At 39.0% G+C, this 106,080-nt stretch overlaps 13 protein-coding genes across 19 annotated transcripts in view; 9 read left to right on the top strand and 4 right to left on the bottom strand.

Moving 5' to 3' along the window:
• The window catches only part of LOC108103782, a 7,813-nt gene extending 4,586 nt beyond the window's left edge, over positions 1 to 3,227 (top strand). For both annotated transcript variants that reach the window (XM_017209413.2, XM_017209412.2), the window contains exons 2-5: positions 677 to 1,144; positions 1,207 to 1,333; positions 1,430 to 2,725; positions 2,786 to 3,227. In XM_017209413.2, coding sequence (XP_017064902.1) covers positions 842 to 1,144; positions 1,207 to 1,333; positions 1,430 to 2,725; positions 2,786 to 2,931 — 1,872 coding nt within the window. In that variant the 5' untranslated portion in view covers positions 677 to 841 and the 3' untranslated portion in view covers positions 2,932 to 3,227. The remainder of the gene's footprint in view (positions 1 to 676; positions 1,145 to 1,206; positions 1,334 to 1,429; positions 2,726 to 2,785) is intronic.
• A 5,150-nt stretch (positions 3,228 to 8,377) lies between these two features.
• Positions 8,378 to 26,228, top strand: LOC108103765. The gene is made up of 4 exons (XM_017209388.2): positions 8,378 to 8,603; positions 23,337 to 24,792; positions 24,956 to 25,147; positions 25,212 to 26,228. Exons 1-4 carry the CDS (start codon positions 8,523 to 8,525, stop codon positions 25,424 to 25,426), a joined length of 1,944 nt encoding a protein of 647 aa, XP_017064877.1. The 5' UTR covers positions 8,378 to 8,522; the 3' UTR covers positions 25,427 to 26,228.
• Positions 26,229 to 27,905: 1,677 nt separating this feature from the next.
• Positions 27,906 to 31,148, top strand: LOC108103766. Its single transcript, XM_017209389.2, has 5 exons — positions 27,906 to 28,080; positions 28,388 to 29,455; positions 30,376 to 30,520; positions 30,584 to 30,704; positions 30,762 to 31,148. The coding sequence occupies exons 1-5, from the start codon at positions 27,997 to 27,999 to the stop codon at positions 31,021 to 31,023; spliced, it is 1,680 nt and encodes a 559-aa protein (XP_017064878.1). The 5' UTR covers positions 27,906 to 27,996; the 3' UTR covers positions 31,024 to 31,148.
• A 161-nt stretch (positions 31,149 to 31,309) lies between these two features.
• Positions 31,310 to 33,000, top strand: LOC108103770 (receptor-binding cancer antigen expressed on SiSo cells). The gene is made up of 3 exons (XM_017209395.1): positions 31,310 to 31,719; positions 32,480 to 32,608; positions 32,670 to 33,000. The coding sequence occupies exons 1-3, from the start codon at positions 31,381 to 31,383 to the stop codon at positions 32,850 to 32,852; spliced, it is 651 nt and encodes a 216-aa protein (XP_017064884.1). The 5' UTR covers positions 31,310 to 31,380; the 3' UTR covers positions 32,853 to 33,000.
• Positions 33,001 to 33,130: 130 nt separating this feature from the next.
• LOC108103769 lies at positions 33,131 to 34,334 on the top strand. The gene has a single exon (XM_017209394.2). The coding sequence runs from the start codon at positions 33,187 to 33,189 to the stop codon at positions 34,201 to 34,203; it is 1,017 nt and encodes a 338-aa protein (XP_017064883.1). The 5' UTR covers positions 33,131 to 33,186; the 3' UTR covers positions 34,204 to 34,334.
• Positions 34,335 to 36,499: 2,165 nt separating this feature from the next.
• On the bottom strand, positions 36,500 to 46,978 carry LOC108103767 (protein vav). Of its 3 annotated transcripts, XM_017209392.2 has the most exons (11): positions 46,243 to 46,978; positions 45,499 to 45,680; positions 44,874 to 44,948; positions 43,409 to 44,029; positions 39,155 to 39,263; positions 38,873 to 39,040; positions 37,982 to 38,811; positions 37,543 to 37,920; positions 37,318 to 37,470; positions 37,081 to 37,252; positions 36,500 to 37,022 (listed from the first exon to the last, which is right to left on the bottom strand). In XM_017209392.2, the coding sequence occupies exons 1-11, from the start codon at positions 46,483 to 46,485 to the stop codon at positions 36,963 to 36,965; spliced, it is 2,991 nt and encodes a 996-aa protein (XP_017064881.1). In that variant the 5' UTR covers positions 46,486 to 46,978; the 3' UTR covers positions 36,500 to 36,962. The 3 variants fall into 3 exon arrangements, with proteins under 3 accessions (XP_017064881.1, XP_017064879.1, XP_017064880.1); XM_017209390.2 differs by lacking the exon at positions 39,155 to 39,263 and having other exon boundaries at positions 43,411 to 44,029; XM_017209391.2 differs by lacking the exon at positions 43,409 to 44,029.
• Positions 39,803 to 42,342, top strand: LOC108103768. Its single transcript, XM_017209393.2, has 4 exons — positions 39,803 to 39,990; positions 40,103 to 40,196; positions 40,748 to 41,485; positions 41,607 to 42,342. Exons 1-4 carry the CDS (start codon positions 39,951 to 39,953, stop codon positions 41,800 to 41,802), a joined length of 1,068 nt encoding a protein of 355 aa, XP_017064882.1. The 5' UTR covers positions 39,803 to 39,950; the 3' UTR covers positions 41,803 to 42,342.
• A 476-nt stretch (positions 46,979 to 47,454) lies between the features above and the next one.
• LOC108103773 (rapamycin-insensitive companion of mTOR) lies at positions 47,455 to 56,159 on the top strand. Its single transcript, XM_017209401.2, has 12 exons — positions 47,455 to 47,751; positions 48,990 to 49,200; positions 49,264 to 49,809; positions 50,226 to 50,379; positions 50,440 to 51,303; positions 51,365 to 51,541; positions 51,602 to 51,810; positions 51,935 to 52,726; positions 52,782 to 52,906; positions 52,964 to 53,882; positions 53,956 to 54,685; positions 54,750 to 56,159. The coding sequence occupies exons 1-12, from the start codon at positions 47,688 to 47,690 to the stop codon at positions 55,860 to 55,862; spliced, it is 5,904 nt and encodes a 1,967-aa protein (XP_017064890.1). The 5' UTR covers positions 47,455 to 47,687; the 3' UTR covers positions 55,863 to 56,159.
• Positions 56,160 to 56,415: 256 nt separating this feature from the next.
• On the bottom strand, positions 56,416 to 59,126 carry LOC108103774 (heparan sulfate glucosamine 3-O-sulfotransferase 6). 2 transcript variants are annotated; one of them, XM_017209402.2, is made up of 4 exons: positions 58,634 to 59,126; positions 57,764 to 58,212; positions 57,114 to 57,701; positions 56,416 to 57,046 (listed from the first exon to the last, which is right to left on the bottom strand). In XM_017209402.2, the coding sequence occupies exons 1-3, from the start codon at positions 58,778 to 58,780 to the stop codon at positions 57,194 to 57,196; spliced, it is 1,104 nt and encodes a 367-aa protein (XP_017064891.1). In that variant the 5' UTR covers positions 58,781 to 59,126; the 3' UTR covers positions 56,416 to 57,046; positions 57,114 to 57,193. The 2 variants fall into 2 exon arrangements, with proteins under 2 accessions (XP_017064891.1, XP_017064892.1); XM_017209403.2 differs by having other exon boundaries at positions 57,180 to 57,701.
• Positions 59,127 to 60,492: 1,366 nt separating this feature from the next.
• Positions 60,493 to 62,649, top strand: LOC108103779. Its single transcript, XM_017209410.2, has 3 exons — positions 60,493 to 60,679; positions 60,747 to 61,004; positions 61,414 to 62,649. The coding sequence occupies exons 1-3, from the start codon at positions 60,619 to 60,621 to the stop codon at positions 62,535 to 62,537; spliced, it is 1,443 nt and encodes a 480-aa protein (XP_017064899.1). The 5' UTR covers positions 60,493 to 60,618; the 3' UTR covers positions 62,538 to 62,649.
• On the bottom strand, positions 62,639 to 64,098 carry LOC108103780 (protein-lysine N-methyltransferase EEF2KMT). Its single transcript, XM_017209411.2, has 3 exons — positions 63,917 to 64,098; positions 63,063 to 63,840; positions 62,639 to 63,008 (listed from the first exon to the last, which is right to left on the bottom strand). Exons 1-3 carry the CDS (start codon positions 63,986 to 63,988, stop codon positions 62,902 to 62,904), a joined length of 957 nt encoding a protein of 318 aa, XP_017064900.1. The 5' UTR covers positions 63,989 to 64,098; the 3' UTR covers positions 62,639 to 62,901.
• Positions 64,099 to 64,797: 699 nt separating this feature from the next.
• LOC108103778 (monocarboxylate transporter 9) lies at positions 64,798 to 70,643 on the top strand. Of its 2 annotated transcripts, XM_017209408.2 has the most exons (5): positions 64,798 to 65,344; positions 67,836 to 68,007; positions 68,341 to 68,611; positions 69,096 to 70,322; positions 70,395 to 70,643. In XM_017209408.2, exons 2-5 carry the CDS (start codon positions 67,849 to 67,851, stop codon positions 70,529 to 70,531), a joined length of 1,794 nt encoding a protein of 597 aa, XP_017064897.1. In that variant the 5' UTR covers positions 64,798 to 65,344; positions 67,836 to 67,848; the 3' UTR covers positions 70,532 to 70,643. The 2 variants fall into 2 exon arrangements, with proteins under 2 accessions (XP_017064897.1, XP_017064898.1); XM_017209409.1 differs by lacking the exon at positions 64,798 to 65,344 and having other exon boundaries at positions 67,906 to 68,007; positions 68,328 to 68,611.
• A 258-nt stretch (positions 70,644 to 70,901) lies between these two features.
• LOC108103777 lies at positions 70,902 to 86,522 on the bottom strand. Of its 2 annotated transcripts, XM_017209405.2 has the most exons (4): positions 86,098 to 86,522; positions 71,915 to 74,477; positions 71,703 to 71,836; positions 70,902 to 71,543 (listed from the first exon to the last, which is right to left on the bottom strand). In XM_017209405.2, exons 1-4 carry the CDS (start codon positions 86,098 to 86,100, stop codon positions 71,457 to 71,459), a joined length of 2,787 nt encoding a protein of 928 aa, XP_017064894.1. In that variant the 5' UTR covers positions 86,101 to 86,522; the 3' UTR covers positions 70,902 to 71,456. The 2 variants fall into 2 exon arrangements, with proteins under 2 accessions (XP_017064894.1, XP_017064895.2); XM_017209406.2 differs by lacking the exon at positions 86,098 to 86,522 and having other exon boundaries at positions 71,924 to 74,638.
• Between the last annotated feature and the right edge of the window lie 19,558 nt (positions 86,523 to 106,080).

Here is a 106,080-nt window from a genome sequence, read left to right as displayed (position 1 = left end):
AAATAAACATAGAGTACTCGTAGTGATTACATTTCACATTCCTAAAATATTTTAAAAAAGTTTCTATTGCTAAAAATATTTCGTTGAAAAGTTGATATTATGTGGAAGAAAGTTTCGAATCCTATAAAGCATACATATTATTGAGTAGTCATGTCCGTATGTCCATTCGTTTTTTCCGTTTGAAGGCATGGAAACAATAAGTTTGTAAGTTTGTATTGCAAAATATTCCTAATAGGTAGAAGAAAGTTTTTAACTCTATGAAGCATATATATTATTAGAATCACTACCCACGATCTAAACATGTCCGTACGTTTGTCCGTATAAGGCTGTTATCTTGGAAACAATAAGTTTATAAAAGTTATTAGAAGCAGTAGCCACTATCTAAGAAAGTTTGCACCCCTATAAAAGTATGCTTAATCGATAGAGCCAAGTCCGTATGTCCGTATGAAGTCTTAGGTGTCTTGAAAACAATAAGCAAAATATTTTATTGAAACGTTTGTAATAGGTAGAATAAAGTTGCTAACCCTCTTAAGTCCTATATTATCCTTTTCTTCAAACTAATTGACTAAATTTAAAAAGTTACTTACATAGTCTAAGAACTAGTACTTGGGACCACTTGGTTCACTCTTCTTCACAACATCACTAAATTGGACTGTATTTAAAAAATAAATTACAGAATTACAATCACTGGATCCAGCATTTTGATCGCGCCTAACCATTAGCCCAGTAATGCAACAACCGGACAAAAGCCCGCAGCGCTAAACTAACCCAAGTCCCCCCAAATCCCACCACACCAAATCCTAGCGAAAAGACGCCTAAGGCGCAAAACCATAATTCCAAGATGACTGATAATGAGAAACATCAAAACAATAACAACAACAATAATAACAACAATGAGAAATCCAGACTGAGGCTACCCGATGAGCATGAAGAACAGCTTCTACCCAAGAACGGATCAGGGAGTCAAACCAAAATACCGCCTCCTACCTATTCCCAACCAAATGCCGAATCCCAGCCACAGAACCCAGAGAAGGGCTCGCATTTGGTGAAAAAGAGGCGAGACAAGAGCGATCTGGGTGATGACTTCGTGGCGCCTGACGGAGGCTGGGGATGGCTCGTGGCCGTCGCCAGTGGTGTTAATATTGTAAGTAACTATCTTTCTAGTAAGCTTGCCAAAAATGTATATCCTTATATATATCCCTCTAGCTTGTAACGTTCGCATTAGCCCAGCAGTTTGGTATCATATTCAAAATACGTATGGCAGATCTAGGGATCTCCAGTTCTGAGCTGACAACTATCATTAACATGCAAATCGCCGTTTCTGCATTTACGGGTGAGTGGAGAAGGAGGAGATGGTTATGGCTAGGATGCCATTTCTAATACCATTTTAAAATATAAACAAACACTTATTCATTTACTAAATTTTAAGGTCTTCTAAACGGCCCGCTTTTCCGACGTTACACATATCGAGTGGTGGCCCTTGTTGGATCCGTCCTAACCTTTTTGGGCCTCTTCTGGATGGTCTTCGCAGACACTTTCATCATCTACCTTCTGAGCTTCTCTATCATATATGGATTCGGGCGAGGACTGACGGTATCTGCCTCCTCGCTGGCGGTCAATACATACTTCAAGGTGAAGCGACGCACGGCAACGGCTTTCCAATTCGGAGTGGCTGGAATTGGACCCATTGTTTGTCCGTTCTTTGCATCCGATATGAAGACTGAGTATGGAGTCATGGGAACGACACTTCTCTTCGCCGGTGCCTCATTGCATACAATAGCGTGTTCGTTGATTTACCAGCCAGTCAAGTGGCATGTGGTTAAGCGGGATCGCGATGCGGAAGCACTGCAGCCTGTTCAACCGTTGGCCGAGCGCGAGGATCAGGACGAGGATATTATCAAGAATGTTGTAGAGCCAGAGACCCCAGTGCTACCACGTGCCAATGATGGTTGGTTCGGCTCCAGAGCCTCTCTCAACAGTGTGGGCACTCGTAATCGTTTAAATACTTGGGAAAAATCAGAGGGCAATGGTCATGTGGAGCTCAAGAGGCTAAGTAGTCGAGACTCGAATCCTGGACGACAGATGCGTAGCATCTCCGTGAGTCACAGCATTAAAGAGGAGGAAACCCATGGCAACAGTTCCGATCATGAGGAGCAGCACACCACCGAGCTAACGGAGAAGGAGAAACAAAAGCTGGAGGACGAAGAGGAGCGTCAACGCCGCAAGAAGCTGCCATTCTATATGAAAGTTCTTATATTCTTTGATATGGATTTGCTAAAAGACATTACCTATGTTAACTTAGCCGTGGGCATTACCTTAATCAACTTTGTGGAAATCAACTTTGCCATCCTGACACCCTTTATCCTAGGGGATCTAGGTTTTACAGAGTCTCAGACTACCTTTGCCATGTCGACATTGGGATTCTTTGATCTGGTTGTACGATTCCTAATACCATTTATCACGGCCAAAATCAATCTAAGCAATCGAACCTTCTTCGTTGTGGGAATCTTGGGTATGTGCATTGGCCGTTCACTGCTCTCGATGACTACGAACTTTAATGCCATGATGGCCATATTCCTATGGTTGGGCCTAAACAAGGCCTTCCGCACGGTCTTCTGGTCACTTATCATTCCCGGCTATGTGCCGCTGAAAAGATTGCCAGCGGCTGCTGGTCTACAGCTGCTTATGTCCGGCACCTTTTCGGTTATATGTGGACCTTTGATTGGTGAGTAATATTGATCTATGTATTTACATATATAATTTATAATTTCTAAATCTTCTTCAGGAATGCTACGTGATATGACTAGCTATGCATTCACCCTTAACGTATTGAATGCCCTTTGCGTGATGGCCTTTGCCGGTTGGTATCTGGAGGACTTCATCCGTGCTCGGAATCGAAAGTCACCACCCGTGATGCCAGAGAAGTCTTAAGCGGATTTAATGAGCAACTATAAAGTTGCATTCAATGCCAGCAATTCCAAGACCTACTCCGTTGCGCCCCTTCCTAAACACATCCATCCTAAATTTAGCAAAATATTATTCTTGTTATCGCATTTGCCAAGTGCTTAATTTTTTTTTTTTAACTGTATATTTATGTAAACTATATTCTGCGTGTACATTGTGTATATACTATTCGAGTGTAGCAAATTAATTGTATTAAATATTGATAATTGTTAATTAATATGCATAAGCTGTCAAACAAAAAAAAAGAACTTAAAATTTAAAAGGAAGAGTTTTTATTGGTTGAAAAGTTGATTGGAAAATAATGTAAGAAGTGAATTTTTTGGAATATGTATAGGAGATATGATGGAGATTGGATCTCAGAAGATATTTAAGGCAATTTTAAGCCAAGAGGTGCTTGATATGAGATGTGACAAACAAAATGCTAGATATATTATATGCTATAAAATCAATCAACATACCAGTTAATGTTGTACCTCAACTTTCCTCGTTTTCTAACTTCTTAGTACCTTTAAATCAAAGAAAATGATTTAAGTGCATCATCTAAAAACAGATAAGGATTAAATTCAAAACGCAATACCAACCTATGACTTTAAAAAAAAAAACATTTGATTGCTTAATGGCCAGTCTCTTCATTATATGATCTCATCTCTTGTGATGCAGCAATAAAATCTAATCAAAATTGGTTTGCCCATCCATCCATCCATCCGCTAGCATCCAAAGTTCGAAATCTAACAAGAAACTTGTGACATAGCAGAGGGAATCAAAATGGGAAGAATCACGTGAATATCCCGAGCCAAACTCATCGTCATCATCATCATAACATCAATATATTATATCAACGATCAATGACAATGTCCCCCTAGTGGAAGCGGAAAAAATTGAACAAACATTGGCCGCAAGTTAAGTTCAGGGAATTTATGTTTATTTTTACCGGTTTTGGTTTGCAGTTTTTCTATTCCCATGTAAAATAATAAATTAAATAAATATTTAATTAATGCCAGATATATAACATTGAATGTAAAAAAAAACACAAAATGGTTTTCTGTGATTCCTCGAATTGCATATTTTTTATCTGCATTAAATTCTAAAAAAAAAAATAGTCCAGAAACTGCAAGTTATATTTTTTCACCGTCACATTTTGTCTGACTTTAATTTCTGATAAGCGTTTGTTCTATTTACTTTTTGTGCAACTTGACGTAGAAATATTTGAAATGCAAAATGCTTGCATTTATGATTTATTTATCCTCGTTAAACCAGAAAAAAAAAACAAATCTGCAAATTAGGCAACCCAAAGAATAAACCAGTTTTCCGTTTAATAAAACCAGTAAATGCGTTCTGAACTGAATATAAAAATGAAATGTAACACTGACGACAGGCAGCGGAAAGTTACAAACTCTCAAAAAAAAAAAAGGTTATAATGTTACGATGAAATGCTGTGGGGGTTCAATGCACCTTCGTGTGCTTATCAAAATAGACAGCCATATCACAGGGGCCTGGAAATATCTGCCAAAAACAGGCACATCTAACAAACAGGAAGCCGAGGTTCTCTGTTTCTCGTATTCAATCCAATGTTAAATAAATTTGTCGCAGTTGTTTCTTTTTTTTTTGCATTCTGTCAACATCAGCGGAACTAAATGGGGAAAAAACTGAGGGAAAAACAAACCAAAAAGTTTAACTTTCGAATTTTTAATACCCGGTAGTTAGCATATATACGTACATATATTCCAAATTCACATGAAATGGAAATTCAATCAAGCGAAACTCAATTCAGTTCACAAAAAAGTCTAGACTTTAACAACACCTTTTTAAAAAGCTTCAAAATAAGAATTTGAAATAAATATCAGCTTAAAGTAAAAAAGGCATTAAAAACCCTTTGCTTAACTTAATTACCTTTAAAAAAAACACTTTGTATTTGGAATCAATTGCAGGATTTTTAGCTGGGTCAAAGTTCTATCATGTATGAACTGGGAGATTATGGCAAATAATCCTCTACCGGCCAACACACTCTCTCTCACAAGTAAAACTACCACCTATCACACATCCTATTTTCCCAGGACAAAATAAAAGAAAACACACACACACACCCACATGAAATCACCCACTTATGTACATTTCAGCCATCGAAAGTGGGTGGCACAACCAACTGAGCAACAAGTTGGAACAGGAAGCAAACAAAACAAAAACACATAGCAAACAGTACTAATGTTCTGACCATTTTATAGCTATATATATTATTAATATTATTTAAAAATAAGTTATAAAATAATAATATATTATTTTTTTTTTATATATTTTAAACAATATTAATATTTAAAAAACTTATATTATGACCTTTTCAAAGATATTTTGAATTCCCAATTGAATTTAATCTTTTCCTTATAATTCCCAACTACATTTTTCTTTGTACTGCTAAAAGGTGACAAGTTTGCATAATTAAGTCTGTAGAGATTAGGTCAACATACCTGTAGTTGGCATATAATCAATACAAACAATTGGGGTGGTTTAACCGCTTTAGTGACTAGAATTGTAACAACATCTCACTGCAGCAGCAGAGCTAGTGAATCAACAATCTGTTGCCGGCAGAGTTTGCTTTAAGTACTCGCATGCAAATCTCACGTGGTTGTTTGCGGTGTCATTGCCCAGCTTCGATTCCCTTTCCCCATATTTTCAGAAACTCCAACAATTATCGATTCTTTGTCAATGTTATGGGACAGTGGTGCGGGTTTAGCTAATTGATTTTTTTTAGCTTACTAAATTTAAGATATTTACTGTTATATTTTACAAAAAAAAACCTATAGTACCTTAATTCTAAATATGGGACTTTATAAAGAGTTTTATATAGAAAGTTTAATTTCTTCTTAAGATAAATAAGAACTAGTATACAAGGTTAAAAGTACCTATTAAGAGAATTTAACTATTTGATACATATTAATCATCGTTAAAAAACGATAAGACTTTCTTTTTTTTTAAGACTTATAAAATGACTTTAAAAAAAGAACCTTCAAATACTTCCTAGGTACAAAAAATGTCTTAGGTACACTTCAAAACAGCTGTCTTTATCCGAGAAGGCTCACTGTGAGCAGACACACACACACGCATACAATGTCAAGACGACGCAACAAGTTAACAGGCAGCGCAGAGAGAAGAGAAATAAGTGAAAGAGAGCCGGAGAGCGAGACCATTTGCGCAACTGCAGCCGAGTCAAAAGGCCAAGTGAAGAACGCAAAGAGGAGAGGCCGAGGAGGAGAATGTAAAGGAGAAGAAGGAGAGCCTGCAAATGCAACGCAACAAATGCAGACAAAGAACGAATGTAAACAAAGAAGCAAGGCGCATTGTTTGTGGATTTTGGCAAGCAAAGCAGCAAAGTAAGCAACTACTCTTTCTTTCGGTCTATATACTCTCTCTAGCTCACCCTCTCTTTGTCTGTCTCTCTATCGACATTAGAACGCGATCTTGAAACACAGCAACACCAACGCTACACACATACATGGATATATTGACTCTCTCTGGATGGAACGCCACTGGGGCACAGTGGTCACAAATCGCAAAATTCCAGTCATATACAATGTGATTACTTTTTGGCAAAAACTCAATATTTCTTAAATCTTGTTTTGCTTGTTCTGAAAATTCTAATGTTCCAATAGTTCTTTTCAAGATTTACTGAAAATCCAAAGAAAAGTGTACGCTGTTTTTAACGAGTAACATTAAAGGATATCAAAGGATATGCACTTTACTAATACACTTGTCTCTCTTTGCTTCCTTCTCTCACCAATCAATCTTTCTCTCTTCTCACATCACTTACTCCCCTAAATGAAAAGAAAAACGATAGCCAGTAAATTTGTTGTTTAAACATGGAACAAAAGAGTGCAACGTAAATTCTGAACAGCAATATATGTATACTTATGTACATATGTACATAATTGAAAATTCGTAATAAATCAATCAGACTAGTATTCAGAAAATACGGTTAGACATTAATAAAAAACATTAAAATTAAAAACGAAAATTCGTAAATATATGTATTGTATATTATGAACCTTGACTACTACAAGGAGCTTTTTCAGATAGCAGATAGAAGAATCGGGTTACATGGATATAAGGATCTATACATTCTAATATTCATCTAGGTTCATACTAGTACCAAGGTTAAGGTCATTGAACTTTAGTCGGACTATAAAAAATCAGTCTATGTTTTCCAGAGGATATCTCAAATATCAAGCATAGTTGATACATACATATATTCTGATATGAAGCCTTCTAAATTTTTGAAGAATCAGTGTACACTAATATTTAGATCTTGAAACATATACCAAAATTGACGAACTTTTAAGTGTAAAGTATAGAGAAGCCTTTGAAATGATTTAAGAAAGAGTTTAACAAGGGTCAAAGGCTAAAAGTAAATTCAAATAAGAACAAAGATCTCTCTCTATTTCCATTAGCTATCTAGCTATCTTGCTAGCTAGTAATTTCTTTTTGTCCCACTGTGCGGCGACGGTAACGGCGACTGAGGCAGCGGCGGCGACGGTGGCGGCAGCAGTTAGGCCAGCGCACCAGAGCAGCGACGGGACGGCAACGGCAGTCAGTATTTTAGTATCGATTGAACAGCCGCGCGTAGCTCATCGAAATTGAGGAAGGAAGAGACGCGACGAGAGAGAGAGAGCAAGCGAGACAGGGACTGGCGACGAGACAGGGAGTAAGGGAGACCGAGACGGAGACAGAGACGGAAGACATTGAGCGCCTGCCGCCCCCTTCTTTTGTAATAAATAGCGCTGTGCGAGGCGACCATACTACCAAACGGCAAAAGTCCGCTGAGAGCGACGCAACGCAGGCCACAAAGGCCCGCCCCTCCTTTTCCCCCCTCTCATCGATAGACATACCAGAACAAAACTATAACAAAACACACACACTCCCACACACACACACAACAGTCAGCACCCCCCTTGGACGAAAGGGAGAACAGTGAAACAGCTGGAATAAAAAAAAAAACCCAAGCTAACCAAAATAAAAGCAAACAAAAAATTAGCGACTAACCAAAGGGAACGATAATAATAAAACAAAAAACCAACCAACCCAAAACAACCCACCACGCGTTTCTCAAAGTGCCTTCAAAAAAAAAAAAAAGAATAAACAAGAAACAAAAAAACAAAAGAAAAACACCAAACAACAATTTAAAAAAGAATCGTAAATAAATTCAAACCAATGTGATAAACAAAAATATCATACAAATCAAACATATAATTTTTTTTTGGTTAATTTTTTTAAAAGTGCGTTGTTTAAAAATCAAAGAAATGAAAAAAACATAATTAGAGCTTATTAACAAAAAAAAAAAGGAAAAGAAGACAGATGGCATTAATTTAAAACAAAAAACCACAACGTAAAAAAGTATCCATAAATCTATATATATATATATATATATACATATATCTACCACAACTCACATAGATATATATATAGAGAGAGACACCTAAAATAAAACTAAAACAAAAACAAAGCAAAATCCAGGAAAAAAGCAGACAACCGAGGAGAATCCAAAACAATAACAACAACAAACAGAAGAAATGGCAACCAAACAGCCCAGAAAAGTGGCGCCCGACGGCGGCTGGGGTTGGGTGGCTTGTTTTGGCGTTAGTTTGGTCAACGTAAGTTCGATTTCTCAACTCATTAAATGTTAGATTTACAAATATTCCAAACAACACACACCCCCACTCACATATCCTATAACAAATAAAGTTGAAAATTTAAAAAGGTTACCAACCATTATTGGGTAACCCAATAATTTTCTCCTCACTTTCCACATTTGTACTTAGGATAGGTTAGTGCTACAAAGGCCCCAAACGTCATTTCATAGTAGTTATTATATGGCTCGTGGTAAACTTGTTTTTATATGGACGATAAGATTCAAATGAATTATGACGAAATTCAATATGCTTCTATATTCGCCACATTTTCACATGTTTGCTAACACACACATTCCCCCAATTTATGACCAACTGTAATGGCATATATTTGTGGGCCGGCATTTAGACCAATTTCATTAATAATGAATACCCTAATGGACGTGTTTGAACAAAAACAGAAGATTATTGCCAGGGCGGCGGGTTGTTTATAAAAATCAAACGCCCTTTAAATCAACGCATAAATTTTGCATTTCATTCAATAACCAGGCTATTATCTTTCCAGCCATTTAAATATTTTAACTAGTAACTAGTCAATAAAGTGAATTAAATATATATACATATGTATACGTGCTTATCAGCTTATCAGGTTATCAGCTTTATTTGCGTGATTATGCAACCCTTTTTTGGTTACAAATCAATTAGTCAGAGACTAAAATCAAGGTTTTAGAGTTGTAATTATAAAATTATTAGTTAACAAATCATCATATAAATTTAATATTCGAAAGCTTCATAATTTGGTTTTAAATTTCAACCTAGCTTTGGTTTTGTTAAATGAAAATTAAAAAAATATCTTATTAAATTTGTTTAGTTAGTTGGTTTTTAAGCAGAAGCTATTTTTCTTCTTCAACTTTAATTTTTAAAAACCACATTTTCCCCTGTCTGTATTTGTTTTTAAAACTGTGTTTAAAATCTGTTTTTAAATCTGGCAACTACTAACTTCTTAATACTTCTTAATAAAGTTAGCCAGCAAACATCTGCTTTTGAATGGAAAAATACAGAACAATAACTGGGGAGTGGAGCATAAGGAGACCCTGATCGTGGCCAAATAAGTGTTCTCTGCGGGTTTTCAGATGGCATCTGGCGGTCACGCAACAACCGCGTGATCTCCAAAATGCGTCTCAAGAGAGGTTTTCTTTTTCGATTTCTTACTCCTTATATGACTGACTGACTACACATACAACATTGTTTCTATTTGTTGTTACTTTTTTCAAGATGCAAACTAAAGCATCTATTGGCAAATTTTTTCAGCTATAAATTGTATCTCAGAATATTTTAAATCGTTTTTCTTAGAATTTAAACAAAGAAAGCACTTACCTTGACATATATAGGAGCGATGTTTGTCTTTGTTGGAAATATAATGAATGTGTGATGATCATCACTGTTTTGATGTCCTGTTTTGCTGCTTAAATTTCTTTAAAGATCCAAAAGATTTCTGCTTTAAATTCAACTGCGAGACCTGAGTAAGGAAGATATTGTAAGTAATGTTCACTTTTTGTTTTAAAATATTTGAAAGATACAGTAAACACACTTCTTACGCTGTTCTAATTCAAAGGAACAAATTCTGTGTCCCGCAAAATAAAGAACAGATTTTTTTTGATTTAATATTTATCATAAAAGGATAAGGATTTTCCAACATAACATAAAATAGCTATACTCGTCTTCGTTATAAAAATATTTGGTGTCCTGGTATTATTATAGTTCTTCTTTTATTCCATCTTAACCTAAAAAAAGGAAATTATTAGTAATATTCAATTTGTTGCAATATGAAAAGATACATAAAAGACACTTCTTACGCAGGTCTTTTTAAGGAAAATACATTGACTGGACAATAAAATTATTGAATCTATTGACCAACTTTTTGAGATATAATTATACCCGTTACTCGTAGAATAAAAGGATATACTAGATTCGTTGAAAAGTATGTAACAGGTAGATGCAAGCGTTTCCAACCCTATAAAGTATATATATTCTTGATCAGGATCAATAGCGAAGACGATTAAGCCATGACGACATAAGCATATTTTGTGTAATCTTAAATAGGATTCCCATTTCCTTTAGGATCCAATATATTTCTTCTCTCATCAGCATCGAACCTGAACGAAAGAGATATTGTCAGTAATGTTCACTTTCTTTAGCAAGATGAAAAAAACGCACCGATACTTCGTAAGCTTTTCTTTTAAGGGACAAAAAAATAAACTTTTTTAAATTTTTAAGGTATCACAAAGTTTTGCGAAGTTAGTGGGATTTTTCCAAAAGAAAAAAGCCATCCTGACATCAAGTAGAGTTTTTTGCAGATTTACCATAACTTATCCCGACATCAAGTAGCATTCATCCATCTTTGTTTTAAGATTCTTTTTTTTTATTATAAATTCCAAAGATCTCTTCTTCCAAGAGAACGCAGCCTAAGTAAATAAAATATTATTAGTAATTTTCAATTTTCTTTATAAAATGATAAAAAAAATTATTAAAAAAAAACACTTACACTCCCCACTTATACTTACACTTATTTCCAGAGAAAACTCAACTGAAAGTAATAAAAAAAAAAAGGTTATTTAACAATAAGATTAAATCACAAAATGATTGCATCACGAGGTTCCCACTATCTCTGTCATGAGTCATCATGAAGTGTGAAGTAGTTCCAATGTCACGAAATCAGATCATGACAATTACATAATAGTCCTAAAATTACCTATAGTAAACTTTCCATATATTTGCAATGATAACCCAAAAGTAAATGAGTCGAGACTGCCTGCAATTATAAATGCTAATTTTGCTGTTTTGTGTTTGGCCAAGCGAAGATCTCGAAAATTGACAGCAGTCTTGGGTATCCATCCAATGGTTAGGCGTACCCAGTGTCAGGAGGAGACAATGGATATGACCGAGCATTAGAGGTGCTTATATCATCTGGGCAACTCGGAAAGTAATCAACGGAACAGATGGGTGGGATATGATGTCGATGACGATGATGATGTTGATGATGTTGTTGTTGTTAGGATGTGAGCACATATTGAGGGCCAATGGCTCGGTCATTGAAGCCAAATGCGTTGTGACAAGATTGAGAGGGTGGTTCTTATACTTTTGATAGCTAAAAAGATAGCATAAAAAGATAGATAGATGTTTATTACTTAAATATTTGAATATTTGATTGCAATATATGACTGTAGAAAACAAAAAAAAACATAGTCGCATATTATTTCCTTTAATTTTAAAAAGCATTCCCTTTTATTTTTAACTATAACTTTCCATTTTAATCCGTTTACACAAAAATATTAATTTATTAACTCGTTTGGAGTAATCTCTTTTATAGTACCCTATGTCCATCCATCTTATTCCACCAGATATTTATCAGTCAACCCATGATGGCCTCCTTCAGTCAATCCCCACACCCAACATTTGTTGAGACAAAAAAACAAAAAACAAAACACTAGAAACGCGCCATTTGCAAAGCAAATCGAGTGTTTGGCACGGAAAATGTGCCTTTTCTATGTGCTTATGACGAGAGAGCAAAAAACTAAAATAAAATCAATCAGAAATATATAGAAAATACCAAAGAAAATGTCTCACAGCATGGGAATTCCCTAATATTTCGAAGCAAAAGCTGACCCATTCCTTTCCATGACCTTCTAAAAATCCTGAACATATCATTTCCCAATCAAATGATTATAATTGCCCTGAATCATGGTTGTGCCAATATATATATCCCATGGAAACAAGATAGATAAGATATTTTTTTTAGCCACTTGGTCACACGTCGGATCCCGACATTGACACCCCAAAAAAAAAAACCGAAATCTCAAGTAGTTTGTTAGTAGTAGCCTGCCCGCCCCTTTGGAAGAAAATTTAGAGCACTCGTAAAGCTTAATTGAAAGGTGCATTTAAGCGAAAAACAAAATCGATCATGATCATGATTGTGATCATTAAAAAGGGGGGGAAATATTGGGGTTAGATGGGCGATTGCCTGATATGCCAATCACTTGATTATGTGTTCACATCGATTATAGGTTAAGTTCGAACGACTCTTTATTAATCGTAATCGCAATTTTTGTTTGTTTTCATTCCGTTATACTGTTATACGGTTTATACGGTTATACTGTTATATAGACATTATCTTTGACCAGTCGTACACACGTTTAATCGCTTTTAAATCATTTACGAGGCAAATTAGCACTTGAACCTTATACAACACGAATAGAAGGAAACATTTTTGAAGCTGGCTAAAAGAAAAATAACTTGGCCAAAAGATTTGACTACTTGTTGCCATGGCTAGCTGGACCTGAACCCACTGAAGAAGTTTGTTTTTCAAATTCCCATACAATCTCTAGCCGGAAACATGGCCGTAAAATTTTACGAAATAATTTTCTATTATCTTTGATTTAAGTATATTAATCATTTGAGTAATGATGACTTAAATTATTCATTTTAATCACCCTGGTTATCAGATTCAAATTCAGATAACCCCTAAGATCATCTTTAAATAGCAAACTGCACAACCATAAAGACATTCTGTAAGAACTAATTACACCTCGAAACGCCATTCACAAATCGAAATGTTGTTTACTTAGTAGTTTGCCACTTTTGTTTAACAACCTGATTAAAATTCCTTCTCATGAGGCTTAAATAAAAGTTTTTTATATCAAAATTTTTTCGGTATATTATATTATTTGGTCTAGACCATGGACGCATTGTTTAAAGAAGCTTATCAGAAGGGAAACAAAAAAAATAAAACAAAGGAAAAAGCACCGCGCTTACCGTCGTCTGTCTGTCTGCAAGAGTCGCGGTATATGATAAAGAGAACGATTCTTGCTATATAGTCTTGCTATATATCTGCGCAATCCAAATTGCTGCAAATTGTTTACGTAAGCTTAAGAGTGGATAAAAACAAAGAAAAAGGCGAATCTATTAACCAAAAGCACGTGACCGATATCAAGACATCGAAGAAAAGATAAAACTATTGAGATATATGCGAACGTTTGATATTTGCCGCAACTTTGGCACTATAGTTTATGTGTCCAGATAGCTAAAATTAAATTTTAAACTTAATAAATTTGTTTTGTAAACCTTGCTTATCCTTTTCCTTAAATAAAAATTTCATTTTAAACCCAGCCTTAAGCTATTTAAATCCAAAAAACTAGGAAAAAGGCAGCAATTTAATTAATAACTTTGAACTTTACAATATCTACAAAAGAAAAAAAAGAAAACTAAGAGGAAATACTGCTGGAAAATGATGTAAAATCCCTGGGTCAATTGTTTGTCAATTTTTATTTGATTCTGATTGATTTCCAACTGGGCTTTTGTTCAAACATTTTGCGACAGCAAATAAAAATCAGCTTTTTATGCCAGGTTATGAGTACGGAGGAGGTAATGGCAAGGGGTGGTAAGGGTGAGGTATCGGGTTTGTTGGCTCTTTCGTTTTCCAATGATGAAATTTGCACAACAATTGAGGAGAACACAAATCGCAAAAAAACAACAACATTTCTTTGACAGTAGCCAGTGGACTCTGGACTTTGGAATCGATGAATCTTTATATTTCAGCTTTTTTTATGTTTTTTTTTTCATATCCATTCTGTGTTCTAGCCAATTTTTTTTTTTTGCCGAGAATGTCGTCTGATTTGTTGTTTTTGTTTACCTATAATTTATTTATGTGTTTTTACTGTTGTTGCTGTGTATTCAGTGTCAGCGAAATAATGAATACACCAAGTCAATGTTGTGGGTGCTCTCTTTTCAGATTCTTGCCAAATAAAAAGCCGACATGTTTGGGGTATATCGGTTTACTCTGAAAGTAAGAAACATTCATGTTCTGAAAGGCACATTAATACCCTTTAAATCTATTTCCTTAGCTCTTTTTGTCCGCCAAAATTTGATTTGGTAATCGCTTTTTTACACCTCTTACTTGTTGTCAAACTTTAAAGTGTAAAAAAGCCCACAAAAATCCCTCATCTTACAGATACAAATTCTATAAATAGGGTATTTAGTAGTCTTTTACCTCTTCTACCAAAAACAAAATCACAGAACAAAACAAGTAATTAAATATATGTACAAAAGAAAAGTCGTCACTATTTGGTGATTTCGATTTGGTTTCTGTCTGTACATATATACTATATATGTTATCATTATCAGGTGCGATTAACACATTTGGTTCATGGGGCTCAAGATGTTAACGAAATGAAAACCCCCACAAAATCACCCAACTGCCAAGCAATTAAGCTTTAAATTTAGCACATTGTCTTAATTGATAATTAGAATACATGGATTTCGATTAGAACGGATGGATGGATGACTTGTCATCAAAAAGCTGGACATGTTGGTTAGGCGTGAGAGACATAGACTTTTTGTATTGCCTTCTATAGGATCAGAAAACCCAATGAATGTTTTTTTTTTGTTTTTTGACCGACCGATCGTTTAGCATTCGACTAACGCATGCTCAGCACCCAAAAGCAATACGTCATAAAAGTATCCGGCATGCTTCACTCGACTCGAACAATCTATATCTGGACATACTCGAACATCGCATAGTATATATATACAACATTGTCGGGTGTATATATATATATATATATATATATATATATATATACATATTTTGATATGTGAAGTGGCATTAGTGTCGTCGCACTTCGAAAGCCAATTAGAACATTTCCGAATGGTGTACAGATAAGTTAACGTCTTTCGAATCAAATAGCTGGCTGGCTGGAAAAAGGGGGGGCTTTTCATTAGCTGTGACTTTTGGTAAATCAACTCTTTAGGCCCGCGCGACACGTGGGGGTCAAAGTAAACAGTGCTATCTATGTTATATATTAAAATAAGGATTGCTGTAATTATAGTTAGTTAGCATGAATGTCAATAAGCCTTTTATAATAATAGCTCCTTAAAAAGTTATCTAGGAAGTCGTCTTTTTGTATATATTTCTAAATCCATTTCATGATAATTTATAAACGAATTCTCGCTTAATTCCAAGCAACAAATTCTTGTTAATTGTGACGTTTGTTTTCTTTGCACAATTGGTGAATAATATCATCCGTCTGTTGGCCTCTGTTTTTCGCAAATAAGAGCTAATTTCTTTGACAAATTCCGAGTACCAGGCGCGAGAAAAACAATAAATAGAATTAAAATAGAGCACAGTAAATGCTTATATATTATATATATATACAAGAGATATCTTAGAAGCAACCGTGCAAACAAGATGCGAACGACTTTAACTGAGCAAACACACACAAAGAGGCGCTGCACAATGAGCATTCGCAAGTGAATGCTAAAACCAAACTATATATCAGAGATCGATCTAACCAGAACCCAGAAGCGTGCGGCGGCTATACAGCTAAATGTTAATTAAACTTTAACAACTGCTAAAAGCAAGCAAAGAACCTATCATCAGCAGCACTACCTGGCAGCAGCAGCAGCACGCGATTTGGATATGATAGATAGTTATTATCAAAATATGTATATCCCACATACGAATGCTAATTTTCAACCCACGCGCCAGACATTCCTTACTCATAAACTTAGCTGTGATATTTTCAAAAGGTTTTATAACCAATTTTTCGGATCAGCCGATTTCGCAACAAAAGCAGATGTTTAATCTTGAAATATATCAACTTGTATTTAGTTATCTTATAAATAATTTTAAACAAGGAAAAGTGGACATCTTCCTCTTGTTGACTTGCTTTAGTTTACTTGAAGTGAAGTTTGTGATTTATGACCTCTAAAATTATATTGCATTAGATTAGATGTTTAGCAAACAGCACAGTCTTTGCTGATAATGCAATTGCAATCATATATGTATATATATAATATATATAGGATTTTTCAATTAAGTATATTTCCTTTTAATCAGTGCGCTTTTAGTATGTTTTGTTTCCTCATTTTGTTGTAATTTATTTTTAAATCTTTGTTTTTACTTAACATTGACTAGTGAATCTAATTTGGGAAACTACACAATTTCCCTTTCGTTAAATCTCTGAAATCAATACCCACAAGGCAGCTAGCGAAACAAAGGAAAAACCAAACGAAATTTGCAACAAAAAACAAGAAAAACTTTCTTCTCTATCCAATTTATTTTTGCATTGGCCTTAGCAACGTCACGTGATCGTCGTTGATCGAGTGGCAGCAGAATATCTGGCGTACCCCAAAAACAGGCTCCCCATGCAACACCAACCACAACAACTACTACATCAATGTCAATAGTCAAATGCACATGTGACGCCGTTTTGGGGCAACCCAATCCGGTTTTTATCCACAACAAAGGCCAGCAGCTGATGCTGTCTTGCCGATCACGTGACTCTCTTGTTGCAAGTTGTGCAGCTCTTCCTGCCGCTTGCCTCCTCTGCCAATCTTGCCTCTTCGACAAAAAAAAAAAAATTAAAAAACAATAACAACAAAACTAAACTCGTTTGCAGCTTACAACAGCAAACAGCTGCTCTCGTAACTGTTTTTGTCTCTGTTTCTGTGGCTGAATATCTTTATGTGCACTGAGAGAAAGAGTAGATGTCTAATATGTTTATATAATATTTAGTATATATTTTCCATTAAATTAAATATATCTTAAATATAAACTATCTTCTACATGGGTCTAAAATGTCGAAAGAATACGTTCATATCATATATAGAAAACTTTTTTGAAAGGAAAATTCTGACTTATAACTGAGTTTTATCTTAAATATCTGTATTAAATATTCTGCATTAACAGAAAATCCCTACCTTATTTTAAATACATAGATATTCCCTTATCTTTATGTCAAATAGATAGTAAATGATCCCAAATTTTAGTACTTTAATATTCAACAAGTAATTTTTCCCTCTGTAAAGAGAGTAGCTCTGCACGAGAATGTCCGTTGGGTAAATCACATGATTGCGATCATGTGCAAGCCAGCAGCCAAGCAGCATCACCGCCAGAGCCATCAGCCCCAACATTAAGCCTCTATCCGCTCCGTTTTGTAAGCCATTAACAGTAAAACCTAACTAACATGAACGATAACAATAAATACTTCTAAACAACGTTTAAAAACTGTTACATTTCAATATTGTTACTGTCAATCAAATTTAATATTAAAAATACGTTACTTTGTATCTAATTTTTACTGTACTGCAGTTCGTTTTCGATCGACTTGGCTTCGATTCAGTTCAATTCAATTTCGAGTTCAGCTTTGTGACGGCTTTTGTTTTATGGCAAAGCCAAGTCAACTTTTTGTTATTGTTTCGTTTTCATTATTATTATTGTTATTATTTTTGTTGTTTCTGTATTTTTTTTTACTGTATTGTTTAATTGAAATGTTTGGCAGCGGCCGAATACCCCTTCAGTTAAGTTCAGTTCAGTTAAGTTGAGTTGAGTTGAAAATTTTGCTCAGTAGTGAAAATGTACTTCACAGTTAATTGCTTCAATTGCCGCAAAGGCCCCTCGGCAACAGTAACAATTCAATTTCAATTTCAATTCAAACATATTAATTTATATATGTTCCTCTCTATATATATGATAATGTATATATACATTATACATTATATTTACCAAAAAGAACACGATTATCACGATTTTTTTTTCAAGTTCAAGGCACTCGTAAAGCTTACAAATACGTAAAAATTGAATTATGTTAATTTTACTTTTAATTAAGGCAAGTCAAGGTGATGGCGTTTTGGAGGGGGTTAAGCTGAATACGTATGAAATGCATTGAACTGAACTGAACGAGTTAACAAGTCACTTTACTACCACTCTCCTCTTTTCCCTTGAACTGAACTTGCAAGTATTTTGGAAATATTTCAAGTAATACCTTTAAATTCTAAGCTAGGGGTGCTCAAATTCGTCATACTTCAGAGCATTTACTATCACAATTACAAGAAAGCACATATTTAGTGATGCTTTTGTGTTGGTTCACAGATTTACACTGAGAGAAAGAAAAACACTTTTGTTTTGCTAAACAATTCATCATTCATTTTACTGAATGCGAAATAAACTCCAAAGTGCAAACAGAAGTTATAAGGAATGAATTTCAGTGCAAAAGTTCGAGGATGATCGAGGAAGGAACAACAACGAATTACATTGTAGTTGGCGACGGAGTAAGGCGGAAAAAAGAAAGCGAAATATTGTTGTTAGAATAGCAAGGAGTTCGAGGATGATCCAGGAAGAAACAAGAACCAATTACATTGTAGTTGGCGACGGAATAAGGGGGAAAAAAGAAAACGAAAAATTGTTAGTGGAATAGCGCAGTTAGCGGTCAAAGCTTATAGGCGAGCAAGCAGCAAGCAGCATTTACAAATAAGCACTTAGATCATAGGCGTTGAGCACCCCTGCCATACATTTTAACCCATAAACAAAGCATAGTTTTCCTTTAATATTTAACCCATTTTCTTATAGCTCACCCCTTTATTTTCAATTAACCTTTTAATTCGAAGAGAAAACCTTTAATTACTAATACTAAATATGAAATTGGTTGCATGTTTCGGTTGCAATTACGTAAATATTAAATTACAATTTTCCGCACAACAAATTGAAAAATGCGTGCGCTGCGCTATAGAAAAATACCAAAAATAAATTCATTAAACATTCTCAATTACACAATTTTACAATTTATCTAGACGATTACCAGGTAATTGGCCGATTCTGGTGTACATATAAATGAGCTACTAACTTCTGTTAGGGCAATTACTTTGGTATGTCTCAGGTAGAGACCAAAGAGCCACCCGGAAATTAACCTAGGGCTTAACAATTCACTCCTTATCAAGTTGAAGAACAGCCAAATGAATGCCTCCTCAGATACCATTTAAATATACATATATACATAAAGCTATATATATATATATATATATATATTTGAAAATGTGAAGGACAAAAGACAGAGAGACAAAGGGAATGATGAAATATCAAGTTGAAAGCATAAAAAATGCCACGCAAAACTTAATGGGAAATCGATAGGATGGTATATGGACTTGATTTACGACAAATGGTCGGTCAAGAGGTTTCTCGAAGGAACACAGGAGGGAGGATGACTGAGTGACGTCTGCTAGTCAATGACGACGTCATCATTGGACATGGACTGGTTGGGTGACACATTATGATGACATTATAATATCTAGTCTAGAGTCTATCCCCTTTTCAACCAATCCAAATCCATACACGATTCGCAGAGACACGAACTTTGGACTTGAAAAAATTGATAACACGCCAAAAGTGAATTCGAATTTGAAGCCCAACTAACACACGCGCCGCCAAGTGGTTCCCACCAATATCTTTCCAGATAGACGACGATGGAACTTTTTGTATCCCGGGACCCAGGCGTGCTATATTTACATATTGTGAAATAGGTTTTTCCTGAGTGTTAAGGTGCTAAAAAATAGAGCAGCCATAAATAGAAACTAGTAACAGTGGGTTTGGCTTACAGGAATATTAGTCTAATAACTATTAGGGGGGTTTTATATAGGTTTATGAATATATTTATGTTTAGTTAATAGAAAACCAAGTCAGATTAATTAGAAATCTTTCACCAAATCAGCTTGCTCAGCTATGGTTACTTTATCTATTAATAATAGTCCAAAAATGAAACAAAATCTTATATTATTATATATATATGAAAACACTTGTTTAAAAATTTTAAAAAACCTTTTATGGCTACCGTTTTGGTAGTGTTATTTATGACTACTTAAGCGTTTGACATCTATCGAAAAACCTATAAATCACATCTTAACTAGCTTCGTGTGTGCCCCCTCTTTAAAATATCCCCTAAAAAACACAAATTTCTGACTAAGCTAGAAACAAACGTATCAGTTAAGTAATCCCATTCAGTTAGCTATATTTCCATATAGCTACAGATTTCACAATAATGTAGAAGAAAACAGAAGGAAAACCCAAGCGAACACTCAAGTGTCACGTTAATTTCACGCAGGCAGCGGCATCAACGGCGGGGGGCATCCGCATTCATCCGCATGTAAATTGGATTTGAAAATATTGCACGAAATGTTTAAAAATAAGTTAGCAGCTAATTGTGCAAATTTCGTATCTATCACAATTAAATTATACCCAGAGGTACATAAATCAATAAGATGATTTAGAAAAGCCACGAAGTTGCTCACTCGAAGTGGCTATAACCAACAAACAGATACGAGATCTTGGTTCTGGTTGTTAACGGGTTTGCTGTTTGTCTTTGGCTGTTTTTCGCTAAAAATGTCGACCACATTGGGAGTTAAACAAAAATAATATATATATATAAGAATATATATCTATATAGTATGTTATATGGCTATAAACAATCCCCCAAACAACAGGCAATATAGTCTACGAAAACAAATTTATTTACACATTACAATAAAACCTCCACCTCCTCCTCCTCCCCCTGCTGAGCTGAAAATGTGCAAATTTGAAATGAGAAAACTGGTCGTGGGATAAGTTGTTGGGTTGTTCTTAAAATATATATATTCTTGATTCTTGAATCGAACACGCGTTGATTGAGATTTCCTTGTTATTAGCGGAAGTCTCGAATAGATATTATGCATATTGAAATGGTTTAGAATCCAGAACAGCGAGACTTTTAATGTAAATCAGAATCAGAATTTGATTTTTATTCAAACATTTTAGCATTTTTAAGGGATCAACCTTAACATTTTCTATCTAAAAACCAAATCAAATTCTTACAATATCAATCAGTATATCAAGATTCTATATACAAAACGATAAAAGTTTCTATTACGCTGGCAATTCGAATTGATCAATCAACTGTAATTGACCGTCGTCTTGAAATCAAAGTGTGGGAACTTAAACTGAATTATGGAGCCCCAATATCAACGACTTCTCACCCCCAACGATCAATCGGAATATGATTGAACCATTTTTTTTTAGCAACACTTTTTACTGCGAACACCTTGCCAGCGCGTGTTGTTTTTCTTCAGATGTTGTTTCCCTGCCTTCAATTATGAGTTTTGATAATTCAATTATCAAGCAATTAAGACTTTGACTGAAACGCCCCATAAAAAACAACAACAACTACAACAACAACACCGCAATTTAAAATTTCGAACGGGGGAAAAGAAGAAAATCAATAAGCACCAAAAGCAGCAATCAATAATAATCGCAGCCCAGGCCCAAAGCAAATAAAACACTTTAAGAAGCCCATCAATCGTTTATACATACATATGTACCAAGCCTAGTTAACTAGAAGGTTTAATATGGTTGGGCAATATCATTAAAAGTTTGATGTAGATTTTCTAAAAAGCCCTGACAACAATATAGAGTTTATGACAGCAAATAGTAAAGTCATTAGAAATGTGTACAAAAAGTTAGTAACTTAAACTATCGCTATTAGTTCTGCTCTGACTAACCTAGTTTTTATACATATATTACCATATAAATCAGCATTTAGATAGTTTAAAGTCCAAGGGATAAAGTATTATATAAAATGGGTTTCCCAAAATATCAATTTTGATCAAGTAAAAAACTATCAAAAAGACAAAACTTTAACAATCATATTTCACCTAGTTGGCCTCTAAAAAAATAAACCAAAAAGAAAAAAAGTAAATTTTAATGTCAATCTAATCATCTAATACCAAATTCACACCAGTCCACTTTATAGGCCAAGCCACTTTACGCATACAAATTAGACATGCTCGAGTTTCGAGTCATGACAGGTAGATATGGCCAATATGTAGGATGGTACCACAAGGCCTCCCCCGAAAGCAGGGATCCCACATGTATAGAGGGGGGAGGGTTAGGAAAAACCATCAATCAAATCAATCATGAATGGAAAAGAACGTAGGATCCCGAGTTCCTCGCCTGATGATAAGACGGACGCGACTGACGTGGTCACCCATTGAGATGGTGGCCATTATGGGGATTGCACAATCGATAAGGTAACAGGGGGCCTGAAGAGGATCATCATCATCTGAAGTGCATCGAGATAGGGGTGCTATGTATGTATTGTGCCTTTTGACCACTTGCCCTCACTGAAGTTTGGTTTTTTTTTTCATATTCCGAAAACTAAAAACTGATAAGGGATTATTTTTCGCGATATGATATATATATGATGACGTTATATGTTTTTCCCCTACTTCCTCTCCTCGCAATCCTCAAAGAATGGTTTTGCTGATAATTATAAAAAAATGGTTATGGCCTCACTCCCTCTACCTCCTCTCTGGCTACGTAATTATATTCCAAGTTGCGCCTCCAGAGAGTGCCGATAAATCACGCGGCATCCGAACGGCAGATTAGCGCGAACAAATTGGCCCACATAAAAATACAAATGGAATGAAAGTAATACAATGTCCATGGAGCAAGTGTAAAATTTATGGGGCGCTTAACGATCACAATTCCAAGCACAATTAAGCTGGTGGGACGATCACTTGGATCGGGGAATAATCAATATTGATCGTTTGATAATCTAAAAGATTCAATAATTAAGGAAAATAAGAAGAAATTTGTGGAAATTGTTCTTAATCAAAGTTAGGAGTTGTTTTTGGGTGGAATCATAAAGAAATATCATAGAATAAGCGATTCAGCTTGTAGAACGATCATTGATATATCTATAATCTGTTAGGTTGAATCACCATGAAGTATAAGAAGGAATAAGATGAAAAAGTTCTTAGCCAAAGTTAAGGGTACTTCTTAAAAAGAAATCGTTGATTCTCGACTTGGTTCTAAGTTATATTTAAGATAAATTAACCCTAATTTCTATATAATAACTCCAATCACTCATTCAAAACCTTTCCCAACTCATCTTACAGTTGGCAACCCGCTCTATTGAACCCTCGTTCGGTCTGCTCTTCGGCGACACCCTCAAGGAACTCAATGTGGGCACCACGGGAGCTGCGGTCATCATCAGTGCGCTGGACGTATGCATGAACTTCTCTGGATTGTTTGTGGGACCACTGCTTAAGGAGTTCTCCTACCGCAAAGTGGCTATTGCTGGATCTTTACTGTGTGGCCTGGGCCTGGCGCTCACATCGCCGGCGACGAGTATGGCCCATATCCTCAGCACTTATTCAGTGATCAACGGCATTGGGGTTGGTCTCTCTACATCGGCGGCCTTTGTGGCTCTCAATCATTACTTCAAGCATAAGCGTGGACAAGCAGTGGGTCTCTCGATGGCTGGTACAGCCATGGGAATGCTGATAATGCCGCAGCTAGTGCGAATCCTATTGGAGGCCTATGATTTTCGCGGGGCAGTGCTGTTGCTGGCTGGCGTGGCCCTCAATGCCACGGTCGGATCGGTGCTGCTGCAGCCGGTGAAGTGGCACATGAAGGAGGAGTTCGACGACGAGGAGCTGATGTGCATCTCGGCCCTGCCCACCCCGCAGCCCCAGCTGACGGTGGGCGGAGCAGGTGGCGCGGCATCAGCTGGAGCGCCCGAGTTCAAGGTGATCAAAGAGGATGGCAACGAAGAGGATGCCTTGCCAGAAATGAACACATTGCTATTCCATAAGCATAATCCCCACCAGAACTCGATGCGCAAGAATTATTCTGAAATGGCCATGAATACAATGAATGGTACACGTCTGGGTTTGCCAAAGAGGCCAACATTCCCAAGGATCATGTCCCTGGCCGGTGTACAGTCCGCTGCCCATGGCGCTGATTCTGGCGGCTATACATCACAGGCGGAGGTCAATGCCACGCAGCTGCGCTGCCGCAAGGCCTCGGTCACCTCGAACCTCTCCTACATGGACTTCACCGGCTCCATTCTCCAGGTGCATCTCAACACCGGCGACGATGAGTTCGAGCAGAACGATCGTGAACTGCGACGTGTTGGCACCGCCACGGGCAGCATTGTCCTCGGCGGTCATCGCGATAGTTTCATTAAGATGAAACCCACTGAATTGGATAAACAGGCCGAGGCAGCCGCTGCCCTTGATGAGGAGGCTAAGAAGAAGGCCAAGAAAGCAGGCTTCTGGCGTCGATTTGCCGATCTTCTTGATATTGATATGCTCAAGGATAAGATGTTCCTCAATCTGCTGTTCGGTCTTTCTATCTTCTATGTGGCCGAGATGAACTTTAAGATGGTCACTCCGTTCTTTTTTGCCAATCTGGGCTATAAGAAGGCTGATGTGGCTTTCTGTCTTTCGATCACGGCCATTACGGATATTGCAGCTAGGATAGTGTTACCACCAATTTTCGATCGTACCACAATCAAGAAGCGGACTGTTTTCCTAGTTTCCATCATTTTTGTGGCACTGACACGTTCAAGTGAGTAGTTTTAAAGTTTTTGATTTAAATTATTTCTTTTATATACGAAAATAAGATAAACATAGTATAGTTGATACTGCATTTTCGATTAAGTAATTTACTTTTCCAACTTACACTCCCCCTTGCTAACAATTAAACAATAACACATTGATTATCATTTTAGTTATGGCTGAGCAGACAGAATGGACCCAGTTGATGATTTGGCTTTCCATCTGCGGCTTTTTCCGAGGATCTGCTCTGAGTAACTTTACCTTAACCGTCTCTGAATATTGTTCACTGGAGAAACTGCCCTCGGCTTTTGGCTGGCATTTGGTGGGCAAAGCCCTATTTGTGATCACATTTGGTCCACTAATTGGTAAGTCAAACTAAAGATATTTTTAAACTTGAATCCCAAAACTAAACTTCATTTACATTTACAGGTCTCATTCGTGATGTGACCGACAGCTATCCGATTTGTATACACACTCAGAGCGTTTGCATTATGATTTGTGCCTTTGCCTGGGGCATTGAGTATCTGGTGGAGTATATCCAATCGAGACGTCGCACAGCCGATGCCGCCCAGCTGCCCACCCAAGATGTTGCAGGAGCAACGACAACAACAACAACGACAGGACAGAATGATGTGAAACTGTAAGAAGCAGCTGTTGGCATGGGGAAAACAATGGACCAGAACAAAACAATGAAGATGGACTAGAGAGATCTACATTAAGGAAGACAGTCTCGCCGCGGGGCGGAGGATATCCTCCAGCGAGTACCCAAAAACTTTAAATATACATATATACTTAAGAGGTTACCTGCACAAAAAGAGTAAAGATACTTAAATGGTTAACTACCACTAATAGTTATTCTTAACTCTCTAGTGTGGGTACCTAAAATCCCCCCAAAATGTATTAAAACTCAACTTAGTTAAGTCATTTTTTTCGTTTGCGCTCTAATATTCGTGTTTTTTTTTAAATATGTTTAGTGAGACTTGAAATCTTGGAGAGACATAATCACACACACACTCCATACCACACACATATAACATATAACTATATAAAGATATATATAGGCAAGATTTGTCAGTTTTAGTTGTATAAATCTCAACAACTGAAAATCAACCTAAGGGTATGAACCTAAAGAAACCACAACAAAGTGCGTTTAATTCTTAATAATCAAGAAAAATCAAGAAAAAAAACCCATTTAAGTTTCTTAGTTACTTTCATTTTTTAGCCGTTCTAATTCTTTTATGTTTTTTTGCCTTGAATTGTTCTTTTCTCTCTCTCCCTCTTTTGTTTATTAGTGAACTTGTATGTGATAGTTCAAAGATAGTTTATAATTTTAGAAGTTAAACATTAATTATAGAAATAATGATATCTGCATCGGCGCAGTTGTAATTGCAACTGCAACAACAACGATGCCACAACAAAATAAGAAAAATAAATGTTGAAAATTGATCGATCGGCTTTAAAATGTACCTTAAGAGCGATGTTAAGCAACGACAAAACAACTAAACTAAACTAAACTATTACTATACAAATATAAATAAAACAAAATACTATATATATATATATATATTATATCATTTATCATATGTGTAATGCGCGTTAATTGAACTGAAGAGATATATACAAGAAAGAGATCGAACGAGACGTGATTGGAAAAATGTATTGAAAAGCCTCACGCCAGAAGTTTTCTGGGGCTCTGCTGATCCCAAGCCAACGAAATGCCACAAAATATATTAAATATACAATTGATATGATATGATATATGGCGGGCTGAAAGCACTAAAACATCAAGATCAATATCGAAGTTCGGAAAATGATAATCTTTTAAGAAGATCTATTAGATTATTTAACCAAAATGCAACTAAACCCAACCGATAAGCAATAAATGCAAACAAATGACCAAGTAAACTCTGTGTAGCATACTTTTGGGCGCGGTAAGTAATGCTACACTGCAAAAAAAAAAACTAACTTAACCGTTGCCCAGTTAACGACATTCGGATATACTTATATACACAAACTACTATATACTATACATATATTAAGTATATTTTGGGTACTTAAATTTATCAAAGTATATATTCTATATATTTTTTTGTCGAATTAGTTAATAGAAAGAAAAAAAAACGAGCGATTTTGATACGAGCGTGTGTGAAAAGCAAAACTTTTGGAAATGTATTGCCCGATATTGTAGCCTTATTAAATAATATATATATTGTATCAGTATATGAATATATGTGTATATTAAAATGGAAAAATAAAGTGATGAAAAAATAATTACATATAAGAAGTTTCTTTCCTGAAACAGGTGAGATCTTGAGATAAAAGTTAGTTCCTAATATTAAAGTAACCCATAAATGGCATGGATATTAACAACTTCTTCAAAATACCAAAAGCCAAGACTTAAATGAAGAAATTTTACAATTTTCTTGAAGTTTAGCTTCAGTATCTCTTGGGAAATGCCAACTATCTTGCCACAGAATCAGCTAGGAACTCAAAGATCCGGCCAAGAAACACTTAACCATCATTATCAACCCACTTGGAAGTCATTTATAGGATGAAGTTGAGCAAAGACCAAGCATCCGAAGGCAAACAAATGTAATGCGTGAAGAATAAATTTAAGTTTGTATAAATTAGACACAAGAAATCTCACGAAGAGAGGAGTAGGTGGTACATGCACGACGATGCCCAAGATGACTGTTGTAAATCTAAAGACATTAGTTCTGGAACCTCTTCTCTTATCAGCAAAAAGTTGGGCCAACTTGTTTTCGATAGAGGTGCTAGATAGATGATAAAAACCAAATGATGCTCAAAACAAGTATTCGTTATTCGCAAATGTAATATTACCTACAATCACAACTGAGAATTCAGGGGGCGTGAAATTTATGTATTTACATTCACGGAAATACTTGAAGAACAATAGAAGGCAGAGGACGTGTCAACTAAGAAAATTCTAAACTAAACGATGTATATTTAGCTAATCTTATCGGGAAAGCCAAATTATAAACCTTCGTCATAAGAAGCTTAGCTTGGCCATAAAGCGACCCGAGGTGCGATAAGCGGATAATCAAGAAGTCTGCTACTGGTTGCTCCGACTTATATGATGCGATGCGATTGATATATATACACGGATGGGATGCCTAAGATATCTGGCTGACATCTGACTGAAGTTCCGACTTCAGTCAGTCGTTCGCCAGTCATTTGCCGCCCAGCATTCGAGATGAAAAAGTCGAAAACCTATAAACTGGAGGCTCCCGATGGCGGCTGGGGAATCCTTGTCTGCATTGGCATGGCCCTGCCTTTTGTAAGTGGAATTAGGAAAGATCTGGACTAGAAATAAAGTGCAACAATATCTTGTTTTAGTCAAGATATAGATTTTCAAATGGATATGGATACCGCTGTGTGTTATATAAAAGTCAAAAATATAGTTGAATAGTTTAAAAATAGAAACTTAAAAGCTAATCTTGTGCTCCTTTAAGATTTATAATAATGTGTAAACATATTTGTCCCCAAACTTGTACAGACAGAAAATCCCCAGTGATATAATACCCAGTCAAAAATACAACCTTAGATAACATAGACTCACCTGATCATCCTTTTTTTTTTAACAGACGAGTGCTTTGGCGGCATTGCCATCGTTTGGCCTGGTTTTCGGCGACTTCCTGAAGAGTATCGGAGCGGAGACCAGTGCCATGGCCATCATCACCAGCGCCTTTTTCTCGTCAATGAGTTTCGCTGGCTTGTTCTCGGGCTCCCTGTTTCAGCGATTTGGAATGCGACCAGTGGGCGTGACTGGTGGCATTTTGTACTTCCTGGGCACAGGACTACAGTATTTCGCCACCTCCACGTTGCACCTGCTTATAGCCTTTAGTTTGGTCCAGGGCTTCGCCTTCGGACTGATGGTGCCCACCTGCTATACGACCTTCAATCATTACTTTGTCAAGAATCGAGTGATGTGGATGAGCTTCGCCCAGACGTTGATTGGTCTGGGATCCATGTTGTATCCTATTGTGATGCAGAAATTAATGCAATGGTATGGCTTCAGGGGATGCCTGCTTATACTTACCGGATTGAATGCCCATGCTGTGTTTGGAATGCTCGTAATGCACCCAGTAGAGTGGCACATGCGTCGTGTACCCATCACTGCAGAGGAGGGTGAGGAACTGAAGGAGCTCAATGAACAGAAGCCAGTTAAACCAACAGTTGTGGTAAGAGTTCAGCCGGAAACCCCGCTGAAGGCTGTTATGGAGGAGCCCACCTACAATGCCGGCGATCCTGTAACGCGCAGACTCTCCCACGCCGAAGAGCACGTGCTGAGGGTGCATTCCAGCCGGGCCTCAAGCATCACCAGCCTAGGTAATTGGTCTGGAGCAGTGGTGGTCAGCGATGCCTCGCCCCAGATGATGCACAGCCTGCAGGCCTCACGGCGTACAAGTATGGTTGTTGGCGGTGCGGCTGGAGCAGACGCAGGCAATACTGGTGCAACTGGAGGATCGGTGACCCAGAATGACAATCCAAAGAAAGGTCTGGTGCAGATCATTGTCGATTTTCTTGATCTGACGCTACTGAAGAAACCCATCTATGTGAACATTGTCTTGGGTATAACCTTCGCCCTCTACTCGGACATCACGTTCTTTACTATGCAGCCGGTGTACCTCTTTGAACTAGGATATAGTAAGGTAAGTTATTAGATTTTTTATATTTTGTTAGTTTATAATGATGTAAAAGTAATTAAAGTTCACACTAAAAAAAAACGAAGATCAAATCGATAATCAAAACGAACGGCGTCCACGAAACTGTTCAAAAAGGAATGCAAAAAGCGACGCACATACACACATTTGTACATATGTGCATACATACATATGTATGTATATGATCTTCAAACTTTTGATTTAATTTTTTCAAGAATACCAATATGTATTTACATACATATGTAAGTACATAATACCATTGTACATGTACATATGTACGCTTACTGTTCTATACAATCATATATTAAAATCCAATCTAACCTCTTAAAACAAATACACACCATATTTTTTTTACGCAAAATGGCGTCACTAACTTACACCAACACTTGTAAAAATAAAATCCAGATCACTTACAGTTTTTGAACACTTCAATTATATGGTAGTTACTTACAGTTCAGCTCTCCGTAAAATTATATAAACAACCATTAATTTATTAAGAGAATTTTAATTACTTTGCACAGCTTTTTAAAAATGCGCAAAAAATGCCGCGCTAGCGTCCACGAAGAAGCACGAAGGAAGCTTGCCGATTACGTTGGCGCCATTTTGTCTTTCCGAATTCATTTTGATCGTGTTCGTGGAATAACAGAGCTAGGGGTGGACCTTTAAAGATTTGTGTACTTATCCTTTTATCTATTGCTGTTCCGCTCTAATTCATGGAATCTAATTGTTATCGAGATTTCTAAAAAGTTTGTTACTCTTTAAATAACACGAAGCGTCGAATTGGTTTAAATTAAGTAGAAAAAATAGTCATTTGAGTTTTTCCTTTAGATATATAGTAAAAGTATAAGCAAGCTTAGGTTTTTTTTTTAATGTATTACGAATGTTTAACTACATTTATTTATTTTTAGCCCGATACAGCCACCATTATAGCCATTGGAGCAGCCGCCGACTTGTCATCTCGTATTTTCCTGGCCATCACCGCAGTGTGTATCCAAGTTCCTTCCAGATATATTTACTTGGCTGGAGCAGTGTTCACGGTCTTTGCAAGATTTGGTAGGATTTTATAGATAAACAAGATTTAAAATGTATTTTATATTTTAAGTTGTTTCTTAACAGTTTTCAATGGCATCACCGAGTTTGTGGGCATGGCCTGCATTACGGCCGTAATTGGATTTCTGCGCACCTGGGTCCATGTCCCATTGCCTCTCGTCTTTGCTGATTATTTGCCCAAGGAGAGGTAAGTCCTATCTTAAAACCTAAATAGATAAGCTTTATTACATATCTCATTATTTAGGTTCGCCACTGGCTATGGTTTGTTCATGTTCACACAAGGCAATGCCATGTTCCTAATTGGTCCAATTGTTGGGTTTATTCGCGACAAGACCAAGGACTATATTCTGGTTTTCAATATCCTCAATGGATTCATGATGCTGTGCGCCATTCCCTGGGTCATTGAAGTCTTAATTGTAAAGTTCCGAAGGCGCAACAAAATCGAACGCGACAATGTCGATCACGAAGACGTGGAGGAACAAGGAAGGAGTGCCATGGTCCATTAAACAACATGTTCTTGTTTTCATTAACAATAAATTTAAACTAACAAACACTATAGATTTTTTAGGATTAATTGAGTTTGTAAAAGTTTACTAATAATATTAAAAAATTTTTTTGAATGAAGTTAAAATTTAAAATAATTATTATTATATATAAATTTAAAATGTAATTTAAAAATTTGAATTTGAAATTAGTTTAACAGTTTGGTCACTGTTTTTGGTATTTGGATGTGACCGTATCTTTATTTTGGTGCCAATGGTGAAAATGGTATTCGCCGCTGCCACGGTGGCGGTCACACTAACGGGACCAAAACCGAAATTTAGTAAATAATATAGTGTATAGGAATAGTTAACCAGGTGACAATGCTGCAGCAAATAAAGATGCTGGTGCTGGGCATCATAACGCTGTGCCGGCGTGCCTTGTGCTGCTTCTCCAGGCGCCGGAAACTAAGCCACAGCGGATCCTCTTCCGGATCCGGTGACCTGCAGGCGGTGAATGTGATTGTGGAACGGGGAGAATTCTCTGCCACCCCCGGCGCAAATCCAACGGGTGGCAGGGCAACAGCGGGACCAAAGGAACGGGATTGGAACTCCTGGGACGATAGTCCACGTACTGTGGAGGAGCACATCGAACAATATCGCCAGCGAATGGCTCAGCCACCCACACCACCCAAGGAGGAACCAGAACCGGACTTCTTCAGTGTGAGTTGGCACATATGTAATAGCCGTGGATTACAGTGGTGGTCAGGCTAATAGCACTCGAAACTATAGAGGTAGTCTATATCATCTAATAACAGATGATATATCCTATATATATTTTGTAAGCAGTGCTGGGGATTATTTTTTATCTGCAATCATATCCAGATAACCCCGTTTATTGCCTTAAAAAAGTCAACCAAACTTCTTTTTTAAATTAGGCACTGAAATATTAAAAAAAAATAGAGAAATATAAATTTAAATACTTAAAATTAAAGAGATTTAATTATTTTCATAAAACATTTAAATTGTTTAGTTAAGCTATAAGAATTCATTGTGAAAGAGTGATTTTAAATATTATGTTAATATATTTACTCAGAAAATTTTTAAAAATATAATTGTTTTAAAATGTAGTTTAGTACTGCTTAAAAAGTAAAACGTAATAAATTATTAGGTTTACAGTGACTACGTGCTGAAGTTTATTAATATTTACTTATTATTATTTACTTGTTAGAACCAGTTTCAATGTTTAGTTAAAGTTCGTAATGGAATTACTCCAAGTTGTCAATAACTATATATATCTGTAACTATTACAATCTGTAATACAGGCGAATGTAGCCTATTGAATGGTCGTTAATTTTTGAAGTTTTGAAATAGAAAACAAATCATAAGGTACATTACCTTCTAAAAATCAAAAATATACTTGTATAACTCTTACCACAAGTTTTTTGAGGTCCGTATTTAATTTTTGATTTCCTTCTTCCAGGAACTGACACCTACCATCAAACCGCAGCTGAAGTTTTATTTAGAGGATCCAACCACGAATGCGGCGTCCAGCCAACCAAGTGACTTTTCAAGACTGCAGGCCCAGGACCTGGTGCCCATTAGCAATAATGTAAGCTAGATACAGCGAAAGCTATCCAACTTTTTTCAATAATATTCATATCTTTTAAAAGGCTGATCTCGAGGACTGGGTAGATGATAATGCTGGTGGCTGGGAGGAGCTGGACACCTCCCAGACCAAACAGATCCTCAGGGAAAAGCGTCGTGAGTTGCGCCATCAGCGACAACCGGCCGCCCGACCAGCTCCGCCCACTGTTGGCGCTCAGCGGCTGACTGAGGGACAACGTGCCGCGTAGTTGTTGCTGCAATATGCCCCCTAGCCACCTTCATCCACTACTCTGACCATTCCACAACCGATCACCACCAGCACTTCCATTCTGTTTAGCTTATCTTTTGTTCGATTTAGTTGATTGGCCACACGAAATAAATCTTGCCTTTCACTCACTCGCACTTCCCTCCTCGCGGATCAGTTGGGTCACACTTCCTGATGGCTCTGCGGTTTTTTCTGTGGATACGCTCCATTGATCAAACTTCTATGTGGAGTGGAGTGGAGTAGAGTTTGTGGACTCAAGCCGAGTTTCGAGTCCATAAAAGCAACGGCTAGCGACGGAAGTCCCAGCTTTCAGTGCAATGCTGCTGCCGGAGCTGCTGCTACTACTCGGCTTAGCCGTCTCCCAGGCGGACAGTTATGATAGGAGTGTCAACTACTGGGAGGCCTTTGCTCCAGGCAAACTGCTTCAACGTTTGGATGCCCTCACCGTCACTGATGTGGATCAATCAAAAGTGGTAAAGCTCCCGGAGATTGTGCAGCCTGTCTTGGCAGCAAACCAAGCACAGGCCAAGGCGGATGAGGATGTGGACGTTGATGTGGATGTCGAGGCGGAGGCGGAGGCAGACGCAGCTGATGACAATGTGGATAGCCTTAGTGCAGAGACCAGCCATGAGGGATATTCCGGTGAGGATTACGAACGAAACTACGAGCAGTTTGTCAAGGAGTATTTCGATCGGGCTGCGGGCGAAAACCACGACCACGACAACGACAGCTACGATCTAGAGGAGGAGACCCAGGCGGAGGCCACTAATGTGAAAGATCAGCGCTGCCGGCGGGTCAAACGGAAAGATGGACAGCTGTGTGAGATCTGCCGACAGTTGAAGAACAACGAGGTTTCTGAAACGTGTAGCTACTCGCATGACGATCAGCCGGAACAGTATGCCTTTGGCAGTGGCACCCAGTACAAGCGTTATCGGAACGATCCCGCTGAGAAGGAGCCCGCGGAGGAGACTGCACCCAGTAGCCTGTGTGTGCGCCGTCAGCAGGACAAGAGCGTCTGCTATGAGTGCAAAGACAGCAAGGGCCAGAAAATTGAACGCTGCTACGATGTTCAGGGTCGGAACGCAAAGACCAGAAAGAAGAAAGCCTCGTCATCCTCCTCATCCCACTCACCACACAAACGCAAGCCGCGATCCCAGCAATCCCAGCAGTCCGAGCAGGAGCAGCGCATCTATAAGCGAACCATTAGCTACAGCTATGCCCAGGGTACGGATCAGCAGCCTCCAGCTGGGACAACGGCACTGCCAGTGCCCCGTCAACGTCGCCGGCGACTGGTGAAGATAACACGTCGACGAGGACCAGTCCAGGTCCAATGATCTTCTTGTTTTGTTTTTTGTTTTTTTTTTTCCAAAGCCCAACTCATTGTATTCCCTTAATCAAACTAGCTTAGATTAATTAATATTATTACACATATTATTTTGTTAAAATAAATCATGTTTTAAGATCACGTTGCATACTTGTGGGCTAATCAGCAAGTGAAGATTAGAAAATTAAAAAGTTTATAAATAAAAACATTATTTTTTTGCCAAAAAAAAAGCCCAGAAGGTTCAGTTTTGGAACTTGCTTCTTGGGAAAATGCTTTTACGAATACAATGTATTTAAAATCAATAAGTGGAGGATCTAAAAAAGCATTACTAAATTAAAATAAACTATTAAAGTAACTGAAAAAAGACAATTTGAGAAAATACAATAATTTTGCTTAGTATTTGCTTCTATTTGCAAAAATAAATTAAATATTGAATTGGTTTTGGAATTCATAAAGACTCAAAATATGTAAAACTTGATATGACATATAAAATCAGGCAAAATATTTATACAAAACGAAAATTTTATAGCTTTGAAAATCACTTTCTAGGTGTAAAGAACAAATTGAGAAAACCCAAGATTGTGCAATAAAAAAAATGTGTATATGATAAATGAAAAATAAATATAATATTACAACGAAATATACTATAGTTTATATGCCCCATTATAGCATAGGAAAATAATAGACTCTTTAAATTGATTTCAATTGAACAACAAAACTTTCACAAAAGTCGTTTATTAGCGCGCCTTTTGTGGGGTTTCAGCGATTTCCTAATCGTTTTATTTATTTATTTTATAAAACCACAAAACATTTTTCATACATTGGCATAAAACTGGATGCGACAATATGCAAATTTATAAACATACACAAAGACCCGCGATTAGTCCATAGAACAACATTGACTTAACCATAATTTTGGAGCTGCCGAAAAAAAATAGGAAAATAACAGAGAAAGAGACAGCTAGAGAGCACTGGAAAAAATACAGATAGATAGATAGATAGGCTATTTAGTGATAAATGCAGCTTACGGAATTGTTAACGTTTCGATTTTGGCATGAAGTTAAGATCACAATACCTCAAATATATATATATATATATGAAACCATCCATACTCAAAAACACACATTGAAGAATGAGTCTGAAACCGACTTTCTAGCTTAGCAATTTGATATGATAATATAGTATATTTTTTATCTTTTGTGTCTATTGTTGTTGCAGTGCTTTGTGCGGAAAAGAAGAACATTAAATATTTATTTATTGTGATCTTAATTTGCATTTGATTGTGCTTTAACTTGGAAAAGTATCAATTAATATAGCAATCAGTTTTGTGTTGGATTTGCCATAGTTTCAGAATTTTCACTCCATGCAGACGTACTCCCATTTTTATCTTCATTTTTGATTAATTCCAATGATAATATTAATTGAATTTTAACAATAAATTGTAGATTTTGTTGTACTCTTAATAGAAAATTGTAATTGGTTACCATTTAAGTTAAGATTTAATTGCTTATAAACCGATTTGGTTGATGCTGCATTTTGATTGACTGGATTTTTGCCCTACTTATCATAAAAGATTGTTAGAAATTAAGCAATTAAATAATACTATGAATTCCAAAATCTGATTTGAAATAAAAGTTTAAAGTGTTGATGGGAGCATGACTGATATTTTGCGGAATTATAATCTATATATTTTTGTTTGGTTTAAGAACTTCGTTGAGTTTTCTAACTACTTCTTTGATTCATCTGATTTTCGCAGTGAACAATAATTATTTCGCAAGTTATTCGTTGGCTATATATATGTATATATATATATATATATATATATATATATATATAAATAGGTACATTATAGTTAATTATCGATATCTATATAAATTGGCTGGCCTAAAGTGTTGATCTTGTTGTATATATGACGGTTAACGTTATTACTAAAGCTTTTACTTCCTTATCGTCGTTACATCGTTACATCATCGTAGTTATTCTTATTCTCTGTTCGAACATTTTGTGGCTGCGTTGCTTTCGTAATGTTAACATTTGCGTTTCAACTAGGGTTAAATATCTTCTAGCAGTACAATATAATATGAATATAAGTTTTTAAAGCTTCGTTTGTATGGAAATGCCGCACAGGACATTCATATATATATATATAAATATATATATTCTCTTCCATTCGCACAACCCTCACTCGACGTGGGACAATTACATTTTTTAAAAACAAAAAGAAAAAAAAGAAGTTTAGAAAAAACAACACAGGCACACGCAAAAAAATAAAACTTAAGCTAAGCTTTCTTAAAAATGTAAGCATATACATGTACAGATATATATATTTGCAATATATAATTTAAAACAATTTAAAGTAAACATTTTCAAACGAACATTGGTGGATTACAAACATACGATATAGATTTTGTAATTTTTCAGTGATTGGCACAAAAGTTTCGATCAGACGACGAAAAAAAAATGATAAAAAGTTGGACACAAAATCCATAAAATTACAAAAAGTGCTTAATCACAAATAAAAACAATTTGAATCTTAACATATATATATATGTATAATATATATATATTTAACTAGGGTACGATCTAGCTGCAGTTGTTGTTGCTGTGGCTGTTGATGCTGGCCACGGCCCCTTCGATGGGGTCACCTTGAATGGCTCCAGTTGCGGCTACAGCTCCTCCAGTTCCAGTTCCAGCTCCTGGTGATTCAGCAATGGCTGCCGGCGTGGGCGTAATGGCCTTGGGTGCAAAGTATACCTCGTAATTGTAATATCAAAGCTCTTCGCTGGCCAGTTTCTGCTCCTGGACGTACTCCTTGGGGAAGTAGCCAACCTGAAAAGGATTTGCTTTGTTAAAAATCTATCTAAATTGGAAACTCCAATAAGCTTACGGTGTCACCGATCTTTCCACGCCACCAGCCCTTGCTGTCGCCATCCTTTCCGATGACCAGCACCTGGCAATCCGTGCGCAATTGCAGCTGATTACTGCCAGCCTTTGGCTCGTAATCATACAGAGCGGTGGCAATCACTTCCTTATAGGGCCATTGCAGTGACTGATTGAGTCTGCAATAGAGAAAACAATGGTCCATTAATATACCTAGTGGTATATCTATTTAGATTTTACGTACCCAGCAAAGTTCTCGCCCAGATCGTTGCGTTCATAATAGGAAACTAGTTCGACGATGGTCTTGAAATGCCTCCGCGAGGACAGGCAATAGAGAATGGAATCACCAGAGTTTTCCTGGTTGATTTTCATATGCTTGATGATATGATCATCGGTTCTACAGACAGAAATACAAAGTTTTAAATGAAGAAGAAGAAGTATATAAAAGACTAAACTAAATTGTACTCACTTTAGGCTAAGGGCATACATCGTCTCGTGAGCTGTCGATGGGCCCTGCGGACGAACTCGCAGCAGATATGTGCCATTGCGGCGGTTCTCCAGCCGATGGGCCGCCGTCTCTCGATCCATATTGCCGGCAAACCAATTGAATTCGGACAACTGTCGATCACAAACGGGTGGGGGTACACTAACCGGATTCTGTTTACAACGTCCCGTCGACGATATACAGCCCTTGTGCACACTAATCTGACACACCTTGCAACGATAGCCCTGGTGGATGCGACCCTTGAGGAACTTGGAGCAATGACGGCACGTGGTCGGGGCATCAAATGTGTAGATTTCCATTTTATGGTCGGTACTTCGGCAGCCAGGCGGTTCGAGACTTTCCCTGAATATATAAACCAACAAAATCAGTATCAAGTTTAAACTTTGAGTCCGACTCTACTTACATTGCCTCGGTGAGGGCTTTGCGCCACTTATCCCGCTCGTGCTCTGATTTGAGGTACAAAGTAAAGGCGGTCTTGCCTGACTTGCGAGCCAGTAAAAGCTGGTACTTGAAGCGCGTATCTCTTCCAAGAGTTCGTCGCGTATGACTTTGCTCCACGCGATAATCAGCCAGATTGTGGGAATCACGATAGGTGTACTGCATATCGCCCGTCTTGATGTGCATTGCCTTCACCATAATTAGGATCTTATCAAAGACAAAGGCATAGCGGAGCTTGGTCTTTTGATCCTCGTGCGCTTTGATATGCAATTCGCCGTCGAGGAGCAGGCGACCATATTGTAGAAGATCGCTGCCATTTCCATTCTGCAGCAAATGGAGGTCAAATATGCTGTCTTTCACCTTTTGTATGATAACCAAATGATCGGAATCCCGTTTCACCTCGTTGATATATTGCGACACATCGATCATTGCCTCCTTGGCCCGCTCCAAGGATCGGTAATCGTCGTGCAGCGGAGATGTCTCCTTTACTAGCTTGTCCAACAGCAGATGATACTTAAGGATGCGCTGCATTGGCACTGAGAGGATGTCCCGTAGCTGCAGTTTACCCACATTGTAATCCCGTTCGCATTTCTGCACTAGCTGATCAATAATCTGATTCTTCTTGCACACATCTGCCAGATAGTCAATGGCGCCCAGGAGAGATGAGCAGTATTCGCCGTAGATGAGGAAGGGTTCACGGAAATCGAGGAACACCTGTGCCATCTTCATTTTGGCATTGGGCTGTAGTGATTCCCGCAGTTTGTCCAGGAACCTTGTATGGATATCGGCCAACTCCTAAAAGATATAAATAGTACGATTTAATTTTGGGAAGTCAAGTAAAAGGGGATGAACTCACTCTGATGCGCGGGAATATAAGACGGAGCTCGTCCTGGTTGAGATGGCGCTCTAGGGGACCCATAAACTTGGTCTTTAAAGCAGTTAGCACGTCCAGATAGTTGGACTCCGTGTCGATTAGCTCCCGGATGACATAGTCACGCTGCTCAAAGCTCGTCGACGAGGCGGTCTAAATGGGGGAAAGATGAAGGAGATCCAGGTATTAGTAAGGACAAGATTCTGGCCAAGATATTGGGCCACCGCAGTGTCTCATGCAACGGTCAGGCATTTTGGCAAATTCTACCTGGCTTCTACTCGTCCTATGGAGGGCGCACAGATCTTGGTACACCTCCTCTTCTTTTGTGTTGGTGTGGTCGTAACCGGTTCCATTGCATGCAATATTGTCGGTGGTACTAAACGAAAACGGAAATAAATGACAAAATAAATATAAATCATATAAAAATAAATTAAAGAAAATAGTAAGGGTATTTATGGATGAATTAATGGGGGTTGCTATTAAAAAACCATATAAAACAAAATATTAAAATTATCTAACTAGACCCCAAGAATATGCATAATAATAATAATAATTTTTTAGCTCTATACTTTTTTAATATATTTACTTAATAACCAATAACCCGATAAGCTATACTCATAAAATAAACTCTATAACGTATTTGAATACTAATATTCTAAAAATTTATTTATATTGTTTATCGCAACTCAAACAAATAACAACAATAATCATATGGTTAAAATATAAAATTTCTTAGCAAATAAAATTAAACGAAATAACATAATTTTTATTTTTAGAGTTTCTACCTAACGCGCTAAACATTTAAATTTGATGAGGAGCGATAACCCGATAAGCGATATTAATCACTGTTAACTAACAGCCTGCTGTTGCGTGTAACTATCGCACGTGAACAGCCGTAGTTGCACAGTACTATCAGGGCTGCTTCGAAATTCAGAACATCTGTGCAAGAGCAAATAAAAAGTCGAGCTGTGCGTGTTTTTTGGGAATTTAATTTTTCTCCCAACATTTTCAAATTGGACTCCAACTTCTTTGCCAAATTGCCTCTTCCAACAAACCGGCAATAATGGAACACCATAGCTATGCCAAGAGTGGCTCGAAGAAATGTAAGTAACAACAACTGCACGTGTTCGCTGCTTAAACTAAACAAAACTAATGCAATTTTTGTTGTTGCTCGAATTAAATTTTTGGTAATTTTGCAATTGCAACTTATTGCAGGGTCCAATGAAGAGAAACATATATTGGTAGAGAAGCGTATTGCGTCCGAAGATGTATTTTCCCGGTTCTCACCCAAGCACCTGGAGCCATGGAAGTGAGTGAGAAAATGAAATGCATTTTTTTTATTCCACGCGGAAATTTCGGGGGTTTCCAAAACATGATTTAGCGATTTAGTTTAGTTAGTACATAACTTGAAAACTATTTATATTCCCTATGTACTAGAATATCAAAAACATAAAACAACGTGGATTCGGTTTTAGGTATTAGGTTAAGAAAAGGCATGGGATTAGCTTGTTGCTTGTTGATCAAAAAATTACTATTAGAATCCCTCTTTACAAATAAACTTGTGACAAATTTATAAAACGTATACCTTAAAACTTCCAAAATTTAAAACGACGTGCACATTATAGGTTAAAAAGAAAAAATCGAATTAGATTTTGGTCCAGTAACGGAATAGAAATAAGAACTTTTTCCTTAAAACACACCTTCAAGAACTATTTAACTCATCAAGACTCCTTAAAAAACTCCTTGCTATTTTAAAAATAAGTGAATACACGTACTACGATTTTTTTCCTTTTATTATTACCTACTTCTAAAGAAGTATCTCTTCTAATCGCAATTAATTAACTTATTTTAAACCCACAGGAGATTAAAGGAATCGAACAAGATTGGCGATTTCAACGAGTTAGCACTTCGCAAGCAATGGTATTCCATGGTACAACGCTACCGAGTGCTAAAGACCACTGTGAAGAGTGATACTCTGGACCAGGAGACCATTGATAAGTTAGCCAAGGAGTGGGAGTTCTTTGGTATAATCCATTCGTTTATGAATCAAAAGACTACAGATCTGCATTCATACGCGCTCAAGGAACCAAATGTTGAGACGCCGGCTAATAACCTGACAATAGCTAATGTTTATTCCTGTGATCAGGCTCAACTTTCCCCACTGATGGTAGGCGTACTCAATGATCATAACTTTGGCGAACGCTCGCCCCCCAAGGATGGCGGAGGCGAGGCCGAAGCTGAAGGTGAAGGTGAAAACGATAGTGAAATGGACAATAGCGAACAAAACAACAATAATGAAACTAACAACGTCCAGAGCAACAACGATGAGCTAGACAGACTGATGGCCGAGGCTGCAATGAAAGAATCAAGCAGTGACGACGACGATGATGGTGGTTTGCTTCAGATGAGCGATGGCACCTATCAAGAGATTGAGTGCGGTCCAGTGATGGTTGGCGGGGAGGTATCCTTATCTAATAATCAATTTAGCGGCTTTAATAGTGCTCCAGTAATTGAGCACAGGGGCAAGCAGGGCATGCCGCATCGACGGTCCAGGAAAATCAACTTAAAGAGGCTCTCCGAGAAAGAAAAGTATTACAGGTGAGGGTTTTAGGATAAGACTTTACTTTAGCTTATTCGCTTTAAATCAAACTAACAACTGAATTCAACCGTCTTTTTAGTAACTATAAATCCTATTAACTGAATATTTTTCCTTTTATAGACACCGTCGTTACTACGAACAGCGAATGGAGAAACACATGAGCACTCTACTCTCCGTAGTGGGTAATATATTGAAGGAGTTTAAGCCAGAAATAAATTTCAAGCCACTGCTGGACCTTGCCGTCAAAATGAACTACGGTAACTGTACACCAAGCACAACTGAAGATGAGACCAGCGATGACGAAAGCTGTAGCTGAGCGTTTAGTTCATCAGCCAACCGTTAGATGATTCTTCGGTCAACTGTTTAGTTCCTAAGTGTGTAGCTCCATCTCAAACGTATTTTTAAAATCACAAAAAAAAAAAAATCAAGGCGAGAGCAGCGAACCGCTAGCGCTGTATATAGATTTAGATAGACACTAAACACGTTAAATGATAACTAAAAAACTGAATACATTATAAAAAGCATGTAAACATTAGATATAAGAAGTGCAGCAACAGGAGCTCGAGAATCTAGTGCCGAATTTAATCCGCGGCAATAGATCCTAGCACTGTTGCTCCACATTGATAAAACCCTGGTCGGCGCTCAAATCACTCACATCTCAACTGTATTTCTAACAGAAAACAAAAAAAGAAAAATCAAGGCGAGAACAGCGAACCGCTAGCGCTGTATAGATATATAGTAGATAGACACAAAACACGTTAAATGATAACGAAAAACTGAATACATTAATAAAATGAATGTATGTAAACACTTGATAAACAGGAAGCAAACCAAATACAAAATGTATGAAAATTAACAAAAAGTTTTTAAACTTAATGGACCTTATGCAATCCTAACTAAGAATCTGTAAACTATTTAAAGTTCCTCTAACTTGGTAATTTGCAGGACATCTAGCAAAGCTTTCAGCACTATAAAACTAATATATTAAATGAACTAAATTATTAAGATACTATAAATAGAAAACAAATCTGGAAAGCCCAATGGTATATAAAACAATATCATTAGGGAAACCATAACGTTTTGCCATCGGACAGACAAAGATAGTGGAACATGTTGTTAATGGGATATGGCTTTCAATCGGCTGTATGTTCCTTATCGCCTCACATCACCATGGGTTTGACAGTCAAAGGCTTTCGGTTATGGATCGATACATGGGTTTACCACCTCGCTACGATGACTGTACCGAACCACTTTTCGCAATGCTCAGAAAGTATACAGTAGTTATGTAAATAAGTAAAGAGACAGTTGGGAAGTACTTCCGGTGGCTATGTTTGGCGTGGCCTTGGATTGGTGTCAACTGTGAGGGTCGATAACCCACCGTTGCAATCCTATATTGGAACGGCCTTCAAGAAAACGTCAGCCTTAGAAGTAGAATGGGGAGGAATGTATCTATCTCTGTGATATGATGTCTCTAATCACGAAGGATGTGGGTCTTGTTGATGGTGGTGCGCGTCCGGGTTAGTGGTTTTTGGTTAGTTTTGTGGCGTTAGAGTGATGGGAGCACAGTAGGTGACGAAGCACAAGCGGCAAGCAAGACAAGCAGTGATTATTGTGCAAGGGACGATATCTTAAGCCTACATGGAGGATAATCTAAGGGTATCAAGCATTCGTAGAAGGATCAAGGATCAGGAACAGAAGGAAGAAGTGGGTAAGGGGAAGAAGAGGCTTTTACACATGACGATACACTGGGGTGGGCTGATTTCTTGGACAAAATCTTAGGAAAAGAAGGTAATCTTAAAAGAGAGTTAAGTTACTAGGATTATCATATTAGATATCAGATTACATTCTGTTCCTACGGTTTTAACTCTTAGCTCGATCCCACCCCGCATGGACACATAGACAGTTAATATGTTGGACAGCACACCTCGGGTTTGGCTTTCGCCTGGAAGGTGACATAGCACAGGTCCTCGTAGACCTTCTCATCGTCCTCGCTGTAGATGTAGGCATATTCATGCTCCGTGGACGCCATAGAGGATCGATAATTGTAGACAGCAGCGGCTGCCTTCTGCAATCGCTGGCTTTCGCTAACCAAAAGTGATGACGAAGAGGAAGAGGTGGACACCAGACGACCCATTGGTGGTTCTGCAGCAACAGACGGGATACTTGGTGCTATGGCAATCAATGGTGATTCCGATTGCCGGGCATATGATTCTGGTGTGGGTGTAACAGCATTGGAGGCATTGTCCATTGTTGAGCTAACCACATCCAGGGTGAGATCAAAGGAGAGGGCACGCAAATTGCTGCCCTGACAATCGGTTAGCAGGGGAGTTTCCACACCCGCATCATCCAAATCGTTATCGATTGTCGAATCGCACATATTGGACAGCGAATCCTCGATGTAGTCATCTATGTCCTCGGTTCCATTTTCGATGGTGATGTCGCTGTTCTCGTCCAGCGACCCGCTTTGCGAGGTTCTATCGTAGTATTCCGCTGACGAAGAGGCGGAAGCATCGATGCTGCTGGCCTTTCGCATGTTTAGATCGCTGAAGGGGAATCCCCAATGCATTTAGCCGAACGATAAAGCAACACACACGCACGCACATTCAAACACGCACACATCGAATATATATATAGTCATATAAAGTTAGTGTGTTAGACAGAGATAGGAGACAGAGAGAAAGAAAGAGTGTGTGTTAGATAAAGCTGGACACAGAGATTTTGCTTGGGTCAACTACTTCTTCGTCTTGCACGGAGAAAAATAATGATAGTTATCGGGATATCAAAGAATATATATCGTTAATTTATATTAATTCTTATTTTTTTTTTTCGAAATTTAAAACATTTTGGTGATTAAAAATCACTTTAAATGGTGCTTAAAAGGTGGACTTTAAAAAATATATTTTTAATATTATTATAAAACCACAGTTTTAGATAGTTTTTTAACCAAGTTACAAAGTTTTTAACTTTTAAAAACATTTTTTTACTTTCGACAATACAGTTTTCTTTTTAAGATTTTATCACAATTTTAAAAGATTTTTAAATGCCAGAAAAGTTTCTTTTTAAAGATAGAATTTTTGCTTTTAGGTATATTTTTTCCTATGTGCTCGATAAGCAGCCAGACAAGGGCTTATAGACTTGGGCCCGGGAAGTATAAATGTGAGCGCATAATGAGATCGGTTCGGGTCACATTGGTTTGGATCGAGTGGGACAGGGGGTGACATGGGACATGGGACATGGGACATGGTGTGTTTTGCAAATGCTGGAGCAGGAAATGCAGGCACATCTCGTTTTGCTCAATGACAGCGGATCAAGCGGGAGAACACGCACCATGGTTAATATAGGACAGTATGGACATAAGAGATTCCCCGACCACAATTGACTACTCACGTGGAATGCAGATCCTTGTAGATATCCTCGTCCGAATGGGAACGTTCGCTGGGCGATAGCTGCAGGTTGAAGCCACTGAAAAGGGGTTAACAAATCTATTAGTTGGTAATGTTTAGGAAGATAATCTTAATTAATATATATTAATTTATTTTCAATTTTTTAATTCATTAATAATGCTTATTACGTGTCGAAACAATGCATCTTTGTAAAAATTCCGATTAGGCTCACTGAAATCCAAATGCGTTTGTAAACTGAATGAAATGATTAATTTGTTGTTATTTTTGAAAATCGTTGTGCCTTGAAGAAATTTCAACATTCCGTGCAGGTATTTCGAAAATGTACATGAGTCAGTATTATTTTATTAAATTTCTTGCTATTTTAATCAGCTTTTCTTTCTGATTTAAATTATATTTTTTGAGTTTTCTGCTGGAATAATCTGACTTTCCTTAACCACCAGTTGCTTAGATCTGCTTGAATCTTATACAAATCTGAATACTGAGACCAAAACAAACCAATCTCTACGAAAGGAGTCAATAGACCCTTTTAATTTAAAACCCCTTCTGGTCGAAACCCACATATTGCAACTGGCGATAATGTTCTTACGCCTAAGTTTTGGAATATTTACATAAGATCCGGATGCAATTGCTGCACCTTTCGGCACTGTGATAGCTTGGAGAGTGTGATGAGGACACGGTGGAAGTTCGTCAGATCGTATAGCATCGTGGGCTCGAAGAGATCAGCGTCCCGAATACCAAAATTATTGTGGCAAACGTCCAAGAACAGCTTTATGTTCTTGCTGCACAGGAACTGCAAATGGTAAGGAATAAAGATTAATATAAGGAATTTTGGAAGTTGCAAGTTACAATAACAGAACTTAGAAATGTTTAATTCTATTTTGTTTGCTACAAACTAAGTGCTCGAACATCTTTCATTACAGATAATATAAATCAACATAAAAGGTTTAAGAAATTCAATCTTTAATTTGAAAAATCTTTGTTTTTGAAAAATTTCAAACAGAAAATATATTTCTATTGTCAAAATAGAGTAATCATAGAAAATTAAAAAGAAAAAGAGAATCGGTTTTTATTAATATTTTCTACCCAGATAACAGCTCTATCTAATGCTAATAAAATCTATATATCTATTTATTTAGAATAATATATATATTAATATTAATCGTTATCGTTTTACATTTTTTACATTATATTGTTATATAATAATATTTAAAAAAAATATCTTTTACCGTGTAACAGGCATACGAATGTTAAAACAGAGCTAATATACAAATTTAGCATTTAAGATAGTTTATCTTTATTTAAAGTACATTGTAAGTAGATTTAATATTACTTTCTAAATTATATAGGATTACCTGTGCCATTTGTGGCTTGCGATTGAACTCCCGCGGATCCATGCTGCTTGGATCCAGGTGGATGACCAGGTTGCACAGTAGCACACCGTCGCGCAGCGTCATAGCTAGGATTCTGATTTCAGCATCGGCCTGGGCGGCCTTGTGATCGGGTGGGATGACCTTGCACCTGGTTAGCCAGGCAACGCATTCGCGCCATAGATCCCCATTAACGCCTGCCACGCCTCCAAAACTGTTGCTGGCCATTGTAGTTGGTGTGAGGAGGGTAAAAAATAGGGCGTTTGCAGCGGTCTAAACTGGAAACTGGGCGGGGCGGTGCGAGGCACAACGGGGGCGCGAAGGTGATGAGGAAGGATTTGGGGGTAGGCCAGTAGGTAGGGGGAGGGAGGGGCCTTGCGACTCTCGTTGCGTTAATGAAAACAATTGAGACTCATCAGTTGGCCGTTTGCGATTGGATTGGTGAACTGAACACAGATACACAGAACGGAACTTGAAAACACAACAACACCAGCACAACAACAGCGACAGCGACGACAACAATCAATGGGTGCGACCGAATTATAACGTCCGCGTAACACTTTACGTTTGCACCGTTACAAACGAACGCCTTGATTTTTTTTTTTTTTGATTAGTGTTAGCTAGGTTTACTTTTAAACACTAATTTCTTTTATTGCAAAATATTGGGTTTATCGAAGAGGAAGAGGGAGACTCGACTTCCGATATCAGTGTATTTAGCCGTTGTGACCGTTCGCGGTTTGTTCAAACATACCAAAGCGATTGAAATATACTACATGTCAAAATCAGTGCTGGCATATTTTGGATTTCCCGTCATATTTACCTTTTTTCTGGACGTAACAGTAGGAGGATATTCTGGCTTAACAGAAAGCTCATACTTTTAAATTAAATTTCATTAATTTACATATATAAATATTTATATTCTGTACACTTCTGTATACAATGTTCTACATGAATGCTGAACGGTTGAAATATGCGCATTATAGAAATGTAATGAATGACTTATTTAAAATTTGTATTAGCCGAAAACAGTTTAAGTTATCACAAAAATGATCATATAAAATTAAATAACATTCATAAGAGTTTTAATTTATTTTTCATGTGAAATAGTATGTAATTATTTAAAAGTCGTTATATACTCGCATTTCTTTTTCTGGCTAATATTAATAGTGGCCCAAATGCTTCAGTTGGTATTAAAACCTGCCCCGACGACGGTCACACTGAAGCGGCGAGCAGCCCAATAAAAAAAATGTAAATTGTGCAGCAAGTGAAATTGAAAAGCAATATATTTAAGTGTGATCCGTGTGTTGTGTGCGTGTCCGGACACATAAGTTTAATAGGGGAGCGGGCGACGCCGCCTATGCCGCCCCCGCCACGCCTCCTTTCGCCCAAATAAAACAACACAAAAAAAAAAGAAGAGGCGAAGCACAGCGATGGCCTCCCTACATTCCAGTTGGCGTTATGGCAAGCGGAGCAAATTACAATTACGCATTAAAGGTAATGTAACGAATGTGTTAATTGACATCAACATGGCATCAGCATAATGGCGCAACCACTGTTTTTTTCTTTGATTTTCCCCCTAAATAACATTGCAGTATTTTGCATTACGGCGACCACAGCAGCTGTTGCTGTTGTTGTTGGTGTGGATCTTGAACCGTTATTGTTACCGTTTGACCCCCCCGCACTAAATCTATCCTATCCCTCTCTCGCTTCATTTGACTTATTCAATAATTGGTTGCATCGCATTTGTTGACATTGATGTCAAATGCAATAGTTACAGCAGAAGCAGCAATAACAAGAACGAAACACGCTGGCAGCACTGCGCATAACGGTAACGATGTAGAAAGAGTGATGTACGGATGTATCGACAGCATGGCATTCTGATCAGCATTTTTACCGATCCCGTTATTTATACACAAGTGGTGTATATTTACTTTTTGTGCTGTTGTTGTTGTTGTTGTTGTTTTTGTTTTATTTATGTATTTCGTATTTTTATTTTGGTTTCTTTTGACGTGTTATTGTTGTTGTTGCTGTTGATGCTGCCATTTGACCAAATTCTTCGGCTACATGTTGGCCGACTATTTATAGAACGGTCGCCAGCATAGAGAGCCCCCAAAAAACGATGACGCAGCACAAGCAACAACAATAATAATAATAATAGCAATAGCAACAACATAAACATTCACAAAACATCGACAACAACAAAATAAAACAACAATAACATACCAAATGCTCAGTTTCTTTCATTCATCGTGTCCTTCACTCTTTCATTCTTCCGAGCTCTCTTTACCCTCTCCCATTTTCTCTCTCTCCTTTCTCCTCTCTATCTTTCCAACCAAATCCATCATACAAGTACAGTTAGCTGTAACGACGACGACGACGACAATAACAACAACCACAACGAAACTGTTATGACGCCGTTGTTGTCATTTCACGTGCTCAGCCTGCGTCGACAGCGGCAGCGACTGCAACTGAGGCAGCGGCAGAGCTGATTAGCTTTCCACGATCAATTTCACTTTGATCGCTTTCTAATGCAACTTACTGTGTGCACTTTACGTCAATGTTTATGGGGAGAATCCCTTGTCATATTGTAATCCACTTTTACTAAAACCTATTTAATCCTTTAAAAAAATTGTAAATTGATTTTATTTTATTTGATATGATCTAGAATTATAGTTAGAAGTACGAAAGTAGTTATAAACTAAATTTTAACCCCTTAACTTTTACCTTTTCAGTTTCGCAAGATCCTGAGGATTTTTATCGCCTGGATCTGCAACGTTCGGCCGCCGAAAATGCCTTCGATATATACTCCATGCTCTGCCTGGAGGAGACACGAGATACCAAACGCCTGTTCCTGCTCAACGCGCTGGCCTCGCTCTGTTTGGGGGCCCGAAAGGGCTCCCATCACAGCAACATACACTTCACCACCGAGGAGCTGCTCTACTGGTAAGTTCTCCGATGTAACAAATGTAGCCCCTAGCTGATGATTTCCCATTTCTTTCCTAACAGCCTGAGTGCCTCACTGGTGCATACCTTTACCCAAGTGCGGGCGGCGGCGCTGAGAACGATCCGCTATGCCATTAACACACCCAAGGATATTAAGGCGTTCAATGCCCTACAGCTGCAGCATCTGCTGTGTCGCTCCATCGATCTGATGCTGAAGAACGACGATGAGCGTGTCCAGGCGTTAAAGCTGGTGCGCAAAATGCTGGCCATTGCGCCGGAGGATATCAGTCCGGCGGTGGTGCGTTGCCTCGTCTCACTGGCCGATAGCGGGATCGAGGAGAACGACAACCTGCTACGTGCCTGTTTGGCCACTTTAGCGGAGTTTGCAGTGCTCAATCCAGCGCTGCTCATCGTTTGTGGTGGCGTTACGTCCATCACTCGTAATGTGCTGGAATGTCACAATCCCCGGATAGCCGAAAGTCTATGTGGCGTGCTCCTGTACCTGCTTGAGTGGCCACAGACGAGAAATATCTGCGGAGTGCGGCTAGATTGTTTGGCGGCTCCATACTGCGATTTTACCTATAGGCAAGGCATCCAGGATAAAAACAAGTGAGTAGTCTTATGAAAATTTTGGGAATTCATAAAAAAAGGGGTAAGGAAAGTTCAATGGTCGCAATCTGTGATTGAAAATGCTGACAAGTAAATAAACACTGAAGAAACGTCTACATCAACATAATTTCCGCGAATGCTGATTCAGTTTTAAAAGCCAGACGTTTTCGTATCAATTTCACTCATTGATTTACCGAAAGTAAACAAAAAATTGATCTTATGGTTGAAAACATTTGGCTGTGTTTACACTAGACTTATAATATGATAATGACATAATGATAATCAAAGAAAATAATATGGGTTTTCGAAGGCCACATATGTAATTCCTTATCAATGCCATATCAGTGATAAATATTCTGAGTCAGCTTTAAAAGACAAACTATTTTTATTATTTTATTAATTATTTTATCTTGCAGAGATGCCCGTGAACTTCGCTATACAAGTTGTCGCTTGGCACTATTGTCCGTGCTGCGTAGCTGGACGGGCACCCTCGAATTCTGTGATCCTAGTAAACCCTCAGGCCTGAAAGCAATAGTCGACGCTCTTTATTTAAATCAGGTCGAAGTTAGAGTAAGTAAATCCTATATCCTATAGCAAATCTTTAATTAAAATAATATTAAATTTGAATAGAAAGCAATATTGGATTTGCTGTACGAGCTGCTTTCGCTGCCGCAGCCCACCTGGACTGATGACTATGCGGTGGCGCTGCAGGCTGTGGATCCATCGGATTTCCAGGCCACTTGGCTGCTAAGCAATGGTTTCGTATCCGCCGAAGGGCGATCAATTTTGCCATCGCTGGCAGCACGTGCTCCTAGCGTGGTGGAGCAACATCTGTCGCTGATGCTCTACTGTTTCCTTGAGACTGGACTGCTCAATGCGCTCGTTGAAGTTGCTGTGGGCAGCGATCAGTTTGTCTCCGTACAGGCTACGGTGTTAATTGGCAAAATCCTGCAACTTATGCACACGCATCTGCCACCGGACATTTGTTGCACGAGTCCGGCATTACCTACTTTAGTTGGTCATGCCACACATGGAAATCAGCAGGCCAATGCGGCGGTGGCAGCTTTACAAAACTACCAAAAGATGCTGCGTCAGCGACCGGCGTCGTGTAGTCTGTTCCTAGACAGCATTATCCAAGGCGGTGCTCTCATCCAGACGCGACTGTTTCGCCGGCACCTTAACGTGCAGGAGCAGGCGGGTCCCGTGCTACAGCTGCAGGATACAGCTGAAGCGGCTGCCACTGCAGTGCCGCCTGCCGGTCAATTTCGGACCTTGCTCGATCGCTACCGGCTGGATTCGGTCTCCTCTAGCGACGAGTCCAACTCACAGTCTTCGACTTCATCGAGGTCCAGTTTTCGACTGAAACGAAAGTTACTTCCCCATTCGTTTTTTGATAACTTTCGAGCCTTCAATAGGCTGCTTACCGATTCTCGGGTCCTTAGCCAAGCGGATGCCCATCTCTGGGACTGGGATGTTATCACCACAATACTTAAGGTAAGTTATAGTTAGGTTGGAATATTGGATTTTAATTATATTAATATGTTTTCTCTTGCAGTCGAATTTAATCCGCAAACTGGATTATACTCTGGGCAAGTTCCTCAAGCGTCTCGTAGACTTCTACAAGCCTCGCAACAATCGGTTTTCGCACCAGGATTTGGTACCTGGGCAGAGCCTACCCACTTATGTCAGTGCGGGATTGGATTTGATCGATGTTCTCTTGGGCAGCAGCGAGGTGGGTAGTCAAAGTAACTAGCATAAGATTGATTCACTTCTAATCTTATTGTACTTATAGCTGGAGTGCATGCGATACATAACCGACTACTTTTCGGATATCAGTCAGCAACTGGCAGCTGTTACCACATCGAATCGTGCCCACGACTGTCTATTTAGTCCACAGCACATGAACAACACAATGTGTCAACAGTATTTCCTATACATCGGACGGATGTGCCGAACTGTTAAGGGCATCGAAGTACTCAAAAACACCACCGTATTTGAGTAGTAAGTACAATTTCATAAATAATTTAAAGACAGTTTCTTAACTAATAAAAACTAACCAGCTAACTGAGCAAGTTAATCGAGTCAATCAAGAGAAAAACCAATCAAGAAACCCCCTTGTTTTCAGTTTAATCAACCTGGTGCGATTGACTGACCATGTCTGCTATGTGAAGCTGATTGTGTCCGGCTTGAACTACAGCTATGAAAAGGCACCGCGTCAGGTGCTGGAAAAGGCGCTAACGATGGCAAAGACACGAAGCGGACGCCTATATGCCACTCAGTTCATGGCTGTGCTGCTGCGTGCCAGACTACCCCACTTTGAGGTATGGGGCATTCCGTTGATTATCAATCAGACGCGAGATGCAGACCGAAGCGTGGTTCTGGCAGCAATGGATGTACTAGAGGAGGCTTGCCACGATAAGTACTATTTGGAGGAAATTGTCAGCAAGTGGCCTAATCTTACGCAGCGGGGCGACGCAGGACGTCTTCTGATGGCACGATATTACTCACTGCCTCGCGGTCTGAACAGTACGATGGCACGGATTGAAGAGGAGATTCGGTACTGGCGGAATGGCTACAATAAGCGATATGTGTTACTCGTTGAAGCTGATACCCACTCCAGTCTAACATTGCACATCCGGAACGAGGATGGTTACTATTCGCGTCGTAATTGCAATCAGCGACCACAGACTGTTCCTCCAAATATTGCTCCACATCTCTATGGCCAGATGGCGCAGACTGGCCAAGGAATGACAGCACTGAGAAAGCATGGAGACCTGCCGCAGCTACTGGAGCTGCTCACGCGCGCTAAATGCTCGGATGATGCCGAGTGCCTGGAACTGAAGGCGGCCATTTGGGCACTGGCCCACGCCTCAACCCATGCCAATGGAATTGAATACTTTGTAGAACTGAATGACAGGTAAGAAAGTTAAATACTTTTCGAAATACTTTAATAAATTCTTTGTTATATTTAGACTTTATGAAAAGCTAATTGTTCTGGTGACCAAATGTGAGGTCTATTCGGTGCGAGCCACCTGTTTTAGTGCCTTAGGACTTATCGCTGGAACCCAAGCAGGAGCCAATATACTTTTTAAATTGAGTAAGTTTATTATTGTTTATTTTTATTTATAAGTCTAATATGAAAACTCTATTTTAGATTGGCTGAGTGTGCGGCATGACAAAAACACCATGTGGCCAGTACATCAGCCGGAAGATTGGATGTCTAGCCAGTATACACCTGTGCGACATTACTACGAGGACAATGTGACTATGATGGAGGATTATATCGAGAGATTCTACGACACAGGATCCTACTATTGGAATCTGATAGCCGATCAGACTGATGCAAGTGGCAATGCAGGAGTGACAGTATCCGGAGCTACCATGGGTATTCATCCTACAGTCCAGGATCCCAATACAACGGCAACGACTACGGATAGCGTTCGCACTGCAACAGATGATGTGCATCCCAGATTGTTGCCCAGCGCTGTTGCCGCCAAATCAAAGACTCTTCCAGAGGGTAGCAATCTGCGCCAAGGCAAGCATCAGCGCTCACTTTCTGAATCGAAGACTACAGATGTGATAAGTTTGCTTGGTGGAGGAACCACTACAATGCCCGGAACGGGTCTCTATCCCACACCGTATCAGCATCGCATACGGTATAACTCCTGCACAGATTCAAATACATCCGGTGTAAGCAGCTGTGAATCTGTGACCGGACGAACTGCAGCTGCTGCTGCCGCTGTGGCCATGGAATTTCAACAATTCCCGCTGAGTCCTATTCCAAGCATGTCCAATCTGTTAGAGAGCTATGAGCTATTTCGACGACAGCAATTGTCCACCAGTCTGCTGCCCTCCACACTCAGTCCGATGTCAATGAAGGGCTACGCTCAGTTGCGATCCTTGCGCCAGCACAGCCGACCCGTATTCTCTGAGTCGTCAACAGAGTTCTACGACTTCGCGGATATTATAGATACTCCCGAGGTTCGGATGCGTAAGCCCGACTGGACCCAATCCAATCGTCGCCTCAAGGTGCGCAGTTTGGACCGCCAACCCAAGTTGAATGAATTATATAGGTAAGTTAGTCTTTAAAGTAATCCAGTAAATCTGTTTTATTTATTTACTTATCGATCGAATTACCCTTTGCAGGCGGCTTTCCGAGGAGTTGACCGTTTTGTTACCCACTCTGAACGCTCCCAAGTTCCTACCGCAAAACGATCTACAGGGACCGTGCTATGCGGGAATCTGCTTGCCTAAGAACGTTCTAGACCTCTTTCCGACCCGAAACCTCAGCAGAACGTATGTCTCGCGAGATATCCAGGACCAAGATCTAGTGGGCATTAATTTGCTAAGCAGCATGGGACGTCAGCAGTTCCTTAACGACTCCTTGACCAACGAGGGTGGTGATGAGTCGTCGGTTATATCATCGTTGTCGGATGTTTCATCCGCAAGTCGCCGACAACCAAGACAATGGCAACAGGGAGCCGCCAAACACGCGCGCAGTCAGTGTCTTCATTGTGCTCGCTCCCCACGACAGCAGCGTCATGACAGTAACAGCCAGAGTAATGGAGGTGGAGGTGCATCTCTTGCTCCCTGCGAACTGTACAGTAGTGCAGCTGCGGCTCTAGTGGCTGCCGGACTTCAGGCTGGACCAGCTTTGGCCAAAAAGAGCGGTTCGTCCGCGCCAGGAGCTTCCACAGCCCTTGGCGCGGACATTAGCTTTCATTCGCCGGAGAGCATGTTGAGCGAGGATAGCCTGCCGGACAGGCTTACGGCTTCTATACTGTACAACGTGCAGCGTTTGGCCAATCCCGTCAGTGCCAAGCAATCGAAAATGGCTCTGTTGGAGCTTAAACAGAAGCACCCGCACGCCTTTCAGGTAAGAACATATTTTAAAATGAAAAAAAAAAATATATTTTAAACTTACTTCCTTTTATTTTTAGGATATTTGCCTTTACTCGGAGTCCTGCAAAACGTTGGGAAGAAGCAGCTATCGTATGATTGCCCGCCGTTTCTTGCAAGAGCTCTTTCTGGACCTCAATTTCGACTCGTTCTATGTGGAGCCGCAGTTAATAATTGGGGCACGAAAATTTCCCGCCGAGGAGAAAGCAGACGCCACGCCACCCTCTCAGCCCATGTTTAAACAAATGATTCTCAAGCCCAAGCCGACGGCTCAATTGGCTAGCGTATATGAGACAAGTTGGGAGAACCTACTGATGGATCAGTCACCACGGATAAACAAGGCATCGCCAGCAGCTCAGCCTGCCAATGTCCAACTAAAGACAAAGCCCCGAAATCAGCTACACATTGACGACACGGAAAGTTCGTTGTCCAGTACGGATGGTGATGATGATCCTGGAGAGGATGTGTGCGACGGCAGTGGAGCAGGAACTCAGGCCAGCTCGGTGACCACTGCCCACACAGCCCTGCCCACCGGAAATAGCAATCGCAGTAGTATTTGTACAATAAGTCAGCATCCACCAGGTGCCGGAGTTGGTGTGGGAACTTCAACTTCCGCTGGTGGGGCGAGTGGAACCGATGAGGCTAGTACAAGTCTAAGAAACGAGAACCGGCAGTTCACTCGCGGCCGCTTTTATACTCTCGAACTGGATTTAAGCTGCACTAAAAACAAGTTTCCCATCAAGGATCGCAGCCAGGCAACACCGACGCCAGCGACCAAAAGCTCACCAACACAGGCTGTGCCCATACTAAAGCGTCAGGTGAGCGCAGATCAGGCAGTGTCACCTGTCGGCGGCAGCAATGACTCTTCAACGGCTCTACATTATTCCACGGTAACCAAAAGCTTATCGGCTTCGATGGCCAAACCCGTGGGCAGTCTCTATTGTGAGAAGCGTTTGCAGAGCTCGAAATCAGAAGCGGTTCTTGATGAGGGGGCGATAGCGAGAAGAGCATCTGGGGGTGCAGGAGTTGCTAGCTGGCGCCAAATCCTAGACACACTCGGCGAAGATCAACTAAAGTACGATGATGCACTGCCCACTACACACACATCTCATTTACCGCCCGCCCGCCTTCCTAAACCGAAACCAATCGGATGAATGTAATATATATCAAATCAAAGAACATATAGCTACCTAGTTTTTAGGACAACCCCACTATAGGCATTAAGTTATTTTCGCCTAGTTTTTTAAGACTAAAGTTATAATTAATTTTACGATCACCATTTATGCATAGTTATTTTTAATGAAAAAAACCAACAAACAACCAACAACAACAAAAAATCCCAAAAAATAATATATAATTTTCTAATATAAATAACTACCAACAACAACAACACATATTGTATAAAAGCAAATTGGATGAATTACCTTAAAGCAACAAGAAACAACCACAAACCACCGCAATTTATTTAATCAATTGTACTTAAAAACAAAAACAAAAAATGAGAACAAGTGGCAAATTAAGACCACTAGAACCCTAAACCAAGAAATTATCATTAACGTTGAAAACAAAAGCAAGAAAAGCGAATAACGTGAATTGTTCACAACAAATTAAAAAACAAAAAAAAAAAAAACCAAAAGGAAATCAATAAATTAAAAAAAAAGAACCTTTAAAGATCGATTTAATATACGTTTTGGGAGGAAGCCTGATAAACCTTTGCTATCCATAATTAATATAAGTTCAGCTCGCAAGTTTTAGTTAAAGTCGATTTATTTAGGTTGTGTTTTTAATTGAAATTAGCTAAGCAATTGTATTGGTTGAGTCATGCAATTGAAATTCTTGGAACTATTTATATTATATTGTATATATATACTTTTATAGGAGACTGTAGGAATTTCGTAGTAAGCTCTATTTGTTCACTATTTGTATATAAATGCACATAATTATCTTAGGTATATGTGGTAGTATATAGCATTAAGTGTGTGCACAAACACATACAGTGGGTAGGAAAATTTAATTTCCCATCGTACTGTATGATTTTCGAGTACAATATAGTGGGGGAAGGGGGAAAAGTGAGTTGATTTTTCGAGTTTTTTTTGGAGTGAGGAACCGTAATTGTTTGAGTGCGGACTTTGTAAAGAGCGCACTTCGTTGAATTTGTCTCCTGATAAAGCTACAATTAATTGAGCACTAATTTTACATGTGTATATACTATATATGTATATATATATATGTAAGTACAATTATATGTATCAAAAATGCAATCAACAATATCAGTCCGTTGCCTGGCCAGCAACAACAATATCTCATTATTTTTCTAACTCCATTAAGTTCACATATGCTGAAAGAAGAAATATATACAAATATTAGGTTTACTAAAGATAGTTAGTTAGTTAGTTTAAGCTTACTAATTATGCCTCTCATTTGCTTGATAATTCCATCGCAATATTTTAGGTTTCCTTTCATCTACTCACCCAGCCTTTAGATCCTATGGCCAGGCAAAGTTGATGCCTGTCAGCTGGTAGAACTTGTTGTTAAAGGGTCTGTAGAACTCCCGCAGCCTCTCGATTGCTCCAGGATCTATGTGCGGATGATTGCGACCCTTGGTCTTACCCAGACAATGGGGCGTGGACCTAGCCTCCGACTTGAAGAGGCAGGGAAAGCCCTTGGTGGCATTGAAGTAGAAATGCTTCTCCGTGACCACACGTTTCAGTCCAAGAAAATCCTGGACTCGTCCAATCTCATAGGCGGGATCCATAATCAGTCGCTCCCCGCTGATAAATAGCAGCTGCGAAAGCGGAAAGTACAGTAGCCAGCGTTCCAGGAAACGGGCATAGACACCGATCTTCACCGGTCCCCAGTTGGTGTCCACCACGGAGTAGCTGCCATTGATGAAGGCCAACTGCTCGAAGCGCTTCATGTCCGCTTTCTTGCTCGCCGCCTGCGTGTAGTCGGAGATGGCTCGCGTCACCGGATCCCGGACCACAATCAGTAATCTGAATAGAACATTTTTGAAGATATGATGATTTTCATATGAAAAAGGAAAAGGAAAACTCACTTTGTGGCCGGATTCATGTGGTAGACACGCTGCGGCACCTCCTTGGTGACGAAATAACTGGGAGTCTTTTCCATGGTGATCTGACCCTCGATGGTATAGGGCATATGATGACGATACCATCGCAGGCCTCGCTGGTAGTGCCTGTCAAAGAAATGCACTTCGGATCCAGCGGCCCGAACGTCTGGATGCAGGCGGATGAACTCGAGCAGCGCCCGTGTCCCACTCTTCTTCACGCCAATGATGAGCGTGTCGGGCAAGTGGCGTGATGGTCGCAGGCCCTGCTGCCGTAGCAGCTGATACTTGGGCGCTCCATCCAAACTACTGGTCACAGTCTGAGCCGGAGGAGTACTGGTAGTGGAGGAGTTACTGCTATTAGTGCTACTGTTACCCGCATCACTGCTCTCGTTGCGGTCCGAGGAGGTGAGTGCCAGTAGATTGCGTAAGTTGCTCTGCGCGGGAGAGGTCAGAGGTCAATGCCACACATAAAAGGATAACACATCGACATTCGATTATAAATTCACAAGTAAATAAAGTCGAATGTAACGACTTTGCAATACCCTTTGAGGTGAATTAAGAGTGTAGGAACAACATTGTTTTCATAATCCAAAAGTCAGCTGGATAAATGCCAAAAGAGAACGTTTTGTTTTTCACAGCATACTTTTAGACACAGTTTAAATTGTTTTAAAAACGTTGAGATTCCTGATTTTAATTTGATTGCTAATTCATACTTTATAAATTTAAACTTTAAGATATGAAAAATTTCTTTATATTTTACATTTCTGTTCTTGGATAAAAACGAATATAAGATAGAACTCTCTTCTACCCTCCTAATTGGGGTAACATTTTCTGTCGATTTATGGACATATTTACCTGCTGCAAACTGCGACTAATGCTGGCCAAAAGGCAGGCGTTGAAGCTATAGGAGAAGTAGACCAGAGTCACACAGACCACCAAAGCTATGGCCAGGCTGCGGCTACTTAGGCTGAGGCTGCTGCACCAGATGCTCATCACAATCATGGCTGGCTAGGTGTAAATAGCTCCTTGTGGCTCCTGTATTTCGCATCTGGTATTATACTCAGCACCGAGCGCTCCGTTGAATTCCATTGCCAGTCAGTTACCCCGGAGCACTGACTGCAGCATCCTGATTCTGTTTCTGGTTTGCAATCGCAGCAGCGGCTGGCGGCTACCGCCAACGCGTAGAGAAGGAGAGGTGGAGTTTTTTGTGCTGGTGGTATTGGTGGTGTTTGATATGCCGCCTGGCGTTACGAGTGCGGCCTGTAGCTCTGTTGTAGCTGTCGTCGCAGCCGAGGTTCCGGAAGTGAAAGCCGGGGATAAGGCCGGGCCAAGACATTTGGGGTGCCCTGCCAGCGGATAAGCGCGACTTGGGCCGCCGGTTCGGGTGTATGATTTTATGTACGGGAGCTCGGGGGAGCTATGTTACGGTTACGCCTGGGTAGTGCACAGGCGCATTGGCCACATCCTCTCCCAGGACGCTTATGCAATTGAGCGTTTCATACGCTCTCGCAAGTTTGGCAAGTTCTACGATGTCGGAAAATTACTCTTCCTGATGGCATAGAAATTGCAAGAAATTTAAAATCACCTATAGAGGTGGCAAAAAGTAGGAAGCACAGTATTTTACACCAGAAAGACAATTTAGTCAATCTAAATGATGATTTTTCATAACTATTTCAGGCATATGGAAACTCTTATGATTTCTGTAGTATCTCTAAAAGGCTCCACGAAAAATACCTAAAAATCTTCTTTAACAATTCTGTACTTATTTTTATCTTTATTTTTTAAATTTTAAGTCAGTAGTTTTTAAGTTAATAATTAAGAAAGTGGTGACTAAGAATGCCATCTTAAAATTTAATCATCCATGCATTCTCTTCGCAGCCTTTTATTTTCTCATTCACTTTTCGCCCCAACTCTCTCTCTTTCTCTGATTTTCGCTCTCGGCTGCAATCAATTGTCTGCTCAAAGGTAAACAAACTAACCAAGAACTTACCCCCGCCCACTTTAAACACCCAGCCACCCACCTTTCCCCACACCCCCCTCAAAAAAAAAAACTCATTTATGCCTGATAAAATACCTTCTGGCATATAATATTCAATTGAAATCAATTTCCCAAGCTTATCGCCGGACGTTCGATTGCCTGAATTTCCTATCACCATTAGCCACTCCAAATTAGTTTTAAGCCCCAATCGTATGAATATGGCCAATGGCCTTAACTATGTTGGATTATGTATGCAAGTGGATAGTAGAATATATATGTACGTTTCCTTGGAGTATAGTAAATACTAGGCACCCTCACTTAAGCCAACTCCCGAGAGACTTATCAGCCGGACATCTGTTTATCTGTCCAAGTGGCTTACTCTATTGCGGCATTAGTCACTCACATGGGGATACACTTGCAAAAATCTAGTTACGATTTCTATAAAACACAGTAAATGGTATACAGTTTCTGATTCTGAGAGATCAATATAAAAAGACTGTTTCTGAAATAATAATTTTTATTCAATTTTTTAAATCTTATAACACCCATTTGTAATTCTTAGTGTAAAATCAGTTAATTAAGCTAACTATAAAGTTTAAATCGAAATCATATATAAAGCTTAGGATTAAGCTTTTCCCTCGGTGTAACCATGGTCACACATAGGCACCTGTTCGGGTTTATCTTATCGCCTTATCTTGGCCGCCTTTGTCGCAGTCGACTTCTCCGCTGGACTTTTACTGGCCCATTTGTGTCTCGCCGCTGCTCATCGTGGGCATCTCCAATTCAGCGGCTTGCTAAAATGCTCTAAGCTCTTTTGATTAGTTAACCTCTCTGCCGCTGGACACTAATCTTCACCTGAAATATGACGAATGTATGGGGCAAAGTTGTGCTGAAGTTCTTCAAATATGCGCCCAGCTATGTGGGTGAGTCATCGCTATATAGGAGAGTTTTTCCAGTGAATTTTCGAAACTACAACTTATACTTTTCCAGTCTGCTTGAGCTTCCTGCCCTGTGGCCTGATCTTTGGCTATACGATCTGTGCCTTTGTTGCTGAACGGAATGTAAGCACTGGTCTTACCTATTATGGACCATTGATTCTGGGAGCCTGTTGGGCTGTAGTTACTGCCCTGGCCATGCTGGTTGTTAAGCTTGTGAAGAAATGCATCGTCTATTGGCAACCGTGGCTGCTCCTGGCAGCCGGAGTCTTTAATCTGATAGGCAGCTGCTTCTACTTTGCCGATGGTTATGGTGAGTCATTAATATGATTTGTGTACTCATGCAAATTCTCACTCAAATGCATTTCGTAAATCGATAAAGTTTGTATATGAAGCTCTCTATCAAGGTTATGAAGTTAGACATCAAAGAGCTCTTTTAATAAGTTTGTTGATTTTCAGGAAGATTTTGTTACTTTGAGTAATGAGTTTTGAATTAATTTGAGCCTAATGTATTGCTTTTAACTTAAAGTAAGTCCTTTCTGATTTAAAATCTTAACAGTTTTGTAAATCACAAAAAAATGCGTAGAAAAGTATTCAAAGAAATAGGAGAATGTCGGCTTTTTCGTTTAATAGATTAAACATTCAAATATTCATTTATGTACATATGTATACATCATCATAATAGTAATAATAACCTTGGAGTAATTATTTTTCCATTATAGACCATGTCGGAGCCTATATATCGTACGTTGGGCACAGCATGACCTTCGTGGCCGGCTATAGTTTCCTGCACACGATCAGCGCCAAGGGAAGTCGGGCACTGTTTCTTTCGGGAAGCTGTAGCTGCTACCTGCTGGGCGTGGCCTCCGCCGTTAGCCTGATAGTATCCTCCTATAGTCGGAATGTTAACCAGTTGGCGGGACAGACGGCCACTACAGAACAACTTATCGATGGAATCTACGTAAATTTCGCTGGAACTTATCTGAGTGTGGCAGCTGCAATGCTGGCAATTCTTATAGGCCAGAAAGTTCTTCACTTCCTGGGCAACGTGGACTTGGTTAACAGCATGGACAATGATCTACGTATCGCCAACTCCAATGGCAGCATCTTCGAGAAGCGTTCGGAGGTGATTAAGCGGCTGCAGTTCTTCTACGTGACCAAAAATCAGCAGTGGAACATGATGTTGCTACTGCTCTTCACGGAGGCCGTGCAGTTTGCCCTGTTCGTGTACTTTATCTATTGGTTTGCCCTGAATCCTGCCATTCGATTGACGGAGTTCTCTGGAATCGATGCCATGTTCTGGGTAATCTTCGGGGGCAGCTTGCTGGCCCTTGCCTTCCAATGGTTCTTGTCGGTGAAGGTTACCTTTGTGGGTACCCAGGTGGCCTTAGTGTTCTTTACTGTGTTGGCCATGATCCTTTGCAGCGTCACGGAGTCTAGGTGGTCACTATGGCTGCTTCTCGTGCTCTTTGGCCTGTCATACTCCAGCCAACAAATCGTCTTGATGGAGGTCACCCATCTACGTTTCACCGAGTGCATCATATGTGTCTCCTATGTCCTCAAATTACTCTGCACCAGTATCGTGTACTTCTACTTTGTGGCGGATGCAAAGAACTCATACTTCTATGCCACCGACTCCAGCACCCTGATGGCACAAGGATTCGTCTTTTTGATCATCACCTCGTTGGTGGCCCTTGTGGTCGGCATGAAAGTCCCACGGACGCATCGCGCTCAACTGCTAGAGATTCAGTACGAGGTGTACGGCATTATCTTTATGAAGCACCAGATCGAACAGCTCAACGTTAAATGGCTAAACGACGGTACTATTCCCACCATTAATCAGTGAGGATTTGCCCATTATATGCTTTCGATTTTAACATTCTCTTTTATAACTTAATTACAAATACTCAAATAATTATTTTCATTAATCCACAATAAAACGACCTCTCAGTCTAAAATCGCTTTATAAGAGCTAAAACCTCATAAGTGCTATAAAAGTTAAGGATAATATGGTTTTATCTTGTCCATTGACTACAGAATCTAAATTTTAAATATAATAATTTAAAGAGTAAAATATTCCGTAAAAATATTGCGTATCTCCCTTAGAATCCTGTTAATTACTATCTAAACAGCGGACCAATTAAGATCTTAAGTGAGATCCAGATAGTGAATGTTTGTTTTCGTTGTGTTGGTTTATTTTAGGACTAAAACTAGCGTCTTATGGAGATAATCTGAACGGCAGCGGTATGGTCGCGACAAAAGTGGCTTGCACAAGCGGAGACATTCGCACACGGAGTCACCTTGTAGCCATGAATGTCTAAAAACGAAAAAGGTTTAATATATATTCTGGCATTTTTATATAAAAACTCACCTAATTGGGTCATAAACTTGTGCAGGGTGTCCACATTCCGTACTGTACTGGCCAGAAGGGTTTCTAATTCATTTCCTCGTCTTTTGTAAAAGTAATCCAAGGCACCCAACAGGGCATCAAATTGGGAATCATCGTAAATTACATCTGCGGCCAATAGAAGATCCGTTTCAGCACGGGATTGCCAGGGAAAATCGCTAACTGCATCCCAGCTAAGCTGCTCCGCTTGTGGTCGCTCCTCTGATGGTGTATTCGGGAAATTCAGGTCGATATTCTCACGCATCAGCTGGACACACGGCTCACTGCCATCGGTCAAAAGAACCTGACCCACCTTAAGCTTTAGAGCGGGTAGTTTAAGTAGGATTCCCAGAAGTCCAGCACCAGCTCCTAGCTCAACTATGTTCTTTCCACTAACCACGTCACGGTGCTGCAGAAGATAATCGCCGAGGGCCAAAGCCGCCTCCCAGGTGCACAATCCCGTGGTGCCTTCGCTCACAAAGCTATTGGATTCACGCAGCGTTATGTGGGCGCCAGGTTCAAGTAGATAGTGCTTGTAGGCATAGGATACTGATCCGTTATCGGTTTTTTCCGCCAGTGGTCCACACAAACTGCTATATATATCATCGTGTATTTCCTCCTGTTCACGGAGCAGGTGCATCAACTGCTTGACAAAGGCCTCCAGATAGCTGCGACGCACAGGATATCGTTGGTTCATCGGATGGCCACTGGTGGCCGCTATCAGTTCCTTTTGATCCTCCCAGTTTAAAGGCAACTTGACGGACTGCAATAAAAGTCCAATTGGTTGAGATGCAACAGGTAGTCGGGTACATTTCATATGAATCATGTGTATCACTTACCGACCAGGCCATCTTCTTAACCGGATAGCAACAGAGAAACTGCTGCTGCAGCTTTTCGTACTTTCCTGACATTTTCCGTTGCTTCAAGTCCCGATTTTTCGGTTATTTTGATAGAAAACTCAGTGGCAAACGAACAAAAGTGGCAACGTGAACCGAAACCGGCACTTGGAACAGTGTGGCCGTTTTCTTAAATACCATTTGGTATTTGTTATAAAGGGTATTCCCAGAACATATGCAGCCTTTGAACTGTATTACGTACCTAAAATATATTCTTAGGGACTTTTTAAATTTATTAGTTAGTTAGGCTGAATTTTTAGTACAAATTGAGGTCTCAGCCTAACTAGATATTTAGACAAAGGAATATTTAAAAATATCAAGAATACTTATCGTTGAAGCCAAAACTAATGCAAGTTATGAGTTATACAATAATACATGTATGAAAAACTGTTAGATCCTTTCGGTTTATGTCATATTCGAAACAACAAGTAATCAAAACAAAATTTATATGCGTTAATTAGCAAAATTAAGGTAAACCCCTCTCATATTTTAGACATAGGTTTCTCGTAATGCCCGCCATAAATCAAAATAATGATAAGAACCATTATATCCAAGCCACAAATTTGTTGCCCACTTTTAGGCTTTCACATATGCTTCCCGCCAGAGATCTATCTTCCTATTCATAGATAAACCAAAATTTCGGATGTTAAGTTTGGAAATAGTTTTGGGGTGGCGTGTAAAAGAACCTACAGAACCATTTCGAGGGTGGCTAAAACTATTGCCTCATCTCGAAAGCCGAACAGCACTGTTAACCAACAGCGTTCGGCACTGGTATTTAACGTGGGGATGTTGTAGTTGCCGATCGATTGGCGGCGTTTTAGTCGATCCGATCTTCCCCATCGGCGTTTGTTGTTTCTAGCTCATAACAATTCTGTTCTGTTCAGATTCGGTTTAGTTCATTTCCGCAGCTGGCGGCAATGGAAGTACCGCGATTACGTCGAGCTATTGTGAAATAAAGTTTTCGGGATCATATCGTTAGTAGCATCGCGAAAAATGTGACGTAGCTAGGATTTATAGATCTCTCAATATACATATACCTATAGTTAATTCAAGGAGTGAGAAACTTCGAACCCAACTCTAACTGTAACCTTGAACTTGGACCATCGATCGCATTGTAGTTTCTCAATTAGATGCAGGCCATTCAGAAAGTCGTCGTCAGTCTTTTAGTCGGTACGAACTGTGTGTGAGTGCATCTTGTAGTGTGTATAAAAATAAATAACAGCAACCGCCAAAAATAAAAGCTAAAAACTAAAAACGGAAAACTACTGGCGCAGGAAGAGCTGTGCTGCCAATTGGCGGGCTTGCCAAGGAGATACTATACGGATCCCATTGGGAATACAGAATACGGAATTAGTGAATAACGAAATAAAGGTAAATTGGCGAGATTGGGATCGGAATCGGGATGGAATGGGATTTAGTGGGTGCGACACGTTCCCATCACACACCTCGCACGAGTTCATCCGACGTTTTTTTTTTTTCTTGGCCCTGCTATCAGCAAGATGTTCGCAAACACCTGATTGATTTTCCCCTTCTAATTTCCTCCCGATTAATCTTTTAATTCAGAAGCACACATAGGCAGGAAGTGGCCGAAAAGAATGTGTAAATTTGATGTGTAGATTTGGGTGATAGTTGAATATAATCGCCAGTATTGCTAGTTCAGGTGTATAAAATTCTTGGATACAAAATTTTTTTTACAAAATTATATGAGAAATTCTTAAGAAAAGAAAAACATATTAGTTTCTCTGGGAAATCTATTCCGAACTTCCTTTTAGTAGTACACAAATTCTTAGTTTAGAAAACTTCTTTTTGTACATAATTCCTGTTTATTTCTTTAAGTGTATGCCAAAACTAGTCAAAGGCGTCAAAGTGTCAATACCCTAATCGATTTAGCGATTTGGGAAGCACAGCTGGTAGTGAAATATGTGGCTTCCAGTTGCCGGTTAAAAGAACCCAGCTCCATGGCCATGTAACCATGCTCGTCATCGCAATCTTATCACCTTATCGATGGATCCATACCGGGCTTTACTTATCTCGATCTGTATCTACTGGTTGTGCCAATTGTTTTCAATCAACTTGAGTGAATGAAGTGCTAAGCTATTCTGAGGTTATTGGCAAAAGATTCAAGTAGATGGAAGTTTTTAAAATCGAATGCCTAACCAATTGGATAAAATATATATTCAATTAAAGTCAAACAAAAATATTTACTTTGGCAAATAGAAAATGGTCTACAATATTAGTTTTTACTGTCATTTTAGTTTAGACAAATTCTCACATGAGTTACGAGCAACGTGCAAATGTCATATATTTGTAAGTTTTAAGCAAACACAAAAATGAAATTTCAACGTAAATAAATACTAATGTTGCTAAAGCAGCTGTGCTATAATTAACAAAAGTTCAAAAAGTATGCACTTTCAAACTATTTGTTAGATTGTCAGAACGTGAGGGTTCAATCTCCTAATGATGCATTACGTTATGGTAGAGATTACTAAGCGACTCGTAAGAACTTTCCTAGAAGTTACTTTTTTAAGATTTAAGTTTTAAATCTAGGGCTATACAATCTTTAATTAAGTTTTTGTACATGCTAATTGAATTGATTAACACAAGACAAAAATATTTTTCAAATTCAATTTAACCCTTCTTTAAGTGCAAGTCATTTGTTTTAAGTTTCTGGAGAGCCTAACTGGTTGTTCAGACCTTTTTTCGCTATCAGTGGAATTTGTTATCAAAAGTCTCGTGATTACAAGATTTGAAGCTTAAATTGTGTGTCATAACGAAATTAAAATGACGAAAGCAATAATAATTATCGATTTAATTTCCTTTTTGGCCTAACATGTGTCTATGAAAAGTCCCCTTGTATTTCCCTAACTTCTTTTCTAATCTACTCGATAGTTTCGTTAGTTGATATTGATTTCTTGTTAATTATTTGAATTATTTCAATACCAATCAATATCAGATTGTTATGTTTTCTCCTAATTGATTGTCTTTGCCTTCTGTCTGAGTTGTTTTCCATTTTCCATCCCATTTCATCATCGATCATGTGAATTTGCACACGCCAACGCACCTAGAAACTGGAATCGGCTGGAATCCCGAGACAATGCCTGCCCATAGATCCGATCGGGGGCACTACGAAATAAAATAGCAATGAACTACTGATAAGTGGACTTCTCACGGACCAGACGCCACTGACCTTGGGCGTGGGTTGATCTTAGAAATCTCTGCACTTCATCCTTACGCTCCACGCACAAAAAAATATTATATTTTTTTCTGAAAAGTTAATTAAACTATAAAAAAACTCATAAAATAAAACTATTTATATTTTATTTGAATTTTTTATTATTTGAAAACCTTTCTTTATGACATCAATTAAGATACATTTTAGTTTAATTAATATTTTTCTATGTGCATAGAGGACAATAACATGATTCAAAAATTTGCGCGCTAACTTTGGTCTGGGTCTCTCGGTCGAAATTTGTCACATGACGCTACTGATAAGGAAAGCTGCAGATTACAGAGCGATCATCAGAATGCTAGAAATCCGTAGATTTTCGTTTTTTTTTTCTTTTTTCTTTTGGTTAGTCCATAGCCGTGAACCCGGCTTTCAGTTCCGCTGGCAACAACACTATGACAACGATATGCCCGCTGGGAAGAAGCATCTTCATAACCCGTATGCGGTTAATTGTGACAAGTGATCGTTAACGTCTTGCGATCAAGTAATTGCCGTAAATCATTTACGAACCCTGGCAGCTGATTTCAATGGAATTTTCCAACATATCACTTCCCCATTGTCAGGGTCATGAGCAGACATGCGAATCAGAGATGGATACAGGATTTCTTATTTTTTAAATATTTTTTTCTGTTTCAGCAAAGGGCTGGCGATGGAGAAGAAGGTCTATCAGGACACAACCAGACCACTGCAAAATGTTACACGTAGCCGATACTACAATAGGCATGACAAGAGCGATCTTGGTGAGGATTTTGTGGCGCCCGACGGGGGATGGGCGTGGCTCGTTTGCGTCGCCGCTGGCATTTCTAATGTAAGTCCAAGTATATAAAACATTAAATTCTTATTTGTAGACTGTATGAGAGGCTGCAAATAAAGCAAACGTCTACATTTGTTCAGTTGATATTTCAAACAAATCTTTATTTTCTTAAGTTCTAACATGAAATTTTCATAACCTTATCCCTAACAAGACCAACACAACGGTCATCTGTTCCCCTAGCTGGAAAACTGTTTTCAATTTTAGTCTTTGTAATATCAAATTCCTTTATAATTATATTCGTTTTTGGGTTTAAAAATATACATCTTATGAATAGCAAAAATCAATTTAGAACAAATTCCAAATTCTTCTAATAGCTTTTCTTCACAGCTCTCCATTTATCCCTGCCTGCAACAGTTTGGCTTCCTGTTTAGGGGCCGTCTGACCGATTTGGGGATGTCTAGTTCTCAGATCACAGCGATTATCAACACAAATCCCGCCATATCGGCGTGTACGGGTTTACTGAATGGACCGATGTTCAGAAGGTTTACCTTTCGGCAGGTTGGAATGGCCGGTTCCCTGCTGATCTTCACCGGCATCGCCCTCACCGCCTTTTGTGAAACCTTCCTGGGCTATATGGTGTCCTATGCCTTGCTCTTCGGTGAGTATTCTATGGTTTTTGGATATTTTGTTATTTATCAAATATACTTCAATGCATTACATTGTTCGGGTTAATAGTACCTTACGTACGATACATACGAGTAGATGTCGAATGCGAGTACCAATCTCCTGAGTTCTATAAACAGAAATACTATTACTAGACTTTCAATAGAAATTTGAATTTCTTTACCTTTTTGTAAAAAGTTTAAGTTTTACTTCACTTTAAATCTTTTATCCGGGATAGATGAAAGGATAGATGAAATCCTACTTGCCGAGGAAACCAATGCCCAAATCGTGCTTGATATCAGATATAATCCAAAAGGTCCTTACACTTTACTATTTTCTCGGTAAACCCGCTTTGGCAAGGGCTGTCCTTGAAATTGAATTGATTTGTTTTTTATAAATTCTTAAATAATTAAAGATATATCATATTTTATATACCCATATTGACATATTCTTAATAAACTCTTTCCTCTGACCCGCAGGATTTGGCATGGGGATCAGTGTGTCGGCCTCCTCATTAGCGATCAACACGTATTTCCAAAAGAAACGTCGTCGGGCCGCTGGCTTTTCGTGGACAATAACAGGCCTTGGTCCGATCTTCCTGCCGTATCTGATGACCTTTATGTTGGGCATCTTTGGGGTTCAGGGAACCACTCTGCTCTTTGCAGCCATCTCGCTGAACTCGTTTGTTTGTGCCCTGATCTATCAGCCGGTTCGCTACCATGTGAAGCCCTTGGAGGTACAGCAGACGGATGAGGAGCAGCAAGCGGAGACGTTATGTGCTCATTGTGCCTGGCAACAGAAACGTGAACCGGGCGGCATATTCTCCAGCCAATATCTGTGCCAGGACGACGATGCCCAGCGACCAGGTTACGAGATCTGTGAACCAGGAACTCCAATGCTATCGCGTGCCAATGATGGCTGGTACGGATCCCGGCTATCGTTGACCTCGGGCCGTTTGGGATTTCGAACAATTTCGAGTTCCAAGGATCTAGAGCAAACCCAAAGGCTACATTGTCGAATTAATGAAGAGCAGAACAACGAGAAAGATGAGTTCCTGCGACCCAATAACTTTCGCCGGGAACGAGTGGAATCCAATTTGGAGGCCAAGTTGTGTTGTCGGTGTTCGGAAAAACGAAAGGAGCACAACAATAACCAGAAAGAGAAGGAAGCTGAAGCGGCAGCTATGAATGCTCCCATACATAATCCACAGATGAGTTTCCTGGCCAAAGTTGTGACCTTCTTCGATCTTGACCTGTTGCGGGATTTCACCTTCGTTAATTTGGTGGCCGGACTCACTATAATTAACTTTGGAGAACTCAACTTCTCTATACTGACACCTTTTATCCTGGCCGACTTTGGATTCGATATACCCCAGGCAACGTTGGCGATTTCGCTGCTGGGTAGTATGGACATAATCATGCGATTTTTAGTACCTTTTCTTACCGAAAAGATACCGTGGGACAATCGGGTCTTCTTCCTCATCGGAGTGGTGGGAATCGCTTTGGGTCGCACGGTGGTGGCCTGTACGCGATCCTACAGCACAATCCTCGGCTGCTTTGTCTGGATCGGTCTGTGTAAGGGGGTGCGCACCATCTTTTGGCCACTGATCATACCTGGTTATGTGCCATTGAATCGCCTGCCAGGAGCCTCCGGGTTACAGTTACTGATTTCGGGACTGTTCACCATGGCCTGTGGTCCATTTGTTGGTGAGTGATTTTGGCTTAAATATGATATGATATTTTTGAACATATTGTAAAATTTTTTTGCTTTTTCAACAGGCATGGTGCGGGATCGTTTCAACTATGCGATTACCCTGCACTGCCTCAACATGATGTCCTTTGTGGCGGCAACTTCCTGGACTCTGGAGGCCGTTGTTCGGTGGCACCATCGCAGGCAGAGACTGGTGAACAGCTGAAAATGCCGCTAGTTGGCGTAAACCAAATCAAAGAAATTGTAGCATAGAAAAACTCTTTTTTTTTGTTTAGCAATAAGTAAATATTTTGTATAATAAATGTCTCCCAATATTATTTCCATTCTCTCTGCCCAAAAGCGTGCCAAGCTGCATTAAGTTCAATTTTTTGCAGTTTTTGATAGCTAGCTTTTAGGGATTTTATATTTCTTGAAAGCTGTTTCCTATAAATAATGAAAAGTTTATTCAGAAAACTTTTATATACATTTAAGTAGTTATTACAAAATACTTGCTTTTTCATTTCATTAAAAGTCCAATGATATTTTATTTGTAATTCAATCATACTTACAAGGTAGAGTAGGTACATTAAAATGACTTTGATTTTTATTATTTTATTTGATCGTTCGTTTATGTTAATTTTTGCTAAATTTTGGTTGCACATCGATTATAAACGTTGTCAACAGCCTGACAACCAACGCTTCAGATAGATTGAAATAGATATAATAGATTATTTATACATAGAACTACAACTAACAAAGGGAGAGAGCCAGAACAAAAAAACAAACACAGAGTTTACTATTAAAAAAAAAACACTACAAAAGAATTGTGATTAGAAATCCTTTTGCAAATATATATATACTAGGGTTAGCTCCACTCCTTTGGTTCTCTGTCCTTGGATACTCCATGGTCCTCGTCTATGTGATTATAAAGCTACCAAATGCGAAAATACTCTAACTTTGATTCGGGTTCGGATCTCTCTCTCTCTTATCGTAGCACTTCCAAAGACATTGCTCTCCTATATCTACGTTGAATCCTCGGTCCTTCTGGCGATCGGAGTGGCCTGGAGGGGCAGCTTGGGCTGGGAAATATATTACAACAGGATGGGATGGGGGTGCTAGACCTCTTCGGCCTTGACCTTAACCTCCGACCTCTATCTGGGCGACGGTGAAATTGTGGACCTCGCCGTGGATCGCTGAAGTGCAGCCGCCGTCGGTGCCGCTGTCACAATCGTGATGACCTGTGGTGTATGATGTGTGTTTTGTGGGTGGTACATGGTGGTATATGGTGGTGCAGTTCGGTGGGTTGATTAATGTGGGTGGTTGATGTGTGTGTGTGGTGACAGGGAGACAAGAGAGAAGCTCGATTACATGTCTAGACGGGGAGAGTTGCGATTTACTTTGGAATTTCCGTCGATTATCTCCACGGGCTCGGCGGGCACATAGGAGGAAAGTCCCATCAGCCCGAAGATATCCGGCGTATAGTTGCGCAGCTGCGACGAACTGGTGGGCGTGGCCGACTTCACTTCGCCAGCTAAGTGGGTAAGAAAATATATATAAGTTTGTTCATTAATGGCTAAATGATTATTACCACCCCCTTATAAGATCTCACCCCTTTTACCTGGAGTAGGCCGCATCCGTGGAAACCGTGGCGCTGGCGTTTGGTAAACAGGCCTTGGCGCCGAGGCGGAAGCCTCATGACGATCCGCTGGATGGTGCTCCTGATGGCGTGGTTGTGGCGTGACCACATACACCTTCTCATTGGTCTGTGGCAGGATGGCCACCTGGGCCTGTTTCCACAGCTCCTTGGGCGCCTGAGTGCTGCGCACATAGAGTGGTGCCACCACTGTCGTTGTCGTCGGTGGTGGCACAGTGGTAGTAGTGCTAGTGGGACTATGGGTGGTCATGGCCGAAGTGGATCTCAGTCGATGCTGGGCATCGTAGTAATCGAAATGCAGGCGATTGTCATCAATGGGCTGGAAACCCTTCGATCCCCGTTCGCCCAACAGATGCAGTTGCTCTAGATTGTTGATAGAAGTGGACAGATCTCCGGCATCGGTGGGTGGAGCACCACCCAGTTCAAAACCCTCACCCCGAGTGGTTTTCGATTGGCGTTGTGATATCGGTGCAGGAGTTGTTGTCGTGGTGGTCAGATATTCAGAGGGTATGTGCTTGGATCTCCCACGAATCGTTGGCGTGCTGGGTCGGTGCGACAGCGAGTTGTATTCCTGCTCCGTCCATCCATCGATTTTTTGCTGCAGCCGAGTGATATCCACACCCAATCCTTGACCAGGCAACTTCTTTGTTTCCCTTTCCCGCTTAAGCAACTCCCTTAGATTGGAGGCCAAGATCTTGGTTAGATATTTTGTGGTTCGTCGCGAATTCGGTGGTGCCGTGACCGTGGCTGTGGCCAACTTGGATTCCTGCTGCTCGTGAGGCTCCTCTTCAAGGTCATTGCTATGGTGATTGTGGTGATTCTGATGGTTATGCAGTGGCTGATGCTGCTGGTGCTGTGGTTTTAAAGGCGTCCAGCTCTCGAAGGGGCGTGGTCGCTGTTTGGTAGTGTAGGGTATTATCACCTGTTGTGGACTTGGTGGTGCCATTCCAGCAAACTGTCCACTGGCATCGATGGCTCCATAAGTGGAAGTTGGCGTTGGTGGCTGCGTGGGCGTGTACACCTGGCTCAGCCGGAAGCTAAGATCAGCGGGGTCACGGGTGAAAGGCCGCCCACCGGCTCCGGCCAAGGGGGCATGGTTAATGGGCGAGTCCAGCAGACCTTTGGGCGTTTCCCTGCCCCTTCCGATTCCCTGTCGGTAATTTGGATGATGTGGACGCTGCACTGCCGCCAGGTGATTATTTAGCTCAATAACTGGTGAATGGGGAGGTGGTGGTGGTACAGTGGTAGTGGGCAACTCCGTGGTGGTACTATAGATCAGTGTGCTGGTTTCGTCTTGGAATTGCTCGGCATAGTAGAAGGGTTGCTCCTGTTCCTGTTCCTGCTCTTGTTCATGCTGCAATTGCTGTTGCGACGAGGCCGCTGGATAGTTATCCGCTGGTGGTGGCTGAGTCGTAGTCTCCGCAAACTGTCCAATTTCCGTAAGCAATTGAGAGGCTGGCAAATGCTGATGGACTTGGCCACTGCTCAAATCCTCCAACTGATAGCGAACCGTACTGATGTCTGACAGCTGTTCCTGCTCTACAGCTCCCACGTCCTGAGTGGGTCTGTGATTGTCCAAGGAGCTGGTGGATCCAAGATCAATGGCATGTGACTGAACAAAGGTAGCTGGATATTCAACGGAGGTCACAAAATCTGTCACCTGATGGCTCTGCACGATCTCGAAACTGGAGGTGCTGGCAGGTGGCGCGGGTGTTGGCAGCGGTAGGGAAACTGGTACTGGTCTCACCTCCGACTGAGCCACCGCATTCTCCTTGGCCACCGGTTGCACCACCGGTCGGAATGGCTGGGCATTGTACAGCGGAGGCAGTGGCACTGCCAAAGGCAAAAAGACACTTTGTCCGGGGCTGGGACGGAATTGCACCGCCCGCTGACGTTGCTGCGAAGCTTGAGCCAGCGGTTGTTGCAGCTGCCATGTTGTATGCTGCTGCGGGACAAGTGGCTGTTGTTGCGGGACAAGTTGCTGCTGTTGCGGGAGATGCTGCAGTTGCTGCTGCTGCACTTGCAGCTGTTGCGTATGCTGATGATGATGCTGCAGCTGGTTGTTCAGCTGTTGAGGATGAACTTGACTTGGCTGTGGTTGCTGCTGCCCCACCATTGGAACCCAGGGATACTTGTTGCACAAACTGCAGGGCTTGCCACCTGCGTCGAATCCGGGAACTGGCTTGGGATAGGCATAGCTCAATGAGTTGGTGGCACTCAGTTGCTGATCCTTGGACGACTGACCGCCACCTAAGCCAAACCATCTGGCCACACGAGTCATGAACCCAGGCTCTGGAATGGGCGGCGCAGGGGCGGAAGGTGCAACCGCTGGTGTTCCTGCACTAGCATGGGATAGTCTCTGTGGTACGGGCAAGGGTGGCGGCACCAAATGATCTGCTGGTTGAGCGGGCAACGCCGATCTTCCTGATCTTTCCAAGGACTGCGTTGTGGATATGGTCAGGCATGAGGCCAATATCAAGGTAAGAAGACCTAGATGCCTCGAATGCCGATGGTGAGCCTGAAAAAATCCGAGAGAGAGAAAGAGATAGATTGTAAATCCAATTAGCCGCCAAATTTCACTTTCCATGTCATAAATCCCAACCAGACGCCAACGCTCCAAATTTATAGAGAGCAAGGCGATCCGGTTGCGGACAGAGATGAAAGATGTGCCACCAGACGAGGCAGCTAATCCGGTTCAGTTGTCATGGACTTTGTAGTTGACACTTGGCAAATCAAGAAATCCCAGCGAATAAATGAGCCAATTTATTGGCAAGGTCGAAAGAAAAACTCGCCAATAGTTAGGAAAATTGGAAAATTAATTGTATAAAAAGTTGAAATGCTAAATATATACACTTCTCAAGCTAAACTAAGCACCTACTAATTTTAAAATTTATCAAAATGTGACCAAAACTTTCAATTTTTAACCGCTATTTGGCTTTATTAAGAGATATCTCAATTTGGTATTTATTAAAATAATAGTTTTACTTAAGTTAAGTTTTATTTGTTGGCAATTTTAAAATTTTTAGTTTTTGATATTTCTCCCAGATATTACCTATGTAAGCAGTTACATAAATATAACTTTAAACTAGACTTTCCAAGACGAAAACAAAAACCGATGACACTTTTAAAACCGCTGCCAAGAAATCGATAAAATATGGACTTACAATAACAAATTAATATCAGATTATCGAACGGTGATAATGGCATTGAAATGGAAAGGCTTCCACGAACTGATTACTCCAGCAGTTGTCGCAAAAACAAAGTGACTATGTTATAAAATGTTTAGTGGCTACAGATAAAGACCCAATTATCAGGTGGTAAGTGGGAACTCCTTTATGGATGTTCATAAATGAAAAGAAAACTTTTCCGCTTTTAAATTTCGCTTAGTGGGGAATTTGCAATTTATTATTAATGGTTTTCGTTTACTGCCAATGTTTATGTACAATATTTTTGAAGATTTATGAACTGTTTTAATAGCAACATTTCTAATACTAATAAAATATTCTATTTCAGTTATGTATATTTTCCTTGGGTGTTTTCTTTTGAAAATCGACACTCACACCATATGGACTTTCTCCAAGTAGGCTTCGGGTTGGGTCGGTGGTCACTTGTCCAAATTGATAATTAGCCAAAGCAATTGGCCACCAGCTACTGGCCATCTCCCCTTCCTTCTTCCCCTCAGCTTCCTTTTTGCACACATTCAACCGCAATAAAAAACAAAAAAAGAAAACCAAAAATCAAACAAGTAAAATCTCTGATGATGACTTCCTTCCCAGCTCATGTGCATCTCTAAACGACAATTTGCCATTATTTATGGCCATAATTTTCATCCGCTGATTTATTGCCAGCTGGCTGGACTGCATCCGATTGATGGTCATCTCAGAGCCAGAGCCACCCCCTCACAAGGTCAACAGAAGTTCAACGAAATGATATGGGAAATTGTGGGAAGCTTTTGGATAATCGTAAGTAAAATGTAGAAGTGTGGGAACTAGGAGATCCATAGATGGAATTTATTATTTTATTTTTATATTTTAATAATATTACCATTCCTTAAGACTTACTTAAATTTATTGCTATTGCTTTTTAATAGTTAAATAGTTAAAATTTGATAGTTAAAATTTGTCTCCGGACATTGTAGTTAGTTTCTCTCTAGGTAGCCTCTCCAACTTTTGACCTAATCCAAAATTGGAAAACTCCAGCAACCCCTAGACCTCGTTTCCCAGTCCCCCATTGAGCTGGGCCAACTAATTATGTGAAAATTAGCTCTCATTAATGTGAGTTATCAATAAGCAGCCAAAAACGGAGACAGCCGAGAGTTAACAATGGGCGTTCACTTTCCCATAATTATTATTATTTTATGTGTTTATTCAGACTCGTCTCTTATTTGGGATATACATAGACTTCCACGTACAGCCAATGCTAGGAAAGAAGCGAGAAGAAGAAGCTGGGATTTTAGCTCAAAGACGACTCAACGTAATTCAATTATGCCCGCCGACGGTACGGGGCATCAAAACAAAAGCAGATCCGCGGGGGCCTCACTAATGCCACCAAAAGCCAGTGCCACTGGTACAGCAACTGCCACAGCCACTCAATCCCAAAACCCACTCCGCTGTGGAATCCACCTCGTCCACATGGCGATGTCGCTGGGTTGGCAATAAATCGAGGTCGCCGCAATTTGAAAAGAAAGTGAAATTCTGCAACTGTTGGCAAACAACCGAGCAGCTGACGGATGGAGGAGTCGTATTTTACACTTGGAAAATATATACTTACTAATTACACTGTGTATTAATAAGAATACATAGACTTAATAAGAATATATAGACTAAGCTATTTGAATCAGTTAAATGTATAGAAAACTAAGCTGCTGATCAACTAAAAGAACTTGGAAATATGCAAATCAAAGCAAACACTTTAAAGCTCACTGAAAACCTCTTCAGCGAGGGAGAAATTAAGAAAACATCACCACAAAGATTTAAATAAACAAAAGATTTAATATAATTGGAAGGCCTAAGGGCAGTCTTTTCGCCAAGTGAACTCTCCAAGCCCATTCACAGAGTCTGGGTCTGGGCACTGAATCTGGTATCGGAACTCTCTTGGAACTCTTGGGAACTGGCGATGGAACGACAGAGCCCCTAAAAACTTGTTTCGTGTCGATAATAAAAGCAACTCCCGCCGGAGAGGATCTCTGGCCACATGCAACCTTGGCTTTGCACTTGAAAAAATTGCAAAAATGGGAAACTCAGGCCCATTGCGCCCATAGGGTTTGACAAATGGCAAATGTTGCTAGTAAAAAAAAGGAAAAAAAAAATAAAATAAAAGAGGCGAATGCACGCGATCCAACAATGTGCTTGGGAATCTTTTTGGGGGCAAAATAACCAAACCGCAATTGTTGGCTCGTCATCGCATATGAGAGACCGACCGACTGGCCGACCTCCCGCTTTTCAGCTGCATCTTCTTTGCTGCTCCTCCTCTGCGGCTGCGCAAAAGTGAAATTGTCGATAAAACTGGTGTGGCGGGGTGATTGCGGGGATAAAACAAAAAATAACTTAAAGAAAAACCCAACAGCAACAGCTACAACAACAACAACAACAAAAACTGTCACAGCTCGGCACTAGGTTTTCCAAACAACAACAACAACAACACCAGCTAGCAATATTTCACTTCTGCACAACAAAAGCCAAAGAAATTAATTATGAAAATATACTCATATCGCATGCGCCGTTGGAAATATTGTTGCAAAAAAAAAAAATAGAGAAAAAAAGGAAAAGAAAACACAGGGAGGCAGGAAAAATGAAAAAGAAAAACAAAACAAAGTAATGGCAACAAGAAATGCCTTTTTATGGGCCCCAAAGTCGTCAACCGCCAACGGTCGTGGCGTTAGTTGGAAATGCAGATGGATATGGATATGGATACGTAGATGGCAGCTATGCCCCCAGGAATGACCCCATCAAAGTAGGCATTCAAATTTATTGGGTTTCCAAGCCAAAGACTGGATAATAGATATGATTAGCCAGGAAAATCCAGGAAAGAAATGAAATTATGCATACTTTGTTTTCATCAAAAGTTAATGTCGGTCATTTGGTCTCCTTATCTCTTTATGGTTTTATAATCCCCCTTTTTATGAATAAGGCTGATCATTCTTTGATTTCAGATTATATCGAGTAAGTCCTATAAATATATGAAGCTTCTTTTCTTCTTTTCTGCAATCATACTCTAAGACTTAATCTCCAAGTCTAAGTCTAAGACATTTGCTTTTATCTTAACTTAAACTGGTGGTAGCACCCTGACACATGCTTGACTGTCATGTGCAACATTATTTGAGACAGATCCTAATGCCATGATTGCACACTGCAATTCTATTGTTTACCCAATCTCCCCGATCATGACACCCTACTATCCAAGTAACGCCTTGGCCCACTATCGATCCATTTATCTGGCTCTGAACGTGCGGCTATCACTTTCGCTTCATTTCGCTGACAGCCGTACAGTTTCTTAACATTTCCAGGCAATTGAAAAACGTTTTCCTTATTTACTTTGGCCCAGTCATCATCTCGGGGCTCTTCTGTGGCGGAAATGTCTGTTGTGGTTGGTATTTGCTTGGACCTGGAAACAGGTGGGGAGATCTCGGCTCTCTTCTTGGCGACAAAACTTTTTCCAAATGAGATGGCAAAAAAAAAACGGCATAAAAAATGATCCAACCATCGACAAATGTGGGACAAACTGAACGAAATAACCGAATGACATGAATGAATATATAATTTCACCAATATTTTATTATCGACCTTAAGGCTTATATAGTCTTCTGTTACTTGCAAACTCAAATTATAATTACAAATACTTTCGAAGTGACTTTTATTGATGAATGGACTTATCTGGCTGGCAGTCAGCATTTGCTATGGCGCCGACAGGTGTCTGTTGAATATTATACGAATGCTATCGCAGATAGAACGAGAATAATACGAAGTTATATATATTAGACTGATTAGTTTTTGTTGACGCTGGGCAGGAAATTGATATGGTTTTGTAGTACGAACCTATTTAGTCATCAAAAACAGTTTAGGAACCTTGAAGTTGGGGTAAACAAAATAGATTTTCTTTACTTTTTTGATGTCAAAGTTACATTAGGATTGTTAAATTGTTAATAATCCATTTAAAAAGTTTTCCAAGATCTTGTGGTTCAGGTTAGTAAACCCCTAAATCCTAAGACTCTTCTAATTTTCTTTTTCATTATCATAAAAGTGTAAAATTTTCAACCAATAAATCACCTTGATGACACTTTGCAACCATTCATTAGTCTAGCAAAAATGATGATGACTTTATACCTTGTGTGTGACATGAAAATTGCACATGGAGATTCCGTTGCCGAAATATAAATCTCACCTCGACCAAGTGGCCATTGGCCATTGGCCTTGTCATGACCCCAGAGATTCACTCAAATGTGGATAATTCATGGGGCCTGGCTAATTTGATTAGCTGCCCCTGCCTGCCACGCTTAACTGAGATTGCAGAGATCGAGTTTTTGGTGGGCTTACTTTGGAATGGGATGTGATTTGGAAGTGGAAGTGAATCTTGAGACGAAAGACATTTGCGAAATATCTGTCATGGCTAGTGCATATAGTACAACTCTATAAGCTAGACATACATAATAGTACGATGAGCAATGCGCAACTACTGGTGTTGATGATGATTATGGTTATGATGGTTGTATGGTTCCATAGACTCGCAATGCGGAATCGCCAGCAATTGTGACAGCACGCGAGCAATTAACAAGTTTCCACCCAGCATTTGTCGCATAACCCGATGGCTCCACATTCACCAGTCATTATAAACAAATTAGTGCATTGTTTGCTATCTTATATGGTCGATCGTTCGACTCGATCGATTATAGTGCAACACTTCGATGTAACCGACTTTGCATAATAGCTATCTTTCGATCTATCTATGTTATCTTTCATTATATTTGTATATAGCTAAACCAATCTTTAATCCAAATAGCAATCCTCGAGTCCCGGAAGACCGCAGGCGAGCATTTGTGGTGTCTAGCTCGTCTGATCGGATCAATTACCACTTTCTGACTTTCTGGCCTCCCTGGCTTACGCACAATGTCCCACGGCTATAATGTAAATACATAGGCGAGCAAAACAAGGAAGGATGAAAGTGAAATCTATTAACTGGTTTTTAGTATAAAAAATACTAAAATACTACTTTTACTACTACTAAAAGTGCTATTAGTACTACTATTACTACTACTAATACTACTAGTACTACTACTATTACTTTTTAAACAGTATTCCGTTGCCAAATAACGGAACACGAAAAATAAGTGCTAAACATGAAAGACAGCTAACAAATTACTCATAAATTATCAAATCAGATCTTAAATCAGGCAATAAAGTAGGCAAAAAACAGAGAGATACAAAAAGGTAAGACAAGGCCATAATTGGCCAAAGTGATATATGTAGGTAGGTAGGTGGGTATATACGATATATGTTTGTATGTACATCTACCGAAACCCCTAAAGAAATGGAGTAAAAAAAACAAAATAGGTACCCGGCATTATAATAATAATAATAATAATAGCAACAATATAGTTGATTCCCAAGATTGCTAGCATAATCGGCGCATTGTGGACTTTATTGCTGCCATCCATCCATTGTCGGCTCCACTCACCCACAGGGTTAACCCGAGTCCGAACCCGATCCCTCTTATAAAGTTAGATATAGTCCCCATCTCTTCACCGATTCCGTTGTGTGATCATTTCGAACAATAAGAAAAGCGAGCAAACGTAGTAGAAGAGAAAAACTTGTAACGCCGGGGAGATGCTCGGGAAAAAAGTGAAAATTTGTCCGCGTCCAAAAATTATGCGCTTTTCACACGCGCTCCGAGTTTCGCGTTTCGACGGCGGCGGGAAAAGGGGGGCGTGCCGCTTCACTCTCAACACTTGCGTGTAATTGTCGTGTGACAACGTGAGCTTGACTCCGCCTGGAAACCTTTTTTTTTAACCATCAGACCCCTCCACCCCATCCCATAGAACCGGTCCGGTCTGCCCCACAATCCCCGCCGCTTTGTGACTTTTTGGACCGCCCGCTCGACCGGCTTGGCGTTTACTTTACTTTTTGCACGAATCCACCGGCTAGGAGGGGAGGTAGTGGAGGTTGGGGGAGCTGGGGAGATGGCCGGTATTCCAGCGACCTGCCTTGTGGGTTAGCGGGCAATTGAGCCACAGTGGGGCAGGTGTAAGATGTCTTGAAGTGGTAATCTTACAAATTTTCAATGATCAACTGTTACAGATTCCAGAAAGTTATATAAGGCCATATTTGGCTCCTAGAAAAACCTTACTTATAGCATGCATTTTAACCAAATAACTTTTACAAAGATTTTAGATACACTTCTAATCTTAGTTTGGCTTAAAACAATATTTTTGATAAATTTACAAAGCCCACTTTCCCACAGAACTCCAACCACTGTGCAACGCCGACGCTGAACTTGGCTGTTGAAAATCCGAAATAAGAAAGAAGTCGGCGGAATAAACTTATAAAAAAAAACTAGCTCGAATGAAAACAAAAGTAAAAGTGGTTGTTGTTGCTTTTGCTCTCATTGTTATCTTAGACTTGAAGTTCACTTTTGTTTCTAGGCATTTTCCTTTGTTTTTCAACTGCGTGTTGGGCGAGTTTTCTTTGCTCTTTATTTTCTTTTCTTTTTTATTAGAGAGATAGAGAGTGAGAGAGAGGGGGGGAAGGGTGGGCCATGGGGAGGTCATAAAAAGTCGAGCACCTGACCCAACCCCCCCCACACCTGTGTGTGAGTGTTTTTCTTAGTCCATGCTGTAATTAAGATCGTTCGCTGGCCTAAGTGACGCCAATTAAGTTACGTTGGTCAGTTGGAGGAAAAACAAAAAAAACCAAAAAGAGGTCGTGTTTGACTTTTAGCCGCGTCCCTTTATTTATTTATTATTTTTTAACTGTGCATTTTCTCACTGGTTTTCTCGCTTTTCGTTATGCAAGTTCTGCAAATGGCACTCAAACCCGGGGGGAAATCTAGACGCTGTGGGAAAGAAAAATCCATCTTCTGGCCCAAGAAAACTGAGAAAGAAAAAAATTATAACCGAGACAGCTTCCCAATTATGAAAGTCGGAGGCTGAGACCGTGTCACATAAATAATCTGACACTCTTCGTGGGCCGTTAAAATTGAAGTGAAATTGCAACTGATTATTCAAACCTATAGTCAAGTTTTTTTTTTTTAGCTTCTTTTTTTTTTTAGATTTTTTCCCTGCCCCAGAAAGAGATAATATTTTAATTATAATTAAGTGTGGCTGCAAAAGCGATGGTCGAGACAGATATTATATTGTTTTTGGTTCGGCTCGTTAATTGCCTAGCCATTGCCTTAATTGGCCTACTGTGCATGTAACACACGGCGTATGCGTAATCTGCTAATCATATATCTCGTATATATATATATATATATTTCTCATAATCCGCATAACTGCTCTCGTTTTTGTCCATCTATTATACAATTTAGCGGGCGGCCTGAGATCGGAAATCTGTCTTTGGAAAATGGAAATGGAAATTTTTTTCAAATTTATTGCAATTTGCATAATAAAATGTTTCCATTTCTATTGTCTTCCGTTTTGTGAATTGAATTAGAAATGTACTTTCCCGGCTATCAAAGGGGAAGTAAGTGAGTTGGCAAAATGCTAAGCTGATTGGGCGGAAAAAGAAAGCTAAAAATTGTGAATTTTATTATTGAAGTTTTGTAATATTAAGAAAAAGTTATCATAGATTTTAAGGGATTTTATTTTTTAATGGTATTGAAAAACTTTTAAACTACTTCTGCTTATATAAATCTTGTTTTTTATATAAGAAAGGAATGTAAGAAAGAACCTAGCTTAAGGAAGGGAGAGTAATAATACATGTTAGTATATTTTTCGTATCTTCCAGATTAAGCTTCGTCAATCTTAGATAGTTCTTGTTTAAAAATATTTCTGGCTCTTTAAAATATCAATTAAATATTCATAAAAACCTATTTAGTGTGGCCTGCCCTCCTTCAACTACAATCAATACCCCTTAATCAACAAATTTGCTATATAATTAATTAAAATGTAATACACTTCCCTCCAAACAAGGCAGACCGGAAAATTAGAGGTTTGTTGAGTGCAAATTGAAGCGTTTTACGATTGCGTACTTTTTATATGGGATCTCCTGTGTTTTTTTTTTTTTTAGGACTGAAATGCACTTGCCGTGAATTCAGCAATTATATGAATTAGCGCCACGGCGTTTTTCATGCCCCGCTAACTATTTCTTCTTTCTATGCAACTTAAAGCGTTGACAGTTGGCTTCGGTGAATTAAAGTGCCATCATCGAAGGCGATTATATAATGGGCATTAGTCAGTCATTGACACCTTAACCCTGTCAGTTGACCAAATTGGTTCACTGGTCACTGGCCACTGTATGCCTGGCTGATTATTGGTTTTTATGATCCATGATAGACATAAAATATAACAATATAAACCATCAACCAGAGACATAGTAATCCACAAGGAATAAAGAGTTTGTGTGCCGCCTCATAAAATGCAATTCAACAATTACACAATGGGAATTGCCATGGACTCTTTGGTATGTACAATGCGTTATGATGTGCTAGCCATATAATATACTCGTATACATATATATATATTTTGGATGCCTAAAGACAATACAATTTCTGCACAAAATTCGGGTATGTTACAATTACGTGGCATACACAAGTACCCTATATATCTATAATAGTTATATACAATGTCCATATTCGTCATGCATCTCGCGTGGTTTCCTACCTCCTAAATGGAAATAACGAAAACAAAAGCGAAACACTCTCTTTCGATTTTCAATTTCAATTACAATGCGAACACCACAATTACAATTGAAATGCACTCGGCGCACCTGTTACGCGTGTTACCTGTACTGAACTGAACTGAACTGAACTGAACTGAACTGAACCGAGCCACCCAATTGGCCATGTGTAATACATACACTTTGGCCATAATATTTTCTGGCTCTTTTTTTTTGTGTTTCTTCTTGCGCAATCGAACTCTTCCCCCTTTAGCGCGTCTGGCTAATCCGTGATCGGCATGCCCGAGTTCCATTGGCCCATAATAGATCCATCAAATTTATGGGACGATAAGGTGCGTAATGATCATGCTTGCCCCTCGGCGTAGCACTTGGATCCGATTCAATCTGATCTGGGGGAGGCCATGGGAAAGGGCAATGGGCAATGAATTGCCAATTTATTGGAGCACCCGCATCACGAACCATTTGGCAACTCAACTCAATGATCTGGCCAAAAAGATCACAGCCAACAGATTGATTAATTGGCCATTTTGTTGCGATCAATGTTCAATTTGCAGACTTAACTCAGGGAAATCATAATGGTCATTGACTAATGGCTTATAATGTGAATTATTCTATGGAGTTTGTCGAAGATTGTTGTCTTTATTATAGGTTTAAAATTCAGTAAAGTAATGTCTAATATTGTCCTGTAATTAATATAAGGATTTTGTTAATGATTTTTCTCTATTTACAGATTATTTTGTTTTGTGATATTTTTAGTAATTTCTAAGAATGTGAATATTGCCATGTAATTATTATATGAAATTTGTTAAAGATTTTTCCCTTTCTGATGAAAGTTATAGTAATCAAATATAATAACCATTATTGTAGTAATTTTTATTGCCTAACAATTATTCTATGTAATTTTTTAAGGATTTTCCTTGCTGTCCACTTTGTATTATGTAATAAATAATTATTGTAGAATAATATCTAATGATCTAAAATATCATGTAATTATTCTTAGAAATTTTTTAAAGATTCTTACTTTTATGTTAACAATTTTAGTAAATATTTATTAAATATTTTGCCAAAAATAAAATATACTATGACAAATGCCATGGAATAAATATGGGATTGTTCTACTAATTGTTAATATTTCGAACTTTCACCAGTAAGTATTATGCAATATGCCAAAGTGTTTGTCTAATATTTAAAAATTATTTTGGTAATATTTTTGTAATGTGAATATTATTCAGTATTAGCTATTATATATAAATTGAAATAAATATATAATGACTAATATCTTCAATTTGTCGAATGTGAATATAATCCTTAATTTATTTTTTAAATATTTTCATTACCTCTTTGACAATATTTTATAATAAAATACAATTTTTTAAAAATTTTCATTACCTCTTTGACAATATTTTATAATAAGTCTATAAGTCTTTAAAAGTTTTTAGTATTAATTTGAATATTATTCCACAATTATTATTCACCATCTACCTCGAAATGAAAATGAAGTAAGAAAATATTTATAATTGCAGAACTCATTAGCAGAACTCAAAAAAGTAATTAAGAACAGCATACATGGCTTAAATATGTTACTTCAATAAATATATAATACATTTTATGCGTAGAAATTTTGTATTATTTTTTAGTAAAATGAAAATAATCTATATAGCTGAAAGCCTTTTCTTCCTTTACTGCATCTTGAGTTTTTAACATAATTAAACAGTGTAAAAAACTGTGTAAAATTTTTAACTAAAATTTAACCAAATATACTAAATACTCATTAAACTTTAAAAAGTCTAATATTTTGCAGATTTTCATTTGCTTTCATTTTTGACGATTAAGTGTGATATTCCAAGATACCAAGATACAAGTTTACCATAACCCCACCCAATATTCAAACAATAGAACCTCTTTATATTCGTATTTAATCACAAAGCTACATCCCATAAATAAGCGAATAAACCTAATGGATTTTATAGATATTCCCAGAAATTTCTAGGTGCTGTGCTGATTTCCCTTTCCCCATTGTCTTCTTTCGCCCCATCGAAAGTGATAACGAGCTGTAAGATCATATTGTATAGCCCAAATATCGTACATCGTTCCATCCATAAAAAATAAAAGAAATGAACATAAAAAATTCTAAAAGTCACCGCTCAACGGGGAGCGAGAAGCGCTCTGGTTCCCTCGCTAAAAACCTGACCTACGAGACCTGCGATCGTAAACCCGATTCTTAGTGGTTCCGTGTGAAGAGTTCTTGGTAATTCGCCTCGGTTTACTTCTACATTCTCTCTTTCTACCACTCTCTCGGCATACACTTACCATTTCTGAATAAAAACAATAACAATAGCAAAAAGTGATATATCACTGTGGTCCTTCTCCTTGAAGGTCGAACTCTCCTCGTCGCCGCCGACTAATTGATCTTGTTTACCGGCGAGATCCAGGTAAACCCGCTGGCTACCTGAAATTCCTTTGAATTTCGCTTGGGATTTGATTTAACTGATCACTCGTCACTCGAACAAAAACGAAAACAAAAAATGTGATTGTGATTTTTCTTTTTGGCAACTTCTTTCGCACTAAATTTCACTTTTATCACCGAAAAGCCAGGGATGCTGTACATATATATGATATGCAGATATGTATATATTTTTTATTATTATTATCTCCGACTGGATCTTGATCCAAAAAAAGCCGCCGACGAACGATCGTTGAGTGGATGGAAAAAATTCGAACTGCACATGCGCGCATGCGCCCACGAACTGAGCGCTGCCCGTGGAAAATGCCGAAGGTAAGGCGATATCATGGAACCAGAGATAGAGACAGAGAGAGAGAGTAGACCGCTAAAACAAAGACAGAGAGATTTGGCGGGAGAGAGAGTGAGAGTGGATCGTGACGCGGTCGCTACGTGAGCGGCATCCGCTCAAAGGCAACATGCAAAATGTTGCAAATATCTGTGACAACGACTGTCGCAGCGGAGGCACTCATAGCCATGCTCCGTGGCACTCTGGCACAAGGGTCAATTTGGGCCCAATGGTACCCGGCTCGGGTTTTCGGCCCCTGGGGCACGGCATCCTTGCAACACACTGCCAATTAAACTTTCGGTTGACAAATACTTTGGCTAAAAAGATACATATTTGAGATAGACTGAAAATATGGTTAGTCCATTTTGTAAGTTTATGTTTTATCTATAAATTGCCTTAAAAATACAGAGAAGACATTCTTAAGAAATACTTTCAGAGGTCATGACGTATGATGTACTACAAATATCTTAAAGATATCTTTGTTTAAGGCCAAAATTTGAAAGAAATTTTGTACATAGCTGTCTCCTGAAACCTTAAAAAAAACAACATTATTATTGAAAATTAAAGCTACTCAAACCGTGTAAAATTAATTAAGATCGATAATCACTTAAATTAAATGTCAAATAACATTTTACGAAAATTTTTATGATGGTACCCCTTATCGAAAATGCGAATTTTGGCTTCCCCAAACCCTACAGAGTTTTGCTCATAACTTGGCCAATAATCGCCCAAATAAGGAATGTAATACCTCGTAGAGCGTGTTTTCTTATGCTTATCAAAACTGCATTCACAGTTTGAAATGCCAAATTTGGGTCATTTTTTGAAAATTTTGATGATGGTACCCCTTATTGAAAATGCGAATTTTGGCTTCCCCAAAAATAACGAATGTAATACCTCGTAGAGCGTATTTCCTTATGCTTATCAAATCTGCATTCACAGTTTGAAATGCCAAATTTGTGCCATTTTTCGAAAATTTTGATGATGGTACCCCTTATCGAAAATGCGAATTTTGGCTTCCCCAAACCCTACACAGTTTTGCGCATAAATTGGCCAATAATGGCCCAAATAAGGAATGTAATACCTCGTAGAGCGTATTTCCTTATGCTTATCAAAACTGCATTCACAGTTTGAAATGCCAAATTTGGGCCATTTTTCGAAAATTTTGATGATGGTACCCCTTATCGAAAATGGGAATTTTGGCTTCCCCAAACCTTACGTAGTTTTGCTCATAACTTGGCCAATAATGGGCCAAATAAGGAATGTAATACCTCGTAGAGCGTGTTTTCTTATGCTTATCAAAACTGCATTCACAGTTTGAAATGTCAAATTTGGGCCATTTTTCGAAAATTTTGATGATGGTATCCCTTATCGAAAATGCGATTTTTGGTACTTTCAAACTGTACAGTGTGTTGCTCATAACTTGGCCAATAATGGCCCAAATAAGGAATGTAATACCTCGTAGAGCGTGTTTTCTTATGCTTATCAAAACTGCATTCACAGTTTGAAATGCCAAATTTGGGCCATTTTTCGAAAATTTTGATGAAAATTTTCGAAAATTTTTATCGAAAATGGGAATTTTGGCTTCCCCAAACCCTACAGAGCTTTGCTCATAACTTGGCCAATAATGGCCCAAATAAGGAATGTAATACCTCGTAGAGCATGTTTTCTTATGCTTATCGAAACTGCATTCACAGTTTGAAATGGCAAATTTGGGCCATTTGTCGAAAATTTTGATGATGGTATCCCTTATCGAAAATGCGATTTTTGGTACTTTCAAACTGTACAGTGTGTTGCTCATAACTTGGCCAATAATGGCCCAAATAAGGAATGTAATACCTCGTAGAGCATGTTTTCTTATTCTTATCAAAACTGCATTCACAGTTTGAAATGCCAAATTTGGTCCATTTTTCGAAAATTTTGATGATGGTACCCCTTATCGAAAATGGGAATTTTGGCTTCCCCAAACCTTACGTAGTTTTGCTCATAACTTGGCCAATAATGGCCCAAATAAGGAATGTAATACCTCGTAGAGCGTGTTTTCTTATGCTTATCAAAACTGCATTCACAGTTTGAAGTGCCAAATTTGGGCCATTTTTCGAAAATTTTGATGATGGTACCCCTTATCGAAAATGCGAATTTCGGCTTCCCCAAACCCTACAGAGTTTTGCTCATAACTTGGCCAATAATGGTCCAAATATAGAATTTTATACCTCGTAGAGCGTGTTTTCTTATGCTTATCAAAACTGCATTCACAGTTTGAAATGTCAAATTTGGGCCATTTTTCGAAAATTTTGATGATGGTACCCCTTATCGAAAATGCGAATTTCGGCTTCCCCAAACCCTACAGAGTTTTGCTCATAACTTGGCCAATAATGGCCCAAATAAGGAATGTAATACCTCGTAGAGCGTGTTTTCTTATGCTTATCAAAACTGCATTCACAGTTTGAAATGCCAAATTTGGGCCATTTTTCGAAAATTTTGATGATGGTACCCCTTATCGAAAATGGGAATTTTGGCTTCCCCAAACCCTACAGAGTTTTGCTCATAACTTGGCCAATAATGGCCCAAATAAGGAATGTAATACCTCGTAGAGCGTGTTTTCTTATGCTTATCAAAACTGCATTCACAGTTTGAAATGCCAAATTTGGGCCATTTTTCGAAAATTTTGATGATGGTACCCCTTATCGAAAATGCGAATTTTGGCTTCCCCAAACCCTACAGAGTTTTGCTCATAACTTGGCCAATAATGGCCCAAATAAGGAATGTAATACCTCGTAGAGCGTGGTTTCTTATGCTTATCAAAACTGCATTCACAGTTTGAAATGCCAAATTTGGGTCATTTTTCGAAAATTTTGATGATGGTACCCCTTATCGAAAATGCGAATTTTGGCTTCCCCAAACCCTACAGAGTTTTGCTCATAACTTGGCCAATAATGACCCAAATAAGGAATGTAATACCTCGTAGAGCGTGTTTTCTTATTCTTATCAAAACTGCATTCACAGTTTGAAATGCCAAATTTGGGCCATTTTTCGAAAATTTTGATGATGGTACCCCTCATCGAAAATGCGAATTTTGGCTTCCCCAAACCCTACAGAGTTTTGCTCATAACTTGGCCAATAATGGCCCAAATAAGGAATGTAATACCTCGTAGAGCGTGTTTTCTTATGCTTATGAAAACTGCATTCACAGTTTGAAATGCCAAATTTGGGCCATTTTTCGAAAATTTTGATGATGGTACCCCTTATCGAAAATGCGAATTTTGGCTTCCCCAAACCCTACAGAGTTTTGCTCATAACTTGGCCAATAATGGCCCAAATAAGGAATGTAATACCTCGTAGAGCGTGTTTTGTTATGCTTATCAAAACTGCATTCACAGTTTGAAATGCCAAATTTGGGCCATTTTTCGAAAATTTTGATGATGGTACCCCTTATCGAAAATGCGAATTTTGGCTTCCCCAAACCCTACAGAGTTTTGCTCATAACTTGGCCAATAATGGCCCAAATAAGGAATGTAATACCTCGTAGAGCGTGTTTTGTTATGCTTATCAAAACTGCATTCACAGTTTGAAATGCCAAATTTGGGCCATTTTTCGAAAATTTTGATGATGGTACCCCCTTATCGAAAATGCGAATTTTGGCTTCCCCAAACCCTACAGAGTTTTGCTCATAACTTGGCCAATAATGGCCCAAATAAGGAATGTAATACCTCGTAGAGCGTGTTTTGTTATGCTTATCAAAACTGCATTCACAGTTTGAAATGCCAAATTTGGGCCATTTTTCGAAAATTTTGATGATGGTACCCCTTATCGAAAATGCGATTTTTGGTACTTTCAAACTGTACAGTGTTTTGCTCATAACTTGGCCAATAATGGCCCAAATAAGGAATGTAATACCTCGTAGAGCGTGTTTTGTTATGCTTATCAAAACTGCATTCACAGTTTGAAATGCCAAATTTGGGCCATTTTTCGAAAAATTTTGATGATGGTACCCCTTATCGAAAATGCGAATTTTGGCTTCCCAAACCCTACAGAGTTTTGCTCATAACTTGGCCAATAATGGCCCAAATAAGGAATGTAATACCTCGTAGAGCGTGTTTTGTTATGCTTATCAAAACTGCATTCACAGTTTGAAATGCCAAATTTGGGCCATTTTTCGAAAATTTTGATGATGGTACCCCTTATCGAAAATGCGATTTTTGGTACTTTCAAACTGTACAGTGTTTTGCTCATAACTTGGCCAATAATGGCCCAAATAAGGAATGTAATACCTAGTAGAGCGTGTTTTCTTATGCTTATGAAAACTGCATTCACAGTTTGAAATGCCAAATTTGGGCCATTTTTCGAAAATTTTGATGATGGTACCCCTTATCGAAAATGGGAATTTTGGCTTCCCCAAACCCTACAGAGTTTTGCTCATAACTTGGCCAATAATGGCCCAAATAAGGAATGTAATACCTCGTAGAGCGTGTTTTCTTATGCTTATGAAAACTGCATTCACAGTTTGAAATGCCAAATTTGGGTCATTTTTCGAAAATTTTGATGAGGGTATGATGAGGGTTTTGATCGAAAATGCGAATTTTGGCTTCCCCAAACCCTACAGAGTTTTGCTCATAACTTGGCCAATAATGGCCCAAATAAGGAATGTAATACCTCGTAGAGCGTGTTTTCTTATGCTTATCAAAACTGCATTCACAGTTTGAAATGCCAAATTTGGGCCATTTTTCGAAAATTTTGATGATGGTACCCCTTATCGAAAATGCGAATTTTGGCTTCCCCAAACCCTACAGAGTTTTGCTCATAACTTGGCCAATAATGGCCCAAATAAGGAATGTAATACCTCGCAGAGCGTGTTTTCTTATGCTTATCAACCCTGCATTCACAGTTTGAAATGTCAAATTTGGGCCATTTTTCGAAAATTTTGATGATGGTACCCCTTATCGAAAATGCGAATTTTGGCTTCCCCAAACCCTACAGAGTTTTGCTCATAACTTGGCCAATAATGGCCCAAATAAGGAATGTAATACCTCGCAGAGCGTGTTTTCTTATGCTTATCAACCCTGCATTCACAGTTTGAAATGCCAAATTTGGGCCATTTTTCGAAAATTTTGATGATGGTACCCCTTATCGAAAATGCGAATTTTGGCTTCCCCAAACCCTACAGAGTTTTGCTCAATCCTTGGCCAATAATGGCCCAAATAAGGAATGTTATACCTCGAAGAGCGTGTTTTGTTATGCTTATGAAAACTGCATTCACAGTTTGAAATGCAAAATTTGGGTCATTTTTCGAAAATTTTGATGATGGTACCCCTTATCGAAAATGCGAATTTTGGCTTCCCCAAACCCTACAGAGTTTTGCTCATAACTTGGCCAATAATTGGCCAAATAAGGAATGTAATACCTCGCAGAGCGTGTTTTCTTATGCTTATCAACCCTGCATTCACAGTTAGAAATTCCAAATTTGGGCCATTTTTCGAAAATTTTGATGATGGTACCCCTTATCGAAAATGCGATTTTTGGTTTCCCCAAACCCTACAGAGTTTTGCTCATAACTTGGCCAATAATGGCCCAAATAAGGAATGTAATACCTCGTAGAGCGTGTTTTGTTATGCTTATGAAAACTGCATTCACAGTTTGAAATGCCAAATTTGGGCCATTTTTCGAAAATTTTGATGATGGTACCCCTTATCGAAAATGCGAATTTTGGCTTCCCCAAACCCTACAGAGTTTTGCTCATAACTTGGCCAATAATGGCCCAAATAAGGAATGTAATACCTCGTAGAGCGTGTTTTGTTATGCTTATCAAAACTGCATTCACAGTTTGAAAAATGCGAATTTTATCGAAAATGCGAATTTTGGCTTCCCCAAACCCTACAGAGTTTTGCTCATAACTTGGCCAATAATGGCCCAAATAAGGAATGTAATACCTCGTAGAGCGTGTTTTGTTATGCTTATCAAAACTGCATTCACAGTTTGAAATGCCAAATTTGGGCCATTTTTCGAAAATTTTGATGATGGTACCCCTTATCGAAAATGCGAATTTTGGCTTCCCCAAACCCTACAGAGTTTTGCTCATAACTTGGCCAATAATGGCCCAAATAAGGAATGTAATACCTCGTAGAGCGTGTTTTGTTATGCTTATCAAAACTGCATTCACAGTTTGAAATGCCAAATTTGGGCCATTTTTCGAAAATTTTGATGATGGTACCCCTTATCGAAAATGCGAATTTTGGCTTCCCCAAACCCTACAGAGTTTTGCTCATAACTTGGCCAATAATGGCCCAAATAAGGAATGTAATACCTCGTAGAGCGTGTTTTTCTTATGCTTATCAAAACTGCATTCACAGTTTGAAATGCCAAATTTGGGCCATTTTTCGAAAATTTTGATGATGGTACCCCTTATCGAAAATGCGATTTTTGGTACTTTCAAACTGTACAGTGTTTTGCTCATAACTTGGCCAATAATGGCCCAAATAAGGAATGTAATACCTCGTAGAGCGTGTTTTCTTATGCTTATGAAAACTGCATTCACAGTTTGAAATGCCAAATTTGGGCCATTTTTCGAAAATTTTGATGATGGTACCCCTTATCGAAAATGGGAATTTTGGCTTCCCCAAACCCTACAGAGTTTTGCTCATAACTTGGCCAATAATGGCCCAAATAAGGAATGTAATACCTCGTAGAGCGTGTTTTCTTATGCTTATGAAAACTGCATTCACAGTTTGAAATGCCAAATTTGGATCATTTTTCGAAAATTTTGATGATGGTACCCCTTATCGAAAATGCGAATTTTGGTTTCCCCAAACCCTACAGAGTTTTGCTCATAACTTGGCCAATAATGGCCCAAATAAGGAATGTAATACCTCGTAGAGCGTGTTTTGTTATGCTTATGAAAACTGCATTCACAGTTTGAAATACAAAATTTGGGTCATTTTTCGAAAATTTTGATGATGGTACCCCTTATCGAAAATGCGATTTTTGGTACTTTCAAACTGTACAGTGTTTTGCTCATAACTTGGCCAATAATGGCCCAAATAAGGAATGTAATACCTCGTAGAGCGTGTTTTCTTATGCTTATCAAAACTGCATTCACAGTTTGAAATGCCAAATTTGGGCCATTTTTCGAAAATTTTGATGATGGTACCCCTTATCGAAAATGCGAATTTTGGCTTCCCAAACCCTACAGAGTTTTGCTCATAACTTGGCCAATAATGGCCCAAATAAGGAATGTAATACCTCGTAGAGCGTGTTTTCTTATGCTTATCAAAACTGCATTCACAGTTTGAAATGTCAAATTTGGGCCATTTTTCGAAAATTTTGATGATGGTACCCCTTATCGAAAATGCGAATTTTGGCTTCCCCAAACCCTACAGAGTTTTGCTCATAACTTGGCCAATAATGGCCCAAATAAGGAATGTAATACCTCGCAGAGCGTGTTTTCTTATGCTTATCAACCCTGCATTCACAGTTTGAAATGCCAAATTTGGGCCATTTTTCGAAAATTTTGATGATGGTACCCCTTATCGAAAATGGGAATTTTGGCTTCCCCAAACCCTACAGAGTTTTGCTCATAACTTGGCCAATAATGGCCCAAATAAGGAATGTAATACCTCGCAGAGCGTGTTTTCTTATGCTTATCAACCCTGCATTCACAGTTTGAAATGCCAAATTTGGGCCATTTTTCGAAAATTTTGATGATGGTACCCCTTATCGAAAATGCGAATTTTGGCTTCCCCAAACCCTACAGAGTTTTGCTCAATCCTTGGCCAATAATGGCCCAAATAAGGAATGTTATACCTCGAAGAGCGTGTTTTGTTATGCTTATGAAAACTGCATTCACAGTTTGAAATGCAAAATTTGGGTCATTTTTCGAAAATTTTGATGATGGTACCCCTTTATCGAAAATGCGAATTTTGGCTTCCCCAAACCCTACAGAGTTTTGCTTCATAACTTGGCCAATAATTGGCCAAATAAGGAATGTAATACCTCGCAGAGCGTGTTTTCTTATGCTTATCAACCCTGCATTCACAGTTAGAAATTCCAAATTTGGGCCATTTTTCGAAAATTTTGATGATGGTACCCCTTATCGAAAATGCGATTTTTGGTTTCCCCAAACCCTACAGAGTTTTTGCTCATAACTTGGCCAATAATGGCCCAAATAAGGAATGTAATACCTCGTAGAGCGTGTTTTGTTATGCTTATGAAAACTGCATTCACAGTTTGAAATGCCAAATTTGGGCCATTTTTCGAAAATTTTGATGATGGTACCCCTTATCGAAAATGCGAATTTTGGCTTCCCCAAACCCTACAGAGTTTTGCTCATAACTTGGCCAATAATGGCCCAAATAAGGAATGTAATACCTCGTAGAGCGTGTTTTGTTATGCTTATCAAAACTGCATTCACAGTTTGAAAAATGCGAATTTTATCGAAAATGCGAATTTTGGCTTCCCCAAACCCTACAGAGTTTTGCTCATAACTTGGCCAATAATGGCCCAAATAAGGAATGTAATACCTCGTAGAGCGTGTTTTGTTATGCTTATCAAAACTGCATTCACAGTTTGAAATGCCAAATTTGGGCCATTTTTCGAAAATTTTGATGATGGTACCCCTTATCGAAAATGCGAATTTTGGCTTCCCCAAACCCTACAGAGTTTTGCTCATAACTTGGCCAATAATGGCCCAAATAAGGAATGTAATACCTCGTAGAGCGTGTTTTGTTATGCTTATCAAAACTGCATTCACAGTTTGAAATGCCAAATTTGGGCCATTTTTCGAAAATTTTGATGATGGTACCCCTTATCGAAAATGCGAATTTTGGCTTCCCCAAACCCTACAGAGTTTTGCTCATAACTTGGCCAATAATGGCCCAAATAAGGAATGTAATACCTCGTAGAGCGTGTTTTCTTATGCTTATCAAAACTGCATTCACAGTTTGAAATGCCAAATTTGGGCCATTTTTCGAAAATTTTGATGATGGTACCCCTTATCGAAAATGCGATTTTTGGTACTTTCAAACTGTACAGTGTTTTGCTCATAACTTGGCCAATAATGGCCCAAATAAGGAATGTAATACCTCGTAGAGCGTGTTTTCTTATGCTTATGAAAACTGCATTCACAGTTTGAAATGCCAAATTTGGGCCATTTTTCGAAAAATTTTGATGATGGTACCCCTTATCGAAAATGCGAATTTTGGTTTCCCCAAACCCTACAGAGTTTTGCTTTCATAACTTGGCCAATAATGGCCCAAATAAGGAATGTAATACCTCGTAGAGCGTGTTTTGTTATGCTTATGAAAACTGCATTCACAGTTTGAAATACAAAATTTGGGTCATTTTTCGAAAATTTTGATGATGGTACCCCTTATCGAAAATGCGATTTTTGGTACTTTCAAACTGTACAGTGTTTTGCTCATAACTTGGCCAATAATGGCCCAAATAAGGAATGTAATACCTCGTAGAGCGTGTTTTCTTATGCTTATCAAAACTGCATTCACAGTTTGAAATGCCAAATTTGGGCCATTTTTCGAAAATTTTGATGATGGTACCCCTTATCGAAAATGCGAATTTTGGCTTCCCCAAACCCTACAGAGTTTTGCTCATAACTTGGCCAATAATGGCCCAAATAAGGAATGTAATACCTCGTAGAGCCTGTTTTCTTATGCTTATGAAAATTGCATTCACAGTTTGAAATGCCAAATTTGGGTCATTTTTCGAAAATTTTGATGATGGTACCCCTTATCGAAAATGCGAATTTTGGCTTCCCCAAACCCTACAGAGTTTTGCTCATAACTTGGCCAATAATGGCCCAAATAAGGAATGTAATACCTCGTAGAGCGTGTTTTCTTATGCTTATCAAAACTGCATTCACAGTTTGAAATGCCAAATTTGGGCCATTTTTCGAAAATTTTGATGATGGTACCCCTTATCGAAAATGCGATTTTTGGTACTTTCAAACTGTACAGTGTTTTGCTCATAACTTGGCCAATAATGGCCCAAATAAGGAATGTAATACCTCGTAGAGCGTGTTTTCTTATGCTTATCAAAACTGCATTCACAGTTTGAAATGCCAAATTTGGGCCATTTTTCGAAAATTTTGATGATGGTACCCCTTATCGAAAATGCGATTTTTGGTACTTTCAAACTGTACAGTGTTTTTGCTCATAACTTGGCCAATAATGGCCCAAATAAGGAATGTAATACCTCGTAGAGCGTGTTTTCTTATGCTTATGAAAACTGCATTCATAGTTTGAAATGCCAAATTTGGGTCATTTTTCGAAAATTTTGATGATGGTACCCCTTATCGAAAATGCGAATTTTGGCTTCCCCAAACCCTACAGAGTTTTGCTCATAACTTGGCCAATAATGGCCCAAATAAGGAATGTAATACCTCGTAGAGCGTGTTTTCTTATGCTTACCAAAACTGCATTCACAGTTTGAAATGCCAAATTTGGGCCATTTTTCGAAAATTTTGATGATGGTACCCCTTATCGAAAATGCGAATTTTGGCTTCCCAAAACCCTACAGAGTTTTGCTCATAACTTGGCCAATAATGGCCCAAATAAGGAATGTAATACCTCGTAGAGCGTGTTTTCTTATGCTTATGAAAACTGCATTCACAGTTTGAAATGCCAAATTTGGGTCATTTTTCGAAAATTTTGATGATGGTACCCCTTATCGAAAATGCGATTTTTGGTACTTTCAAACTGTACAGTGTTTTGCTCATAACTTGGCCAATAATGGCCCAAATAAGGAATGTAATACCTCGTAGAGCGTGTTTTCTTATGCTTATCAAAACTGCATTCACAGTTTGAAATGCCAAATTTGGGCCATTTTTCGAAAATTTTGATGATGGTACCCCTTATCGAAAATGCGAATTTTGGCTTCCCCAAACCCTACAGAGTTTTGCTCATAACTTGGCCAATAATGGCCCAAATAAGGAATGTAATACCTCGTAGAGCGTGTTTTCTTATGCTTATGAAAATTGCATTCACAGTTTGAAATGCCAAATTTGGGTCATTTTTCGAAAATTTTGATGATGGTACCCCTTATCGAAAATGCGAATTTTGGCTTCCCCAAACCCTACAGAGTTTTGCTCATAACTTGGCCAATAATGGCCCAAATAAGGAATGTAATACCTCGTAGAGCGTGTTTTCTTATGCTTATCAAAACTGCATTCACAGTTTGAAATGCCAAATTTGGGCCATTTTTCGAAAATTTTGATGATGGTACCCCTTATCGAAAATGCGATTTTTGGTACTTTCAAACTGTACAGTGTTTTGCTCATAACTTGGCCAATAATGGCCCAAATAAGGAATGTAATACCTCGTAGAAGCGTGTTTTCTTATGCTTATCAAAACTGCATTCACAGTTTGAAATGCCAAATTTGGGCCATTTTTCGAAAATTTTGATGATGGTACCCCTTATCGAAAATGCGATTTTTGGTACTTTCAAACTGTACAGTGTTTTGCTCATAACTTGGCCAATAATGGCCCAAATAAGGAATGTAATACCTCGTAGAGCGTGTTTTCTTATGCTTATGAAAACTGCATTCACAGTTTGAAATGCCAAATTTGGGTCATTTTTCGAAAATTTTGATGATGGTACCCCTTATCGAAAATGCGAATTTTGGCTTCCCAAACCCTACAGAGTTTTGCTCATAACTTGGCCAATAATGGCCCAAATAAGGAATGTAATACCTCGTAGAGCGTGTTTTCTTATGCTTACCAAAACTGCATTCACAGTTTGAAATGCCAAATTTGGGCCATTTTTCGAAAATTTTGATGATGGTACCCCTTATCGAAAATGCGAATTTTGGCTTCCCAAACCCTACAGAGTTTTGCTCATAACTTGGCCAATAATGGCCCAAATAAGGAATGTAATACCTCGTAGAGCGTGTTTTCTTATGCTTATCAAAACTGCATTCTACAGTTTGAAATGCCAAATTTGGGCCATTTTTCGAAAATTTTGATGATGGTACCCCTTATCGAAAATGGGAATTTTGGCTTCCCCAAACCCTACAGAGTTTTGCTCATAACTTGGCCAATAATGGCCCAAAAAAGGAATGTAATACTTCGTAGGGCGTGTTTTCTTATGCTTATCAACCCTGCATTCACAGTTTGAAATGCCAAATTTGGGCCATTTTTCGAAAATTTTGATGATGGTACCCCTTATCGAAAATGCGATTTTTGGTACTTTCAAACTGTACAAGTGTTTTGCTCATAACTTGGCCAATAATGGCCCAAATAAGGAATGTAATACCTCGTAGAGCGTGTTTTCTTATGCTTATGAAAACTGCATTCACAGTTTGAAATGCCAAATTTGGGTCATTTTTCGAAAATTTTGATGATGGTACCCCTTATCGAAAATGCGAATTTTGGCTTCCCCAAACCCTACAGAGTTTTGCTCATAACTTGGCCAATAATGGCCCAAATAAGGAATGAAATACCTCGTAGAGCGTGTTTTCTTATGCTTATCAAAACTGCATTCACAGTTTGAAATGCCAAATTTGGGCCATTTTTCGAAAATGTTGATGATGGTACCCCTTATCGAAAATGGGAATTTTGGCTTCCCAAACCCTACAGAGTTTTGCTCATAACTTGGCCAATAATGGCCCAAATAAGGAATGTAATACCTCGTAGAGCGTGTTTTGTTATGCTTATCAAAACTGCATTCACAGTTTGAAATGCCAAATTTGGGCCATTTTTCGAAAATTTTGATGATGGTACCCCTTATCGAAAATGGGAATTTTGGCTTCCCCAAACCCTACAGAGTTTTGCTCATAACTTGGCCAATAATGGCCCAAATAAGGAATGTAATACCTCGTAGAGCGTGTTTTCTTATGCTTATCAAAACTGCATTCACAGATTGAAATGCCAAATTTGGGCCATTTTTCGAAAATGTTGATGATGGTACCCCTTATCGAAAATGCGAATTTTGGCTTCCCCAAACCCTACAGAGTTTTGCTCATAACTTGGCCAATAATGGCCCAAATAAGGAATGTAATACCTCGTAGAGCGTGTTTTCTTATGCTTATCAAAACTGCATTCACAGTTTGAAATGCCAAATTTGGGCCATTTTTCGAAAATTTTGATGATGGTACCCCTTATTGAAAATGCGAATTTTGGCTTCCCCAAACCCTACAGAGTTTTGCTCATAACTTGGCCAATAATGGCCCAAATAAGGAATGTAATACCTCGTAGAGCGTGTTTTCTTATGCTTATCAAAACTGCATTCACAGTTTGAAATGCCAAATTTGGGCCATTTTTCGAAAATTTTGATGATGGTACCCCTTATCGAAAATGCGAATTTTGGCTTCCCCAAACCCTACAGAGTTTTGCTCATAACTTGGCCAATAATGGCCCAAATAAGGAATGTAATACCTCGTAGAGCGTGTTTTGTTATGCTTATCAAAACTGCATTCACAGTTTGAAATGCCAAATTTGGGCCATTTTTCGAAAATTTTGATGATGGTACCCCTTATCGAAAATGCGAATTTTGGCTTCCCAAACCCTACAGAGTTTTGCTCATAACTTGGCCAATAATGGCCCAAATAAGGAATGTAATACCTCGTAGAGCGTGTTTTCTTATGCTTATCAAAACTGCATTCACAGTTTGAAATGCCAAATTTTGGGTCATTTTTAGAAAATTTTGATGATGGTACCCCTTATCGAAAATGCGAATTTTGGCTTCCCCAAACCCTACAGAGTTTTGCTCATAACTTGGCCAATAATGGCCCAAATAAGGAATGTAATACCTCGTAGAGCGTGTTTTCTTATGCTTATCAAAACTGCATTCACAGTTTGAAATGCCAAATTTGGGCCATTTTTCGAAAATGTTGATGATGGTACCCCTTATCGAAAATGGGAATTTTGGCTTCCCAAACCCTACAGAGTTTTGCTCATAACTTGGCCAATAATGGCCCAAATAAGGAATGTAATACCTCGTAGAGCGTGTTTTGCTTATGCTTATCAAAACTGCATTCACAGTTTGAAATGCCAAATTTGGGCCATTTTTCGAAAATTTTGATGATGGTACCCCTTATCGAAAATGCGAATTTTGGCTTCCCCCAAACCCTACAGAGTTTTGCTCATAACTTGGCCAATAATGGCCCAAATAAGGAATGTAATACCTCGTAGAGCGTGTTTTCTTATGCTTATGAAAACTGCATTCACAGTTTGAAATGCCAAATTTGGGTCATTTTTCGAAAATTTTGATGATGGTACCCCTTATCGAAAATGCGAATTTTGGCTTCCCCAAACCCTACAGAGTTTTGCTCATAACTTGGCCAATAATGGCCCAAATAAGGAATGTAATACCTCGTAGAGCGTGTTTTGTTATGCTTATCAAAAACTGCATTCACAGTTTGAAATGCCAAATTTGGGCCATTTTTCGAAAATGTTGATGATGGTACCCCTTATCGAAAATGGGAATTTTGGCTTCCCCAAACCCTACAGAGTTTTGCTCATAACTTGGCCAATAATGGCCCAAATAAGGAATGTAATACCTCGTAGAGCGTGTTTTGTTATGCTTATCAAAACTGCATTCACAGTTTGAAATGCCAAATTTGGGCCATTTTTCGAAAATTTTGATGATGGTACCCCTTATCGAAAATGGGAATTTTGGCTTCCCCCAAACCCTACAGAGTTTTGCTCATAACTTGGCCAATAATGGCCCAAATAAGGAATGTAATACCTCGTAGAGCGTGTTTTCTTATGCTTATCAAAACTGCATTCACAGTTTGAAATGCCAAATTTGGGCCATTTTTCGAAAATTTTGATGATGGTACCCCTTATCGAAAATGCTATTTTTGGTACTTTCAAACTGTACAGTGTTTTGCTCATAACTTGGCCAATAATGGCCCAAATAAGGAATGTAATACCTCGTAGAGCGTGTTTTCTTATGCTTATCAAAACTGCATTCACAGTTTGAAATGCAAAATTTGGGTCATTTTTCGAAAATTTTGATGATGGTACCCCCTTATCGAAAATGGGAATTTTGGCTTCCCCAAACCCTACAGAGTTTTGCTCATAACTTGGCCAATAATGGCCCAAATAAGGAATGTAATACCTCGTAGAGCGTGTTTTCTTATGCTTATCAAAACTGCATTCACAGTTTGAAATGCCAAATTTGGGCCATTTTTCGAAAATGTTGATGATGGTACCCCTTATCGAAAATGCGAATTTTGGCTTCCCCAAACCCTACAGAGTTTTGCTCATAACTTGGCCAATAATGGCCCAAATAAGGAATGTAATACCTCGTAGAGCGTGTTTTCTTATGCTTATCAAAACTGCATTCACAGTTTGAAATGCCAAATTTGGGCCATTTTTCGAAAATTTTGATGATGGTACCCCTTATCGAAAATGCGAATTTTGGCTTCCCCAAACCCTACAGAGTTTTGCTCATAACTTGGCCAATAATGGCCCAAATAAGGAATGTAATACCTCGTAGAGCGTGTTTTCTTATGCTTATCAAAACTGCATTCACAGTTTGAAATGCCAAATTTGGGCCATTTTTCGAAAATTTTGTGTTTTGTTATGCTTATCAAAACTGCATTCACAGTTTGAAATGCCAAATTTGGGCCATTTTTCGAAAATTTTGATGATGGTACCCCTTATCGAAAATGGGAATTTTGGCTTCCCCAAGCCCTACAGAGTTTTGCTCAATCCTTGGCCAATAATGGCCCAAATAAGGAATGTAATACCTCGTAGAGCGTGTTTTCTTATGCTTATCAAAACTGCATTCACAGTTTGAAATGCCAAATTTGGGCCATTTTTCGAAAATTTTGATGATGGTACCCCTTATCGAAAATGCGAATTTTGGCTTCCCCAAACCCTACAGAGTTTTGCTCATAACTTGGCCAATAATGGCCCAAATAAGGAATGTAATACCTCGTAGAGCGTGTTTTCTTATGCTTATCAAAACTGCATTCACAGTTTGAAATGCCAAATTTGGGCCATTTATCGAAAATTTTGATGATGGTACCCCTTATCGAAAATGCGATTTTTGGTACTTTCAAACTGTACAGTGTTTTGCTCATAACTTGGCCAATAATGGCCCAAATAAGGAATGTAATACCTCGTAGAGCGTGTTTTCTTATGCTTATCAAAACTGCATTCACAGTTTGAAATGCAAAATTTGGGTCATTTTTCGAAAATTTTGATGATGGTACCCCTTATCGAAAATGGGAATTTTGGCTTCCCCAAACCCTACAGAGTTTTGCTCATAACTTGGCCAATAATGGCCCAAATAAGGAATGTAATACCTCGTAGAGCGTGTTTTGTTATGCTTATCAAAACTGCATTCACAGTTTGAAATGCCAAATTTGGGCCATTTTTCGAAAATTTTGATGATGGTACCCCTTATCGAAAATGCGAATTTTGGCTTCCCCAAACCCTACAGAGTTTTGCTCATAACTTGGCCAATAATGGCCCAAATAAGGAATGTAATACCTCGTAGAGCGTGTTTTGTTATGCTTATCAAAACTGCATTCACAGTTTGAAATGCCAAATTTGGGCCATTTTTCGAAAATTTTGATGATGGTACCCCTTATCGAAAATGGGAATTTTGGCTTCCCCAAGCCCTACAGAGTTTTGCTCAATCCTTGGCCAATAATGGCCCAAATAAGGAATGTAATACCTCGTAGAGCGTGTTTTCTTATGCTTATCAAAACTGCATTCACAGTTTGAAATGCCAAATTTGGGCCATTTATCGAAAATTTTGATGATGGTACCCCTTATCGAAAATGCGATTTTTGGTACTTTCAAACTGTACAGTGTTTTGCTCATAACTTGGCCAATAATGGCCCAAATAAGGAATGTAATACCTCGTAGAGCGTGTTTTCTTATGCTTATCAAAACTGCATTCACAGTTTGAAATGCCAAATTTGGGTCATTTTTCGAAAATTTTGATGATGGTACCCCTTATCGAAAATGCGAATTTTGGCTTCCCCAAACCCTACAGAGTTTTGCTCATAACTTGGCCAATAATGGCCCAAATAAGGAATGTAATACCTCGTAGAGCGTGTTTTCTTATGCTTATCAAAACTGCATTCACAGTTTGAAATGCCAAATTTTGGGTCATTTTTCGAAAATTTTGATGATGGTACCCCTTATCGAAAATGCGAATTTTGGCTTCCCCAAACCCTACAGAGTTTTGCTCATAACTTGGCCAATAATGGCCCAAATAAGGAATGTAATACCTCGTAGAGCGTGTTTTCTTATGCTTATCAAAACTGCATTCACAGTTTGAAATGCCAAATTTGGGCCATTTTTCGAAAATTTTGATGATGGTACCCCTTATCGAAAATGCGAATTTTGGCTTCCCCAAACCCTACAGAGTTTTGCTCATAACTTGGCCAATAATGGCCCAAATAAGGAATGTAATACCTCGTAGAGCGTGTTTTTCTTATGCTTATGAAAACTGCATTCACAGTTTGAAATGCCAAATTTGGGTCATTTTTCGAAAATTTTGATGATGGTACCCCTTATCGAAAATGCGAATTTTGGCTTCCCCAAACCCTACAGAGTTTTGCTCATAACTTGGCCAATAATGGCCCAAATAAGGAATGTAATACCTCGTAGAGTGTGTTTTGTTATGCTTATCAAAACTGCATTCACAGTTTGAAATGCCAAATTTGGGCCATTTTTCGAAAATTTTGATGATGGTACCCCTTATCGAAAATGGGAATTTTGGCTTCCCCAAACCCTACAGAGTTTTGCTCATAACTTGGCCAATAATGGCCCAAATAAGGAATGTAATACCTCGTAGAGCGTGTTTTGTTATGCTTATCAAAACTGCATTCACAGTTTGAAATGCCAAATTTGGGCCATTTTTCGAAAATTTTGATGATGGTACCCCTTATCGAAAATGCGAATTTTGGCTTCCCCAAACCCTACAGAGTTTTGCTCATAACTTGGCCAATAATGGCCCAAATAAGGAATGTAATACCTCGTAGAGCGTGTTTTCTTATGCTTATGAAAACTGCATTCACAGTTTGAAATGCCAAATTTGGGTCATTTTTCGAAAATTTTGATGATGGTACCCCTTATCGAAAATGCGAATTTTGGCTTCCCCAAGCCCTACAGAGTTTTGCTCAATCCTTGGCCAATAATGGCCCAAATAAGGAATGTAATACCTCGTAGAGCGTGTTTTCTTATGCTTATCAAAACTGCATTCACAGTTTGAAATGCCAAATTTGGGCCATTTATCGAAAATTTTGATGATGGTACCCCTTATCGAAAATGCGATTTTTGGTACTTTCAAACTGTACAGTGTTTTGCTCATAACTTGGCCAATAATGGCCCAAATAAGGAATGTAATACCTCGTAGAGCGTGTTTTCTTATGCTTATCAAAACTGCATTCACAGTTTGAAATGCCAAATTTGGGTCATTTTTCGAAAATTTTGATGATGGTACCCTTATCGAAAATGGGAATTTTTGGCTTCCCCAAACCCTACAGAGTTTTGCTCATAACTTGGCCAATAATGGCCCAAATAAGGAATGTAATACCTCGTAGAGCGTGTTTTCTTATGCTTATCAAAACTGCATTCACAGTTTGAAATGCCAAATTTGGGCCATTTTTCGAAAATTTTGATGATGGTACCCCTTATCGAAAATGCGAATTTTGGCTTCCCCAAACCCTACAGAGTTTTGCTCATAACTTGGCCAATAATGGCCCAAATAAGGAATGTAATACCTCGTAGAGGTGTTTTCTTATGCTTATCAAAACTGCATTCACAGTTTGAAATGCCAAATTTGGGCCATTTTTCGAAAATTTTGATGATGGTACCCCTTATCGAAAATGCGAATTTTGGCTTCCCCCAAACCCTACAGAGTTTTGTTCATAACTTGGCCAATAATGGCCCAAATAAGGAATGTAATACCTCGTAGAGCGTGTTTTCTTATGCTTATCAAAACTGCATTCACAGTTTGAAATGCCAAATTTGGGCCATTTTTCGAAAATGTTGATGATGGTACCCCTTATCGAAAATGGGAATTTTGGCTTCCCCAAACCCTACAGAGTTTTGCTCATAACTTGGCCAATAATGGCCCAAATAAGGAATGTAATACCTCGTAGAGCGTGTTTTCTTATGCTTATCAAAACTGCATTCACAGTTTGAAATGCCAAATTTGGGTCATTTTTCGAAAATTTTAATGATGGTACCCCTTATCGAAAATGCGAATTTTCGCTTCCCCAAACCCTACAGAGTTTTGCTCATAACTTGGCCAATAATGGCCCAAATAAGGAATGTTATACCTCGTAGAGCGTGTTTTTCTTATGCTTATGAAAACTGCATTCACAGTTTGAAATGCCAAATTTGGGTCATTTTTCGAAAATTTTAATGATGGTACCCCTTATCGAAAATGCGAATTTTCGCTTCCCCAAACCCTACAGAGTTTTGCTCATAACTTGGCCAATAATGGCCCAAATAAGGAATGTTATACCTCGAAGAGCATGTTTTCTTATGCTTATCAAAACTGCATTCACAGTTTGAAATGCCAAATTTGG

Source organism: Drosophila eugracilis, unplaced genomic scaffold, assembly GCF_018153835.1.
Source record: "Drosophila eugracilis isolate 14026-0451.02 unplaced genomic scaffold, ASM1815383v1 contig_1414, whole genome shotgun sequence".
NCBI lineage: Eukaryota > Metazoa > Arthropoda > Insecta > Diptera > Drosophilidae > Drosophila > Drosophila eugracilis.
Note: the sequence above shows the minus strand (reverse complement) of the source record. Positions and strands in the feature narration are given on the sequence as shown.

Coding starts and splice junctions, on each gene's coding strand:
- LOC108103765 (XM_017209388.2), top strand. CDS start 8,523: ATGGCAACCAAACAGCCCAGAAAAGTGGCGCCCGACGGCGGCTGGGGT. Junction 8,604..23,336: donor TTGGCGTTAGTTTGGTCAAC/GTAAGTTCGATT, acceptor CTCATCTTACAG/TTGGCAACCCGCTCTATTGA. Junction 24,793..24,955: donor TGTGGCACTGACACGTTCAA/GTGAGTAGTTTT, acceptor TTATCATTTTAG/TTATGGCTGAGCAGACAGAA.
- LOC108103766 (XM_017209389.2), top strand. CDS start 27,997: ATGAAAAAGTCGAAAACCTATAAACTGGAGGCTCCCGATGGCGGCTGG. Junction 30,521..30,583: donor CACGGTCTTTGCAAGATTTG/GTAGGATTTTAT, acceptor GTTTCTTAACAG/TTTTCAATGGCATCACCGAG. Junction 30,705..30,761: donor GATTATTTGCCCAAGGAGAG/GTAAGTCCTATC, acceptor CTCATTATTTAG/GTTCGCCACTGGCTATGGTT.
- LOC108103770 (XM_017209395.1), top strand. CDS start 31,381: ATGCTGCAGCAAATAAAGATGCTGGTGCTGGGCATCATAACGCTGTGC. Junction 31,720..32,479: donor CAGAACCGGACTTCTTCAGT/GTGAGTTGGCAC, acceptor TCCTTCTTCCAG/GAACTGACACCTACCATCAA. Junction 32,609..32,669: donor TGGTGCCCATTAGCAATAAT/GTAAGCTAGATA, acceptor ATCTTTTAAAAG/GCTGATCTCGAGGACTGGGT.
- LOC108103769 (XM_017209394.2), top strand. CDS start 33,187: ATGCTGCTGCCGGAGCTGCTGCTACTACTCGGCTTAGCCGTCTCCCAG.
- LOC108103768 (XM_017209393.2), top strand. CDS start 39,951: ATGGAACACCATAGCTATGCCAAGAGTGGCTCGAAGAAAT. Junction 39,991..40,102: donor CAAGAGTGGCTCGAAGAAAT/GTAAGTAACAAC, acceptor AACTTATTGCAG/GGTCCAATGAAGAGAAACAT. Junction 40,197..40,747: donor AAGCACCTGGAGCCATGGAA/GTGAGTGAGAAA, acceptor TTAAACCCACAG/GAGATTAAAGGAATCGAACA.
- LOC108103767 (XM_017209392.2), bottom strand. CDS start 46,485: ATGGCCAGCAACAGTTTTGGAGGCGTGGCAGGCGTTAATGGGGATCTA. Junction 37,471..37,542: donor ATGTATGCCCTTAGCCTAAA/GTGAGTACAATT, acceptor TTCTGTCTGTAG/AACCGATGATCATATCATCA. Junction 37,023..37,080: donor GTGGAAAGATCGGTGACACC/GTAAGCTTATTG, acceptor AATCCTTTTCAG/GTTGGCTACTTCCCCAAGGA.
- LOC108103773 (XM_017209401.2), top strand. CDS start 47,688: ATGGCCTCCCTACATTCCAGTTGGCGTTATGGCAAGCGGAGCAAATTA. Junction 47,752..48,989: donor ATTACAATTACGCATTAAAG/GTAATGTAACGA, acceptor TTACCTTTTCAG/TTTCGCAAGATCCTGAGGAT. Junction 52,907..52,963: donor CAATATACTTTTTAAATTGA/GTAAGTTTATTA, acceptor ACTCTATTTTAG/ATTGGCTGAGTGTGCGGCAT.
- LOC108103774 (XM_017209402.2), bottom strand. CDS start 58,780: ATGATTGTGATGAGCATCTGGTGCAGCAGCCTCAGCCTAAGTAGCCGC. Junction 58,213..58,633: donor TTAGTCGCAGTTTGCAGCAG/GTAAATATGTCC, acceptor TCTCCCGCGCAG/AGCAACTTACGCAATCTACT. Junction 57,702..57,763: donor CACATGAATCCGGCCACAAA/GTGAGTTTTCCT, acceptor TGTTCTATTCAG/ATTACTGATTGTGGTCCGGG.
- LOC108103779 (XM_017209410.2), top strand. CDS start 60,619: ATGACGAATGTATGGGGCAAAGTTGTGCTGAAGTTCTTCAAATATGCG. Junction 60,680..60,746: donor ATATGCGCCCAGCTATGTGG/GTGAGTCATCGC, acceptor ATACTTTTCCAG/TCTGCTTGAGCTTCCTGCCC. Junction 61,005..61,413: donor CTACTTTGCCGATGGTTATG/GTGAGTCATTAA, acceptor TTTCCATTATAG/ACCATGTCGGAGCCTATATA.
- LOC108103780 (XM_017209411.2), bottom strand. CDS start 63,988: ATGTCAGGAAAGTACGAAAAGCTGCAGCAGCAGTTTCTCTGTTGCTAT. Junction 63,841..63,916: donor TTAAGAAGATGGCCTGGTCG/GTAAGTGATACA, acceptor CTTTTATTGCAG/TCCGTCAAGTTGCCTTTAAA. Junction 63,009..63,062: donor CAAGTTTATGACCCAATTAG/GTGAGTTTTTAT, acceptor TTTCGTTTTTAG/ACATTCATGGCTACAAGGTG.
- LOC108103778 (XM_017209408.2), top strand. CDS start 67,849: ATGGAGAAGAAGGTCTATCAGGACACAACCAGACCACTGCAAAATGTT. Junction 68,008..68,340: donor TCGCCGCTGGCATTTCTAAT/GTAAGTCCAAGT, acceptor TTTTCTTCACAG/CTCTCCATTTATCCCTGCCT. Junction 70,323..70,394: donor GGCCTGTGGTCCATTTGTTG/GTGAGTGATTTT, acceptor CTTTTTCAACAG/GCATGGTGCGGGATCGTTTC.
- LOC108103777 (XM_017209406.2), bottom strand. CDS start 74,546: ATGGAAAGTGAAATTTGGCGGCTAATTGGATTTACAATCTATCTCTTT. Junction 71,837..71,923: donor ACGGATGCGGCCTACTCCAG/GTAAAAGGGGTG, acceptor TTACCCACTTAG/CTGGCGAAGTGAAGTCGGCC. Junction 71,544..71,702: donor TAATCGACGGAAATTCCAAA/GTAAATCGCAAC, acceptor CATACACCACAG/GTCATCACGATTGTGACAGC.